Source organism: Vulpes vulpes, chromosome 8 (genome assembly GCF_048418805.1).
Source record: "Vulpes vulpes isolate BD-2025 chromosome 8, VulVul3, whole genome shotgun sequence".
NCBI lineage: Eukaryota > Metazoa > Chordata > Mammalia > Carnivora > Canidae > Vulpes > Vulpes vulpes.
The window spans coordinates 81,245,265-81,389,443 of NC_132787.1; the positions used below are offsets into that span (position 1 = coordinate 81,245,265).

Genomic DNA, 144,179 nt, shown 5'->3' on the forward strand with positions numbered 1-144,179 from the left:
TCATTAGCGCAATGAGGCCATTCTCTGGGACTGGGCCCCTGGCTTCTGAGCACTGAAGCAACTTAAGTCAGCAATTCCCTGACTTTTCAGGGGCTACAGCCCCTGACTTTTCAGCTGCCACTGTAGCTGTGAGCCCCCGGGGCAGTTTCTACTTGAAAATTTGCTCATTCACCCTGTTATCATGGCTGCCTTTTCCTCGACATCCTTCTGTCAGGATCCAGAGACTTTACTAAAAACGCTTAACCTTCTTTTTTAAACACACACACACACACACACACACACACACACACACACACACACTGTGGCATTTTAATGGGAGCTCCTGAACTGGGTTCTGTCCAGAGAAGCAAGGCCAAAAACAGTTACCTATTATTTCTCAGGATCATAGAATGTCAGAGGTGGAGTTAAATCTCACCTGTCACAGAGGTTCTCGTGTGGCAACACGTTTGAACCACCTGGGGGTTTTGAAAAGCACTGGTGGCTGGGCCTGACTAATTAAACCGTGCCTCCAGAGCAGGGCTCAGGCATTGATGTTTCTAAAGCCCCCTGTGATACTAAGATGCAGTCAGGGTTGAGAACCATTCGCTAATTAAAATTCCTTTATTTTTCATTTGAGAAAATCAGGACTGAGGTGCTTGGAGGCAGTTCTGAGCTGTTAGCCCTGCGTGGATGTCCAGTGTGTCCAACAAGCCAGACTCATCAACAGCCATCAGGAAAGTTCTGCTCTTTTCTGCCAAGTTGATCTCTCTGGACCATTGGCCGGCTCTCCTACTTCTTTCTCCTCACTGGCTTTATATTTCTAAGTCAGAAAACTCAGAAGTTCCAGAATCTCTCTTCTTTCTAAACCCCAGACTCCTCAGGCACAGAGTCTGTAGAGGAGCTGAAGCAGAGGGTGCCTGATGCAGCACGACCCAGCAAGTGGCCGTGTCCCCCGTCTTATCTGCTGTCCCACATGGCAGCTGCTGAATATAAGCCCTCACTAACTAGCCTGCTGCTTGGGGAGGACTGTTCATATTTAGTCCTGTTTCAAAGCGAGGGGTTTGGACATTTAAACCTCTATTAGTTGTAACAGGGAAAGCTCAAAATGTGGGGGGTTTCTTGGCCCCTTTTTTATTCTGCAGGTGCTAAATCATCATGGTGAGGAGCACTTGGGTGGCTCAGTGGTTGAGCGTCTGCCTTGGCTCAGGTCTTGATCCCAGGGTCCTGGGATGGAGTCCCACATGGGGCTCTCCGCAGGGAGCCTGCTTCTTCCTCTGCCTCAGTCTCTGCCTCCCATGAATAAATAAATAAAATCTTTTTTTAAAAAAATCATCGTGGTGATACCACAGAGGTGGAGAAGTGGATGGGGAAGTGGTAACTGGGCTGGGGCTGGGGTGAGGTGAGCCGAGGGCCCCGGGGGTGGGGGAACTGAGGGAGGTGCTTGTTCTCAAGGTGGTACAAGGTCCCCCTTCAGTTGTGTGCCCCAGCCACCTCTCTTGCCTCACCCTAGACCTGGCCCCGAGGCAGGAACAGTGAGGGCAGGGGAAGGGGAAAATTCTATCCTAGCTGAAGAGCTAAATCTAGAATGTATTCCACGTTAAATATAGTCAGAACACTAAAATGTCAGTCCTAGCCTGCCTCAGGGGCCGAGTCCACCTCAAAGATCAGTGACTTCCTAAGGAGAGACAGCCAGAGCTGAGGGGTCCCCCAAGGGTGCCGAGGTTCTACTCAGGCAGACTCAGTTTGGCTCCCTCCTGGCAGCGGCTCAGTGCTAGCACCTGTTGGCCAGCCCCACGCAGCCTCAGGGCCACAGTGGCCCCTGGAGAAGCAAAGAATAGAGACCCCTCAGGAGCAGCAAGTCTGAATATTTAATTTGTTACTTTGGTTCCTTTGACTTGAGAGAGTAACTTCAGAAATAAGCCTGGATCTGGAGACTGCATTTTTGCAGAGCACAGCGCAAGCGGTGTGACTTCAGGGCGTGGGAAAGTTTCTCCTCTTCTGCACAGCAACGCTTGACCCCTTGGTCTCTGGTCCCAGGCTGTGGTTAGAGCCTTATACTCTGTCCAATGTGAGCTGCAAATTCCTCAGGCAGTTAGCACACTGAGCCCCATCAGACATTCCTGAGAGCTGGAATGCCTGCCCTACCCCTGTCTGCCATGGAACGAGGACACATCCCTCAAGGCACATCAGAGATCCCACTGGTTCTGAGATATATGCCTTGACCTCTCTCAGCTAGAAAGCTAGAAAAGAGCCTCTCTCAGCTCTTTTTTACTGTCTGCATTTGATAATTAATTATCCTGTGACATTTCCTATGTTGTATTAAATGTATTAGTCCTTAATATGGGATCCTGGAACAGACAAAAGGAGATTAGTAAGGAAACTGGTGAAGCTGGGATAAAGTCCGTAGTTAGAATGAGAACGTAGCAATGCCCCTGTGATAGTTTGGACAGATGTACCCTGGCTCGGTAAGATGTTAATATTAGGGGAAGCTGGGTGAGGGTTGCACAGGAGTTCTTTGTGCTCTCTCCTCAAATTTTCTATAGATCTAAGCTTATTCTGAAATCCAAAAGATATTTTAAAAATGCATTCGATGTTTTATCCTGTAGTATACAGGTGAAAGACCGAGGCTTTAGGATGAGAATCTTGACCCAACCACTCAGCAGCTGAGAGCTCTTGGCCAAGTGAATTACCTTGCATCTGTCTGGCCCCGAAAAGCAGGTGTTACCCATGTGGTCAGGACTGGACTTGTCCACTGAAATTGTTCCTCCTCTTCTTGCACAGTTACAGAACCTGGCTGCCCACCTTGTAGTTCATTACAGTCAGGTAGCTGTTTTGCCTGTAGCCAAATATGTGATCAGGTTCTGGAAGCCAGGGATGAGCTGGCTAAAGCTGGACATGTCACCTGGACCAGGGGAATGTACATCCGTGGGGTTGCAGGGTAGTTTGGGTAAGAGCAGGGGCTACAGCATTCCATATCCAATCACCCAATCGGGACCTCTAAGGAAACCCAGATGCCTAGGCCACACCCCAGACCAGTAAAATCAGAAGCTCTGAGGGTAGGACTTGGGCGTTAATATTTTTTCAAGCTCTCCAGGCAACTCCAACACACGCCAGAATTGAGAACTAGTGAACTGGAATATCTAAAAAAATTGTGCTGCTTCTGAGCTTCTGGATAGCGTGCGAACATGCTTTTGGACTTTAGAGTGTTTCTGTGTCAATCAATGATGGGTGTGTTTGGGAATGAAAAATGCTCTGAATGAAGTCTAGAATCTCATACTGAAGGGCTGATGTAAGACGATTTGGGAAGTTGTTAAATTTCCTCGTTTTGACCCTCTCCCGATCCTGCTTTCCCCTCTTCTCAGTGTCTAGAGCCGGCATGATTTTTCCAATGGATAGAATTCTCTGAACCATCTCTTTTCTGGATGGGAAAATTAAGTGGGCTTTGTTGAGGCTGTAGAGAGAAAGGAGAATTTGTGAAGTCAAGAAAGAATTTTTACCGAGACAAATGTGACCATTTAGAAGAGTACTTGTACGAGTTGTATGCCCATACTAGTTGGAAAATATAGAAGAGTGCAGGGAGTAACATTTAAGTCACTTATCTCAAATTTGGAGATAAAGGCCATTAACGTTTTGGTATATTTAGTTCCCCTTTTTTATTTACGTAAAAGTGGGAAAATGGTGAATATAAATATATTTTGTATCCTGCCTCACCACTTATTCTTAATGCTTTATGCTAAATATTATTGAAATTCTGATTTGAGTGACTACATGATATTTTATCAAATGGCTATTTCAGATTTAATTTAACTGTTTTTATAAGTACTATGAAATATTTTTCCTTTTTAAATGTTCTCTTATACATTTATTTTTTAAACAGGTATCTTTGGCCCAAATTCCTGTAGGATCTCTTGTGGGATATGTGTGTGTGTGTGTGTGTGTGTGTGTGTGTGCGCGTGCGTGCGTGTGGCTGAGACTTCTTTAGATAACTGAGGGCTGGTTTCCTTGCACAGCAAGAATCTGCTCATGCATATTGTTTGGGAAAGTCTTGATTGTTTTCTTAGAGTGGTCTGGAGGCCCTAACAAATATCTATGGCTTCCTTCCATTCATTTCATATAGTTTGGCCCAAAGATTTCCTAACGCTATCCCCACCCTGGCTATTCCCTAAGGCATAAGAGAAAAAGAAAAAAATATTTTTTAAAGGGCAAGGATTATAGTCTTGTTGGCATGCTCCCCAACAAAGTCCTGTGTACACTTATGGCTCTGTATCAAGAAATGACACAAATATAGATCTTGTGGGGGAGGGTTCTTGCCTTCTGTTTTTCTGGGGCCTGATGAATGATTTTGTTCATGTGTTTATGAATTGAGGCTAGTTTGGGCTTTGACTTAGGACCAAGTAGCAATATATTTGAGTGTTTAAATTAGATCAGGTCGAGACAAGCAGATACTGATTTTCACGCATGACCTGGTTTTGGAATTTGAGGAAGAAGTAATGAAAGATGAAGGGGAGAAGAAGGAAAATAAAGAAAAGGAGGAGAGGAGGTTGCCAGGGCCCTAAAATAAAACCAGGGCTCGGGTTCCTGTGCACCAATTCCCCCAGGGTTCCTGTTAAAGTGCAAGCTCTGACTCAGTGGATCTGGGATGGGGCCTGGGCCTCTGCATTTCAAACAAGCTCCAAGTGTGGATGGTCACTCCACAGCTCTCACTTGAGAAACATGGCTGTCGTGTGGGTTGTTCCATTTTAGAACTGGGGCAAAGGCATGCTCCCTCACTGCCACTGGCTCTCTCTCACACCTGCTACCTCCTTCATTACTGATGATGCTCTTTCGTGTCATGTCAAGTTTTGCAAAGCTTCCCCTTGATCCTGCATGGGAGTCCCCTTCGCTTTAGCCTCTTTCCAGAAGCTTCTACTTCCCTTCCACCATGACTTCTGATTTTTCCATCTCATTTCCAGCGCTTTCCTGGCTGGACTCAATCAGTCATCCAATTCTTCTGTCCTCCTTACTTTGCCAAACCTGATTTTATTTCTCTAGAGATTTTAATCCAGTGTTTGCCCCAAGAACAGCCCTGCCACCTTTTCTTTTTGATCCTGTCTCAGAACAAAATTACAAATGGAATTTCCCAGTGGTGGATGAGTTTATGAGACTGAACATGTAGCTTCAGTGGACAGCTCTTGTTCAGCTCTCAGGCCACTTCTTTATAAGGTAATGTTCACCAAGATATATAGTGTCTAGCAAGTCTGGAGGAAGACAAATGTTTTCCCTAGAATGCAGTTTCTGTGTCACTGAAGTAAATGGTAATATTCTGATTTGCAGTCAATGCAGGTCTTTAAAACCCTCTTTGGATGAGACTAATCCCAAAGGCTGCTTAACCTCCCTATAAATAAGAATTTTACAAGGCTTATTGCCCAAATGTTTGAGTCTCCTGCCTGAAAACAGTGATTTGGATGTGAGTCACTGACCACACATGGTAATGCCTGACACCATCCCTCGAAACCCACTTGGGACCAGTAAACCGTGATTAAGCTGACGGAGTTGAAACAATCCTTTCCAGCCATAGCTATGCATTTAACTCATGAAAACTCAAAGCTGTTTTGGCAGTAACCTCATTAAATTGTTTCATGGTGTGTCCATTCAAAAAAATATACAATATTATTCAAAGGTTGGTTTATGTACCATTCTATCAAATGGAACTTTCTATTAACTGACTGGTATTTGCACAAAGTGCAAATGGTGTAATGGGAAATGATGTTTATAACGATGAGCCCAAAGCTCTTGCTGAAGTGCCTTCTGAATCATCAAAGAAAGATGTGAGTTTTGCTTAATATTTTCTGGTGTTGAATGTTAAGTTATTTATTCCTGGGGAATTGGTCAGGTATACCTAATGATACCTCATACTGACAGATCAATTTGCAGTTATCCAGTATTTTATTTTATTTTTAAAGATTTTATTTATTTATTCATGAGAGACTTAGAGAGAGAGAGGCAGAGACATAGGCAGAGGGAGAAGTAGGCTCCCTGTGGGGAGCCCAATGTGGGACCCGATCCCAGGACCCCGGGATCATGACCTGAGCTGAAGGCAGCTGCTCAACCACTGAGCCAACCAGATGTCCCTATCCAGTATTTTAAACAAGAAAAACTTATAATCCACATTCTGAAGCTGAAGGAATTAAGGTGAAGTGATTTGCCCAGAGTCCATAGAAGGTGGTAAATGGAAAAGCCAGGACCCAGGACCCAGAACCCAGGACCCTGGATCCTGTGTTCTTTTATGATGGCTCTTAATCTGATTAATTAGAACACCCACCTTTTTTACAACCACTAATGGATAAAGTTAACTGAATGTCATCCTGGGTCTAAACTGCAAACTGAGGAAACAAATTTGGTTTTACCTTCATGTATAGAATTCTTTGATAGAATTTGCAGATCCAAAATTCACATAGAAGTTGTTCTTTAAGATAATTTATTTGGAGATGGTACGCACATATTACTTTATTTTTCTTCTCACGCTATTTGTGAGTTAGACAAGAAAAAGAAAATGCGGGCAGCTTTGGTGGCTCAGCGGTTTAGCGCTGCCTTCAGCCCAGGGTGTGATCCTGGAGACGTGGGATTGAGTCCCACGTCAGGCTCCCTGCATGGAGCCTGCTTCTCCCTCTGCTGGTGTCTTTGCCTCTTTCTCTTTTTGTGTCTGTCATGAATAAATAAATAAAATCTTAAAAAAAATGCTTGTTATTTCAGAGTCATAGTCAATTTTTTGTCATATTCAATTTCAATTCAATTTGATTCAACAAACATTGGTGAAGTTCCTAAATTGTGCCATTCACAGTGCTGGGCACTGAAAGTATGGAGGGTGGTAAGTCACAGTCATCTTCACCTGGAGGGATTTACAGACTCATAAAATCAATGAGTCTAATAAAGCGGTGTAGAAACTAGGTTAGTGGCCCAAAGAGGGAATGGTCAACTGGGGGAGGCACGTTGCTGGGGAGGGGAAGGTCTGATTTTTAAGGAAGGAGAGGCATTTCCCAGGCATAGGAAGGGCAGGAATTATTACAGGGTGAGAAAAGCTAACTCATGGTTGAGTAGTTACTAGATCAACCCAGTCACTAGCAATCTGGATGCCTGAAGTTAAATATCTGGAGGTCATGTGAAGAGATAAGGCCAAGCCAGGGTCTTGTATGTCACCCTAATGGACAATGTGGTTGGGGGTCATCCTTTGACAAGGGGGAGCCAAAGAAGGATCTTTAGTAGAAGAGTAACCATGAACACAATAGTTGACGGTTTAAGCTTTTGACTCTCATGAGGGACCTTCCTCCTCTTCTCTCAGTTGTTACCTTTGCCCCCTTTGAAATGTTCTTTCTGCTGTCTAGGTTAATAACCAGCTAGTCCCAGCAAAGCCCTTGGGAGCCATGTTAGTTAGGGACCCCACATGCTCGCACTGTGATTTGGGGTTCCAAATTGTATTTGCCTGCTTTGTTTATCAGACTTGATCTAAATGATCGACCACATTACCTGTTAGTCAAGATGAAAGAAGTAGAGACTTCCCACTAAACAAAACAAAGTGTGAATTCCTGTTCCAGATGCGTGGATATTCTAAGTTTGAGGCTGTGCCCATCCTTGGTGCTGCAATATTGGTGAATTTTAGAGGTGAGTAGATTGGGTTGTGACTTCAGGAGAAAGCCATCATCTGCCTTCTGACCAGTTGCCATGCAGCAGGTGAATTAGCATCAAAACCAGAAATGTCGGGATCCCTGGGTTGCGTGGTGGTTTGGCGCCTGCCTTTGGCCCAGGGCGCGATCCTGAAGACCCAGGATCGAATCCCACGTCGGGCTTCCGGTGCATGGAGCCTGCTTCTTCCTCTGCCTGTGTCTCTGCCTCTCTCTCTCTCTCTCTCTCTCTCTCTCTCTCTGTGGCTATCATAAATAAATTTAAAAAAAAAATTAAAAAAAAAAACCCAGAAATGTCTTCTGTCTTTTCTCTACCTCCAGAGACCTACCCTTCTCACACAGGCTCCCGGAGGGAAGAGAAAAATCCAGACCCACCTGATGCCTAAATGGCTCCCTCCCTGACCATTCCAAGGCTACCAAGGATTTATCAAAACCTACTCCAGTCCCTCTCCAAGTAGACAATTTCCTGTCTCTGCTCCCACCTCTGTCTTCCCATTTAGTCTCTGAGTGTCCAATCCAAGCCCCTGAAGCCACTTCTCACCAACTGCCACTTGGTTTACAATCAGTCTGGTTTGGGACTGGTAATCTCAAGATGAAGCCTCTAGGAGTACTCTCCTCTGCTCCAAGAACAACACTTTGAAGGACACTCCACCCTCACTCAGCTGCCCATAGTCCAGTCCTGCTTGGCCCAGCAGAGGCATAATCATCACATGTCATATTTGCAAACCATTAGAACCATTAGAGGAGTAACAAAAGCAACTTCACTCTTTGGCCTGACAGCTTAACATCTTTTTTTCCACTTGTTTGAGAATTACCCAGAATATCAGCAAAATTTATACAATATAAAATCACCAGTGGTGTATGGAGAACATACAAGGTGTATTTATTTCACAAGCAATCAGGGTTCTACAAACTTTATCACTTCAATTACCTAAGTTGTTGAAATTAAAAAAAAAAAAACTTTTTTTAAGGAGCAGCACGCTAATTTATAATTTAAAGAATATGCAAATATAACTATGTTTTCTTCACTAACATTTTAATTATCTTTGATAGTTCCTTTGAAGGATGAAAATTTTAGAAGTACATGCTCCTTATTTCTTTTGAGCCTTTTATCTTGTGCCTTTCTTTGCTGAAATTTTTAGGGAAAGATATTTGAAACTGTCATTATCAGTATTGTAGGCTCTCGGGAAGAGGGAGAATGTTGCAACTAATGTCAATGTGGGGGGGGGGGAGGGGGAAATAGCTGGAATGGGGGGAATTGCAGAAGACTCCTCCCCCAGGAGTGGAATCCATGGTTCAAACCATTAAGCCTGGGGAGTGGTGCTGAGTGTGATCCAGACTGAGCGGGTCCACGGGAGATTCTGTTGGAATTGAGCAGGTAAAGCAGAGGGCAGGATTTCTGAGAGTTTGGTTGCTCTATGTATATTTAATATGTTTATCCAACATGTCCATCTGTCCTGGGGAAGAGACTGGAATGAACAGGGCCCCAGCCAATTGGATCAGAGCTTAGGAATGGGCCCTAGTCCCAACAGGGTGCTGGAGAGGGAATTGGAACCAGAAATCATGGCAGAGAACAGTCAGACAGATGGACCATATGTGGTTGCTTATGATAGGAAGACTAGACGGCAGCTCCTACTTCTGTGGATTCCCAAAGGCAGACTCATTCTTGCCAGGAGCACTGGACACTGAGCATGGGGTTCTTTCCAGCTCCCTCTCAACAGTAGGGAAGACTCTGCATGCATTGTAAGCTTGGCCTTGCATCGGCTCAGCGACCAGGCTGAATGAGCCTACAGATCTTGGAGCTCCTTTCTTCCTATTCTGAAAAGCTTTCTTTTCTCTCTCCCTTCTTATCTATCCACAGATGTTATTATCTTACATTGACAGTTGTCACTCTACAGGTTTCAAAGCAATTTCATACATACTTGCCTGGAACAGAATCTGATTCCAGCCCAAAAGATGAGTAAAGGAGGACCTACTACAGACAAGGAAATGGAAGATAGTAATTTGACCAAGGTCACACAGTTAACCCTGTTATTTTGCTCCCTACTCAATATAGTACTATCCACATTCTGAGACAAGTTCTAAGGATATCTATGGGAAACTTTTGATCCAGAAAAGCCAGGATTGTGGTGAATTCCATGTTGGGCACTGGGAGCCTTACCTGGGTAGTTCCCTGAGCCCTTGCTTCTTGGGTTGGTAGTCCCCTAACTGGGCTTTTCCAACCTATGATAGCTCTTTCTGGAATATACCTGCCTAGCTTCATCAGGCCTACCTGTTCCTCTCTCCCTTAAATGATACTTCTGTAGTTGGACCTAGCTCCTCACAATGTGTCTGCAAAGCCTATACCTGCCTGTCTCATTTGTGTAAGGAAGTGACGGACTAATGATCTCTAGACCCTTTAGCACTAAAGGCCTGGGGGAGCAAACACTTGGGTAATAAGTACTTCCTGCCTCACATTTTATTCCCTTTCATGAAGAATTCCTTGTGTGTCCTTTTTTGTGATTTAAAAATTATATCTCTTTTGTAGATGGTGGTCTTGCTTTATGATATCTTTCTCCAAGAGTCTTTACTCTTTGTGGGGCATGAAAGTAAATTTCCATGCCACACACACGAGTGCTAAAGGGTGACAATTAATTCATTTAAAGTCACAGGCCAAGTCAGAGATGAGACAGAAAAAGGCTCTAAATCTTTTTCCTCCCGAACTCTGTCTTCTCTAAAATGACAGGCAACACTGGAGAGCCCGGATTTCTCGTCTATTCAGCGGGGACAAAGAGCTAGTTATAAATCTCCTGCAGTAAAAAAGTGCTGAGAAAATGATCAAAAGAGGCATAATGCTACCAATCATTCTTTTCTCATCATTTGGTCTCCTTTCCTAACATCTAAAGCAAGTGCTCAGAGAAGACATTAAGGGTGGGGCGGTCACAGTGTAGAGTTTTACCAAACACTCAGGTTCACGGCCTTCACCCTCCCACTGCCTAGTTCCAAAGGTACCTAGAACCCTGCATCTCTGAACTTGGCTAGGGGTTCAGGATGGGCCTCAGATAGGGATACTAGTCATGGAATAAGTAAATACATCTGTGCAGGAGCCTGAGCATTGGCTGCAGGGGTCTCAGGGGCTCATGGCTCTTTGACTGTGTTTGAAAGTGGACCAGATAGGCTTTGACGTGGGCGATAATGATATACTCTCCTTATCACTATATCTTAGGTCAGGTACCCTGGAAGCTGGGCCCCAGGTGAGGATTCATGGACATACATAACTTGTAGGGCGATGAAAGGGAGTGAGGGAAGCAGAAAGAGCTAAGTAAGGATGTCAGCCCATCTGCAGTCTAGCTTCAATCTGATCCCAAAGGAGCATGGATTATAGGATTGTATCACAGAGCTCGTCCCACCTTGAGACAGGACTGCAGCTATTCATACAGAGGGCTCTTCCGCTTCAAGCAGACATTGGTCAAATGCCCTAACAGAGGTGATGGTGTAATCTCCAGACCAGGGGCTCCGATGCAGTGGAAAGCAATTCTCCACCAAAGTCCCTCTAGTACGTGATGAATGGTGATCATCATGGGCCATTTGGCAGAGCTGAGGCCATACAAATACCAGTCATATTTTGGCTTCTTGGTACGAGACTAAACAGGTCTTATTGGGAAATTGATCTAGGTTTTTTGAGTCCTGAAGCTTATTACAATTTGGGGAGTCTTCTCTAAGGAAAGGGACACAAAATTAGGTTCACAGCCTGTGCAAGTGGTAGTAATGAAGGAAAGTCGGGAGTAAGGCAGGCAGGGACAAGGAGTCCCCCTGCCCTAAGAGGAAACCACCCTTAAAAGGATTTTATACCACCCTGGAGGGAGCCCTCCACCCTTTCCCACATGATAGGTACATGACAAAAACCTGATTGGGTGACAGGCGCATAGAGGATTAATCAGATTAAAACAGCCTGCCAACAAGCCCATTAAAACCCCTAGATCTAAACGTCAAATCTGCAACCCTCTCAGGTCCCCTCTCTCTCTTTGGGAGCTTTGTATTGTCACTCAATAAACTTTGCTTTGCTGCCCACCACTCTGTGTCTGGTCTACTTCTTCATTCTTTGAAGCAGAGTGATCAAAGAACTGTGGCACCAAAGGAAAAGAAATCGTACAACAGTAGGTCCTGAAACTAAAGCTTTGTCAGTTCTATCCATCTCTGGGTGTTTTAGTTCCTTTGTGCAGAAGAGAAGACTGAGGATCAGAGTTGAAGTGAAATTACCCAAGCACATCAACCAAGGAAGTGGCTGGAGCTGGAGCTCTATCCTTTGGGCTCAGAGTTCAGAGCCTGCTCTGTGATAACACCAGTCAAGTCCACAGCAAGAGGGCTGCTGGGAGTGTCAGGAGATAACAAATGAGAACATGCTTTGTAAGCTCTCCTTGAAGGGTCATGTGGCTATCAGGCATTATGATTCAGTGGTCAATTGACCTAGGAGATGGGATGTTGTCGACTTGAATAATTTGGTCAAAGTATATATTCTCTCCCGAGTTTTCCACATTGGCTTGCTAGGTTTGTACAAATAGCGAATATCTCTGGTTTGATTCAAAGTTGTAAGCTCCCAAAATTGGCGTGGGTAACTGATAAATCTCCCAGGCTGTGGTGACTTGCCTAACCATGAGAACAGAACACAGAAGCTTTATCATAGAAAACAAAAGCATTTCTCCTTATCACTCTTACCAGAATGAATAGTTGATAAACACTCAACGGTTCCTTAAGAGACCAGGCTGAGGAGATAAGAGAAGTAAGGGGGTGGTCCCCTGAATTTATGGTGCAGAGCAATAATAGAGTAGGTTTCTAAAAACATTGTCTTTGTCCAAAAACTGTTACCAATGGTCACAGTTAACTCTAGATTCTGGATGTAGAGTTTATGCCCAGTGGGTTTTTCTTCACCCAAATTTTATTAGCAATGGGTTGGAAGGGCCAACTGATTCCCTGAAGGTAACTGAGGGTCAATAAACTGGGATTATGTTGAGCCCAGTCTAGCTCATTTGCACTAAAATGTCTATGGAGAATAAAGGCATGATGGCTTGAGAGTTGCCCTGTTCTATTTATATTGCTGACCTGTGCACCTTGCACGAGTAGAAATTACTAGTGGCATGCTCTTTCTCCATCATCTCCTAGCCTTTCTAGGTTTTCCTACAGCAAGGTCATTTCTCTTAAGTGTGTCTCAACTCCTGCGGCTCCAGTGGTGGGGGTGGGAGTGGGCCTCTCACCACTTTGTTGATAGAACTACTCTCTGCTTGGACTTGGAGAAGTTTTTCAGGGCCATAAAGGGTAAGGAGGGGTAGAGGAATGGGTGTGGGCCGGGGCCGATGGGTACAATGAAGCACAGAACATGAGGAAGCTGGCTTTTCAAAATCTGGGATTTTAGGATCTTGTTGCTTTGAAATGCAACTTTCATTGCCCAGACAGTACAAAGAAGATCAACCCCTTGAAACAGAAGTGAGCCATTCACTGAGGCTGATATGTGAGCCAGAGGGAACCACATCTTTGGAGCTTCCCTAATTTTTTTGCACCCCAGAATTCTAGGTCAAGGGCTGCAGCCAAGAGTCACTTAGATGTTACATTTAATGAGGTATTTGACTATTTACTTTAGAGAAGCAATAACCCCAAAGCCAGTTGTAAGGAACTCCTAAATTAGAATGTGTGCTGTTTAGACTTCTGTGTGTGGCATGTGACACTGCTTGCTACTGCCAAAAAGGAAAAAACAAGAAAACCAATTGATTTCCGCTTTCCCTCAGAACAGAAAATGCACAAACATGGGTGAGAAAATGCACAAACGTGAGTTAGAAAGTCTGGACTTTCTATCTGTGCTAACTTTCTAACGTTGGCCAAGATCAATAAAAAGGAAACTATTCTCATCAGTAAAATGGAAGGGACAATGGGAGTTTCTGTATATGAAAAGAGAGAGGGTATGAGGATTGATGAAAAATTATTGAAGTGTAAGAGAAAAAATAGTTTCTATGGGAAATAGTAGGCTTCAGGTGACCTCACAGCCATGGCCCCTCTATTGTCCCCACATTTCTATTTCCTGCTAACACCAATCCCGCCAATCCCATTGAAACGGGTCAAGTGGCCACAATGCTCATCCTATGGGCTCTACTCCCCTCAGCACTCCTTGGATAGTAGTGAAAGTTGCAGCCAGTATTTATTGAGCATGTGCAAGGAGCTTTATCAGTATGTTTTAAGAGCTTTATCTCACTTATTTCTCATGATAAGCCTTTGTGGTATAATCATTTTTTAGATGTGGGAACTCAGGGGTTTAAGTCATTTGCCCAAAATTATACTGCTAACAGAAATATAGTTTTTCTCTTTTTCTATGTGTTCTCATTCACTCTGGCTCCATCTTTTCGTTGTTGCTGCTAATTTGGTCTTCTGGTCTTTTTCTGAGGTTTCCTTCTTAGCTGACTGTTAATTTCATTGGCATATCTACAAGCTCAAATGGATCCAGTGAGATAAATCCTATTAGACTCTATGAAAAGAACGAATTGTGCCTGTCATGTCATGGCTATATCCTCTGACACATAGTAGATGCTCTGTACATACTTGTCATATGAAATATTTGTTATTGAAAGAATGATATGTCCATAGGGATCTGCTTATGGGCTGAGGTCAGGCTTCTTGAAACTCTGGGTCTGGGTTGATGGTTCCTAGGAGGTATTCTCTGGGATTTGAGGGTCTAGTCAGGCAGATCACCTCAGGGCAGCCCTGATAGAACTACATAGGCAGGTTCCATCCAGGATGTATGGCTGGGTTCTGAAGACTGCATGCAAATATCATAAGGTGGTATAATTATTCAAAAAAGGTATGTATGCCTGTGGTCTTAAGTCCAGAATGAAATTTCTCCTAAGAATCCTCATAAAGAGAGTCTTGCATGACAGTTATACCATGTTTTCAATGACATCCATGAAGGAAATACCATGGAGATATTCTGTGGCTCTTTCCAGTAGCTAACTTCAGTAGAGGTGGATGGTAGTTTCCAGAAGTACAATCAGAAGTCGGTAGGCCCAACCCTTGGATGCCACAGAAGAGGCAGCCTTTCTCCTGTTTTACTCAGCTCCCTGGCTGATTCCTTGTAGGGGGTTTACCCTCTGGGAGTAGTTGGGTACCCTGCGGAGACTTCACTCTTGGATGGGTCTAAAGGCAGCACTAGAAATTTATTTATTTTTATTTATTTATTTTAAAGATTTTATTTATTTATTCATGAGAGACACAGATAGAGAGAGAGAGGTAGAGACACAGGCAGAGGGAGAAGCAGACTCCATGCAGGGAGCCTGATGTGGGACTTGAGCCTCATGTGGGACTTGACCCCGGGACTCCAGGATCACACCCTGGGCCAAAGGCAGGCACCAAACCGCTGAGCCACCCAGGGATTCCAGCATTAGAAGTTTAAACAGACATTCTCATAAACCCTGACACAAACTAATCCTGAAATATGCTGGATCTAAAAGACCATTTCACTTGGAGGGAGCCAAAATAAGAAATACTAATATTTGCTTTCTAAATAAGATGATGGAAAAATGCAAAACAACCCAGCAACAGCCACCCAGTTTGCTGCTGGCGCCCTTTGTTTAGATGCAAATTTAAGACAAACCCTGCCCAGTAAAGAGAAAGGGACAGCGCAGGACCTGGTCCCTCAGAAAGGCAAGTTTTCATTCTCTCTGGCGTGCTTGGCTAATGCCGAAGGGTTTTGGAAAAGCCACTTATTCAGAATTAATACTTAGAAAAATTTTCTGGCCCAGGGGGAGTCTTACAATTTTCTGTGGTGCAGCAAAACAAATTTCAGACCTTATCATTTTGTCATTTGAAGTCCCTAAATCGAGAGCCAGTGTGATTAGGAACGCTGGCAGAGTTGCAGGGAAAAAGCTCTCTCCTAAGACCTCGTTGTGTTCCAGCGAGCTTGCCAGTTCTGCCTGTCTGTCCGGCAAGAGATTGTGTAATGCCAACACTCCTGGGAGCCTACAGAACAGAACGGCTCAAAGAGCCTGCCTGGTGCTTTAACCTAGCCCCGCCCGGTCCTCCAAAGAAGGTCTTCATTGTCCCTCTGTAGAACCAGCTTGGATGACATCCCACTGGATTTAAAGCTATAAACCACCTGGCTGCTGCCATACATGGCTCAAACATCACCCTTTCTCCTTTGTGCAAGTCAGGACTTCTGAGCTGCCTAGCGTTGCACGTCCCCAAGGAGGACAGCACCCGAGGGTGTAACCTCGGAGTACAGCATTGGCAAATGTAGGTTCCACTGAAGCAGGAGCCCCTGACTGGAGCTGGTGACAGACACCAGGATGGGATGACTGCTCCCTCAAGGAGGTGGTGGGGGAGTTGGGTAGCTTCAATTCCCCTTGGAGCACCAGAATTACCTCTAAATTATAATCTCAGGGAGAGCCAGAAGTCCCTGTCCCAAAGACTTTACCTTTTTTTTTTTTTAAAGATTTTATTTATTTATTCATGAGAGACATAGAGAGTGAGACAGGCAGAAACACAGACAGAGGGAGAAGCAGGCTCCATGCAGGGAGCCTGACGTGGGACTGGGTCCCAGGTCTCCAGGATCATGCCCCAGGCTGAAGGCGGCACTAAACCGCTGAACCACCTGGGCTGCCCAAAGATTTTATCTTTTAATTATGTCCACTGATAGGACTCTTGACTTGCACAAAGGAGGAAAAGGCTGGGTCAGGGATGGGGGTGGCTAGAGGCCCCGGGTGGACAAGGCTTAGGCTGGAATAGAGAGGTAGAAGAGATTGAGAGAGAAACATTTTGTTTCCAGACTGCACTGCCTCCCATGTGCCAGTAAGACAAAACAATGCATCTGGGTCCCTCTGTGTCATCAGTGGGTTGGGAAGGAAAAGGAGAAAAGTGAAGCTCTCAGTGGGGCTGGGGGTGGGGCTGGGGCTGGCCTCAGCCAGTTTTTGGGGGCATGTGCCCTTGCCCCCTCCAGCCATGGGCTGCTGACCAAGGTGCATGGATGTGTCTGAAGGTGCAGGTGGTAGGGTGGAGTGGAAGGGGTGCTGGCTCTGGTCCCTGTCCCACAGTACCTGGCTAGGTCATCTCTAGGGTTTCTTCACCATAACAGGAGTGGGTGGTGGAATGGGACAGTTCTTGAGTTACGAGTTGGTGATTGATGTGACTGCCCTGCCATTCCACCATCAGCGGGGAGCAACAGCCCACCCAGAAGACGTCCTAAGGAACCCAAGGGAGTGGCTGGCTGGAGAGGCCTCTGTCACCCTTCATTCCCAGGCTGGGCCCTCACTACGGCAGCAAGTTTTAGGAGAAGTGCTTGGAGACCGCTGCTAGTCTTAATTCTTTGCTTTAACCTTGAGATAAGAACGCCTTTGTTTGAGTCTCAAGCAAGTCTCAAGTTATGTAACTCACTTTTAATAAAACTCTCCCTGACTGCTTTATATTCAGGCTTTTAGCTGCCCTGGTTTGAAGCTTTAATTGAATAGGTGGCCTTGTATTTATGCTAAGTTTTTTGTCTTTGTCTTTCAGATCTTGACAGGATAATCACATTGGTTTGTTTAGTAAACACTGAGGCCGGCTCTACCACCCAGCTGCCTGGCACCAGGCCTGTGACTGCCCTGGGAAAGCTTTGCTCCTAGCACAGGGCTTCAGGAAGAGTTTTCCGGGGAAGGAGTTCCAACCAAGCCACATCCACCTCCTTGCCAAACCCGTAGCCCCTGAGAGAACCAGACGATTTTGTTCTCTTTTGTGGAGCAAACCCCAGGGATAAGTCATTGGTTACTCCTTTACAGTGTCAACCTTGGTGCCCTTTCACCGTGGTTCCCTTCCTCTACCTGTAGTTCTTTTAAGGTCTTCATAATACTTTCTGCTATTTGAAATTAGCTATTTAATCACTTTTGTTTATAATTAGAGCCGTGCTACACCTTGCACTGGAGTGTGAGCTCCCCACGAGAGCAGGGGAGCCACCTGGCAGTGCCTGCACTTTGCACTGGAATCATGCACAACGACTCCGCCAACTACTGCTTACCGATCACCCAGTATTTACCAGGCCCTGGGCATACTGGGATGGATGCGGACATAAATTAAAAAGAAAAAAAGTGCTTAGAGGTATTTTGGCCAAACTAGAAGCTTCCTCAAACACTCATGTTCTCTCCTGCTGAACATTTGGGAGATTGCCATCCACTGATTCACTACTTGATGTGCTAGATCCTGGGATGGGGCAAGAGAATGCAGGAGATGAATATGCACTGTTCTCCAGGAATCTACTGGGCCAGTGTGCTGCGGAGGGGGCGTGAGGAGAATAGTCATGTAAAGAGTAAGTGATTACACTGAGGTTGGTGTCTTCATTGAGTGATGCTTTCAGTGTCATGGGAGCAGTAATTGGAGAAGGGCAAGAGGACTCCAGTTTTGTAGAGTATGGGTGCAACAAGGGTTTGACAGGAGAAGGGGGAAGAGCATTCAGGCACGAGGAATAACATGTATAAAAATACAGAGCCAAGAAAGGATTTACTGGTTGCCAGAACAGGAGCACGTTGCTGAAGATTTTTATAGGTGTGGGGAGGTAGTGGAGGCAGAGGAGGGAGAAGGTTAGAGAAGCCACGGAGAATGAGGCTGGGAAGTTTAGCCAGGGTCAGACTGTGAAAAGTTTGGTCCCAGGGCTTAGTCAGGCAAAGAGAAGTAAGTAGGGCAGCCCACAGAAATGTTGATCTCAGGCTTCCCAGCTGGTTGAAATGAACCCTGAGTAGTCAAAAGGAGGCATATTTACAAACCTCTGGGTTCTGACTTGTTGCTGAAGTTCTGATTCTAGAAATTTGCAATAACATTTGGACACATTCAGGGGTAGAGATAGGTTTGGGGAGATCTTTTGAAGAAAAAGAATACCTAATTGGATTACAAAATGCTGAAGTACCTCCAGGGGCCTTGGAAGAGCCTTGTACAAGTGGGGCATTCTGAAGCTTACCCCTCACCAGCTTCAAAGTGAATCCATGTCTGAAACCTGAGTGGTGTTTATCTGAAATACTGCAAGTCAGAGGAAGGCCTGATTTTATGGTTTCACAGCTATTTCCCTGGGAGAAAAGTCTTTTGCTGCCAGTTCTTCCTCTGCTTTAAACGAATCCAGGTCCTGTGCCCTCTTTTCTACCTACAGCCTTTCCCTAAGTGACCAGCTTCTAGCACAATCCATGATGTCTTCTGTGCTCTGGCCTCTGCCTGCCTGTCAGGCCATCTTTCCTTTCTCTCTCTGCTCTAACGACAGGGGCTCTCTCTTTGGTCCTCACACACACATGAAGCTTCCTCTCATCTCAGCACCTTTGGCTCTGCTGTCCCCTGTGCCTGGAGCACTCTGCCTCCAGAGCTTCCTATTCCCTTTGAGGACACAGCCTCAAAGACCTCCTCTTAGGGAGGCTGTCCTTGGTCATCCAACCTAATGGAATCTCCTAGTCACTCTCTGTTGCACTGTTTTCTTTATTTTCTTCATAGCACTTTTTAATTAGCCAAACTTATTTATTTATTATTGAAATATAGTTAATATGCAATGTTATATTAGTTTCAAGTGTGCAACATAGTGATTCTACAATTCTATACATTAATCAATGCTCACCATGATCACTGTAGTCACCATCTGTCACCACACAATGTTATGACAATATTACTGACCATCAAAGTCATCTTACTTTTTGTTTGGCCTTTTGCTATCTTATGTATAAAGATCTCACTACATAAGCTGTTTGAGTGCTGGGACCTTGTTTGTCTTGCTCACTGTGCTATATTCTCATCCCCTGGACCCCTGACTTTAAAACAACAGAGTTTACTGACAGCATTCTTACACAAATATAATCCTTTGCATTTGTGTAGCGCTTTCTAGTTTCCAAAAACCTTTTATATTCATAATCTCACTTTTACCTCAAGACAACCCAATGACGTAAGTAGGATTGTTATGGCTCCATCTTAAACATGAGTAAATTGAAATTTGAGGGGTAGAATGACTGGTTACAATTTTCTGGATAATAAGAGACAGCCCCAGGTCCCCTTCTATCAAGACCAACTCTCTTTTCATTTTGGCTCAGATTCTGCTAAGACTTGTTTCTTCTCCTGTTCCTCAGAGCAAAGGAATCCCTCCATGTAAGGATTGAGAAAGCACCTGTCCCCGTCCCTCTGAAAGGAAAGGAAAGGAGAGCTTGGCTTCCACATAAAGATTTATGGCAACAGTCTAAACTTTACCTGTGGGCTGAGCAGAGGATGAGAATGATAATGATTTCCTTTGGATAATAACAACCCATTCCCTATGTGCAGCAGAATTTTGTTACCTATCATGAAAATTTAAAGGGACTAGAATTTTCATTTTGATTTAACATTGAAAGCATCAACTGCCAGGCAATTTCACATATTTTACCCTTAAAGGCAAACCTATTAGATGGTGATTGAAGAATGAAAGCCAAACTTGCTATTTTTAAAAATAGAGATATGACAAGTAATGTTTTTCTAAAATTGTCTAGAGAATCAGTCACAGAACAGGGAGTTCAGAAACTTGCAATTCCTGGTCCCAGTCAAAGACTGCCGGAAGTAAATTTCTACAACTCTTCTGGGCTTCAATTCTCCATTAGTAGAGATGTTTAGAAAATATCGATGCATTTAAAATACTCAATGTGACCCTTGTATGGATTTATTTATTGATAAATTATGTAGAAATGTGTGCAAATCACAGAGCTCAGTGATTTTGCACAAAGTGAACACTCATGTGACTCATGTGATCACCTCCCAGATCAAGAAATAAATCATGATCAGCACCCCAGAGTCTTCCTCTTGCCTGTCATTCAAACGACTATCCTTTCTGAGCAAAGATAACCACTATCTTGAGTTCTACCACAATAGATTAGTTTTTCTGCTTTTGAACTTTATACCAATGCAATCATATTGTATTAGTTGTCTTTTTTTTTTTTTTTGGTCTGCCTTTTTTTTGCTCACATTATGTTGGTAAGACTCATTCATATTGTTCAGTATGGTTTGTTTATTCCCAGGCTCTTTAGCAGCTTATTGCCTGAGTATGCTGCTTAACTATTCTGCTACTGATGGCCATTTGGGTTGTTTCCAATTGGGGGCTATTTTATGAATAGTGCAGCTGTGACCATTTTTATACATGTCTTTTGGTGAAAATATACATTGATTTCAGTTGGGTATAAATCCAGAAGTAGAATTTCTGGATCTTGGGATATACTTATATTTACAAACACTGCCAAAGAATTTTCCAAAATGGTGTTACCAATTTTTCTTCTATCATAGATATATGAGAGGCCCAGTTGCTCCACATTCTTTTCAACACTTGACATTATCTACTCATTTTAGCTATGGTGGAATGCAACCGGTGATGGATTTTAACTTAATTTGTTATAACTTAATAAATGTATTTGTGGAATGTATTTGTTACATAAGAAACCTGAGATTAGGTAAAGATTAGATTGATTTCAGTGCCTACCCAACAAGATGGCAAGCTTCTCGAGGTCAAGAGCTTTGTCATAAACTTCTTTCACATCTGTTATAGCCCTTAGCACAGTGCTGGACACAGAGTAGTTCTGATTGAATTGGGCTGAACTGAATAATGGAAGCAAATCCATTAAGGTCTATGCAACATCTCTCTGTTCCCAGTTCCTCACTGAATCATTATTTTCAGGCACTTCCTAGGGTGATGAAAGGATCCGACAGGAATTCTAGAAAATGTCCAGCTTCTTGATGTTCTGCCAGAACCTACATTCCAAATGCTAAAACTCTTTACATAGAATGAGCCCTTATATTTTCAACAGGATTTCCCTGAGGCACGTACCTTACACCACCAGAAAGTAGAACAGATAGAAGACTGCCTTACCCTGGGTTATCAGGAGGAAGCATTGTTTGTGTTCTTCCATGCTTGAAGGGGTGCTTTGGACTCAAAATGTCTGATCTTATTACACTAGCCTAATTTCCCTATGGCTGCATCCAGTTTGATAGAAATTTCTCCAAAGGCCACAGTGATCTCTATGATACTTAGTTCCCTGTTTTGCTGACTTTTTTTTTTTATCTGTCCTAATTTTTAAGAACTATTTCTGTCATCTCATCAACTAAAGGATCTGTACTCAATTGCCCATTTCAACATACAGCCTTGTATCATGCTATGCACATTTTTATTCATATTGGATGTTGGCTATTTCTGGATGAGATCCTGAGATGTTAAGTTAGTACATTTTTACAGTTCTGATTTAGTTTGGAATTAGGCACTTACTGAAAATAATTGGTAGATAGATCCCTCCACTCCCATCCCTGGCCTTTCCATTTTGGACTCTGACATTCAGCAAGGAAGATAGGTTTTAACGGATGTGGTCATTAAGTGGGGATTAAAAGAAGAAAAAATGGACCCTGAAACAGAGCTAGGTTTCAGACTCCTTTTGGGTCACCTGCTATCTGACCTATCAAGGTAAGAGCATGTGTGTTTGTGTGTATGTGTGTGTGTGCACATGTGTAAATGTCTGTGTGACTGTGTGTAGAGGATGGTGCAAGAAATGAGAAATCCCTGAAAAGCATATTGTAGTAAAATCCCAAAAGCATATCAGTTAGTAATTGTATACAGTCACTAATAGGAACAGGCTTGTTCTGCAAGCTGAAATCACAATCAGTAGGTAATCAGATCTAGTGCTCTGGGGCCTCCCCCGACATGGTGATTGTTGTAGACTAGACCAGAACACAATAGCACATTTGACTCTTTCCTCTTCCTCTCCTATCAGGGCTGGCCAGCTTCCCAAGATTTGTGGGTAGAGGGAGGAGGGCTATGAGTTTTGGAATGTTTTTCCTTGGGGGATGGGCCTCATGTCTCAGCTCTTCTTGGAGATCATATGTCTCCTATCATGTGTTACACACATGTATGTCTCTCCCTTCATATATACATTTGCTTTTCAATCTCAGATTGAATTGGCTATGATTCTTGTGTTTATTAAATTCAGGTACATTAGGCAAGTCCATATGTAGTTTTGATTAGGTAGCCAAGGGCCATAAATTTCAGATGGATCAAGCAGGCAGCATGAATATGAAATGGAGTCTGTAGCAAGCTGGAGAATCTACTTTCCTTCCAAAGGGGGATCTCTAGTCAGCCTCAGATAATAGTCACCATGTGACTCCATGGTCAGATCTGATTTTTTGAGAAAAATCCAGAAATCCAGATTTTTAAAAATGTGATTTCTTGATTTTTAAATGTTTGTAATTAACAAAGAAATTTTATTACTTTTTAAAAGATTTTATTTATTTATTTGAGAGAGAGCGCGAGTGAGAGAGTGCCCAAGAGTGGGGGTAGGGGCACAGGGAGAAGCCAACTCCCTACTGAGCAGGACGCCTGACAGGGGCTCTATTCCAGAATCCTGGGATAATGACCTGAACTAAAGGCAGATGCTTACTAACTAAGCCACCGAGGTGCCCTAATTTAGAAATTTTTAAAACCACATTATAGGCTAACTATGTGAGGATAAAATAAACAAATCTGTAGGTCTTATTTGGTTCCCAACTCTGGGCCTCCAGGTTAAACTGATTTTCTGCAGAGAAAAATCCAAATATTAAAGTTACTTTTAGTTATGGGAGACTCTATTATAAGGATATGTGTGACAATAAGATAAACAGGATTTTCAATATACAGCAAGGCCTCACAGAAACCCAGGAAACCTCACAGAAACCCACAGAAACCTTAATCAAACAACCCAGGTCAAGGCATGAACAGGAACAATACCTAACTGGCACTTACGAAGAATTAAAAGGTCCTTTATTATCATCAATGGTAAAACTTATACTTCTCAGTTGGTTTATGTTTCAACATAAGCTGTCTATGACTCATATTAATTTTTCTGGTACTTGTAGAACTCTTGACTGGGTCTTAGGACTTCCAGGCTTGCTCCTAGCCTGTTTGTGGAGAGCCTTCATTGCTTCAGTTATGCCCAATTTTAGGGGTAGGAGAGGAGGAGTCATTAGCCTTGTGGCAAGTGGATTGTTGGAGCAGGAGGAGCTAGGTGGAGCTAGGTGGTGGGTTAGGGCATGTTTGGAAGTCATGTTCTTCTCTACAACAAACAATATGGCTGTCTCTCCATCAGCCATTCCTCCCTTCCTTACTAACAATATCTCAACTTTGGTCAGATATCAGGCAATTTAGTGCTTTAGGGAAAGCTGATTTTAGCCCAAGGCAGGGTGGATCTTGATTACAAGATCCAATCATGGAAAGGCCATTTTCCTTGTCAAAGACTAGGAATTGGCATGAGTAGCAATTTTAAGCAGTAAGACTGTAAGAAAGTTTAAAGAAAACTTAAAATTAAGTTAAAATTTTAAAAACTAAATTAAAAACTTAAAATTCCCCTTGAAGAAAAGGGATTCAAGGCAGGAGATAGACTCTCTTTTGTTCACACTGTTACATCTCTATGGCGCACTTAACAACTTTGGCAGCCAGTTTGCAACTACAGAAGATAAATGTGTGGACAAGTCAACATTTTGGTTGGAAGAAAGAAGAGCAGAGGAAGGAGAAATAGAAAATGTATTATCAATTATTATTCCACTTTGAGTAATGAAATAGCCTAGCTTTCCCTTCAAGATTATATTGTGTCCTCAAAAAGGGGTTTACTAGACACAGCCTATGAGTTTTAATGTTGCCCTTTATGTTCCAGGAGGAACCTGCTAAAGACTTGGAGATGTGATCAGATATCTCATTGGCAGGAGAGAAAAGCTATTTTGGAACCCCGTGGTGGATTGGTAGGTTGTGTCCAATATTATATCCTTATACTGTAAATTCCCCAGGTATGCTACCTACCTGGGGAATCAGGCATAGTCTTAGATTTAAAATATTCATACTCATGGAACTGCAGATGATCTAATTTTGAAAGGATCTATTCAGCCTACAAAGATGCCTTTGGGTTGTGATCACTATCTACAAGCCTATTATAGACTCCCTGAGGCACAGTCTAACAGATCCCACACTCATCTCAGGGTGTTTCCTGAACAGCATTCCCAAGTCTCTCTACTGAAATACTTGATGCTATTTTCCTTTATATTTCCCTCTCGCCTTTGTAGTGTGTATGCTTCTCCCCTTCCCTGCCCACCCAAGAGGGAATAGCTGGCCAGATTGCTTTAGCAGATGCTGGGGAAGATAGAATAGAAATCAAGGTCATGTTATTCTTCATCTCCTTGCTGTGGGATTTAGGAGCACCATCTTTTCATGAGCAGATACAAACTCTCCAGAATCATATGTGACTCTAATACATTCCCTTTATTCTCGTTTTTGGGGTTCCTGAATTTTTGTTGTTGAATTTCTCTTTCCTGCTTTTGGACCCACAAAGGGCATTTCTTTGCTTGTCAGCCTTCTCTTACCTTCCTAAATTGAATTTCCTCTTAGTTTCCTCTGCCCATTCTCTACTGCTCAAAACTATCTCCTTTATCCCCACATACCTCTTTTCCTGGGGTTTTTTTGTTTGTTTGTTTGTTTGTTTGTTTTGTTTTTTGTTTTTTCACTAAGAGACCTGTTATTTTCCTTCCTACCTGCCTGGAGCATCTATGTGTATACCTAGTTTTAGCGGTTTCCTGGAAATCTCTTGTCTTAATTTTGGAAAGTTACCATGCGTTAGTCTTCTGTGAATGGTGTTTAGCCCAGAATGGCCACCAGCCCTCGGTTGTCACATAAGCATTATGAAAGATGTTGAAATTACTCTGAAAATAGTTATCCTTGTGAAAATATTAGACCAAAAAATTTCATGTTCTGTTATACAACTGCAACATTTCTGGTGAGATGTAACCTGCTTATCTTGTCAAGAACGAGTATCCTATCTTCAGTCATGATAAACCTACTCTAGTGTTTCTTCATGGCATTTGACAGATCCTGTCCCTCATCATTCAGGATGAAATAAAAGAAAACATGACTGTATATGAGGACAGGGTTCCAATTCAGGATGTAGGGTGTTGTTGGCCTTGACCTTCAGATTTAAATATAGCCACAACTAAAACCTAAACATGCTGTTTTCCAGATGGACATGCACATTTTTGGTTCTACATACTTAAAATAAGAACAGGAGGAAAATACTTAACCCAGGCTAAAATTCTTTATTTTTTCCAGGCTAAAATTCTTAAGTATTTTTAACATCTGTTATAGGCCAATTTTGCTGTCCCAAACTAGGGCCAAAATACAGCTAGTGAGGACAATATTTCTTGTTCAAGTCTCTTTTGGCTTTGCATCCCCTTTTTATCCACAATGTGCATTGTGCTGGGTTGGTCAAATATCCAGTGCCCCTGCTGGGAGGACAAGTAGGATTACTGAGGAGTTGGTCCTGAGAAGTGAGTGGCAGACGAGAGGCACGATATCTGGAAACTCTGAGGGGAGAATCCAAAAACAGAGGAATTGGCTTCATGAGATTTTGAGGCATTCCCAGCAGGAGGTGAGAGGATGAAACTGCAGTCTTTGAGAATCTTTAGGCATAAGCAGAACTGCTTGGAACAAACCGTGGCAGCACTGGTTAGAGGTTGATCTCACTGCCTCTATGTGGAATTTTCTTAGCTGTGGTGCCCACTGGACCAGAGGTTCCAGGAGCATCAGCAGTCTGCCTGCTTGGCACACACCCTAGCTTTCTCCATGGGCGCTGTCAGCACCAGCAAGGATATGGCTTTGTCCTTAAGAACTCTGAGGAAAGCAGATGCTGATGGGAGGGGTGCTGGAGGAGATGGCTTGGCTGGGCAGAGCAGTACATTGCGCATAAATACTTGCTCAAGAGGAAACCAACCAACCAGTCTATAAGTGATAGTGGTATGTCGCATCCCCTTCAGTTTTGTGAAAATGAAGCTACATGGCGGGTAAACACCTTTTCAAGTAATCCTGTCACAGAGTCAGAATTGCAACCTGGAGCCTGGATTGCTCCATTTTCTGGGTTATCCATAGCAAGTGTGGTTCTTTCTAAGGATGAACTTCCATAGATTAAAATATGCAACACACGTTGTACAGGGAATGAGCATACCTTTAAGATGTTCCAGAGGCTTCTGGAATGGAGCAGAGAATGGATATGAAATTAGGGCATACTTGGTCTCTGCCAGGGTGGCATAGTATGGTACCCACAGGGTAGTAACAGGTGACTCCTCAGAAGCAATGTGAGCTCTGATTTGAGAAGTAGACTACACTACATATACTGCAGCAGCAATCACTTTATCTTCTGAGATCTGCCACTAATGTCACATGGTGCTGAGGAAGGGACTTATGGTGGGGGATTGTCAGGCTAACCCCAAGGAGCTATTGGCATTATATACCTAGAGTCCTCGAGCTGCTACAGGTAAACAGAACTTAGTAGTTCCAAGTGTACACTCCCAAGTTCTACTTGTGAGTTCAAAGCCTAGCTCTGCTATCTTATAAACTAGGTAGCTTTGAGCAAATTATTTAATTTTTCTTGACTTTAGCTTCTTAGTGTAAAACGTGAATAGTAATAGTACCTCTGCTTTGGAGATATTGTGAAGCTTAACTGAAAAAAGTGATAAAAAATATCTTATTATGATTATATGAATTACCAGACATATGTAAGAACCTGATAGATATTCTTTTTTAAATTTTATTTATTTATTTATTTATTTATTTATTTATTTATTTATGAAAGAGAGAGAGAGTGAGAGAGAGCACACTAATGTGAGGAGGGGCAGAGGAAGAGGGAGAAGTAGGCTTCCCATTGAGCAGGGAGCCTGATGCGGAGCTTGATCCCAGGACCCTGGGACCAAGACCTGAGCTGAAGGGCAGATGCTTAACCAGTTGAGCCACCCAGGGGCCCCAAGAACTTCATAGATATTGTTAATAAGTCTTGGTAGAGAATTCCAGGGATCTTCCCCTGTGACTTGGAAATCTGACTCTGGTATCTTAGATTCCATTGTTTCTACTTCCTCCTAGAACAATAGCTAAAAAACAAGGTTGCAAACAGAGTGGAAAGCTAACTCAGGTGACTGTCTGGCAAGGGGAGGAGACCAGGGATACATGCCTGTGTCCCAGTGCTCTTGTGTGGGGTCTTGCTGGGCTCCGCTGGGAGGTGGCTCGGCTAGTCTGGTCCCTGGGCACCTTGTACTCCTTGCACTCCTGTGCACCATTGGAGTTGACCTGCCTGTAATTTGTTCTTTGTGTGTCCAGGACCCAGTGCTCTTTTCTGCTGATCCAGGTCACCCTGGTGTGGCATACCTCTCTGAACTACACCTACAACCTTCATCTGATTCCTGGTTTAGGTTGAATATTCTACACTCAAAGTCTTGCCCTTTGGTTTCCAACTCAACTACTTTCCCAGTCCTTCATGGTATGAATGGTCCCAGCCAAGTCCCAGCCAAGGGAAGCTCAGAGGGATAACCAAGGTCCATTGCCATCTAAACCCCACACACTATTGTTTTTAATGTGCTGTGAGCATTTCTTAAAGGAGCAAGGAGTGTCCTCCCTCCCACTCCAAATGGGGCGAGGAAGCAAAAACCTCCTCTGCTTCCTGTAATCCCTCCCATCTCTTTAACTTCCACTTCCTGGATTCAAGCTCTAAAGGGGCAAACCAGTACATACCCTCTGTCTCTCTAGTTCTGTGTTCTCAGGCTCAAAGGTGATAGGAACATATCAAAGAGAAGAAGTAGAAGAGTCCTCCATTGGCCAGCCCCAACAGTATGTGGATAGTAGAGAGAAAATAATGTCTGAGAAGTATGGAAAAAACTTAGTGTAGGGGAAATCCTTCCAACCACTGGATGGGTAAAATTGTAAAAAGAAGATTTTGACCCTATCAGTAATGATTAGAAATGGGTGGCTCAGTTCATTGGGCATCTGATTCTTGGTTTCCACTCAGGTCATTATCTCAGGGTTGTGAGATGGAGCCCCATGTCAGGTTTTGCTCTGGGCATGGATCCTGCTTGAGATTCTCTCTCCTTATGACCCTCCTCCCCTAAAAAAAAGAAAAGAAAAGAAAGAGAATGAAATTTCTCTCCTGTCAAGAATCTACTGCAAAATGCAGCATATGCAGTTATAAATGCTGCATGCATTTTCAAATCAGAATATTTGAGATTAGTCACTGAAAAGATAACTTAATATGCCCTGAAATTTGACACAAAAGAGACCTGATGGAGATCTCCCTAAATGTGACAATAATACTCAAAATTCACATGACATCAGTAAGAAAATGTTAAAAGCTGAGAGAGACTTTCAAAAACTATCAATAAATATGAACTCTATTAACTGTGCTAGAGGAAAAACTGAATTGCCTTTCCATTTTCTTTTCAGAAAATGATATCCTCAATTTGGTATAATATGAAGAGCCAATCAAAGACTGAATGGCCAGAAAACTAGTACTAGAAAGGCATGCCATAAAGTTAATTAATAAAAATATTATTTTTCTGTGTTTGTGGTATACATTAGCTTTATAAAATTCATGATTTCTTTTCTCCTTCGAAATAAATATTTACTTTTACATCAAATTTTGATTCAGTATTTTTTTTTTCTTAAAGAGGTTTCCCAGGTTTGTAGATGCTTTAGGCACCACAAATCCTGGATCTGCTCCTGATGAGTGCTGCATGGCCAATAGTCTAATTTACAGTGGCCACCCATGGATATTTGGGCATGCCTGTGGGAACATGTCCTGCAAGTGAATGCCATTTAACATTCATATTATTGTCAAATAAAACAAAATGACAACAACAAAAAAATCAAGCCCCACTATTCTTTTTTTTAAATAATAAATTTATTTTTTATTGGTGTTCAATTTGCCAATATACAGAATAACACCTGGTGCTCATCCGGTCAAGTGCCCCCCTCAGTGCCCATCACCCATTCACCCCCACCCCACGCCCTCCTCCCCTTCCACCACCCCTAGTTCCTTTCCCAGAGTTAGGAGTCTTCATGTTCTGTCTCCCTTTCTGATATTTCCTACCCATTTCTTCTCCCTTCCCTTCTATTCCCTTTCACTATTATTTATATTCCCCAAATGAACGAGACCATATAATGTTTGTCCTTCTCTGATTGACTTACTTCACTCAGCATAATACCCTCCAGTTGCATCCACGTTGAAGCAAATGGTGAAGCCCCACTATTCTATACAGCAGAAACAAGCAACTTTACTGGAGTCATTACCACTATCCTGAATTCAGTGTTTACTGTTGCTACATATCTGTTTATTGTTTTACCACATATATATTTTTATGCATTGGTAGCATATACCATGTGTGGTTACCATTCTGGTTATCTACTGTTGTATAAAACATTGCCCCCCAGCCTGCGTGGCTCAGCAGTTTAGTGCTGCCTTCAGCCAGGGGCATGATCCTGGAGACCCGGAATCGAATCCCACATCAGGGTCCCTGCATGGAGCTTGCTTCTCCCTCTGCCTGTGTCTCTGCCTCTCTTTCTCTCTCTCTCTCTCTCTGTGTCTCTCATAAATTAAAAAAAAAAAAATTGCCCCCAAACATAATGCCTTAAAACAACAATCATTTCCCTATGTCTTATATCTCACCTTCTTGGAGGGTGATCATAAATGTTTTCTAGGCCGATGAGGTGGCAGTGGCATTATCTTCTGACATCTCAGCTCGAACAAAAGAATGGTTGTGGGAAATAGAAGGAGCTTACATTCTGAGCACTTGTACTTGAGGACAGACCCTGAGAATATGAGGCAGGGGAGAAGGGGTGTGGGGCTTGGGGAGGCGTTTTGGGGAGGCGTTTGAGGTAAGGTGCAGATCTGACTGTCAAAATAGAACCATGAAACTCCCTAGTGGCAGTGAATGCAAGGATTAAATAGGTTATAACAAGGACAATCAATTCTAAGGGCATTGTCAAGGTGGAGTGTGCTGTCTGCTGACAAGCCAGTCAGATTTTGGGAGCTTGGAATTAAGCTTGGATGTGAGATAGAAAAGATTTGGCTGCTTTCCACTTACAAATAAAATATGTTGATTATAATAAAGCCAATATAGATACCGTCCTAATCTAAAAGAAGCTAAAATATGCAATTCCTTCTGAGAGGCCCAGATTTCCCACTGACTTCAAAGGTATTCCTGAAGGCTGGGGAGTTATGGGGAGGATGTTAGGTGTGTCTGGACAGGCTTGGGGAGGGAATTATTGACTCCCCTGTTCTCAGAGGAATTGAAAACACATGGCAGTATTTCCTTCAAGCCACAAGCACATTTTCTGTATCATGATGGCGACATCCACCTCCTTCTTATTATCTTTGAAAAAAATGTGATAGAATCTGATAATAGTCCCTAAAGAGTTCCTGACAATGTCCTTTTCTTTTGTACACTGATCTTCATTTAAAAAGCAATCTCTATCTACTTTTCCAAATATTCTCAGGCAGGTCTAGTACACGGATTTGGATTTTTTTGCTCCTACTGCTAAGCTCTTTTAGTGACTGCAAGACACCTATGAATTCTATAGATGCTGGTCATTCAAGTAGATGCTTCTGTTGTATTTAGGAGAATGTCTGTCAGAGGGCTCATGTCCACCCTTGTCCTGGACTTTGAGAAGTATCTACCTCCACTCCAGCTACCTGAAACAGTCTCCTGAACAACCAGAAGCTGCTTCTAGCTACTTAATGGTCTGTATAAATGGCTTATGATTATAGAGTTTTCAGTGTCTAGCTTGAAGACTGGCATGTAATCTAGAGATACCTGGTTAAGAACACAGGCCCTAGAAGCAAACAGTACTGCATTTAAACCTCAGCCCTTCAATTTACTAGTCACGTGAGCTTGAACAAATTATGTGACCTTTTATTTTTTATTTATTTATTTATTTATTTAAAAGATTTTATTTGTTTATTCATGAGAGACACACAGAGAGAAGCAGAGGGAGAATCAGGCTCCCAGAGTGGAACCTGATGCAGCAGTAGATCCCAGGACTGCAGGATCATGACCTGAGCCACAGGTAGATGCTCAACCACTGAGCCACCCAGGCACCCTTGTGTGACCTTTTTTATTTATTTATTTATTTATTTAATTTTTTAAAGATTTTATTTATTTATTCATGAGAGGCACACACAGAGACAGAGGCAGAGATATAGGCAGAGAGAAGCAATCTCCATCCAGGGAGCCTGATGTGGGACTCAATCCTGGAACCCCAGGATCACGCCCTGTGTCACGCCCTGGGCCGAAGGCAGGCACTCAGCCACTGAGCCACCCAGGTGTCCCTTTTATGACCTTTTATTTTTTTTATGTATTATTTAAAAAAATTTTTTTTAAAAATATTTTATTTATTTATTCATGACAGACAGAGAGAGAGAGAGAGAGGCAGAGACAGAAGCAGGCTCTGTGCAGGGAACCCGACATGGGACTCAATCCCAGGTGTCCAGGATCAGGCCCCGGGCGGAGGGTGGCGCTAAGCCACTAGGCTACCGGGGCTGCCCCTTTTATGACATTTTAAACCCAGGTTTTGTCTTCTGTAAAAGGCTGATGATGTTGATTAATACTTGCCTCATTGAGGTACTTTGTCAATTAAATGAAATTATGAATAGATATTATTATTATTATTAATTGTGTTTTTGCTTTTTAATCTCTGCTTAGACTCAAAAGAGCTGCTTCCATGGAGAAATAATCATGATGACTATCATTTATTACGATGTGCCTAAATGGGCTAAACACTCCATCTATATTATGTGCAGTCCTCATGACAAACATGCTACGAAGAGATCTTTATGTTCTAAGCAGAGGAAACTGAGGGTCAGAGAGGTTAATTAACTTTCTCGAGGTGACAAATAGAAGGTGCAGAGCTGGGGTCTGATCTCTAAAGTCAGTGTTCTTTTCACAAAGCCACACTGATGTTAACATAGCTCAGTTTGTCATTCTCTCTTGGGATCAACATGGGCTGGAGAGGTCATTATTTCCCTCTTGCTCTAGAGAAAAATGGACATCTAAGATTAAGCAGCCCAGGTGGAAACTCATCTGCCCACAGTCTTCCATATGGAGTAACTGATTTTTTTTTTAAAGATTTTATTTTTTCTTTTTATTTATTCATGAGAGGCACAGAGAGAGAGAGAGAGAGAGAGAGAGAGAGGCAGAGACACAGGCAGAGGGAGAAGCAGGCTCCATGCAGGGAGCCCGATGTGGGACTCCATTCCGGGTCTCCAGGATCAGGCCCTGGGACTGAAGGCAGTGCTAAACCGCTGGGCCGCTGGTGCTGCCCAGCAACTAACTTTTTAAATGCTGGAGAAAAATGAGTGGGAAATGTCAGGGAGGGAGACAGAACATGAGAGACTCCTAACTCTGGGAAACGAACTAGGCGGGGGGTGGAAGGGGAGGTGGGCGGGGGGTGGGGGTGACTGGGTGACGGGCACTGAGGGGGGCACTTGATGGGGTGAGCACTGGGTGTTATTCTATATATTGGCAAATTGAATGCCAATAAAAATAAATTTATAAAAAATAAAAATAAAAAAACCTGGAATAATAAAATAAATAAATAAATAAATAAATAAATAAATAAATAAATAAATACTGATGATTCTCAATGGGAGACAAACGCAGTTACGCTGGAGAAGCATGCACTCCTGTCCAGGCTCCTGCAAGTAATAGCCTCAAGTAACCTTGATGTTTTTGGTTTGATCTTCCTTAGAGAATATAACCAAATGACTCTGGCTCATCAGCTTTAAATATAAGTAAAATCTCCCTGCCAGTCAGTAACCCAGAGTCCCTATTCTGGTCTACATCTACTCTGGTTTCCCTCTTTTCCTGCAAAAAAATGTCCTCTTTGGCCTCTCTCTCCCTCAGAATGTTTAATCTCAAAGAAAGCCTCATAGATAGCAAAGCAGTTTGCTAGCCACAGTCACTGCAACTTCGGAATTAACCAGTGGCCATTACCACTGAGCCTGCAGAGTTCACCTAGGGATGCTGGTGATTGGGTCAAGCTTCCTGGTTGCCAGTGCTCCTAACACTGTCAGACCCCAGGCCGGTTCTCCAGCCTTGTTCTTCTTTTTGTTAACTGGGCCCTGAAGCAACTCTGCCTGTATGCAGAACTCTACATGGCCTCAGGGAAATGGCTCATTCATCTTCTGTCAGTGATTCATGCACAAAAAAGCACGTATCTTCCTTTCTTCGCATGAGGGAGCGGTAGTTTGTAAGCATGGTGTAGCTTAAACTATACTTCCAGAAAAAACAACACTGAAAACGTAACAAGGTCTCCAGAGATGCAATTTGCCCCTAATGTGGGCAACTTTTTTTATTCTCAGAGAATAAATCATCTCCTTTTAGCCTCAGCCATATCTGATACCTTTTCTATTGTAGTCACTACTTTATGTTTGCTTACCTGTTCTCTTACCCTTACCCTGCCCAGTCCATCTGATGCCCCCTAATCCAAGGGAGGAGTTCCCACTAGTGGATATCCAAATCTCTACTTCTTATTGGGAAGAACATTCCTTCTATCTTACACCATCTCCATGGACATTAAAAAGATTATAGGGTCTGTTCCAGCCATTTCTCATACTCTTGGTACCTTGTGCTTTCCTTCCATGGAAAACTCAGCAAGAATCCATGAAATAGGAGTGGGGAAGTTTTTCTTTAGGAATCACTGCCTTTTCTCTTTGAGAAGGTGTTTTTCTTTCTTTTCTTTTTTTTTTTTTTAAATAAGGATTTGGCCCATTTTGATTCAGGTAGAGTAACTGCAGACTGGGGAGGGAACAACATATACAGAACACCAAAAAGAGAAAAGTATATTAAGGAAAGGAAAGGAAAAAACATGGGAGACCAGACTGACAGAATTGGGGTCTTTAGAACTGAAGTGAGGGAAAACTGTAATGGCTCTGCTGTGTGATGTGTGAGTCTTCTGAAAGAACACACCTGCGCTAAGCAGTAGATAGTGAAGTGACTTCTCAGGCAAACTTAGAGGTCAGTAAGGACTTCGGTAGCTTTTTGGTTGATTCTATCAACTTCAGTTTAGCAAATGGTCTATGCTGTCCTGCTTATAAAGTGTTTATTTCTAGTGTCTTGGCAATTTTTTAGTGAGCAAATGACAATGTATAAATCTTTGTGGAATAATCCTTTTAGAGCTTTTTTTTGTTTTCTTTTTTTTTTTTAAAGATTTTATGCATTTATTTGACAGAGAGAGAGAGAGAGAGAGAGAGAGAACAAGCAGGGGGAGTGATAGGCATAGGGAGAGGAAGAAGCAGACTCCCCATGAAGCAGAGAGCCCCATGTGGGGCTGGTTCCCAGAACTCTGGAATCATGATCTGAGCCCAAGGCAGACGCTTAATCGACTGAGCCATCCAGATGCCCCTTCTTGTCTTCTTCTTTTAAATACTATATTCTTCAGGCCAATAATAAAATAGATTATGTCCTAACAAAGCCAACTTTCTAAATTGCCTGTCACTCAGACATAAGGAGGATGCCACTGACAAGTTGATAAAGATCCTGCCATTAATATGAAAGCAGGGGAAAAGGTTATCATTCTTTGGATTGTGGTGGTGGGTCAGGTCCCAGAACTGGAATTAGAACCTTCAGACCACTTCAGTTACTCAAAGAATATTGCCAAGAACACGGAAATGTTTTTCCCCCTAGTTTCCCCCGCACCCCCACCCAGTTTTGTATGACAACTGGGACGAACTCCTGATTCAGGTTAAATATTTATTTTTAAAAATTATTTATTTATTTATTTATGATAGTCAGAGAGAGAGAGAGAGAGAGAGAGAGAGAGAGGCAGAGACACAGGCAGAGGGAGAAGCAGGCTCCATGCACCGGGAGCCCGACATGGGATTCGATTCCGGGTCTCCAGGATCGCGCCCTGGGCCAAAGGCAGGCGCTAAACCGCTGCGCCACCCAGGGATCCCCAGGTTAAATATTTAGATTGAATCTGTGGCTTTTCTGTAAACTAGCTTTATTCTTCCTTTTTGACTTTTCAGAGAAATCAAGCAATTTCCAGAGGTTCTGTGAGAAGAAAGGAAAAGGGAGTAATTATTAAGAGAAGTAGAGGAAATGGGGAAGCAAGTTCTCCAATTCTACAAAGCATGGTGATAACATATTCACAACTAAACATCTGAATGTATGATTTCATACAGAATAGGTGATTATGTATGAAAGCAGAATCAGCTGGAAAATCCAGACTGTATGGTTGGAGAATATGCTGAGAGTTTTCCTTCTCTTCTAGACATATCGAACAAGCTGTGAAAGATATTGTTAGGCCTTTTAGCAGTATTCTATATAAAAGGAACAAACTGTATATCAGAGATTTGAGAGACTTTGGGTCATTAGTTACCCTGTTTAAATTTTTTCTATTATTGTTGACTTGTGCCAATATTTTCTAAGATTTCTTCCAGGAAGGAAGACATAGACATTAGAATGTCCAAGTTAATTCTTCCCCCTAAAATCAAGGCCTCTTCTATCCTCTATCATAGGCATTTGTTAGAAGCCCAAATGAACAACTTGCAAAGTAATTTTTAAATATCTTATGGGCAGTGCAGCAGGACAACCGGCAATTTGTAAAATAGAGAATATAATCCCATATCATCCAACCAGTTTTTAACATACTTCCAGTTTTTTCTCTGTCCACACATGTCTTTACATAGTTGTAATCTACTTTTTCCTGCTTGACATAAAGATATTCTTCTACTAAGTTGTTAGTTGTGATTATTTTTAATAACTGCATAGTGATATATGAAGTGTAAGTTTTGATCAATCTTTAATCAAAAGAGATGATTTTTTATCCTTTAAAAGAAACAATTTAAGATTTTTTTACATTTTTAAAATTATAAAACCCAAACAAATCCATTTTGAAAATAATTTCAAAATTACAGAAAAGTTTCAAGAGTAAGAATAAACATTGATAATCTATATGTTCTGTATCCAGACTATTATTAACATTTTGCCCCATCTGTTTTATGGTTACTTTCTTCCTTTCTGTCGTCTCCTCTCTAATATTATCTAAACCATTCCAGAGAAAGTTTGATACATACTGGCACTTTAAGATACTCCTGTATGTATTTTGTATAAATAACGCTATGTTTTTATAAATTTAATACTGTAATATTTCTATCTACCAACCATATTTTAATTTTGTCAGTTGACTCAAGGGTGTTAGAACATTTTTGCAGTCATTCTTTGTCTTTTGTGACACTGATAAATTAAGATCTCTTCAGAAAGGAACCTTTGATTCTAAATATGGAGAATATGAATGGGTCCATAAGGCCCGGGAAATGGATACAAGTAGAAGAAAATTCCATTTATAAAATACTGAAGGAATAGTATTTAATTGTGCTAAACAGGTCTACTTTGGATGTATGACAGACGACCCTTTTCAAAATGTCATTTACTGGTTCCATAAACCTTTTCATGTCTGGACCAAGTAACAAGTGCCATGAATTACCATTCACTGTTTATGTAGCACATACAAATAAAAGTCATTTTGGTAAGTTAAAAAAAAATTGGAAGAGTATTTGAAGAATATCTTTTAAAGAATATATCCCCTCTTCTGTTTTTTTTTTTTTTTTCTCTTTCCTCTTTTAATAGAATGTTTTTTGTTTTAGGCCTATCTTAGGTTCCCTCATGGCTAGGTTCATTCCAGACTGGCATACTGCATAAATGTTTCTCTCAGAGCATGATATCCGGAGGCACATGATGTCCATCTGCGTCTTCATTGGTGATGTTAACTTTTTTTTTTTAAAGTATGCTCTACACCCAATGTGGGGCTTGAATGACCCTGGGTCAAGAGCCACATGCTTTACCAACTGAGCTAGTCAGACACCCCTGGTGATGCTAATTTTAATCACTTAGTCAAAGTATCATCTAATTTCGATTTCTATTTTTCCTTTGCAATTAATAAGCAAATGTGAAGAGAAACTTTAAGACATGCAAATCTTTGACTCTTCATCAAATCTTTGCCCCTAGTTTTAGCATCCATTAATAATTCTTGTCTGACCTAGGCTTTGCTATCATGGTTGCAATGTGATGACTCTTCAATTCTAGCACTGCCTTCACATTTACCAATTGACCCTCAGCATTTTACTGTAAACAAGAGTCCTCCCTTCATCTATCTATCTATCTATCTATCTATCTATCTATCTATCTATCATCTATTTACCTGTCCAATCTATCATTGGTATAGACTTATAGATTCTTATTTTCCCTATTTTCTATAATTCATTGTTGTCCTTACTTGTTTTGGTGCTCAAATTGTTTCAAATGTGGCCAGTGGGAGCCTTTTCTGAGTCTTTTTGTTTTGTTTTTTGAGTACCTCCTTCTTCTGCTACAAAAATGATGCTCATGGTTCATATTGTTCTCACCCTGCTCAAGTTCTAAAATCAGTGGTTTCTCCATGGACATCTGCTTTCTTTTAGTAGAGAATGGTACTAGAGGCCAAGATTGGGCACTAGGTATGATCGTTGCTACCTGGGTGTCTTTGTTTATAAGCCTTTTCTGTGGCTAAGAAATGGAAATATATGCATGTATATACATATATACATTGTATATGCACACATGCATGCATATTTACACTTGCAAACACACACATATATATATATGCATGTTTTGTAAATCTTCAGTCCATATCAATAACTCCAATTTAGTTCATCCTATAGGATCCACCTTACTTTCCCCCTTTCATTATTTGTATGTCTCTTCTTCCCCACTGAGAACCCTAGCTCTCAGCAAGAACACCACATTTATTTATCTATAATTCATCTAAAATATATTTACTCATATCTAATATATACATGTATATACATGTACATTATATAAATTGATTACATATAATATATATCAATATTATATATAACATATATATATTTACTGATCCGTAATACAGCTAAAATAGATTCAGAATTGCTTTGCCCATACCTCTACAAGAATAAGCCTACTAGAAAATGTTCAGGATTTGTTTGTTGTTCTCCCCCTATCCCAACCAAGACTGAGAAATATTTATAGTCTGATTCTGTGTTTGTAAATTACTTGGATTTGTTGCCTTTTTTCCCCCTCTTCAGGGTGGCTATTCATTTAGATATTGTTATAATTATTTATTTGATTTGCTTTCAATTTTAGTAACCCTTTCCTGTCCTTGTTTATTTTTTTTGATCACGTAGAACATGTTTTCAAAAGTCAACAGTATAAATCAGTATATAAATATAAAACAGTATAATCAGAAATATAAATATAAATATAAATATAAATATAAATATAAAACAGTATAATCAGAAAAGTGTCACTCCATTCTGTATTCTTTCTTATTCCCCCCCCAACACCCCACCCCCTTAGAGGCAACTATTGTTTTCTGTTTAACCTTTCTGAGTTTCTTTTTGGACAAATAAGTGGATATACACATGTTTTCTTATTTCTCCCTCTTACCCAAAAGGTAGCGTACTATATATGCTCTTCTGCAGTTTGATTTTTCCACTTTAGAATATCTCTTGGGAGCTATTCCATACCAGTTCATAGAGATCTTTCTCTTCTCTCTTTATAGATACAAATTGCCCCATCATGAGTATTTATCATAGTTTATTTTTCTGATTACCTACAGTTGGATATTTCATTTCCAATATTTTGCAACTGCAAATAATGCAGTGAATAACCTTGCAGAAATGTATTTTTTTTGTATTATTGGAGTTGTACCTTCAGAGTTAATGTCCAGAAGTGGGACTGGCAGGTCAAAGAGTAAATGCATTTGAAGTTTGTTGGACAATGCCAAATTCCTCTCCATAGAGGTTGCAACATTTTGTAGCCTCAGTGAGAAAGTAGTGTGTGAGTGCCTGTTTTCCCCCATGTCCTTGACAACAAAGTGTAATCATAAGCTTTTGAATTTTTGCCAAACTGATGGGTGAGAAATGGTGTCTCAATGTTATTTTAATTTGTGTTTCTTTTATTATGAGTGAAGCTGAGTATTTTCTCATATGTTTAAGGTCCATTTTTACAACACTTTTTTTTTTTTGCAAATTGTGGACAACTTTTGCCCATTTGTTTATAGGATTTAAACATTTTACAGTTGTCTATTTGGAAGAAATAATTTTGGATACAATTTACACTAACTGAAGGCAGAATCCCAAAGTCCAAAGTACCTGCTGTGGATAAGCTTTGGTTTCTGTCCTTCAGGAATTCACAGTGTATATATTAATATATTTTAATTTAATATATTTTTAAAGATTTTATTTATTCATGAAAGACACAGAGCGAGAGAGAGAGAGAGCGAGAGGCAGAGACACAGGCAGAGGGAGAAGCAGGCTCCATCCAGGGAGCCTGACGCGGGACTCCCTCCTGGGTCTCCAGGATCACACCCCGGGGCCAAAGGCAGCGCCCAGCTGCTGGGCCACCAGGGCTGCCCAGAACCACAGTTTTTAAAAAGTAATCTCCACACTCAACATGGGGCTTGAACTCAAGACCCCAAGATCAAGATTAACATGCTCTACCACTGAATCACCCAGGTGCCCATGAATAATTTAGATCCTTGAGCCCCTGAAACTCACTTTCTTGTGTTGGAGGGGTCTGTGTGGGCTGTAGAAAGAAACAAAACAAAACAAAACAACTAGGTAAACCAATTTTGACTGTCTTGTTCATTATTTGATTATTTGTGGTTTAGCACATATGACAGTGTCAAAATTCATTTGTTAAATTAAAAAAAAAAAAGAAGAAGAAGTGACAGAATAGTGAAAAATGAAGCTCAATACATAGGTAGGGTCCAAATCATGAAAGGCCTTGTTAGCTATTCTGAAGAGTTTGGACTTTATCCTGAGCAGAGAAATCACATCAACAGATCTGCATCTAAGAAAACTCAAGCCAGTGGCTGGGTGGAGGACCCATAGAAGGGCCCACAGTAACATTACCTCAGTGCAGTGGGAAATGATGGTGCTGAATCAAGAGGAAGGCTGAGTGGATGGATTGGAGGTGAGCTGGAAAGAGATTCAGAAGTCAGAACTGACTCATAGACTTGCTTGATGGAGAGGGGAAGCGCGAGGAGGGAGAAATCTGAAGTAACACTGAGGTTTCACTGTGATGAGAAACAAGAGGGATAGCTGACTGGCGAAAACGAAGAAAGGACTTTTTTTTTTTTTTTTCTAATTTGGGACTTTTATTTTTTTCAGAAAGGACTTTTTTTTAAAGATTTTATTTATTTAATCATGAGAGACAGAGAGAGAGAGAGAGAGAGAGAGAGAGAGAGAGAGAGGCAGAGACATAGGGAGAGGGAGAAGCAGGCTTCATGCAAGGAGCCCGATGCTGGACTCCATCCTGGCCCCCAGGATCAGGCCCTGAGCTGAAGGCAGACACTCAACTGCTGAGCCACCCAGGCACCCCAAGGACTTTTCAACACACGCAGATTTGAGGTGACTGTGGGACAATGCTCAATCTCTTGACTGTATTTGCATTTGACTTCTCCACGTTCAAAGTCAGGAGTTGTGTGGACCTGTGCAGGGCACTGTAGTAGCAGTCCAGGATATACTTAGTGTCTAATAGTGGAAAGGAAAGCAGTTAGGCCAATAGACTAGGAGTAGAGCTGTGAATCCTTGGGGGTCCGTGATGGGGGGTGCTCAATACTAAGGTAACTGCTAATTCTAACTAAAGTTTATTCTTTGTCTGCAAAAATACTCATCTTTGTATCTTCTCTCATGCCCAAGACCATTTCTTGCATAAAACAGATCGTGGGCAACATTAAATAGTTGCTGCATGGGGAGATTATGAAAGGAAATCCATCATTAAACCAGGCTTATGGCTGGGATCTTAGGGGCACTGAAGCAGGATTCAGGGAGTTAGGAAGCCCAGGAGGAGGTCCAGCTCCCTTTCTATAAAGACAGAAAACAGATGAATAAATCCTGCAAGGATGGCACTGTGCAAGCTCCTAGGACACCAATGCTTTTTTAGAGATCATGCAAGATCAAAGGCTGTGATTTTTAGACTTGTGAGAAGACCTGGACAAGACAGCAATTTGGACACCTGGACACCTGTCTTGACCAAAGAAAAATAGTTTTGAATGCATTGGTGATGTGGTAAAAATCCAAAAGAAAAGAGACTGTGTTTCACAGAAGCTTCCAGAGGCTGGTCTGTCTGTCTGTCTGTGTTTATTGATTTAGTTGGTATTTATCTTATTTTTTTAAATTTTTCTTTAAATTTTTATTTATTTATGATAGTCACAGAGAGAGGGGCAGAGACATAGGCAGAGGGAGAAGCAGGCTCCATGCACCGGAAGCCTGATGTGGGATTCGATCCCGGGTCTCCAGGATCGCGCCCCGGGCCAAAGGCAGGCGCCAAACCGCTGCGCCACCCAGGGATCCCCAGTTGGTATTTATTTTAAAAGGTGACCTGAACTTTCTACAGGATATCACTGGATTCTCACAAGAAGGTTCATCATAGTTGGTAAAAGACCTCCTACAATTCATTTTCTGATGACAGTGCTTTCTGGCTTGTCCCTGCAGGTACTAGGGGCAGGAAAGGTTATGCACAGTCAAGAGGATAGGGGGAGGGTCTCATGAGCAGATAGGAACTAATGCAAATAAACCATAGGATGGTCTCAGAGGGGAAGCAACATTAGGGACTTGGGCGAGCAAAGATCAAGAGGAGAAGCAGGGCAGAGCAATAGCTTGGGAGGGGGGACAGTGAGGGAGGAAGAGAATAGCCGTGGAGGAGAAGGTGGGGGATAAAACAGAGAAAGGAAGGCGTTCGCGAAAGCAACCTCACGTGCAGAGCACGAGTTAAGGATAATCAAGAAGAGCCGCAAGAAGAATTGGGTTACTGAACTGGGAAGGAGGGACCTGGTTCTCTGGAGATCCCCTCTGCGTTTACACAGACCAGCCCGGCGCTAAGGGGGTGTGGTACTGAGCTCGGAGCTGTGCGGGGCGAGGCGAGGCGAGGCCGGCGATCGCGGTCGGGGCGCCGCCCAATCCCTTCCAGAAGTGGGAGGCCAGGAAAACCCAGCGACCGGCGGGCGGGCGGGAGGCTGGCAGGGCGGAGGCGGAGCGAGGGCGCCGGTGGGCGGGACGCGAGAGGGCGTGGGGAGGACAAGGAGGCGCTGGCTGCTGGCGGCGCTAGGACCCGCGGGCGCCCCGCCGGCTCCCGGGAGGTTGATAAAGCGGCGGCGGCGTTTGACGTCAGTGGGGAGTTAATTTTAAATCGGTACAAGATGGCGGAGGGGGACGAGGCAGCGCGGAGGCAGCAGCCGCACCAGGGGTTGCGGCGCCGGCGCCGGACCAGCGACCCAAGTACCGGGGTTAACCACGTCTCGTCCACGACCTTCCTAGGTAAGCGCCGGCGGGGCGGAGGCGCAGGGCCTCGGTGGGAAGAGGGCGCGGGCCGCTCGGACCCGCGGGCAGCGGCCGCAGGCGGCGGGGTCGTCGTCCGTGGCTGGTTCAGCGCTCCTCCCGCCGCCGCGTCTGACGGCCGCCGGGCCTAGCCCCCGCCGCGCCCCGAGCTGTGGCGGCGCGCGGCCTGAGAGGGCGGCCCTGGGGCCGCGGCTCCCGCAGCTGTCGGGTGAACTGGCGGCGCGCGCGTCTGCGCCCGGCCCGGCCCCCTGCCCGCCCGCCCGCCCGCCGCGTGGCTGCCGCCGCGTCCGCCCCGACCTGAGGGGGCGGCCTTGAGCTGGGGCCGCAGAGCTGGGGCGCTCGGAGGTCGGTGGCGCCGCGGCTGGGTGCTGGAGAGCTGCGGACGCGGCGGGGCGGTGTGTCTCCCGGCGGGCGCTGTCTGCCCTCTGCCTTTCTCTGGGAGACGGCGGAGACGGCCGGGGCGTTCTGGGCCCCGCGGAGGAGGAGGGCGCGGAGCGCGCGGCGGGCGCCGACCCCTCGCTGCCAGGTCGGGGAGCTCAGACACCCTTCCAGGAGGGAACCGCAGTCCGCAGGCCAGGGCTGCGCCCCGGGGCCCGCGTGCTCGGACGCCTCGGCCCCGGAGCCTGTTCTCGCGGGCTGCGCGGGGCGAGGGTGCGAGTCCGGGGAGTTGCCAAACTAGGGTTGTGAGCCGAGTACGAGTCGCCCGGGCGGCGTAGTAGGGCCCGGGGAGACTGTGGTGCCTGTGGTGTGAAGTCACCTGACCCGTCGCTGCCGGCTTTTGCTGAGTGTGAGCTGCTCCTGTACGTGGACGAGGAGCGCCGCTGCCCCCTCCGAGGCGCGTTCGCTTTGGCCGCGCGCGGGCTGTCGTGGGTCCCTCTCATGACACCCCTATTTTTAGGACGTTCGGCCTTTGATCTTTTCGCTGCGGTGTGACTTGAACGCATGAAGTCCTGATGGAGAATCTTGGTAGTACTTAAGGCGCAAAGTTTTTTTTTTTTTTTTTTTCAGAGGTTTATAAACAGTAAAAAGCTTACGGTTAGTTGAGTGCGTCCGTGGCATGCGTTGAGTCTATAAACTACTCCAAATGTGGACTTGGCATTCTTGAGATTCCGCTTTTCTCCAACCTGATAAAGGTTTCGTGAGATGAAATGTAAAGCATTTTGATAAGATGTTATCCACGAAGGCCAGCTTCAGCAGGAAAGTTTATGTGAAACAGATTTCATCATTTTATAGTGACCTTTGAATGTGTTGAACGTATGTCCGAGGTGGTGACAAACCGTCGAGTTTTGATACAGGGAAAAGAACAGGGAATAAAGCGTATTTTATTATTTGCCTGCCAACAAAAGCACTTGACAGAACTGTTTACCTGTAGAAAAGAAAAAACACAACCAAAGAGAGGTTTTGCCTTAGTGCCCTTCTGGTTAGAATTCTCCAGTAATTAGTTTTGGAATGCTGATAGATTGATTAATTTAGATCTCTTGGACCCCAGGGCCGTGTGTGTGATGTGTGTATACGCTCTTGCACTTACTCGTATGTATTTTTAAGATAGCCGTTTTAGATGTAGTTTCAGAGTATTTTGTGTACTTGCTTTACTAGGAGAAGCATGACTTTGTGACTTAGTCATGATTATGAACATCGTTTTTATTTTATGGCCCATCGAGAAGAGATGTGCTTCTTAAGAGTTGATAAATAGGGCTCACCATTTATTAAACATGCTGTCTGCTTACAGGTTTTTCCTACTCTTGGAGGTAGCCCTTCACTTGATAACCATACCTATCAAATGACTAAAACCTGCTGATTTGCTCTGGAGTCACTGTATGACATAAAAATCCAAATAAAACTTAAGATTTGTGTTTAAAGTCAGAGCAAACAGGCTGTGAATGAGTAGGGACTCGGCTGTTTTTGACTGTAGAAGAAACTCTTTGTCTCCCTCTGCTTTCTGGATAAGTAAACTTGAAGAATTGAGTTCAGGGGTGACTCAGGTGCCACTCTAGTAGTTTAGTTTTAGGAAGAGAAATGCATACTCTCTTTAGGAATGTAGGATCTTTGTAAACATTTATGTACTCTTGTATTTTAATGACTTTGCAGATGACAGGTTCTGTTCATGTGATTAAATATCTTGGAAATTATTTGGGGAAGAAGGAGATGTCTTATATACAGTAAAGAGGTATTTATTATAGGGAAAATAAACTGTGAGTTAAAATGAGATTCTGGCCTTAATGGGTACACCTATTTTGGGATTCAGTTTTACTTTGCCACTCTTTTTAACTTTAGGACAAAGTTTTAAAATATTCACAGATGAAAGCAACTTTCTTGAAATTATTAGACCATTTCCAAAATTGTGCTTTTTCCATCTGTCTGATATTAAGCTGTTGTTAAAGAGTACTTGGAAGACTGTCACCTCATTCCATGCTGTAGTTCAAGGAATATGTTTATAGTTGGGAGACTTTTAACAAGAAGCATATTAAAATTTTGTTTATGTTCAAATAGGGCTCTCAACATTAAGAGACAAAAGAAATTTAAGGAATGGAAATGGAAGTTAAACTTTTTTTGTACTGGTGATTTACTGCTTTATAGGAGTTTTTTCTGGGGTGGAGTGGCTGTAGGAAAATAGCTTTTTTTTTTTTTTTAGTGTAGTGCTATTCTGATTGTATTACTATTTTATAGTTTTAAAATCCAAGTGTGTTACTTTCTTGGGCATTATTTAACTTAAGGAAAATAGATGTGAATATTGAGTCACTGAACTTGATCCCCAAAGAATTCATTACTCATATAAGTTTCTTCCTATCCTTTACTGTTCCTCACCATCCCTCCTATAAGAATTGTTGAGTGCTTTCTCTATTGCTTTGAAAAAGAATTGCCAAAAACCTCCCACCAGTCTGAAAATATGATGGCAATAGAATAATCCTTGATATTTTATAAAGCGCTTTAAACATTTTGCCTTTTTTTTTTTTTTTCTGCCTTAAAAATCTTTTGAGGGAATCCCATTAGAAGGAGTGATTTTAACTTGTCTACAGTCACAGAAACTACTCAGAGGCACTCTTACTGCTGTGGACTTGGAGGAGAGTAGGGGCCCTTTTTCATTGAAAATTATTGCATACATAATTAGAAATGTCTCAGTAAAACTGTTGAATGAATGACATCTGAAATCATACTAATGAGTAGTTGGAGCAGTTAATAGATAAGTAAAGATAGATCAAGTCACTAAGTGGAGTGGGAAATTTTGAAGTAGGAAGGGAAAAGGTAGATGTTGTAGAAAGAAGTAGAATTCATGAAATAGAACAATTTTGTTTGTTAAGGACATTGAGAAGTAGGAAGTGTTCAGAAGTGCAAAGCCAAGATAACTGTTTTACAAATGATTTTTTCAGGTTATTGGTAACCGTATCTTTGTGTGTTTAGGTGTAACATGTATGCTAATCTTAGATAGATTTTTGTAAAATGTGTATTTAAGTACCCACCTTCACTATCTACCATGGGACGGGTGGCTGTAGATAGTTGCTTTTATGGACAGGATTTAGGGGATTCCTTGGTAATGTACCAGCTTAATGAAATTATTCATACAAATTATATTTCTGTGACTAGTGTCAAAATAACCAGTAACTAATAACTTGTTGGTGAACTATGTAATTTATGAAAGATGCTTATCAAGGATCTATAGTACATTTCCTTTTTTTATTGCATGATACTCTGTGTAGGCAGTGTTTTTTTAAGTATAGAGAAGTAAGGTAGTGCAATGGGAAAGAATAAGGAATCAGAAGCTGAGTAACTTCACTTAAACTCAGCCTTGAAGCCCCTTACACACTGCAGTGATAATACTCCCATAAGAGGGCTGTTGTGGGAAACAAATGAGATGATAGGTACAGGTGTTTTGTAATGGTAAAGCTGTTTATGTGTAGGAGACTATAATGTTTATGTAAGAATGCACCAATTTGATTACTTACTCTATAGTATATACATGTATATGTTTGCAATCAGTCTCTTCTAATTTTTTTTCCTGCAGTTTGGACAAAGGTTTAGTTTGGGCAAAGGTGGTAGGTGAATTTTTTATCTGTAAAATGCTGATAATGTGTTCATGATTAGGGATATTGCAGGTATTAAATGTGATAAAAGTGCTCAACCCAGTGGCAGACATTCTGTTGATGGTAGTTATTACTATAATGTAGTTATTTTGGACTAAAAGGTAAGTTTCAAAATAGGTGACTTGAAAAACATTTGTTCTCTTCTAAGATAAAAACTTTGTTTTTATATAAGATAAAAAATATATTTATACTTCTCTGCTATCTTCAGTTTAATAAACTTGCACTTTAGAGAATCAGTCATATGGCAAAATAGTCTTCTGAAATTATTTCATTATAGGATTCAATATGAAGTAACTTAGTTAAGGTCATGGCAGTTTTCAAGGAGAGTGCATTTACTTTTCAGATAGTAAATGTGCAGAATTTAACTGGGGTCTGTTTTGGACAAAAATGCCTAAAGAATGATTGACTTGGAAGTCCACAAATTGCTTTTTTTTTTTTTTTTTTAAGCTTTTTTCCCCTCTACATGTAATCATTTAGAGTCATGGATAGTGATTAGGACATATTTTAACTAAAGACTTAACTTTTGAATTCTATAAACTTCTTATGATCTCCTGAATGGATTTAGAACGGAGGCTTGGATTTTATTCTATTTTTTATTTTTTTAAAGAGTTTATTTATTTATTCATGAGAGACACAGAGAGACAGAGCCCTAGGCAGAAGGAGAAGCAGGCTCCCCACGGGGAGCTCATGGGGGACTATCCCAGGACCCCAGGTTCACACCCTGAGCTGAAAGCAGATGCTCAACCACTGAGTCACCCAGGCATCCCGAGGCTTGGATTTTAATACTAGCTTTGTAATAGCATTTTTTCCTTCCTGGTAGGTAATATCTGCCTTAGCAAATTTACAGGTCTTTTTTTTTTTTTTTTCTTTTTGGATTATTAAATAGATAATCTGTGAAGGCACTTTAGAAACTTTTAAGGCCTTCTATAACTTTTTTTAAAAGGGGGGTGAAATGGGCATGCTAAATGAACTTTCATTCCATATTTGAATGAATGGGCTTATGAGATATTAAAAGTTAGATTACGTTTGCTCTTATCAGAATGAGGATAGCTGATTTTTGAGGTAAATTGTAGGGAAACTTTGACACAAACTCACTCTTGTTCTTAGGTTTTTTTGGAACATAGTTATCAATCACATTTCCAGAAATCGCTCTTTTCATCAGCACTTTAATTTTAAAATAGGTATGACAATATGATCTGTGGAGGGTTTTAGAGTTGAGAGGCTTTTTATTGCAGGAGAATGGCAGTGGCCTTGGGTATGGTTTCTCAAATTCTGTAGTGTAGGCTAGAAGTTCTCAGAAAGGTTGAATAAGATTGTTGATGCCAAAAGTCTTTTTTTTTTTTTTTTTATGCCAAAAGTCTTACAATTAGATACTAAGATAGAAATTTACTGCCCTTAGGGGTGGGTGGGTGCCTCAGTTGGTTGGGTGTCTGCCTTCAGTTCAGGTTCTGATCCTGGAGTCCTAGGATCAAGCCCTACATCGGGCTCCCTGCTCCTGGGGATCCTACTTCTCCCTCTGGGTCTCTCTCTTTCTCTTTCTCTGTCTCATTAATAAATAAATACAATCTTTAAAAGAAAGATATCTACTGCCTTTAAATTATAGCTAATCTTGTGATTGATCAGATCTTGTGATCATGGCTTTTAATCTAACATGGGTAATTTTAAACCTTGTAAAAGTTTTAATTTTTTTTTTAAATTTCAAAAGCAGTAAATCTTTGTAGACACTTGGGAAAATACACATAAAAAAGAAAAAAGTAAAAATCATACCACCTAGTGGTAAGCACTGTTAGCATTTTAGTATACATCTTTTAGTGTATATCCTTTTTTAATGTATAATTTAATTTTTTCTAAATTGGGATCTTTGGTGATTTTGTAATTTACTTTTTCATTTCATATTGTATTTCCCGGTGTGATCAAATAATCTCTATGACATGATTTTTAAAATGGCATAGTAGTACTAAACTAATCCTCCTGGATATGAGGTTATTTTTTGTGCATAATGATGGCTAACCATATTTGTAGATAAATCTTGACCTTTAGGATAAGGTTTTAAAAGTAGATTTCTGGGTCAAACTACTTACTCTACCCTTCAAGATTGAAGACACATCAGCAAATCCATTCAGAAAGTTTGTTCTGATTTATTCTGTGTTCATTTGGGTTAGGTTTTTTTGTACTTGTTTGCAAATACTTTTGTTCACAAGCGGGTATTATTTAAAAACAAATGCTAACACATAATAGGTAAAAATGAAGATCTTACTGTTGGATTTGTATTTCTTCGATTACAGTTAATTCTTAAATTTTAATACGGTAACTGAATTTGAATTCTTTTTATTGCATTTTCATATTCTTGGACCATCTCTCAGTGTTCATATTTGCTTTTTAATTTCGTGGGATTTGGGGAGGAATATTGTGTTTTTGAAAAAACATCTAAATGGTTCCATATGAGTGTTTTTCTTAAATAAATTGTCAACTTTTCAACTTCTTGGTGCTAATCTCTTCTGAATTTTTTAGGTATGCTACCAGAAGGGTTTTATTTTTATTTTTATTTTTTGAACTGTTTTGAATTCTTCCTGATACATTGTTTATTCCTGACTCTCTTAATGGCAGAGTATGGGCTTCTGCTTTGGTGCCCAGTAGCGTGGTAGATTCGTTTTCTTAACTAAAAAAACATACTTTGGTAGTTTAAAAAAGATAATGTCTTAAAAACACTTGGCATGTATTCAGTGTACAAAGAAAGTTATCACCCCTTCAGGGTAAAGAAGTTAGTTTTCTTTGGGAGTAAAGAGGTAGAGGAGGACAGGCCGATAGAAGACCATTTTTAGACAACTAGCTTTTTTTTCTCTTGATGTTATCTGTTGACATATTGAGCACCTGCCTTACGAAAGGGCTCTTTGGTTGCTTGTAATGAGTACCTGTGTAGAAAAGTGTAGAACAGATCCCTTGTCTAAGTTTTCATGTAGTTGGGAGATCAGATAGACCTTATGCGTATTTGTGAGTAAAGTTTATCCTTAAGTTTATAATTTCAGAAGTAAGAATTACCGTGTACTGGTGTTACTGAGGAAGACTTCGTGGAGGAGGGTGGGCTTTATCAGGCCTTGAAGAATGAGTGGGTCTTAGGAAGCAGAGTGTAGGATATATCCCTTCTTTGAAGATAAAAAGGCAGTATTTGGTAAGGTTTTTTACAAAATAGTTTAAGCCCTTGTCTTTTCTAAGAATTTTTCAAGAAGGGATGTTTAAAAAGTATGTAAAAGCAATTAGTTAAAGGTAACTAGAGGATCAAATGGTGTTAGAGCATGTGTAATAAAAAGAGAATATGGGCAGTTTTTGTAGTCAAGTTGGGCAAAGAATTGATTTAAATAACTGGATGATTCCTAGAAAAACTGAATAGCCCCAAATGTGACTTTTTAAAAACTGTGAAGATGTGTTCCCGTACACCTGTTTTTGAGCATGTAAAGAATCCATAAAGAATCCAGAAAGTACCATAAAGAATCCTGACATGTACTCTAAAAAAGTTGCCAAACTAGAGAAAGGGTAAAAGGAGAGTATAGTGAGAACCTCTGACTTTCTTATCCCTTTTGTTTTTTCAAAAAATCACATTTATCTATCTACTTGGAAGGATGTTTGTCTGTTTTGCACTATTTTTACAGCTGTTTTCTTAGTAGGAATTTTGCCTATTTTGAGCTGAGTTTGGGAGAGTGTATACTTTTTTTTTTTTTTTTAAGTGCTGCTATAGGGGTATTTGGGTGGCTCAGTTGGTTAGGCATCTGACTTCAGCTCACATGGTCCTGGGATCGAGCCCAGCATCAGGCTTTCTGCTCAGTGGAGAGTTTGCTTGTCCCTCTCTCTGTCCCTCTCCCTGCATACACTTTCTCTCTCAGATAAAAAGAAAAAAAAAAAAAGTGCTGCTATAATGAGTCATCCGAGGTAGAGAGTTGTGGCAAAATGGAATGTAGCATCTTGTTTCTAGAGTCTTGGTAGATACCTATTTGAGATTTGGCATAAAAACCTTATTCTAAATTTACCGTGTGTGTGTGTGTGTGTGTATTTTAACAACTCCTTTGCTAATTGGTTATCCCAAATTTCAATAGCTTTTTAATGGATTTAATATCTTTTAACTTACTACTAAGTTAATTTTGGGGCCAAAAAGAGAATGATCTAATGTTTTGCCTGAGTCAAGGAAATCTAATCTGATTTTGATGGATTCCTGATGTCTGTGTTAGAAAACCTTAGAGTAACTGTACCAAAATTACTGTTGGGAATGGAAATGTAGTACATTGCTGTTTTATAAAGGCTTATAAGAAAAGGATATGTTCCTTATAAAAATATGGAATAATTTAGTGTTATCTGTTGCCTACTTCAGAGAAGGATGTTGAACTGGCTAGCTTTTGCATGCATTGCTTTCCCTTTTTGCTATCACCTTCTGTCTTTGGGCTTCTCATCTTAATACTCAGGCTCTTCTAGTTACTTAATATCTGATTTCTCTGTTTTTAGATTCTCATTACACTTCTTATTCACTCATCACTTTTGGTTTATCTCTGCAGGTCAGCTTTGATCCTGTCACTCCTCTGCCTCAAAATTTTCCTTATCTCTCAGGATAATGCTTTCCTTGGCTCTCAGTATTCATAGCCTAAACTTTTAAGGTTAGCCTTAATCAGATTTTCAGGGCTCAGAGAGGTACAGCCTTCTCCAGGATGTCTTCATTGATAACACTAGCTAAATAATCTAACATAGCACTTTCTTTATACTGTTCTTTTTTACTTGTTTTTGTTGGCTCCTTGAGAGTAAGAACCATTATCATCAGCAAATTATATTTCTCTAGTATCTAGTATAATGCCTTGCTTTCTAATTACTACTAGTTTGAAATATAATTTTATTGCATCTCATATCTTAAAAGTCTGCAATTTAAAAGTGCTCTTCTAGAAAGCTTATGAAGATAAAAAGATTGTTTCCCCAATGTTGGAGGATGGTATAAGTGATTTGCTGTCTGTATAAATGATTAAATTTTGACAAGGAAATGTTTGGAAAGAGGGAAAAATAATCGTATGTCAAGATTTGTTATAAAGATGAGAAACCCCTCTTCTTTTTTTTTTTTTCCTAAACATATTGTGGTTAAGGTAACTTTTTTCAGCCTTTTAGAAATCTTGAGCATGTAAGAATTCAGCAAGTTTATTCAACAAACATGCTCATTTGGCATAGTTGGAAGATGATGGATTTGACAAGGACCTGAGTATGTGTCCAGATTTGAATACTTAGGAAATATATGTCCTTGCAAATTGCTTAATCTGATTCTCATTGTCCTCCTTTATACAGAAACTCATAGCTTACCCAACAAAGTGATTTTGGGGATTAAAGAGATAATTATGTAGTTATTAACTCAGAATAGGCCCTGTTTTTCCCTCTTCTGTAGTAGAAGGTATACCTAAAATTATTTCATTCATTATTTTGAAGAGTGAAAAAGTTGATAATGTTTTCACCTCTCTTCCCAGATATCCACTTCTTTCAATTCTCTGCTCAAATGTTTCCTTATTAGAGAAGTGTTGCCTGATTATTCTTTTATGAAGTAGCAAGCCCCTGTTTCCATTTCCTTTAATCTCTATTTTTCTTTGAAGTACTTAATACTAGTCAATCCTATATTTGTTTACTTGTTTTCTATTTCCTCATCTTTAGGATGTAATAAACTCCTAAGGGCAGGATTTTTTTTTTTTTTAATTTTGTTCACTAGTGAATTTTGCAATTCTTAGAATCATGTTGTAGGTGTTCAGTGAATGTTTGTTGAAGGAATAGAAACTTCCGTGCTCCCACTTCTAGTCCTTTAACCTCGCTGCATCAGAATGACCTTGGTGGTGGTTAGTGGGGTGCTTGTTACACATGTAGATTCCTGGATCCCACTCCTGATCAGCTGAATCAACTCTGGAGGCGAGGTCCAAGAGTCTGTATTCCAAACAAGCCACCCAGGTGGTTCTTAAACTTCAGTGTACATGGGACTCATTGTTTTATGGTGTGGTTTTGGCTAATTAAATGTTGTCAGCATAACTCAGGTCCATGTATAATTAAATTGCAGTTGGTATGACCATGCAATAGCAAAGTTACGGGTTTTTTTTTTTCCTGTCAAGGAAAACTTATGTGTATCTGTAGTTTTGATTATTTTCGTTACTCTATTTTTTTTTTTTTTTTGTCTAGACTGCAGTTTAAATCCAGAGCTTTAAGGATCTAGAAATCTCAAATACTAGATGTTTATTAGTCCACCTCTCCCAACCAAACAAAATCAAACGCTTTAAGCCTACAGATAATCAGTACTTGTCTTTTTTACTCATAAGAATAGATGAACTGGTACCAGGGATCTGTTTTAAGTGATAAACATCCTTTCAAAAATAAGGACTGATTTGAGTCTCTTTTCTATGGCTATACCACTGGGGGAGCAATGATTTTTATAAGAATTACCCTATAACGTAAAAAGTCTGGTATAGAGGAAGCAGGATGGACTTACTATAGAAACCTAGATAGAAAACTTGATGCATATATTTCTTTTTAGCTGTAGAATTTTGTAGAATTTCTTATTAAAAAATTTTGTCTACATTTCTTCTCTCTGAAATGGGGATAATTGCTAAGTTACAGGGCTGTTGAGAGGATTTCTGTCACAATGCCTGTCTTAAAGTCATAGTCATTCAATGAATAGTTCCTTTTTCTGTGGATGTAAATTCTGAAGTAACTTAACATGCTTCATTAAAAACAATTGTAACATATTTCAAACTTATAAAAATGATAGAAAAATATTATAGATGTTCAAGTGCCCATTGTTGGATTTAATGCATACTATTTGCCCTAATTGTTTTGAATCATTTTTAAAGAGAAGCAAACACTGTACAAGTTGAAGGGTTCTCCCAACATCTTTTTCTTTTCTTCCCTCCCTCCACAGATACACACTCATCTTGAAGTTGGTATTCATATTTCCTGGTTTTTTAATACTCTTATAAAATATATGTTTGTTTGTTTTGAAGTAGGCCCAACACTCTCCCTTAATGTGAGGCTTGAACTCAAAACCCTGAGATCAAGACCTGAGCTGAGATCGAGTTGGATGCTTAACTGAGCCACCCAGTTGCCCCCGTATATGTATTTTAAAAATGCATGATATACAGTATTGTGCAGTATTTAAAAATTTTAAGTAAGCAGCCCAAAGTATGTACTTGTGGTTTGTTTTTTTTCATTTGGCATTGGTTTTGAGTTTTATCCATGTACACACACTTATATCTTACTCATTAATTTTGATTTTCTATTTCATGGTTTATTTATCCATGAATATTTGGATTGTCTTTTTTTTTCTTTTTTTTTTTTTTGCTGTTTCAAATAGTACTTCAGTGAACAAGTGAAAAACCTTGTTTTTCTCTTCCTTTGCGTATGTGTAAGAATTCCTCTAGCGTATAAATAACTTTCCTAAAAATTAAATTTTTCAGTATTTTGTACTCTTAGTTCTTTAAAAACTGGGACCACAGAACAAAAATATATCATCTTCCCCTCTTCCTCCTTCCAAAAAAAGTACTTAGGGCAGATGCAAGACTCCTGGGTGACTTGGGTGAGATTTTTCACAAGACTTAACTTTAGAAGACAATCGGGAAAAACCTTAGTAAGGACTTAAACTATATAGAACTTGAACCTATATAGAATTTTTCTGAATTTCTGTGTTGTTGTCCTCTGAGCCATTATTCTAGCATCTCTTAACTAGCTAACAAAATTGACTTCATAAACTGCATCCTCATTTAAAATATCTAGTTTAAATTAACTTTAGTTGAAAATTTTTTTCTTCTCTCAAATTACACTTGTATTTAAGTGTATGCTTTAAGAACTGCTTAATATTTGGTGATAAGCTTTGGGAAAAATACTTTGTGCTTATATATTTGTAGTCTGTTTTACATTTTTCTTAATCTATTAAGGTAAATTCATAAAAACATTTTTATGCCTCAGTATTCTTTAAATGGGAACAGTAAAAATTCCATGATATCAGTGCTGGTTACTATGGAAACAGAGTAGTTTTCAAGTGGAAAATAATATATGAATCTCCTAAGAAAACAACTTTTGTGTATCTCCTGATTTGACAGTAATGAAGGAAGGAGATGAATTACATTAGATAACTCTTTAAGAGCATTTTTAGCAAAATGATTAACAAAAGTGGCAAAGCTGATTTGGGAAAGTGTCTGGTATCTGATGTTGTTAATAGGTCTTCTGGAATCTTTGAAGTTTTTATTTTGCAATTTGCATTATGGTTCATGTTTTCTATGAGAGAAGTGTAACCTTGTGAGTTCTTAATAATACTATCTTACAGGAGCAAATAGATAAAACCTTTTCTTGAAGTACCTGGTTGGCTAACAGCTGCTTCTCTTTTTCAAAAAAACTATAGGATGGAAGTTCAAGTTTGTATCTGTCAGCATTCTTATTCTGGGCTGCATCTGTCTGGGGGATGGGGAGGGCGAATGGAGGGAAGTCCAGGACTATTATAAAAGCTCACCCAGGTGGCTGATGATGACTCCAGTCCAATGATTTTCAAATCTGGCTATATATATCATGTCAAATACTAAAACATTTTCTATACTTATATTTTTAAAGTAGGGGTGTCTGTATTCACTGCCTTTTTTCACTTTATCTAGAATCCTCAGTGGCTAGGCTGGAGTGATTAGTTATATAGTATTAGGTGTCTCAGGAAGAATGCAGGATTATAGTTTAGCTTGAAAACTTTTTTCCTCCTGTAAAAACCTTAACATCAGTAGGAACTACAAAATAAAATTAGTTTACATACTAAACAACTGTAAAATATGGTGATCCTTGGTACTCCATTAGTGTTGGTATCACTTTGGAGTTAGAAATGTGCAGTTTCAGGCTCCACTCCAGATTTACTGAATCAGAATATGCATTTTAACAAGATCCTCAAGTGATTCATATGCATGCTAAAAGTTTGAGAAGCACTGCTGTGGAGGAAAAACACTAAGAAGACCTAGCCCAGTTCTCCCTGCAGATAGAAATCTAGTCCTGTGTTTTCCTTATCTGTAAAATTAGTGAATCTGGCTGCCGAATCTCTAAAGCCCCTGTGAGTGATATATTAGATTTAATTTTAAGTATTGAGGCTAATTTTTAAGCATATATTCTAGAACTTGAATGTCCTCATATGTCTTGACATATGTATGCTAGGAAGCATATGCATAATCTGTTGATGCTTAAACAGATTATGGAATTTATAGGAATAAAAAAAAGTCCTCCCTCCTCAATATAAAAAGCTGTCTGGAGTTCTTTAGGAAAATAAGTATTAGTAACTTCCTAATACCTTTTTATTTTCTAACCAAAATATTTTGGCATGATGTGGTAGTGGATTCACAGGAATTCATTCACAAAGAAGTACATTTGTCACCATTAGAAACACTCAAAATTATGTTTTCCAGTTCCTGAATTCAGGTCAAGAGAAAGCATTTTATATTGAATTTGAGCAGTGTCAGAATTGATTGACAGCTCTAGTTTTTCATCACATTGGAGTATAACCTTCATGGGTAATACTCCTTGAAGGGGACATTTTTGTTCTGGAAAATGATTAATCAATTGTTGTATTGCTTTATCCTCTCATTTAATAAATGAAAGTACTAAGGTTTGGGGGCACCTGGACAGCTCAGTTGGTTAAGCATCTGTCGAGCCCCTGCTTGAGGCTCTCTGCTCAACTGGAAGTCTACTTCTCCGCCCCCCCCCGCCCCTCCCCTCCTACTTGTGATCTCACTCTTGAATGAATTAAAAAAAAGTGCTAAGGGGTATAGGTTGCATTTGATTTTTCCAAAATCTACCTTACTGAAATAATTTATATAAAAATGATTGATTTTTCAGTATAGTTTGATGAGTTTTCATGAATGCTAGTTTTGTAGCTACCACCACCAGCACCACCACCACCACCAGTCATGTTACAGAACATTTCCATCATCTCAAAAAGTTCCCTTGTGCCCCTTTATAATTGACTTAGCTTGGGCTGCTATAACAAATTACCATAGACTGGTTGGCTTACACACACATTTATTTATCAGTTTTGTAGACTAGGAAAGGATCAAGGTGCCAGCAGTTTTGGTTTTAGTCCTCTTTCTAGTTTGCAAATGGCTTCTGCATCTGTCTTCACAGGGTGGAGGAAGAGATCATCTCTCTCAGGTCCCTTTCTAATTCCATACATGAGGGCTCTACCCCCGTGACCTTATATTAGCCCCTCACAGGCTTCACCTCCAAATACCATCACATTGAGGATTAGGGCTTCAACATATGAATTTGAGGGACACACAGTTTGTAGCAGTAGTCAATTCTCTTCCCCTGCCTTCAGCTCTTGGTGGCCAATGATCTGCTTTATGTTACTATAGTTTTACTTTTTCTAGAATTTCATATATCCTTTCATTTAGTATATATCTTTTTAGATTTATCTGTGTCATTGTGTATTTTAGTAATTCATTTCCAAGTAATAGTCCATTGTACAGATTTAACACGGTTTATGCATTTTCCGGTAAATGGACATTGGGTTGTTTCCAGTTTATGGCCATTATGAGTAGAACTGCTATGAATATTCATTTTCAGTCTTTTGTTGTTATGTTTTAATTTCTTTTAAGTACCTAAGAGTGTGATTATAGATTGTATGGTAAATATATGTTTAACTTGGGCTCCAGTCTGGCTCAGTTGGTAGAGCATGCAACTCTTGATCTTGGGGTTGTGAGTTCAAGTCCCATGTTGGGCATAGAGATTATTTAAAATATGTTTAACTTTCTAAAAGATATTACCAAAAGTTTTTCAAAGTGGTTGTATCATTTTGTATTCTCAACAGAAATATATGTGAGTGTCGTTTGCTCTTTACCAGCGCTTTCATTGGTCTTGTAAATTTTAGTTATTAGAGTATGTAGATGTATCTGATTGTGGTATTGTTTTTAATTTCCCTAACATCTAATGGTGTTGAGTATATTTTCATGTGCTTAATGACCATTCATATATCTTCTTTGGTGATACGAAGATAAAATCTTTTGCCCATTTTAAGATGGAATTGTTATAGGGGTGCCTGGGTGGCTCAGCTGGTTAAGCGTCTGACTTATGCTTGGGCCATGATCTCAGGGCCCTGGGATCGAGCCTCATATTGAGCTCCCTGCTCAGCGGGAAGTTTTCTTGTCCCTTTGCCCCTCCCCCTCCCCTTGTGCATGCATGTTCTTTCTCTCAAATTAATAGTCTTTAAAAAATGGAATTGTTCTTAGTGAACAGTTGTAGAATTTTTTGTATGTTCTGATTACTATATTTTTATTAAGGATTTTTATGTTTGTTCATGAGGACTGTTGGTAGTTTTTTCTTGTAATTTTTTGTCTGATTTGGTTAGAATAATAATACTGGCTTCATAAAATTAGTTGGGAAATGTTCTTTTCTTTTTTTCTGTAAGATTCTTTGTAGAATTGGTGTAATTTCTTCCTTAAATGTTTGGTAGAATTCAGCAGTGTAGCCATCTGGTTCTACAATTTTCTTTTTCTTTTTAGGGTGTTTAATGGATTTGATTTTAAGCCTCATTTTTTTTTTTTTTTTTAGTAATAGAGTATCTACTTTTAGTTAGCCAACTGATACTGAGTTTCTTAGGGATTTTGCTTTCAGATTTTAGGAGGGAAGGATTGATGTGTGTTTAGATGAACTGTTTTCATGGGGAAGTAGGTTGGGGGGAATGGTAGTGTAGATGTAGAATTTTAGAATTGCTTGACCTTGTATATTTTGAAAACTTTTTTTTTTTTTAAATTTTCCATGGTACTCCTTTGTTTCTCCCAATCACCAAAGGACTGTAGAAGTACAAGAAAGGTTGAGAAAGCTGCATTATACGATCTTTGAGACTTCTCTCTCACTTCTAATAGCACTGACCTGTATCTCTGTCTTTTGTGTTTGGATCTGTTTCATCTCCTAATGAAAACTTTAGCCTTGCTATTCTTTTTAAAGATTTATTTATTTGAGACAGTGAGTGAGAGAGAGCAGGTGTTAGCGCTCACAAGTTTGGGGAGGGCAGAGGGAGAGGAGAGAATCCTCAGGCATACTCCCCACTGAGCGCAGAGTTCCTGTGCGGCCTCAGCCTCAGTCTCATGACTCTAAGATCATAACCTGAGTCGAAATCAAGAGTTGGACGTTTAAGCAACTGAGCCACGTAGGTGCCCCTAGCTTTTCGACATTTTTTTTTTTTAAGGTTTTATTTATTCATGAGAGAGAGAGAGATAGAGAGAGGCAGACACATAGGCAGAGGGAGAAGCAGGCCTCATACAGGGAGCCCGGTGTGAGACTTGATCCAGGGACTCCAGAACCACACCCCGAGCGAAAGCAGATGCTTAACCACTGAGTCACCCAGGTATCCCGCTTCTCTACTTTTTAAAAGAAACTTTCTATTATGGAAATTTTCAAATATGTATGGAAGTGAAGAGAACAATATAAGGAACCTGTGTATATACATCTCCCAGATTATTCAGTGATTATTAACATAATGGCCATTTTGTTTTATCTATTCTTCCATAGCCAACCTCTCTGTCAGATTATTATGCCTTTGCTCTCTCTGCCTTAGCTTAATGCCTGAAGTGCTCATAAGATCTTTCTACCATAGCTGGTCCAGAATGCCAAAGTGCCCCAATACTGTTTCATCTCTGGAGTCTGTGTTCCTGTTCAACACTGTAGTAGCAGCTTTCTGGTAAGCTTTGCTAGTATTGTGTGCCTTTGCACCTTGGCTCCACCTCTGCACAGCTCCTTTTTCTCTCTGCCCTGTGTAATGGTTCCAGTTGCTTTAGCAGTCCTCAACTCAGATCTTTGCTTGTGCTTTGGTTTCCCATGCAAGATTACTGCTTGACTCCTATGACTATTGTCCATCCTTGAAAAAAGATGCCTCATATATTTTGTCTAGTATTATAGTTTGCAACAGAGGGCCAGTAGTTATTCTAATGCCTGGAAGTCCCAAGTGATGTGTGTGTGTGTATATATATATATATATATTTTTTTTTTTCCCCCCTAAGTGTACCTGTGTTTTTAAAAGCAAAGCAAAACAAAATTGGGGAGGAGTTATAATAATTTGTGATCTGCCTTATTCCCACTGATGTCTTAAATGTCCTTAATTTCTTAAATGTGTAGATGTGTTTTTAAGCTGCATAGTATGTCCACGTGGTTAAGAGAACTCTCGGGCCCATTTCCAATGGAGTTCCGCAGTCAACATTAATTTTTACTACTGTAAATAACATTGGTCAGCAAACCTGTACATCTTTGCATCCTTATTTTTTTTTTTTTTTGCATCCTTATTTTTTTATAAGATTCCTACAAATAGCTTTGCCATGGTATAACCTCTTTATGGCTTTTAAAAATATGTGCTAGAATAAGCTTAAAATAATTAGAATAATTAATAATAAAATAATTGGATACTGTTTCCATTTGGTTATAGAGTATAAATGTTGAGTATAAACATACCAGACACAAAAACATTGCTTTTGTCAAACTGCAAATTTTTGTAAATAGACTAAGTAGACTGAATCCAGGCTACTTTCCATAAGAATTGTTTTAAGTTTTTAGTTGGAATGTGAATAATAACTTAAAATATACTTTCATTGTTTTTGAAAAGTCAATTATTCTTTATTTGGTTCTCTTTCTATAAGTTTAGTTTGGGGTTGAAATAATCTAATGTTAGTAACATTTTATTGTAATACAGATTTGTAGTATCTTTTTATTGCCTTAGCTTATAATTAAGCTTGAATGCAGATGGATCTAGGTCAGTTTTGAAGTGTAAATTTTGCTGTTGGAATATATGCTGAATGTATGAGTTTGGCAGATTTAAGATAAAGTATGTTTAAAGAGCAATCAAAAAGACAAGTTTTTTCTTTTTTTATATAGGTTTCTTTTTTTTAGAGCAGTTTTAGGATCATAGCAAAATTGAGTGGAAAGTACAGAGTATGCATATACCCCAGGCCCCACACACATCAACAGCCTCCCTGCTCCAGACCAAAGTGGGTACATTTGTTAGAGTTGATGAATCTTCATTGACTCATCATTATTACTCAAAGCCCACAGTTTACATTAGGCTTCACTTATGGGGTTGTATATTCTTTGGGTTTTGACAAATGTGTAATGCTGTGTGTGTACCTTTATAGCATCAGAGAGAATAGCTTATTGCCCTAAAAATCCTTGTCTCCTTTCCCCTCAACCCCTGGCAATTACTCATCTTTTTTTTTTTTTTTAATTTTATTTATTTATTTATTTATTTTTTATTTATTTATGATAGTCACAGAGAGAGAGAGAGGCAGAGACACAGGCAGAGGGAGAAGCAGGCTCCATGCACCGGGAGCCTGACGTGGGATTCGATCCCGGGTCTCCAGGATCGCACCCTGGGCCAAAGGCAGGCGCCAAACCGCTGCGCCACCCAGGGATCCCCTAATTACTCATCTTTTTTACTACTACAGGTGTCTTTTTGTAGGCCTTGTGGCAAATAGGTTAAGTATACTTAGTGTTAAGGCATGGGGAAATACTTGGGGAACAATTGATTTTCTATAAGTATCTTTCAGCTTTTATCTTGAAAGATCGTTTTGGGAATTGGAGTGGGGAAGAACTGACTTGGAACAGTCAATCAGGAAAATTTATTGGAGATCTGAAGTCACCTTAAGTCATTTTCCGGCATTGAAAAATGGAAATAAAATCACTATTCTCTGCATAGCATTTAACTTTAGTTTAAAATTTTAGAGTGATGCTAAATTTAAAAAGATTTCCAATTGTATGTAATCACTATGTGTTAATGTTTACAAGTAATCTAATGTACATTATTTTTCAGTTGCTTATATCAGTGTTTGATGAATGGAGTTCTTTATCTGTAGTTAGTACAAATTTGGTAGAAAAATCATAATGAGGGAGTAAACTTAAGTGAACCATGTCTCTATAATGTGCTCCATTATACTTTTGAAACATGGTTTGTGCACTTCACTTTGAAGTCTACACACTAGAAATGATGACAAACTAGACACCTGCTGCCTATAAATCTGAGGTACCTATCTTTATCCATGTTAATCAAAGAAAACTGGCTACATGGTAACTATAGTCAACTAATCTAGGTAAAATTTCAAGTTAATAAAAATTTCCTGCCAAGTGATTTGTTTTTATTTTTCAAAAACTAATGCTTTCTTTACTGTAAGAACAAGACTATTTGTTGATTTTTTTTTTAACAAAATCAATCCAAGTTTGGTCATTGTGATATTTTAGCCTTTAATCATTTTGGATTCTTTATAATTAGTGTATTACTTAATAGAACTTAATACTTTTAATTGTAATTTTGTGATAAATACACTACTCTTGAGTTGCTGGAAGTATTTTCCCAAACTAATTAGGTGATTCTCAAATTTGCTTTTAAAATACATAGGGGCAGGTATAAAACTCCTGAATGAAATGTGTAAATTTCATTCAATCAAGAAATATTTATTAAGCACCTGTTAGGTGCCAAGCACTGTTCTGGGTGCTAGGAGATGGAGTGGTCATCAGGGTGATTGAGGTACATATATTCTATGAAGGGAGAGATAATAAGGTACACATGTAAACACATAAAAAAGGGTCATTTTAGATATTGAAAAGGACTGTGGGGAAAAATAACCTGTTTTTTATTTTATTTTTTTTTTATTTATGATAGTCACACAGAGAGAGAGAGAGAGAGGGGCAGAGACATAGGCAGAGGGAGAAGCAGGCTCCATGCACCGGAAGCCCGACATGGGATTCGATCCCGGGTCTCCAGAATCGCGCCCTGAGCCAAAGGCAGGCGCTAAATCGCTGCGCCACCCAGGGATCCCAATAACCTGTTTTTTTAAAGTGATGTGGAGGGGTCTGTAATTTAGACTTGAGTGATCAAGGAAGGCTACACTTAAGAGAATATTTGAGCTGAGACCTAGATGATGGAGAATTAAGCCACACGAGTTTCTAGGGACCGACCATTCCAGATGGGAAAGCAGGACAAAGATTTTTTTTTTTTAAGATTTTATTTATTTATTCATGAGAGACAGAGAGAGAGAGAGAGAGAGAGAGAGGCAGAGACACAGGCAGAGGGAGAAGCAGGCGCCATCCAGGGAGCCTGATGTGGGACTCGATTCCAGATCTCCAGGATCATACCCCGGGCTGCAGGCGGCGCTAAACCGGTGCTGCCCCAGGAGAAAGATTTTAAGGTGGGACACAGGTTTGGCCTGTTCAAGGAAAAGCTAGGGGACTAGATTGCAGGAACCAGATAACACAGGGCTGTGGAGGTTAAGGAACTTTGAGTTCTGTTTTTTTCCTTTATATTTTCTGGTTACAGTGGGAAGCTAATTGAGAGTTTTAAACAGAAGATTGATAGTCTAGAAGGGGGGACATATTCTGAGACTTAAGGAATAAGTATGAATTGATTAGGGCAATGGCATGGAAAAAATATTCCAGACAAAGGAATATCATGAGTGAAATATGAGTATAGAAAGAGCTGTAATAGCATAAGGATCTGAAAAAAGGCTAGCTTGTCTATTTGTAGTTTACAGAGGCGAGAGTAGCACCAAATGAAGCAGGAGAGATTTGGCAGTGAGTACAGGATTTTATGTAGGATCGCAGTTGTTAATCCTCTGTAACTGATTTTTAAGGAGAGTAATTTAGTCACACTCATTTATGTATGTTATTTAGTTGCTACTCTGTGGAATTTAGATCAGATTAGAGGAGGGGGCAAGAAGAGAGACCAGTTAGGTACCACTCTGCATTTGTACCATGAAACTGGAAGTGTTAATATCCTCTTTAATTAAATATTGATTGCTTTTACTTTCAAAGATTCTTCTTTGAAATGGCTTGCTCTTCATACTGTTATTGTTTGCAGTGCATTTTGAAATAGTGTTGCTGCTTTTGCTACTTACAGTTAAAGGTGCCTTGTAATGTGGAAGTAAAGGCTCTCCTAGCTTTTGCAAATCAAAAACTAGATTTTTCTTTCTGTAAGGAGAAAAAAAAATCCATTAATGTAGATACTTCATTTTTAAGAATAGTTGTTAGTTGGATAAGATATTCTAGCAGTGTTGGCTAATAATGTGCCACTCCTCATTGGACTGTCTGCTGGTAGAGAAGGGACAGTCATTGCATTGAACAGAACAGATACTGTACGTCTCCATAGATTGGGAAGGAGCAGTTAGTAGACAGGTTCAAGGGGGAGAGTCTCTTAAAATTGTTGATGTGGAAGAGGATAAGGTCCTCAGGAGTAAGTTGTTGCTACATGGGATAATTGATAGGGAGGAGAGCCAGACAAGGGATATAGACTCTGAAACCAGCTATTAGGTGTTTTTGTTTATTTTTTAAAAGAACAGAAACCTAAACTTTAGAAACTTGTCTCTGCTGTTTCGGGTTTTATAGTTACTCATTGTTGAGTAAAGTTCTGCAAAGGTTACCTTCTTTTGGTGTGCGGGGTGAATGAAGGAAGAGCTTATATAACTGTTTTGGGGAGCTGTGTAATTTTGAAGTGGTGGCTGTGGTCTTTGGTGAAAAAGAGCCCAGAGGCAAATGAAACTATTCTATAGTTAGGCACCTCACTGTTCTTGTGTTTTCCACTAAGATATTAATCCTGTGCTTTGCTTTAATAAGGGAAGCTGTACTCTTAGGTTACTCTTACTAAATTAGGGACTTGTTAGCTTTACCATAAGTGTCCGTTTTAGAAACTTCTTATGACCCTAGCTTAGCCATTTAAGTTTCCCAGGGAACAATGTTTACAACTCCTGTTTTAATCTTTGTGGCTTAGAGTAATTTCCAGGTGATGCCCACAGGGAGAATTGGAATCTGAGTTATTCGGTAAAAGACTCCCCTCCTACTCCCTTTTGCACAGATCAACTTTTTGTGTGCATACAGAAATTGTTTATAGAATAATGCAGGCTCAAGAAACAGCTACTGTTCACGTTTAGCTGTTAAGACTTAATAGTAGAGGCTGTACTCAGTATTGCTGCTTATTGTATATATAATGGGAAATCTTAGCGTATTCTTGGTTCTGTTATAGAGGAGGGAGTGAGAAATCCAGTACGTACTTGAATATTACTTTATGTAACTATTTTCAGATGATCTGCAATAAGGGGGAAATTACTTGAAATTTTGCTTTAGTTGTGATCCTTTAGAAGTTTGTCATGCAGGAATTCAAGTAACCTCTTCTCTTGTTTTAATTCTAGGTGAGAATTATGAAGATGATGACCTAGTAAACTCTGATGAGGTTATGAAGAAACCATGTCCAGTACAGATTGTTCTTGCTCATGAAGATGACCATAACTTTGAGCTCGATGAAGAAGCTTTGGAGCAGATATTGCTACAGGAGCACATACGAGATCTTAACATAGTAGTGGTATCCGTGGCAGGAGCTTTTCGTAAAGGGAAATCATTTCTACTGGACTTCATGCTTAGATATATGTATAACAAGGTGAATAGTGTCTTTTAAATTGAACCCAATTAAAACCAAAACCCAACCTTGTTTAAAAAGAATAGACAAAAAACAGTGAGAACTGTGTCTTTAATTTTACCAAAATCCAGTTCTTGCTAAAACTACTCAGTTAAGACAGTAATCTAAGTTTGTTTGAGTTTTTGATTCCTCTTCATCTCCGTAATTGCTTTTTGCATGTAGTACATGTTGATGCATATGAGTGAGAATCTACGTCAGAGTCATTGTAGCTCTAACCCGAGATGTCTGAGTATACGCTAAGGTCTCTGATACACTGTTCATCTCTCCCTTTTTGTTATTTCTTCACATATTCCCCCCCCCCCCCCCCCCGCCTTTTTAAAAAGATTTTATTTATTCATGAAAGACACACAGAGAGAGAGGCAGAGACACACACACACACACACAGAGAGAGAGAGAGAGAGAGAGAGGCAGAGACACAGGCAGAGGGAGAAGCAGGCTCCCTACATGGAGCCTGCTGTGGGACTCCATCCCAGGACTCCAGGACCACGCCCTGGGTCGAAGGCAGGCACTAAACTTTTGAGCCATCCAGGATCCCACACATTCCCCTTCTTAATCACCTTTCCAACAATGTGTGAAGTGGGCTGATAGAGACTTTTGTAAAAGTACACCTGTGCTCTTCAAATAAGTCCGCTTCAGTCACTATTACATTTTGAGCTAAAGTCCAGTTCCTTAGAGTGGCTTCCAAGGCCTTTGATGATGTCTGAGCTTCGTATCTTGCTTCTCTGTGTCAAGCATACCATCGTATTTGCAGTTCCTCAAGTGTTTCTTGTTATTTCTTCAAATGTTGCTTTATCTTTGGCTAATCTTTGCATAGCAGGCCTACCCTGATTTTATTTTTATTTTTTTTATGTAGGCTCTATGCCCAAAGTGGGACTTGAACTCACAACCCTGAGATCAAGAGTCACATGCTTGTGACTGAGCCAGCCAGGTGCCCTGAGGCCTCCTCTGATTTTTAAGACTATTTTATATTCTCCTCCCACCTCTGATGCGCAAGTCATTTGTTTCATTGATACTGTTTTACTTACTTATTTTTCCTGGCGAGTTTAACCTCTGTCAGGAGTGGGTCTTATCTTGATTACCATATCTCCCTCATCTAACACATTAATTGTCCCATAGTAAGCACTTCTTGTTTTGACCAGTGAATCTCCCCTTCTCCACAGATTTTCACTTTTTCATGATACCAAGCAATTGTTATTTCCCTCTCTCCCCGGATTTTGGCATTCTCCCCTGAAAAAAAAGCAAAAAATAATTTCACTTGAATCAGAATGTTTTTCTAACCATTGAATATTGGGCTGAGGGAGGGAGAATTTGATAGGGACAAAGAAGGAGGACTTGGAAATTTGGAGTGCCGCACTTAGGAGGAAGAACTCTCATTACAGGGGCGTTTGACATTCAGAAGCCACATGAAGATGCTAGAAATAACGCTTTGACAGAATTATGTAATTGTCTAAACACATGTCAGGGTGCTCACCTTTACAAGTTCTAAATCAATCTGTAACTGGGTGTGCATCTGCCTTAAGGTAAGTAACAAGGTAAACATTCCTAGCTGATTTTCCAGGAAACTTTTCAGTAAATTCTTTTCATAAGATCTCCTCAGGCATGGTCAGGTATGCCTCAATATCAAGAATGTAGTTCATATTAAACAGCACTATGTTACATGTGTAGCAAACTGAGAAAGATGCAGTATTTTATCCATTTAGATTATTTCTCACAATTTTACATCTGAAATAGAGAAATGAATAAATAGTGGCATATTCTTTTTAAAAAAGACTGTACATTTAAAGATGATAATTGAGGTTCTGACTCCTTAAGTAAGCTTATACTATTGTATGTATGTGTGTCTTGAGATGTTGAGTACAAATGTATTTGATTCCAGGTAGGTCACAGACAGAATGTTCAAAGGGGAAGGAAGTGTAGATCACTTACCTAGCAATGACAGATAAATTTCACCTCAGGTGCCATTTCTGCATCAATCTCTGATCAATTAGTAGTGGTGGTTCAGGAGGGGAGTAGCATGTGTCTTGTATTTACCGTCTCTGAAGTAACACAATATCCCTTTTCCTGGGGGAGACACTGAAGCCATAGGAAGGTTATCAGGACCCGAGTGAGGTTATATACCTACTTAGTGGCTTCTAAGCTGAAATATCTTTACTAATTTTTGATTGATAAGGTTTCCATATAGAATTTCTGATATAAATAATCTTACTCTGTTAATTAAAAATGACGCTAAACATAGTCTGAATTTTGGGACAGCATGCCTCCACTTACACTGATTTAGTGGTGGGTCATGCTTTTCCTAGGAGAATGAAAGTATAGAAGGAAAGTCACAATGGAATAGTTCTGAATTTATTTCATTAACCATATCTTGCCTGCAAAGGTGTTATGATAGCGGAAGAAGGTAGGAGATGAGCAGCGGCTTGTACTGACTTTGTCTTTTTATTGACGTGAGTCAATTTATGTAAGGATGCAGTTCACTAAAGGAGCGAAATATAAATATTTTACTTTACGATTTAGAAATAGATGACTTCATTTTGAGTAATTAGTAAAGTAATACAAGATTGAATGTGAGCTTGTTTCTGTTGGATAAAAATGAAAACTTCAGTATTCAAATTCTTAAAACTAAGAATATTCTGAGGTTTTTATCAAACATTTCCAAATTATAGGGGAAATTCTGATTTTTAGGTCTTATATTCTTGTGAAGTAAATAGCTTTTTACACAGGGTTTTTGTTTTGTTTGAGCTACCACTGTGTTTTGAAAAGATTGTTTTAAAAGTATAGGAGGAAAGAAGTTAGTCTTTTGTAAACAAGAGATGAACTAAACATTTTTCTAGAATAAGATTCTGTTGTGTATTGGAATTGATCAATAACTACAGTTCAACTTTTACCATGAAATATAAGATATGAAAGGGTCACTAAAATTGTTGATTCTTGAATTCATAAAGTAGTAGCACATTTTGAACTTAAAAGGATATCACTTACGACATTCACTATGAATGCCACATATGAGGAATACTACAGAAATTCAAATATTGTTGGTGAACCTAGTAATTTGTAAGTAGAATATTTATTTTTTGTAAAAGAGTTTTTCTCCAAAAGTGTAAATTCTCAAAAAGCTGTAAATAATTATAAAAATTTATGTGAGAAATATTAGGTCTATTATGTCAGTATTTAAAAAAATCATTATTTGTAAAAGTAGAGAGTTATATAAGAGGAGATGAAAATCTGTAATGAGAAACAGAATAGGTGGTAGTGGTGGGAGAGAGGATGACTTTTCCTTGTGAATTATATATGTATACTCAAGTATTCTATGCCTTTCCCTTTCTAATGCTGATTTGGTTGTTGGGGGGTGTAGTTTAGATAAATGTATTTTTTCTTTTCTTTTTTTCCTGGAGTATAATTTATATACAGAAAAGTATCCAAATCTTTAATTGTATAGCTTTCTGAAATTTTACACATGTACACACCCATATTCCCACTACCCAGATAAAGATACAGAACCTCACCCCCCACCTTATTATATCCCTTCCAGTTAATATCTACCCCCTAGTTAATATCTACTCCAAAAGATAACTGTTATCCTGGATTCTTGTACCACAGACTGGTTTTGCCTAGTTTTGAACTGCATGTAAATGAAATCATACTATAAAAGCTTGTGTTTGGCTTCTTTGAGGTATCTATGAAATGTGTCCATGGTTTTTTTTTTTTTTTTTTTTTTTTTTTAATTTTTATTTATTTATGATAGAGAGAGAGAGAGAGAGGCAGAGACACAGGCAGAGGGAGAAGCAGGCTCCATGCACCGGGAGCCCGATGTGGGATTCGATCCCGGGTCTCCAGGATCGCGCCCTGGGCCAAAGGCAGGCGCCAAACCGCTGCGCCACCCAGGGATCCCTGTCCGTGTTTTTGCATGTAGTGATCGTTCATTATTTTTGTTACTTTGTTATCTGCTGTATGATTATACCACATTTTATTTATTCATTTAGCTGTCAGTGGATATTTGTTTTGATCTTACCAGTTTTAGTAAGTTGATTTTTGTGAATCCCCTGCTTCCCAAGTAGATTACACCTGTGATAATCAGAAGTAGTAGAAGAGTGCTGATCAAAAATTATCATGTAAAAGTAATTTGAATTTCAGGAATTGGTTTAGGAAGGTCAAAACTTAATTTAGAATTAAATTATGAATGTAAAACTTAATACTTGGGATATATGGGTGAGAGCTGCTACTGAACTCTTGTAGCTAGAGTCTTAATTCTGTACAGAGTTGCTTGTACTTTTATATCATTTTCTGTTTTTTAAAAAAATTTTATTGTGAGTTTTTAACACCTATATATAAAAGTAGATGATAGCATAATGAGTGCTCATGTATTTATAGTTATCAACTCAATCTCATTTCATCTATACTCCCAACTCATTCCATACTTTATATGTTGTTTTGAAGTATGTCCAGGTATAGAATTTGTCAATATTATAGTATATATCTCTTTAAAGAGAAGGGGTTTTGTGGACATTACAATAATATCATGCATAAAAACAAGTAATTCGTAAGTTAGGTAATAAAAGGGATAAACTTTCCAGTTGACTCATGTTTTAATTTAAAAATTTTTTTACAGTTCAAGTCAAGATTGAACCAAATGAGATCCACATTGTGATTGGTGGCCTTTAAAGTGCTTTTAATTCTTTTTAGGCTTCCCTCCGTCTCTTTCTTGGCAGTTTATTTTTTAAAGAAATTAGTTGCTGGTCTTACAGTTTCCCCAGTCTGGATTTGCTGTTGTTGTTTTTTTTATTTTTATTTTTTATTTTTTATTTTTTTTATCTGAATGGTGTAGTTTTACATGTTCTTTTGTCCTGTGAATGTACTATAAATTGTGAGTTAAATCTATGGACTTGATCCGACTCAGGACTTGTTCGACTTTTTGGCAAGAGCATCTCATAGATGATGTATTCTTCCATGAGGAAGTACAGATTATCTCTTAAGATAACAGTTTCTGAATCTTTGTCGAATTCTAGGTATTCTGATTATTGGGCATTTAATAGGTATTATCTCACTCAGTATTCACATTACCCCAATACAGTAATATTAGTATTTCAACTTGATAGGTAAGGAAATGAGGCTAAATTTAAAAGACATGGCAAGGCTGAGTGAGACCAGCCAGACCAGGCAGTTTGATTCCAAAGTCTTTATTCTTAAAACCACTATGTAAAATGACATTTGGTCCTTTTCCATACTTTCACTGAACTGTTCTTTTGAAAATGGTCACTTTCAGTGTCTATTTCAGTAGTTGAGATAGACTGACAGGGGTGCATGCCTGTTAACTTGTTTGCTGCCTACTGGTATCTATGCTTAGGTGAGTAAAGAGTTTTGACTACATTTATAACATAATTACTAAAGGCATTTTAAGGGAAACTATATATAGTTTTTATATTTTACTAGAGTTGCTCCCTGAATGGCTTCCAGAGATCAGGAGTAAGAACTATCTTTAAGGATCATATGTGCTGCACATATAATTTGCCAAAAGCACAAATAACTCCGAATTGGCCATATGGGATGTTGAACTTGATTTCACCCTTTTTTTTCCCCTAAGGCTAATAACAATGTCTGAGACGTGAGACTTGTGGGAAATGTGTGGATGCATGAAGGAAGGCTTGTTTCATGTTCTTTTCTAAGAAAGAAATGTATTTAGAGTATGAATAATATTTTTAAAAGGTTCTTCCAAGGGTCATTATTTTTTTTGTGGTATGACTTACAATAAAGTGCATAAACCTTATTAGTATAGCCAGTGATTTTTGTGTACCTATACTTTTGTAACCACTGCCACTCAAATCAAGAAAGAGAACATTACTAGCACTCTAGAAGGCTCTCTCGTGTTGCCTGCCAGGTATTACTATCTTCAACACCAAGAGTCTGCCACAATCCTGACTTACATCACCACAGATTAGTTTTGTCTACTCTTGATTGAACTTTACGTAAATGTAATCATATTCAGTCTTGTGTCTCATTTCGTTCACTCAACATTGAATCTAAGAGATTTATCTGTGTTATCACATGCATTAGTAATTGTTATTGCTGAGTGGTATTTCATTGGATGAAGATAAATCACAATTTATTTACTCCTTTTGACAGATATGAGTTATTTGTAATATTTGTCTGTTATGAATAAAGCTACCATGAAATTCTTATCTAAGTCTTGGTGACATAAGTACTTATTTCTGTCGGTTATATTCCCAAGAGTAGAAATGCTAGGTCCATAATGCCCATTTAACTAGATGGACTGCCAAAATTTTTTCCAAAGTGGCTTTACCAATTTGTACTTCCATGAGCAATGTAAGAGATTTACGTTTGTTATGCATCTTATGAACACTATTGTCTTTTTAATTTTAGCTGTTCTGATAGGTATGCATTTTGTAAGTTTTAAGTCATCATCATACTCTATACAGGTTCATGTTTATAAAACTGTTGCTACATTTAATGTAGAAATTTAGCTTATTCATCTAACTATTACTTGAACTGAATTAACTTGTGTATTTCACTTATGACAGGTGAAAGGAATACTGTATATAACTTATGTGATAAACTGCTGAAAATTTAAATTTTACATTGTTCTATTTTTGCCTATGCAGGAAGCCAGCAAAAAAATTTTTTTAAGGCAGCAAAATTTGATCAGAATTTTAATAAAGAAAATAAAAATTGTTAGGCTTATTTTTATCCCTGAATATAAGATAAAGGGTTGAGTTATGTGAACTGTGGATTACCCTTTTTTCATTAGCACAGTGGCCTTTTTTTTTCCTCTTAGATTTTGATTTCTGGGCTGAAACTAACCTTCTGTTCTCTCATATGCAGGTTTAAAATTAGCGTGAGTAATTTCAGTTAGAAAAACTTCACCAAATGTTGCCAAAGCTAGAGGAATCAAAAGCAGATGAGATGGTGTAGTCTACAATATATTGTTCAAAGTCCTTATAGCAGTATCTTAGGAGAGGCTTTCTCGGTTGCATTCCTGAGTGTCTATTCCCTGAAAAATGTTCTGTTGTTTGTAGCCTTTGAAAACATCTCTCCAGCTATAAGCCCCACATGTATATACTGCCTGTTTTGTAGTATCATCACAATTACAGTACCTGTGTCATCATATATTTGTACTTGGGAGAACATAAATTGTTCTAACAGATCTTTTTTCCATTCTGAAATCTGTTTCTTTTAAGTTAAAATTTACTATTTCTCGGGCACCTGGGTGGCTCAGTGGTTGAACATCTGCCTTTGTCTCAGGTAGTGATCCCGGGGTCCTGGAGTTGAGTCCCATATCTGGCTCCCTGTGGAAATCCTTCTTCTCCCTCTGCCTATGTCTCTGCCTCTCTCTCTGTGTCTCTCATGATTAAATAAATAAAATCTTAAAAAAAAAAATAAAATTTACTATTTCTAAAGTACTTGATTTCATTTAGGTCATTTATTGAAGGATATTTTTAAGTAATAGACTGTTAATGTAAGAACTGATCAAACACATTAAGACATTTAGGGTGTTAAACAGTCTTGTATAAATTAAGTGCCTTTTATTATTAACTGTTGTTGAAGAATAGTTTTTTAAAGTTATTAACTCCCTGTCTCTCTCATTCTCCCAGACAATTTTGCTGTTTAACTGAATGAGTTTTCGTTCAGGAATGTTTGTTCCATTTGAAACATCATTTTCTTACACATTTTAAAAATAACTAATAGGATGCATTTTCTTTAGATACTTTGGATAATGGTTATCATAATCCGTCCATCAAAAAGCAAGTTTAGGGGCACCTGGGTGGCTCAGTTGGTTAAGCAGCTGACTCTTGATTTCTGCTGAGGTTATGGTCACAGGGTCCTGGGATTGAGCCTGGGGCATCTGCTTGAGAATATTCTCTCTTTTTCCCTCTGCCCTTCTCCCCTTGTTCATGTGCACTTAAACGCATGCGCGCGCTCTCTCACAAATAAAATCTTAAAAAAACCCAAACAAGTTTAGTGGTGCCTGGCTGTTTTAGTCAGTAGAGTATGCGACTCTTGATGTTGAAGTTGTAAGTTTGAGCCCTATGTTGGGTGTAGAGATTACTTAAAAATAAAAACATCTTAAAAAAAAAACATAAGCCATAGGATTTATGACATATTGCACTAGTACATGGATATATAGCAGAACCTCCAGTGGACTTTCCTTTTCCTCCTAGACTTCTGTAGTAGTATGGGATGGATTTTGTATGACTGGAAGTCTTTTGTTAAGCTTGTCTACTAAGTGTATTTGATTTTTGTTTTTTCTTTTAACAGCTTTATTGAGATATAATTCATACACCATATAATCCATCCAATTAAACTGCACAGTTTTATGGTTTTTAGTATATTCGCAGAGTTGTACTTGGAAGGGACCTAGAATAGACAGTCACAAAATATGGTGATAGTTGTCACCAAAAATCAAGTTTAGAATATTTTTATCACCTAAAAATGAGAAAAATGAAGCCCTGTATCCTTTAACTATCACTTCCCCTTCTCTACCTCCAAAACCTCTGGCCTTAAGGAACTACCAATTTTTTTTGTCTCTATAGATTTGCCTCTTCTGGACATACACATAAATAATATATGTGGGTTTTTTTGGTGACTGGCTTCTTTCATTTAGCATAATATTTTATTTTTTTAAAATATTTTATTTATTTAAGAGAGAGCATGAGTGGGGGTTTAGAGGTAGAAGGAGAAGGGAGCCTGACACTGGGCCTGATCCCAGGACCCTGAGATCATGACCTGAGCCAAAGGCAGATACTGAACCAACTGAGCCACTTAGGCACCCCTAGCATAACATTTTAAAGGTTCATTTATGTTGTAGCATTATCAGTGCTTCATTACTTTTTAAGACAATATTATTTTATTTATAGATATACCACATTTTCTTTATCCAGTTTATCAGTTAATGGACATTTGGGTTGTTTCCACCTTTTGGCTTATGAATAATGTTATAATTATCTGAATACATGTTAATATAATTCACTAATTATAAAACAGTAGTATATAATAATAATAATGGAATTAGCAAGGGTCTAGCTTCAATTCTTTTGAATATGCCTATCCATTTGTTCCAGCACCATTTGTTGAAAGGCTGTTCTTTCTCCATTGAATGGTCTTGGTACTTTTTTTGTCGAGAATTAGTTGATCATAGACATATGCATTTATTTCTGGACTCTCAGTTTTATTTCATTGATCTATATGTCTATTCTTAATGCCAGGACCAGACTCTCTTGGTTACCATTGCTCTTTAGGGAAGTTTTCAAATCAAGAGGTGAGAGTCCTCTTATTTTGTTCTTTTTAAAGATTGTCAATTCTTAAAAAATAAAAAATAATAGTAAAAAAAGATCGTCTGGGGATCCCTGGGTGGCTCAGTGGTTTAGAGCCTGCCTTTGACCCAGGGCGCGATCCTGGAGTCCTGGGATCGAGTCCCACGTGGGGCTTCTGGCATGGAGCCTGCTTCTCCCTCCTCCTGTGTCTTTGCCTCTCTTTCTATCATAAATAAATAAATCTTTAAAAAAAAAAAAGATAGTCTATTATAGGTTCCTTGCAAGTCCATGCATATGAATTTTAGACCTAGCCTGTTGGTTTTATGGGAAGTTAGCTGGAATTCTGTTGGTGATTAGGTTGACTGTGAAAGATCAACTTGAGTATTGCCATATTCCTATTAAGTGTCCCACTTCATGAACATGAGATTTTTTCCGTTTATTTGTTTTAAAAATGTTTTTCTATTTATTTAGATCTTTAATTTTTTTTCAAAAATGCTTAATGATTTGCAGAGTATGTTCTACTTTTGATAAATGTATTACTTTTTAAATGCTATTAAGTATGGAATTGTGGTTCTTTTTGTTTTTGTTTTTTTGAGAGCGAGAAGGAAAGCAAGAGAGATTGGAGAGGGACAGGGAGAAGCAGACTCATCACCAAGCAGAGAACCCAATGAGGACATGATCATGACCTGAGCTGAAGGCAGATGCTTAACCAGATGAGCCATCCAGGCACCCCTGAAATTGTTTTCTTAATTTTATTTTCAGATCGTTCATTGCAAGCTTCCATCAAATATAATCAATTTTTATATATCGATCTTGTATTCTGCGACCTTGTTCAGTTCCTTCATTAGTTTCAATAGTTCTCTAGTGTGTTCTTTAGAGTTTTCTACATACCAGGTCATGTCATCTGTAAACAGAGATAGTTTTACTTCATCCTTTCCAATCTAAGTACCTCTTAACCTCTTTTTGGCTAAGTATCCTGTCTAGAATCTCCAGTACAATGTTGAGTACAAGTGGTAAGGTTGATATTCTTATTTGTTTTCTTAATCTTTGGGGGAGGAAACATTGAAGTTCTCACCATTATCTATGATTTTTAGCTGTAGGAATTTTTGTATTTTTTTTAAATCAAGTTCAGAAGTTCCTCTCTGTTACAAGTCTGTTCGGAGGTTTTGTTTTCTTTTGTTTTTTAATCATGAATAGTTGTTGGATTTTGTCAAGTGCTTTTTCTGTGTATTTGTCGATATGGTCATGTGATTTTTCTTAGCTTGTTGATACGTTATTAATTTTTTGAGTATTGAGTCAGTTCTTGCATTCCTGGAATAAGTCTCATTTAGCTGTGGTGTATAATTTTTTTTAATATACATTATTGGATTTAATTTGCTAACATTTTGTTGAATGTTTTTGCATCTATGTTCCTGTGCTATATGGGTCTGTAGCTTTCCTTTTAATGTCTGCAGAACTTTTTCACCTTCACAAACTGAAACTCTGTACCCATGACACTCCCATTTTTCCCCTCCCCCTCAGTGCCTGGTAACTACCATTCTCCTTGTCTCCATGAATTTATTGTAGGTACTTCATATAAATAGAATCATACAATATTTGTTATTTTGTGGCTGGCTTATTTCATTTAGTATAATGTCATCAAAGTCAAGGACATCTTTTAACCAGTTTTTTTTTTTTTTAATTCTTCGTTAGTGTGCACCTAAGTTGATAGAGTTGTCCTTTGCGCCTGTGACTTGGATAAGTCATAATGTTATCTGTCTAGCCCCCAAAGAGAGGAGTTGGACATGGGGTTAGGTAAGATGTTAGATAATTTAAAACTGTTTTAAGACTGTTTCTTAATTTGTTCTAGGATTTGTAGAGGATTCTTACGTATTTAAATAAAAAGACTAACTGATGCTTTGTGGTCAGAATATGTATATTACTCTATCCACAATTTGGATGTTGATTGTTAATAACCTACCTCCTTAATTAGGTAGATTTACAAGATTAAAATTTTCATCTGTGGTGCTTTTGTGGGGGAATGTCTCTCAACTAAGAAGGGTCTCCTCTTTTATTGTAGTGTTACTTGAAACTTTAATTTCATCTCTTTTGTCAGTTTTTCCTCCTAGCTATGATAAGTTACTATGGTCTTTATTCTTCCAATCTGCCCATTGAAGGGTGTAGGCCTTCAAACAGGAAGTTGTGTGTGTTCTGACATTGACCTGCCTGGCTGGACCACCCACTCTGTTTAAAATTTACCTAGCTTGTTTCACTTTATTGCTAGGGAGTGTTATCTTGCCTATGGTGAAATAAGAATTTGTTTCTTATTGGGCAGCCCAGGTGGCTCAGTGGTTTAGCGCTGCCTTCGGGCATGATCCTGGAGATCCGGGATCGAGTTCCACGTCGGGCTCCCTGCATGGAGCCTGCTTCTCCCTCTGCCTGTGTCTCTGCCTCTCTCTCTCTCTCTCTCTCTCTCTCTGTCTCATGAATAAGTAAATAAAAATCTTAAAAAAAAATTTTGTTTCTTATTATTTAGAGTAAGTAGGGTTTCTTTCTTTATTTTTTTTTGGGGGGTTTCTTTATTATTGATAATTATATTACATTGGTAAGTCTTTTTGGCAAGGCTTATGTTTATTCTCTATAGTATTTGATTATATTTAAAGTTCAGGTGTTTTTAGATTACTTTTTACCATTGAAATTCATTCTAAAAGATCTCTTTTTTTACTGAAGGACTAAGATTATTTTTGGAATTCTGAGTTTTAAGGCTTTTTTTCGTCTCCCCAGTAGTAAATGGCACCAGTTTACTGTATTTCAGTTCTTAGATTTATTTTTAGTAACTTATGACAAATATCTTTTTACAGTGAGACTGCTTTTAGAATTCCCTAGAATGCTTCTGAAGGGCAGGAAAGTTTGTTCTTGTGTACTGTTGTAGCCCTAGAACCTAGAACGTAGCTGATACGTGGTAGGGGTTCAGTGAATACTTGCTGAGTGAATGTATGAATATGTTTCATGGAGCTTATCAGTATTCAGTATGATATAGTGATAGACTTCTTCAAGTTTTACCTTTCTTCTCTTTAAAAAAAGATTTAGAGAGAGAATGTCTATGAGTGGGGGGAGGGCAAAAGGAGAGGATCTCAAGCAGGCTCCCTGCTGATTGTGGATCCTGACTCTGGGCTCCATCTCACCACCCATGACATCATGACCAAGATCAAGAGTCTGACGTCCAACCAACTGAGCTACCCAGGTGCTCCTCTTTCATACTTTTATTGACTAATAAATTTAGTGGTTTTTAAACATTTCCGTAACAGGGTGAACTAGGAAACCATGATACATAGTAGATTTTTTTTATGAGATTTTTTTTTTTTTTTTGAGACATCAATTGTTTTTAAGTTTTGGAGAAGGTAAGATTAGCAGATATGTTGGCCTGTGATTTCAGTCATGTCTGCTTTTTAAAATTTGTTTTTACTTTCTTGTCTGTGTAATTGATTTTGGGAATAATAAAAGGGATCGTATTTCTTCCATAAATCTTACCCATGCTCAAAAGGAAACACATTGAAGCTTAGTAAAATTTTTTGTGTTCATTTATTGAACAAATATTTTGAGTGCCTACTGCAGGTCAGGTGTTATTCTATGTCCTGGGAATACTAATCTGTGTTTTTCTATGTCCTGGGAATACTGATCTATGTTTTGAGACAAAAAAAAAACAAAAAACAAAAAATCAAAACTTCCTTCTTCATGGAACATACATTCAGATGACATCATGGAACTTACAGTCTCATACATTCTTATAGATACATAAGACAAGTAAAATATAGAATAAAAATTGATTAACAGGGTGGATTCTTTTTAAGTTGTTCATATAGGTTGGACCTTTTAAAAATAGTTTATCAAGTACCACTTTGGCATTGTTAGGAGAATGAGAAGCCACACGTGAGAGCCTAAAATGGGATAAGACACTTTGGTAGGAACAATTTGGTAAACAGAGGTGGAATTTATACCGTGTGCTCTGAAGACTCACGCAAGAAGTGCAGTCCAAAGCCATGTAAAGATAACCACCTGTAGTGTCAGCAGTATTCTTAGGAATTCATAAAAGTTAGAGTTCCTTGATTGCTGGCTCAGTCCACGCAGAGAACAGGTGGAACAAAGGTATAGATCTGCTAAACAACACACATATTTAGAATAGTGATCTTTTTGGTATGGCAGAAAATTGTGTGTGTGTGTGTGTGTGTGTGTGTGTGTGTGTGTGTGTGTTAGGGGGATCGTAGGGACTATTGGGAGCAGAGATAGGAAAAGTAAATTAAAAGTGGGTTGTATACAACAGATCTCCAGAGTTCTATAGATAAATGGGGAACTGCAGATGACTTTTTTAAAAAAGATTTTATTTATTTACTTATTTGGGGGTGGGGCAGAGGGAGAGAATCTCAAGCAGAGCCCAACTTGGAGCTCCATCTTACCACCCATGAGATCATGACCTGAGCTGAAACCAAGAGTCAGATGCTTAACCAACTGAACCACCCAGGCACCTCTGCAGATAACATTTTAGGACAGTAGCATGATTCCATTTCTTGTTGAGAAAATTAAGTGACTATGGAAGGATGGGTTGGAGAATATAGCGTGGAGGTATAAGAAGACCTATGTGGAGCATCCAAAATATAGTCCAAGGGGCAAGACCACCATTGGGCTTGTTTAGGGGATATCATAATCTCTCTAATCCTTGGAAGGGCCCCTCCTGAAGTGCAAGTCCTTAGTATATAATGTAAATAGAGTTGTGCCATGAGGTAGCTTTGTCACCAAAAGGGATGAAGGGGCCTTAAGTTGAAGACACTGAAAAGTGAAGAAGACTGCAAGAGAATTTTGTGATTGATAAGATTGGTAACCTGTTGGGGATGGGAGTTTTGTGGGATAATAATAACTATAGGATGGCTTGAAGTTTAAGGCTGATTTTTACATTAGATGATGGTCTAGACAACACTTTTTTTTTCCCCACCTTAAATCTGTTTTTCATAAATTGTTTCATTCCTCATTGAGCCTACTTTAAACATCTTTACTCTTAATGTGACCTTTGCTATCTGTTTTGGACTATGTATCTAAGCTTGTTAAAAGTATTTCTGAAACAAAGGAATTTTTCCTGTGGGTTACTTTTGAGTAAAGGGTATGTGGGCTAAAGTATAGGGATCTTGATATCTGTCAAACTTATTCATTTATTGTGTCCCAGAATTAATTTTCCAGATAAATTATCTTATTATGTATTAATTTTTATGTTATTTCACGACATTTAATTATAACCGTCTAGCCCTGTGGTTTAGGTAGAACATTTTATTTGGAAAATTTTAAACATAACCAAAGATAAGATAGTATAATAAACCCCAATGTATGTATCAACATTTTGTTGGTCTTGTTTCATCTGTATACCTCCCTGCACTTTTATTTTTTTGCTGGAATATTTTAAAGCAAATGCCGGGCATATTTTTTCACCATAAGTACTTGAGTATTTAACAGATAAGAACTCTGTTATTGTTAGTATTACCCACAGTGCCGTTATCACACCAAACAGTCATTTTTACTGTGAGTTAGCACTGCCTAGTAAAATATCCTGTCTGGGTTCAGATGTCCCTTTTGGTTTTAAAAAAGGCTTTTTTTCTCTTTTAAACCAAAAAAAACAATTGGACTGTTTGAATCTGATTCTAAATAAGTGTTTTGGTTATTTTTAAAGTTGATATTTTTTAAAGAGAAAATTAAGGCAGCGTGAAAACATTTTAGTATAAGCTATTTTAAGAGACGAGTGCTTTTTTAACAGCCATTCTTTCTGGAACTTAGTTTTGCTTATCTGTACAAGGTGTCACAATAGCTAGTATCTATTTTTTATGATTTTTAAACATAGGAAATCTTCAAAATGGGGAGAAAGTGGGTATGATCTCACTTATCTAGAAGCCTAGGGAATGAAAACGTGAGATTTGAGATGGTTTAGTTTGTAGGAGAGTGTCTATAAGACCAAAGCACCTCAGATAGGACTTGGAATTGCTTTTGTAACTGCTTGTGTAATGTTAAAGTGTATTTTATCTTGCTGGGCTTACCTGCCTCATTTGTAAAATAAAGAATGGGTGATTTCTTACACTTCTCATTAATTAGTTCTTAATTTTTTGTGTTTTATTTTATATTTATGCTTGACTTTAACAGGATTCCCAAAGTTGGATTGGTGGAAACAATGAACCATTGACTGGCTTTACGTGGCGAGGTGGTTGTGAAAGAGAAACAACAGGCATACAAGTCTGGAATGAAGTATTTGTGATCGACAGACCTAATGGAACAAAAGTAAATGTTTATACTTTCTGTTTTTTTTCCTCCCATATTCTTTTTTTGATTTCTTTCCTGGTATTAAAGATCAAAACACAGAACTGTTAACGCGATGTTAACTTTAACATAACATATATATGGATTATCATGTCAAAACGTGTGAGATACTTAGAGTACTTTCCTTGACTTTATTACTGATTTTGACATTTATCATTTTAAATTTGGTTTTAATAGTCACTGTTGGTGAATATTTTACTTAGTATTTTAAACTTTTAAATTCCTAGGTGGCTGTGCTGCTAATGGATACCCAGGGTGCCTTTGATAGCCAGTCAACTATCAAAGACTGTGCAACGGTGTTCGCTCTGAGCACCATGACTAGCTCTGTCCAGGTGAGACACGAAATGGTGTGGTATAATCAGTTCAGATAATCCTAATACCTTTGCTCTTTCTTCAAATGCTTTTTGAAAACAAAACAGATGAACATAGGGCAAGTGGATGGGAGAGAGGGAAGCAAACCTGAACTGGTAAAGGACTCCACTATAGAGAACAACTGAGGGTTGCTGGAGAGGAGGTGGGTGGGGGATGGGCTAAATGGGTGATTGGGATTAAGGAGGGCACTTGTTTTGTTGAGTACTGGGTGTTATATGTAAGTGATGAATCACTAAATTCTCCTGAAATCAATATTACCTTATATGTTAACTAACTAGAATTTAAATAAAAATTTGAAAAAGAAAAAAAATGATCCACATTGAAAAACAAATGTCTTTTGATTGAAGAAAGAAGGATTAAAATTAGAGTTATTTACATTTCCATGCTTTTCTGGTTCACAGTGTGGAATTTCATACTGAGTGGAAAGCTAGGAAGTGGTTAGCTAGGAAGTAATAAACCAATAACCAATCCTTTGGTTTTTCATCATAGCATCTATACTTTTTTTTAAAGATTTATTTATTTGAGAGAAAGAAGACAAGTGAGAAAGTGAGAGTGTGTGCGCAAACTTGTGCGAGCGAAGAGAGACAGAGGTAGAAACAGCAGACTGTGCTGAGCACAGAGCCCTACATGGGGCTTGATCTCAACAACCCTGAGATCATGACCAGAGCCAAAACCAAGAGTTGGAGGCTTAATCCACTGAGCTACTCAGGCACCCCTATGCTTGCTTGATTTTTCTTTCTTTTCTTTTCTTTTTCTTTTTTCTTTTCTTTTCTTTCTTCTTTCTTTTCTTTTCTTTTCTTTTTTCTTTTCTTTTCTTTTCTTCTTTCTTTCTTTCTTTTCTTTTTTCTTTCTTTCTTTTTCTTTCTTTCTTTCCTTCTTTCTTCTTTCTTTCTTTCCTTTCTTTTTAAAGGAAAAGATACCACATGTTATCTTTTTTTTTTTTTTAAGATTTTATTTATTTATTCACGACAGACACAGAGAAAGAGAGAGGCAGAGACACAGGCAGAGGTAGAAGCAGGCTCCATGCAGGGAGCCTGATGTGGGACTTGATCCTGGGTCTCCAGGATCACACCCCGGGCTGAAGGCGGCGCTAAACCGCTGGGCCACCGGGGCTGCCCCGCATGTTATCTTTAATTGAATTCAGTCATATGGTTCCCAGCTATATTATAGAGTATGTCTTTTATGTTTTGGCTAAACCAATAAAGAAAATATCCCAAGTAATTAAACTTAGTTTTCTACTTGATATGTATGACAACTAGTACTTGATTATTTGGTGGTAGTAGAGGCAGAAGAATTAATTCATATTAAACTTATAAAATGTTATGTGATGTTCCTATAATACACTAAGGACTTATAGGAACCATTTGATTTAGTAAATAAAATCCCTTCTGTTTTTCACTTACTCTGTACTTGAATTGTGTTTGGTATTATATCAAGTTCTGGTCTCTTCAAGCTAGTCCATCTCTTTTCTGTATAATTTAGGCTGATGGACTGATTTAAACTACCACATGTCATTTTGTATCTCTTTACTTTTTTTCCCCTGAGATCATCTGTGGTTGATGCTCCTCTGGCTGAAGAGTGAATTATTGAGTATGGTGGTTAGCCCTAGCTGGTGGTGATGTACGCAGAAGTATATATGCAAACAGTAGAACTATATGCTCCTCAGATGATGTTTCTTATTGATGGTAGATCATAGGTGGTACTGTCACAGCATCTTGGAATTTTGCTAATGGTTTCTGGTAATATCTGGAACATATGTCCAGTCTCTTATAAGTTCCCATTTCCTTCCTTCCTCATTTTGAAATATCTAGCTGTCAGAATGAAAAGAAATTTTGGATATTATTATGAGATAAAAAAGGAGTGCTTTTCAGAGTGGCTTCTGTTTTTTATAGGGCTGGTGAGCTCTGGTACTGCCAATTAAATAATGCTTCTGGGAACCCTTGCAATATCTTTTCTCCATTTTGTTCTACCTTTTTTTTCTCTGATCTTGCAGGGTGGCACAACTGCCATTCCCTTGAGGCAAGCAGAAAGCCAGTCTTTGTGCACTTCAGATTAGCTGGCTCTGTAGCTTGCCTTAAGTTATAATGAAGGAATTCTCTGTCCGGAAATTTGTACCTTGGTGTTCTTTTGTTAATTTATTTAACTTCACGATAGTAGGTGGCCTGGTTTTAGACAATCACTTAAAGCCATTTCACCACTTTCTTATCTGTAAAATAAGGATTTTACCCATCTTGCATTGTTGTGTGGAGGCAGAAATAAGATCTAAATGAGATAATATAGAAGAAGATACTTTGCAAACTATGAACAATGAAGGTAAAAATTATTTTCATTATTTTTTTCATCTTTGAGGTTACATTTTTCTTTCATAAATTATCTGGTTGGTAGATCAATGACAAATCCACTTGTCATTTATTCTTTCAACAAGTGATTGTTAAGCATCTATTAAGTAAAATACAATATACTAAGTACTAATGATCTAAGATAAACAAGTCTCTCTTTGTGATTTGCAACCTGGCCCAGACAATGAAAATATCTTGACCTGTTTTCTAAAAGCTAAGATCCTTATGGGTAGGAATAGGTTGGTCATGCTTTCAGATTTTATATTTAGCTCTAGTATAATCACCTCAGTCATTAATTACTTTTTAAGTTCCATGTTTGGAGTTAGTCTGTTGAAAATGTCATTTTAGGTTTGCTGGCCTGTTTTGGCTGTTTATATTTTTGACCTCCAAGTGATTCAGCTAGATTATCACTTATTTGCCATTAGAACAAATTGTTCTATTTTTGGAGTAACCCTATTTTCTTAGACCTGAGTTATTTTTCTGCAGGGGTGACATCTGTGGATACTCACTTTTCTCCCTCGGCAGACTGTCACTTTTTAGCCTGACTTGGAAGGATTGGACCTCTTTTGCAATTCCAGTCTTTTCTCCAGTTTTCCTTCCTTGACAGCAGGCAAATCATCAGCTCTGGGCTCTATGCCCTGTAAAGCCTCATAAAAGATTCTGGAAAGGGCAAGAGTGCCACCTACTGTTATATTTTTCAGCTATCATAGGCTGGTAAAATGTTCATTTTAAGTTATTTAGACCAATGATTTACTTGAAGTAAAAAAAAGCCATGTAAAGTTGATGATAGTCAAGGCACACACTAAATAACTATAAACTATATCTGTCTATCCATCCATCTATCCAAACACATCTGTTTATCTATCCATCCACCCACCCAAACACACACTCTAAGATTATACTAGGGAGGAGTATATTTTTGCAGAATTATGTCCATTGACTTAGGAAAATAATTGTGGAAACAGTGTTCACTGTTAAAAAAATGATCAGTCACAACATTAAAGAAACTTTGGGAAGGAGAAAAAAACCCCCTTATTGCATAATATACCTTTAAAAAATATCTGCCACTTTCTAGACCCCTTATGTATGTTTTCATGATTTTTGCGTAATTTACCGTCACTACTTCCCCCTTAATGTTTTATCCTGTTAGGAAAAAAGAAAATTCTTTTCATGTGCCACTGGTTAAGCTAATGGCTAGGTGATTCTTTTGTGCTGATGTATAAAATACTCTTAATTTCAACAAGTAAAGTTGTAACAGCTAGGTATTAAAAAAATGGATAAAAACTACAATTTTGTTTTAACAGGTATATAATTTGTCTCAGAATATTCAAGAAGATGATCTTCAACACTTGCAAGTATGTATTTCTCAAAGAATGTGTGCCAAAGAATTGAAAATATAATTCTTACTTGTGACTTTCCATCTAGAAACCTATTACAGTGTAAGAAGATTCAGTATTATATGGTTTTAAACTGATACATAACTTCTTAACTAGAAGAAATTTTAATGTATAACTAGTCTGTTAGAAAATTAAATGCTTGACTTTCAGATGATTTTAAAGGCTCTGACATCTATATGGTCTTACGTAGAGCGGCTTTATAGATAAATGTCTTCTTTCAATCTATTTGGGGGCATTATTTTAAATAACTTGCTTTAATAGTTATTTACAGAGTACGGCAGACTTGCAATGGAAGAAATCTACCAGAAACCATTTCAGGTAAATAAGTATTTTATCATTTTTAAAAACTTACATATAAAAAGCTATCAAGCCACTTTATCTTTTAAGTCTGAAGATAAGAGGATATTATAACAAACTCATTTTTAGTAACAGATTCAGTGTAGTTGAAACTAATGTAATTACCACCTGTAGTCGGCTAACAAGAGTAGGAAATAGAACAAATGAATATAGTTAGATTGTTAATGCTATGCTTAGATTAAGAGGTTAATGTTTCTCTTAATTAGATGTAATTTAATTCCTAAACTTGAGACAGTCATGTAAGTTTCTTTATACATGGAAAACTATTACAAAATATTGTAGGTTTTTTTGTAGTTATTCTTAATTTTGGTTTCATATAGAAAATTTCACAATTTATTATATCTCTCCCTTCCACTCCCTCAATCCCCATATTTTTTACTCCTGTTAAATGCCAGGTACAGAATATTGAGTCAGAAATAAACCTGGGTGGAGTTATTTGAGAAGTATATGCTCTGTTTGCTTCTGTAGAGTCCTGTTGTGACAGAGATTTAAATTAATAAAAGCAAAGCTAATTTCAGGTGGTTTCTTTTTTGAAGTAAGTGTAATTTATAAGTTGACATTAGTACTGTTTAGTCAGATGTGTTATAATAGGTGAGAATGACTCCACCCTGTTTGCTCATCAGTATGTGAAGTACTTTCTGCGTGACAGCTGATGATCTTTAGTGTTGGTGGGTTTATATTGATTCTGCCTCAGTCTTATGTGACTCAGGTGATCACTTTTATGAAATATCGGGGCAGGCTATGGCTTTATTTTCTGTCTAGGGATGAAATATACTGTATTTGGCCCAAATCAGTTTTTCCTAATTGGGATAATTCTGTCACCCAGGGGACATTTGTCAATGTCTGGAGACATTTTTGGTTGTTACAGTTTTGGAGGGAGGTTAACGCTGCTGGCCTAGTGCATAGAGGCCAGAAATACTGTTCACCAACCAGCCACATGCAGAATTGTCTGGTTCAAATTATCAGTAAGGCTGCGATTGAGAAACCGAAGCATATATGAATAAAAAATTCAGTGAAAAGAATCAGTTGGTCTAGAATTAGATTAATTGCTGTTAGTTATACAACCTTGACTTAAAATTATGATCTGTATGCCCTAATAATGCCTTTTGTTGATTTTTTTAAGATCCTGTATTATTGCCTCTGGTGACTCTTCAAATACCATGAAGTTCTCAAAAGGAAGCAATTGCTTGGTATAGGGGCTAGGAGTGTTGTAGGCTTAGGTAGGACCTTGCTAGAACTATGAGCAGTATTAACCATTTGGTTACTATAACTTTTCATAGGGATTGTTTAGGGGAGTGGTTGTTAAATTGTTTAGTGATTTTTTTTTGTAAAATTTTGTAAGAAATGATTTCTACTTTTTTCTGTCTGTAGACACTAATGTTTTTGATTCGAGACTGGAGTTATCCTTATGAACATTCATATGGTTTGGAAGGTGGAAAACAATTCCTTGAAAAGAGATTGCAGGTAAGCCCCCATTTCCTAGTGAGGAGAGCATAATAAGCACGAAGCCAGATGAAGGAGTCTGCTGTCTGGACTGCTGCTCAGACTTCCTGTCTCTTAAGTGTTGCCACTATAAATTGCATATCCCAAATTAGCCTATATAGAATTGATGAAAAGTAGGTTGGTTGTACTCCTGTACAATATTCAAAGGATAAAATTTTGAAGGAGACTAACTTTTTTGATCTACTTGCATGTGTCTCTTTTTGGCATAGCTGAGCTTTCCAAACAATTGGAACGGACTAGGTATAGGTAATATGATAATACATACATTAAACACAGATGATGTGTTCTGTCCAAAGAATACTGTCTCTTAGAGTGACAGCATTTAGAGCTAGAAGAAGGATCTTAACCAAATCTAATTCAGCTTCCTTTTTTAAATATATAATGTAACTGAACCCAGAAAAGTGACTTGCCTTTGGTCTCTTAACTAATTGTTGATAACTGGAACTAGGACCCTAATGTCCAGACTCCTGATCCATGCAACATGCTACATTAAAGCATTCCTAGAAAATAACCTCACAACATGATCCTTTGTTCCTGAGGTGTACCCTCCTATCGAAGTACTTGGGGAAATTCTCAGGTCAGATGTATCCATCTACTCACATACACAAAAGTTACATGAAAATCTCTTAATTTGTAAGTGGTAGGGTCCTCACTTTTGGGTAATAAAGTTTTATTGCCTGTAGGATGATGTATTTAGTTTCTCAACCACATTAAAAAACTCGGGGCATAATAAAATTTTCTTATTAATAAGATGAAAACCAATTCCTCGTTCTTGGCTATTGGAAAGGCATTTCCAGACCCTATTGTCAGAGATAATTTCAATCATCAGAGTTTTCTCTGGTTTGTTTAGAAGAAATGAATACAAAGCATATCAGACATACTAACTAAAACTCAGAATTTTTTTTGAACTTCAAAGACCACGTTTTGTTTTTGTTTTTATCTTATTGAAATGATACAGGAAAGTGCTCAAGTCGTAAGTGCAGCTTGATAAATTTATACAAATTAATGTAGCCATGTTTGGTACTCACCAGAAGTACCCACCTTCATCTACTACCCCCCAGCCCTCTACTTGTATCCTGACCTCTGATGGGCTTTGTGTGTACTTTTTAGGAAAGGAATTATATACAACATGTATTCTTTTGTGTCTAGCTTCGTTTGCTAGTATTGTTTCTTAGATATTGTTACATGTAGTTTAGTTCATTCAGTCTCATTGTTATGCAGTATTCTATTGTATGATTAGACAACAATTTCTTCATTCTACTCTTGATGGAGATTTAGGTAGTTTCCAGGTTTTGTTGATTATAAATAGTGCATGGTTTTTTAAAATGGTGTTTGAGAAGAGTCATTGAGAGAGTATGTGAATTATACTGAGATAATTAGTTATTAAACAAAATCTAAATTTAAGATTTTCTTCTAGAAAACACATAGCAATCTCTCTTCCCAAAACACCGATAACTAGCATAAATCATAAATAGTCATTTGGGGTAAGTAGTGAAATCCCAACAAGTTTCAAAGATTTTTTAGACTGCATTGGAGCTTTTTCATTTTACCTGTTATTTTGCTCAGGGGTTGACCTTTTTATTTGTAGGCAAATTAGTACTTTGTTTTTCTCTTTGCTGTTACAAGTACTTTAAAGGCAAATTCTTAATTTATCTACTGGTTTGTAAACCACAGCCACTACTTGTTAGTCTGGTGTTAGATAGTATGATTAATTATTATTTGTATTTCTTCATCCATTCGCAGCAAACATGGGGGAAAACATCTTTTCTAGTTTTCAGATAAAGTGGGGTCTTACCACAGTGGTCAGAAATGGGTCTTAAGTAAAATTTTATGTTGTCAAAAAACACCCATCTGGAAGTAGCATTGGAGTTAAGTGTGCACACTTGTGAGTATGCGTGTGTATTTTCTTTAAAACAACTTCTTCTTCTTCTTCTTCTTCTTCTTCTTCTTCTTTTTTTTTTACTGTTTGCATCTTCACCCTGTTTCTTTCTCCCCTCAGGTAAAACAGAATCAACATGAAGAGCTACAGAATGTAAGGAAGCACATTCACAATTGTTTCTCAAATCTTGGTTGCTTCCTTTTGCCACATCCTGGTCTTAAAGTTGCAACTAATCCTAGTTTTGATGGGAGATTGAAAGGTGGGAATTCCCATTCTTGCTAAAATCAGAACTTTAATTTTTTAGAGGCTGAGAGTTTAAAAGAAAAATACATGGTTCCTTAATGTTTTGTTTTGTACTGGAAGATAGTTTATGAGGTGATTTTAATGCTGTGTGGTCTGTCTAGCTTTCCATTGGGTTTGTCACAGACACCTAGTGTATGGATTAGCATATTTTATAATGTGATCTGTTGCTTAGCACTAGTGTCCTAAAAATTCCAAAGGCTGAGAACATTTCAGTATTTCATCGGTTTGCAGTCTGTAAAATGTTTTACTAATATATTGTATTCATGTAATCAGATTTAAGACTCTGTTTTAGGGATGATGCAAATTTTTAGGTATGTTTTAGGATTAAATGTGATGGCTAAAGGCTGGAGGAATAATGAAAGTTTTACAATATAGCTGGAAATACAAAATCTAGTATTAAAATTTGGTATAATTTCAGGAATTGTTTGTCTTTTGAAAAAGACTTGGAATTTATTTTGGTAGATCGCAGTTTATTTATTATTTGAGCTGAAAAAATTATTGGAGGATGAGGGAAATGGAATAGCAGAATAAGAGGAGTATTTTTTCCTAGGAGATAGGTGTTTGGATGAATTTTTTTTTTTTTAATCTACTCAAGTAATAAATACTGTATGTCTATTGTCGTTTTCATGAAACAGGATTTTATGAACCTTTACCAGAGGGGACTGCTTTTAATCTTTCTTTCTTTTCTTTTCTTTCTTTTTTTGACTAACATGCTGGCTTTTATCTCATCTCCTCCAGATATTGATGAAGATTTTAAAAGAGAGCTTCGAAATCTAGTTCCATTGCTGCTTGCCCCTGAAAATTTGGTAGAAAAAGAGATAAGTGGATCTAAAGTCACTTGTAGAGATCTTGTAGAATACTTTAAGGTAAAACTACATTAAATGACTTTGTCTCAGTTAGAAATATAGCTGACTTAAAATTGATATGTATGTATACTTTAAAGCAAAAAAGTGAGGTTTATATATAGTTTCTTTTTCTGCTTTGAATCGGCTATATCAGTTTTTAAGGATAGTTAAAATTACAGCAGACAACTTGTATCTCTTAGACAGTGATTTTATTTGTTTATGGAATTATCCTACTTTTTCTCCAGCTCTGATATGAAGAGACCATTCACCATATAACTGTAATACCATTCTATCATTTGTGAGCGATGATAAATAATTGGGAATGTAATTCTGCATCTTGAGTTCTCATAAAAGCCTTCTCTCTGAGTTCTTGAAAACTTGATAAGAGCAACTGAAAGTACAAAACTGGTTTCTGAGTTTAAGTAAATTACTCATAGATTTTTTTTTTTTTCTCTCTCTCTCTGCTCTTTTCTAGTCCTCATAGCTTGCTTGCCAGAGCAAAACCATTGTCAGGGTTCTTTCTGTTCATAGTAGTTAGAGATGGAAGGGAAATTCCAGTTGAAAGTATATTTTGGGTCATTTATTGGACAGTTGATGTTCACTTTCATACTATTTTTGTTATGAATTAATTTAGAGGTAGTAAGGAGTTAAGATGAGCAATTCCTATATGAACTTACCAAAAACTTTCATTTTTCCTTCTTATCCTTAAAGCATAAATTAGGTAATTTTTTTCTTGAACTGGAATATAATTTAACTTGGTCAAAGTGAAATATTGAGTAAAAATATTTTCTAACATTTAAAACAATGGCAGGAGGGAAGAATTATGAATGTCTTTTCATAAAGTAGATGGCATTGTATAAATAATTTTTATATATGAGATAACTTATGCAAGTTGGAATTATATTTAGAAACATTCTCTAGGATATTATTTAGCAACTTTTTTTGCAACATGTATTTTTAATAATGTTGAGAATAGGGTTAACTTTGGAAATGAGAGTCTATGATTTTTAAGATTTCAATTTCCTTTTTTTTTAATTTGTTTTTTTATTTAGAATTTTTTCCTAGACTTCCCTTTTATAAGCATGAATTATTTTTATATTAAATGGTTTTTCTTCCTTCATGATGTAGAGCCAAGTTGTTTAACCTGCCAATATAATGTCTTTTGTATTTTTAGGCTTATATTAAAATTTATCAAGGAGAGGAACTTCCACATCCAAAGTCCATGCTTCAGGTAGTGTGTGTGTTGTACATATATTTATGAAGGAAAAAAGTCTTTGGTTTAGAAATAAGTGCTGGAGATGGAGTTGTGCTTCTTTCAAGCAAATAATTTCTTTTTCAGGAGATGGCTTAATATGGGCCTCTCTGAACCAAATTTCTTCTGTTCTCTGAGCTTTGACAATAAATGTTGGAAATAAAGTTTATTTATCCCTTTGATATTAATGATTTAGAGTTGCTTCTAGTGCATATAGTTTTTTTCTTTTTTTCCCTCTCCTTTTTTAAAAGCTGTTCTTTTAGGGGTGCTTGGGTGGCTTAGTCAGTTAAGTGTCTGCCTCCGGCTCAGATCGTGATCCCAGTATCCTGGGATGGAACCCTAAGCTAGCTCCATGCTTAGTGGGGAGTCTGCTGCTCCCTCTGCTTTTGTTCTCTCTCTCTGTCAAATAAGTAAATAAAATCTTTTTTATAAAAAGTGTTCTTGGGACGCCTGGGTGGCTCAGTGGTTGAGTGTCTGCCTTTGGCTCAGGGCATGATCCTGGAGTCCTGGGATTGAGTCCCACATTGGGCTCCCTGCATGAGGCTTGCTTCTCTCTCTGCCTGTGTTTCTGCCTCTCTCTGTCTCTGTCTCTGATTTTCTTGAGTAAATAAATAAAATCTTAAAAAAAAAAGTGTTCTTTTGGGACAATGTTATTTTAACCTAGTTCATTTTTTAAGAGAAGATGAGACAGCTTAATTTAAGAGATCAAGAATAATTGTTATTTTAATGTCAATCTGTTCTTGTAAGTTTTATATCACTGTGTTGATACTGTTAATTTTTCACTCAAATTTATGTTTAATTTTTTTCAGATGCATATCTAGGTGATATTTTTGGGCAATTTCTCAGTTTTATAGTAGATTAAACAGTATTTATTTCTACAGCTCCTGCAATAAGCAGTTTTGTCAATTTGAAAGTCTCTTGTATAATACTTATAGGAGAGAGAGCAAGCACTGGTTCTGTATATTTGGAAGCTTGACACATTTTAGGATCGTGTCTGATTCTTTGATTTCCTCAGCACATACGGATTTTTTTTACAATCCTTTTTTTCTTTTTTTTTTTAAGATTATTCGAGAGAGAGAGAGAACACAAGCAGAAGGGGCAGAGAGAAATCTCAAGCAGACTCTGCGCTGAGCACAGAGCCCAATTCAGGACTCAGTCTTATGACTCTTACTGAGCCAAAACCAAAAGTCGGATGCTAAGCCGACGAGCCACCCAGACACCTTAGCATACCCATTTTAATAAACCTAAGCAACACAAAATTAGGCAGTCCTGTTAGAAGCAATTATTATATATTTTATACTGGTCTTCCCTTCCATTGGAAAGGAAAACTGGAAGTCGATAATATTTTCTCTGGTTCATTTTCAGGCATGTTCATTGTATATAATTTATTGTGTTAATCAGAATTTATAGAGCCATTGAATATCTTTTGAATAAAATTGGCACATTTTGTTTTATTTTTTTAGGCAACAGCTGAAGCTAATAATCTTGCTGCAGTAGCAGGAGCAAGAGAGATCTATTGCAAAAGTATGGAGCAGGTTTGTAACCAACATTTAAATTTGACACTAGAGTAAGAGGATTTTTACATTTAAAATAATTGAACTAATTTGTGCTCCGCATGGATTATCACGTTATATCAGTCACTGATTCCCCTTTACCATCTCTACTGCAAAAAAACTGAGAATATAATTCACATGGTTGGAGTGCAGGATACAGGTGGCAAGTTATTATATAAATTGTACTAAAATAGTTTTGACACATGATTCAGAGTGCTCTTATTAGTATCTTATGATGTAATATCAGTTTAAGGCCAATAACAACTTCTGTGCTAATCTTGCTAACTCAAACATTAAAATACCTTTTTTTCTCTTTTTTACCCACTCTGTGCCAGCAGTCTTTTTGTATTCTAATGGTGTGTTGGTGGGTCAATGAAGTCAGCTATAGATTGCAGTATAATTTTTTCTGTCTTTACTGGGATTCTTTATTTTGCCCAAGTAAGTTAAACATATAAGAAGTAACTTATGTGTAGGTTATTATGAACAAGTTTAAAACTCAACCATGTAGGTGGCTTGACTTTGAGACTAAAAACTGTGAGCAGGGAACTTCTTCCCAAATATAAATTACTTCTAGCCTGTAATGTGTCCTGTAATTCTGTCTGTACAGGTATGTGGTGGGGACAAGCCTTACATTGCACCTTCAGATCTGGAGCGAAAACACCTGGATCTCAAGGAAGTGGCGATTAAACAGTTCCGTTCAGTAAAAAAAATGGGTGGAGATGAATTCTGCCATCGTTATCAGGACCAGCTTGAAGCTGAAATCGAAGAAACCTATGCAAATTTTATAAAGCACAATGATGGCAAAAATATCTTCTATGCTGCTCGTACCCCTGCCACACTGTTTGCAGTCATGTTTGCTATGTATATAATCTCAGGACTGACTGGCTTCATTGGCCTAAACTCTATAGCCGTCTTGTGTAACCTTATCATGGGGTTAGCACTGACATCTCTTTGTACTTGGGCATATGTAAAGTACTCTGGGGAGTTCAGAGAAATTGGAACAATGATTGATCAGATTGCTGAAACACTGTGGGAACAGGTTGGTATCTATCTTTTGGTTTTTCAGTGACTAATCTCATCCCTGTGACACTTCCCCACCCTTCTGCAGTATTTGCACACCTACTTTTCTTTTGTATGAGGAATGTCAAGAGGATGTTTTCTGTTTTGTTTGGTTGTATAATCTGAATATAAAAATGAACCGGAGAAATTTTTTCTTAAAGTCATAAATAATTATAGTGTGCTTTGATTAGCTTAAATCTGTTATATCCTTTGGATAGATTCTTAGTCATGGGCCTGATTATGCCACATGATGGGCAAGGCCAGAGTCTCTAAGGATTTTTTTCTTAGAGGAAAGAAAATAGAATCGGTATAAGGAAAAGAAATTTGGAAGTGCAGTGCTTTAAGAAAGCAAAAGAAGTCTCTTACTAATACTGGCAAGAAGCAATGCATGCTTATTTGAGGAAAAATAGTGGATGGCATTCAGGTCTTTGTTGCCATCCATGAAGATAGTGGTGATTTGCTGATGTACTACAAGGAACAATCTTGTAGAGATTTCTTTTACCAAAGGAATTTTGTTTGACTTCTGTACTATGGAAACACTACACTCTGAACAAAGCAAAGCACTACAAAGAGAACCAGCTTCTCTTAATCGTAATCTTTTACCTCAGCCAGAATTCAAATCATAATATTTTACCTCAAACCAGAATTCAGAGTCGGGCCTGACAAGAATCTACTAAGGAAAGCCATGTTGTATATTGGCCAACTGTGTGCTGGAATTGCCTGTGTTGAGAAAATTCCATTCAAGGATGTTATTAAAGTGATCATCGTGAAATACTTGAGCATCATGTCAAGGATCAGAAGGAAAGCTGCAGTTATTATTGATGGACAGTATAATAATGGCATTTTCAAATATCATTTCTGGGCCAATGAAGTAATTGGGCTTATTTCGAAGATCTAGGATATGCAGATTCATGTTGGTTTTGGCCTTAAGTTTAAAGACTGATGAAGTAAATAATTTTTTGAAGGTTGATTGGGTATTGATTTTTCTTGTAATAATGTCATTATCTTATAAAGTGACCCACTATATTAATTTGGATTTTGTATTTATTCTTCAGAGAAATGCTTGATTTATTTGGATCTGATTTGGAAGCTTGTGTTTGGATATTTGTTAAATTTAACCTTTTATCTAAAAAAATCTCACTCTTCATACTCCTTTGATATCTTCTAATAGAGGATGGATTAAAAGCTATCAACAATCTCACTTTAAAAAAAATTACCTACTTTAAAATTTTGGACCATTACTAATTTTCTGCAGCATGAATTTTAATCATTGTACAGTGTTTTCTTTTGAAAGCCAGTCATTCTCCTATATAGCATTGATTCTAGGACTTTAGAGGTGCCATTATTACAAAATAATTAAATGGAAGAATCTAAAGTGTGTAAAATTATTTTCAGTGTAGTGAAGGTAAGTTGATCACTAGTCAGAGATCTGTGCTGTGTCAACAAACCTTGCCTAAATTTTCTTGCATTTCTCTTTTCTTTTGCTTCAGAGGAGTCCCAGGAAGGTGAGAAACCCACAAAGTCTCCGATTCTTGTAGTCTTAAACTCTTTAACTTCAAGGCACTCTGAGTCATTGTCCTAACGAATCACTCCATGTTTTAGGTGTTTTCCAAACTGTTTGAAGTTACTAGACGTCGAATGGTCCATCGTGCTCTTTCATCAGCACAGCGACAGAGACTGTCATCCAACAATAACAAGAAGAAAAATTAGACAGTATTTTTAACTTTTTTCTCTATCTGAAGTGTTCCCACTAATACATGTAGGACAATAAGCAGGACCGTCTGGGCCGGTCTGCATAAATGCTGTATACTTACCAGATTTGATGCTGCATATAGGGTATGGAATTGCACATCCGTCTCCTAGGAATTGTAAATGGTTTGAATAGGAGGAAACTAGTTTTTGTTGCATTATCAGATGTCTAACTGCATTATTTGTAGCATCATAGCTTTTTTTTTGGGAGAAGCATCTTTTTATTTCCCACATTTCTGGTTATTTTCTTCATTGCTTTGAATTGAATTTTTATATCTATTTTTATATGTAACTCTTTTTTTACCTCATGTTTTTATTTGTTTTGCACATTTCTCATACCACAGGTATTGAAGCCCCTGGGTGATAATTTGATGGAGGAAAACATAAGGCAGTCTGTAACAAACTCTATCAAAGCAGGCCTGACTGACCAGGTGTCTCATCATGCCAGATTAAAGACAGACTGACAATTCATCTCCTCATGGACTCCACTCTCCCTTTTTTCATGCTTGCTGTACAATGAGAACTCAAATAAAAATAAACCAAAGTTTACAATCAACTGTAGAAGTAGTTTAGTATAACTGGCTTCACAGATGGCTGCCACAGAGTGTGAAAATTGTTTGTTGGTTTTAAGCATTCTGTTCTTGGCTCCTAAGACATGGAGATTGGCTGAGGAGCATTAGTTTATCATGCACATTTGTGCCATGTTTCTTTTATTTTCTTTTCCTTTTAATCTAATGTTAGTGAAATTTGTCTTATGTAAAAGGATATTTCAGGGAAATATTTTAAAAAATCTATTTAGAGTCTCTTTAACACCAGTGTCCCATTGAAATTTTAATTTTTAGTGACGTTATGAATCACTGTATCAAGAATCAGAATGACAATGAAGCCTTTATTGAGCCACTACATTAAAAGTATATATTGCTTTACTGCCTTCAATACCAGTATTACATAAGTGCATGTATCAGAAAATTCACAGAAATTACATGACAACTCTTGTAGCTAAGAAAGTGATTCTGAGGTGTACATTTGTCTTGCCTTTTTAAATTTATAAACCTGCCCTAAAAGGAGATGCATATCTGGGAAACTGAACTGTCTTTATGCAGTTTAGCCTTCATGTACATAAAATATGCCATTAATTTTATTGGGGGAGAAATTCCATCCAAAAATGTTGCCTACAGCTATGAGTTAAGAGTGTCTGTACAGTGTGTAGCTTTTATTTTCTAAAATCACAGATAGGGCATGTATATGAATTATAAATATATAAATACGATTTTGTATTAAAAGTTTTGTAGTTTATGGCAAAATCTGGTTCTGTGGTAGGCTAAGTACAGTCCCTGTGAAGGAATGTTTGTGGCTCATGTCAGTGTGTGAATGCATAGACAATTTGAAGTTTTTGATATATTTGTGATATTTATCTTCTTGAGCACTGCAATCTCACCCCCCCCCCCCACAAGGGAATTCAATGGGAATGTTTATTGTGACTTTGTCCTCTGTTGCATTTTAAAGTTATTTCCTGTAATTTATTTTCAGTACATAATTAAAAATTTGTTGTATATATAAAATGAAACTTGTGATTCTTTTTTAAGGAATCCTTCAAGTATGTATTCCATTACATAAACCATGTTTGTTTAAACTGAAAAGAGCATGAGCAGGAAACACCCAAGTGAGAGCTCTAAGGTATTGTACCCAAAGCTGAGCTTGTAAAAATTATTTTTCTTTGTCTGTCTCTGTTAGGGAAAACTTGTTGTGATTAGCCTAGGTGTAGCTGGGGATTTGTTAATTTCTTTTCTCCCTCTTTCTCTCCTTTTTTTTTTTTTTTTTTGATGGTATATGTAAGGCTAATATTTAATATTTTTGCAATATTTTTGTAGCCTTCTTTATAAACACTTATTATTAAAGCACCTAGTTTGGTTTTTAAGTAAAGAAAATTCATGTTGAGTTGCATGCCTGAAAGCTCTAAATTTACTTCGGTTGATATATCTCCTCCCCTCCTTCTTTCAAATCCTGTTTTTATATGGATTGTATTTGTTTCCATCTGTATTAAATTGCTACCGACTCATCTGTTCTTAAAACATAAAGAATCTACTTGAAAAGTCTTTTTATTTCTTCTAACACCCTGTTTTATGAATGCTGTGGACTGTTTTTATGAATGAAAAAATAAAAAGTTTGTTGTATAATAGCAATTCTTCTGAAATTAAAGACAGAGCTTACCTTTTTTTTTTTTTTAAAACAACAACAACAACAACAACAAAACATGAGTTGTGAAATCTAGACCATGGATTTGTTAATATTTCTTATTGGAGAATGTGTTTTCCACGAAGAAGAGAAAATTCTATAAAAAATTCCAAGAAAAAACACTTTGGTTTCAGCTGGAAGACTGAAAATAATTGTTAAGTAAGAAGCAATAAAAGGGATTAAAGACATATTCAAAACTGTTGACTGTACTAACTTTGGTGTTAGTATATTTTCTGTGGTACAATTTTGTAGTAGCCCATATAATATGAAAGTTTTTTTTTTAAAGGAATGCTTAATGACAAATGATTTATTTTCCTAATTAAGACACAAATAATTTACTTTTATGGGAGGGATAATCATTCACAACCCTGCTACTGAGTGTCATATGTATGTATATATATATATACACATATATATATATAAAATTTTTTGTTTTGAAAGAGAGTGAGCAAGTGTATGAGCAGGGATAAAGAGAGAGGGGAAGGGAGGTGTGAGGGTTGAGGAAGTGAGAATCCCAAGCAGGCTTTTCATGCCCAGTGAGACCAATGTGAAGCTTCATCTCATGACCCCAAGATTATGACCTGAACTGAAATTAAGAGTTGGATGTTTAACGGACGGAACCACCCAGGCACCCCTGACATACACATTTCTCATGAAGATAGCTAGTCCTCCTCATTTTACTGAACTTCCTCTGTAGAATTGAATAGCAATATTTCACTTGTGAGGGTTATATTTTCAGAAAACTCTGACCTGGACTTGGGCTTTAGTTATTTCCAGAATTGGATGGGACTAGGGGCTTTATCCTTGTTGAAGGCGTGGGTACTGTTGGTGTTAGTTATGTTGTTTCATTATTATGGGATTAAAGGAAGTTTGGTCTTAACTTGGTTAAGAACCTGTTAAAATTTCAGTAAACGCTGTGGTGGTGCTATTAGTGGTGCACTAGATAAATATTCAAAGTGGCCTTTCACAGAGTCTTCATAAGTGCATGCTTAGCCTTTTAACCAGGGAATCAGCTTTTTGATAAGCTGCTTATCTGCTAAGGGGGGTTACTTGGGTAGGTTCTCCAACTGTTAGACTTTATTCATGGTCGAATTCCTAAACTTTGATCAGAATCAATCTGTGCGCCTATTTTCCCATTCCTGTCATAGTTGTGGGATGATGAGAAAAATCAGCCTTGAGAGCAGTTGACTGTGCTGCTGGCAGCCCCCTTCTCATGGCCAGCATTTACTAATCTCACAAAGTTTGCTAACCAAGTGACTGTCTGTCTTGGATTCAGTTTGAAGCCTCTGTATTGGAACTTTGGGAATCTGCCAGTAGGCCTCCTGGGCAAACAAAGTAGAATTGGGGCTTTTCAAAGGAGGACAGAATTGCTGCTTTCTCTACTGAAGTCTTAGATCCTAGGGATTTTTCCTCCAGATTTGGGCTTTGCTGGAGTTAAGGTTAAGGAATTAACCACTCTTGACATCCTTCAGTGCAATACAACTTTTGTTATGTTCTTTTAGATTTGTGACTTTCTGGGCTCTTTGGAGCCAAAGTTAGCAGTTGACCACCAGTTCAAAATTGCCTAAAGATATGTACAAAAAGGTTGAGAAGAGGGGATCACAGCTTTTGTATAGCCCAGCGAAGCACATCCACTTCATACAATGGTCCTGTGAGGTTGGTAGGAAAGCACGTTATCAAAAAAAGTATCTGGGGAACTCAGGCTCGCAAACCAGGATGTTACTACACACCTTCAGGGGTTTCAGACACAGAAAATCAAGTTCCTCATGATGAAAGCTGTCTTGGTGGCATTCTGTAAAGCACCAAAAGGTGGAGGAAACACAATTTTATTAATACTGAAACAAGGTGAAAATCACCCACAATATTCCTTTATATGAAGCAAGAAGTGAAATTTTCCTGTTCTTTGTGTACCTCAGAGGTAACCATATCTGGTATGCTGTTGAAATAACTCCTGTGCTTATTGATATGTCTGTTTATGCATAAGACATACTCTTGATTTTTATTTTGCACAAAAACAGAATTACCCTGTACGTGATTTTTTTTCAAATAACAGACATTTATCTAGGCCAAGAAGATCCTTTATGCTCATGTAGATTGCTTTGATTCTTCTGAGGGCAGATGGGGTTTTGAGGAGAGACCATTAGACCTTGGATTGCTAATAGTTGTCTTATTTTTTGAGTTTCCCCCACCACAGGATTGGTGAGAGAGTCAAGTAATAAAATGTGAAAGGTGTTTGGGAAGCAGGGATAGAAATTTTGCACTCTCAATTTTTCTTGTTTTAATGCTCCATGTAGTCTGATAACTTCCTGAAGCTTGTCAGGAACTTTTTTGGGTGGGGTGGGGATCATTTGTGCATTAGTTTAGACTTCCCCAGTCACAAAATACGAAGATTACTTAAAAACTTGGAGGCATACTTAAATTTCAATACCAGGAAAAGGAGATGGACCTTGGAGTTAAAACCGAGGTTTGGTCCCAGCGCCACCTTATCATGCTTTGTGAACTTGTGTAAATCCTACATGACAGCTTGGCCTCTGCTGTTTCATCTGGAAAATGGAGAGAATACCTCTCTCAGGGTTGTTACGAGGACGGGATGAGAACATGGATCGAAATCCTGGTAGACATTCTTTTGAATCCTTTTTTATGGAGATAATGTTTGTGAAAAATGCAACTATCTTCCAAATCATATTTTGATTTTATACCCTTTGCTTCCTGAAGAGAAAAAACATGACCATCTTGGAGGGTAATGGTCATTGCTATTTTGTCTGAAAAAATGTGGTATCAGTAAGTTTCTCATCTAGATTTAGCTCCTTGGAAAGACGAAATCTATATGCATTTTGTAATCATTCACATTATCCAATATTCTTGTACATGGTGAATATGCAGAATAACATGGGCTGGACTGGTAACTTCATCCCTTCCATCCTCCTCTCATACTTAACACATGTACCATGTCCTCTAGATGAGCCGGCTTGTCATTTGGCAATCAATGTGTTTTCTCAAACCCTCTGCCTCAAAATGCTAGGAAACATTTTTTTAAAAAAGATTATTTATTCATGAGAGACACACAGGCAGGGTCCCCACAAGGAGCCCGATAAGGGAACTTGATCCTGGATCCCGGGATCACGCCCTGAGCCAAAGGCAGACGCTCAACTGTTGAGCCACCCAGGTGTTCCAAGGAAACAGGATTATTAACTAAAAATGTCTGGCAAAATAGTTGTGAGGTGAGAGCAGTCTACCCTTACAGACCTGGATTATCTTTAGGACTTTAGTATACTGATTTGATCTGATGCAGCTTCAGTATCTGCTCTTAAGGTCTTCCAGAATTGGGTTTATAAGCCTGTGTAAGGAGTTAAAGAGTTGTTCTTATATTCCTTATGTGTCTCTAAGAATGCTGATGTTGCTAGAACGCACTACTGGGAGGATGGAAGCCTTTACAAGAGACAAAAAAAAAAAAAAAAAAAAACCCACCCCAAATGAATACACTTCACATCTAAACTAAATACTGCCAGTGCTGGAGCAATAACTTTGAGGTGCCTATTTTTTACCTTCATTTTGATAGAGGAGACATCCGAGTTTCGGAGAGGTTGCCCATGTTTACCAAGGGAGTGTGCTCTGGGCTTGGGAGCCAGATCTACTGGTTTTAGAGGCCAGATAGCCATGGACTGCCCACCCTATCACACAACCATGAAGCATAAATCGTCCTTCACAGGCAGAGGAAATGGGAAAGAGCTCAGCAAGGGGGAAATGCAGCTGGCTCCAGGAGAGTGAGATGGCTGTAGGGCAGAAGTGGATGTGGCTGTGGGACAGAGCTGTAAAGACAGACTCGTCAGATTGCGGAGTTCTTACAGGCTCTGTGGCGGAACTTGGCAGTTAGATGTTGAGGATACCCGAATGATTCTTAGAAAAATGGAAGAGATCAGTTGAGTGGCAGTTTTAGTAGTCTTAGGATAGTTTTTCAAAGTTTGATTTTATTTATTTTTAATCCGAATCACCTGGAGTGTTTGTTTCAGATGCACACTCCTGCCCTCCCTCACACCGTATATAATGGATTTAAATTTGATTTCTAATAGGCTTCCCAGATAATTCTGATGCCCACTGAAACTTAAGATCCAGTATTAGAGTAGATTTCCTAATGGGTAGTAGGATTATTCTCCTGCTGTTTTCATACTGACTAGGAAAGCTTTCTGCACAGGGCTGAAATTATGTTCTTGTATTTGGTTGTTTACCTGAGAAGGGTGGTTGAGCCTTGGGGAAGGACATAGTGACAGGTGAAAAGTGTACTCTTTGATATGAAGGTGGATATTGTCTCTGCCAAATTACCCATTCTTTACCTTAACCATTCTTTCAAAACTGCTGTTCTGATTCACAACCTTTGGACCAGTTCTCCCTTTTAATATTTTTCTTGAGGAACAAACTAGTTTTAGGTACTGCAGTCATTAGGGAAATGTTTAAGAAGGAGGAGACTTTTCATAGTGTTTGTTTTTTCATCCACCTTTGAATGCAAAGAAAGAACTTTAGGGCTAAATCATAATATCTAGAAATCAGATTATATCTGTCAAAGTATAATCTTCAAAAAATCAAACATGACTCCTATAAATATATAATGAATATTTGTCAAATTTATTTGCCTCCTTAATGAAGAAATCATTAAGGCTGCAAAGCTGTTTCAAAGCAGAATTGGAGGAACAGGAGTCACACAGTCCACCCAGAGAGGGTTTTGAAATGAGTATGCCGAGTCATCTGCCCTCCTCAGAGTAAATAGCAAAGATCAGTGTGTCTCAGACTTCTGGTCTCAGCACCCCTTTACGGGTCTAAAAACTGAGGACCCCAAATGATCTGTCAATAATTACTTTAGAAATTAAAAGTTTAAACATATTAATTTAAAAATCAAACCCATAATGTATTAGTATTTTTATAAAAATAGCTTCAGATATACATACATATATATGTATACATGTATATATATATACACACACACACATATATATCTTGAGAAAAAAGTCATTATTTTACATGTTTGCAAATAGAACACTTAACTGGCTTCGAAGACAGCTGGATTCTCATATCTGCTTCCACATTCATATGTTGCAATATGTTGTTTTGGTTGAAGTATATGAAGAAAATCTGGTCTTGCAGTTATGTAGTTGGAAAAGGAGGACCTTCCAGAATCCCAAAAGTGTCTATTGGGGACTCATAGGGATCCTTGGATTACATTTTGAGAACCACTGCCCTACAGTAAAAAATCCCCTTGGCAGGCCTGTTAACACCCCTGTATGAATTTGAAAGGACAGGGTGTACCATCATTTGCTGTATTTCCATATTTGAGGTAATTCTTCTTAATACTTAGAAGCCCATGGCATGTGCCTGTCACCAGAAACAAATTGCACTGACTAAATTCTCCTTGGGAACAGTAGGAATTGGAACTGATACTTTAGGCCCATTTCTTTAAAATAAGCCATCTGCCCCGCCCCAAACAAAAACCTTTTTTTCCGTCAATATAAAATGTGTGCAAGAAATTTTCAAAATGTGCAAAACAATCACCCTTAATACTTGTCAAAATTCAAAGGGATAAACACTGATTTCCCCTTTTTAAAGGTCTTCCAATCTGTTACTGTGTTAGTGTGTAAAAGCAAGTCTTTTTTGAGTTAATACCATGCTGTACATAATGTTTTTTTTGAAACTGCATTCTCTCTTTGATATATCCCGAATCTTTTTTCACAACAGAAATCACATTCTAAGTTTTTTTTAAATGGTTACATTTTATTTTGTTACTCTTTACATTTACACTTATATGTTTCATAACATTGCATATTTGACATTTTCATTTTTGCTGTGTTAATACAGCAATGGAGGACCTTGTAACCAGCATCTGGTGCATCTCTGTGTTAATAACCAGAATATTGGAACAAACTCTGGGAAGTAGAATCACTGCCCCCTAGAAGTCTTGTACAAATTACGTCTTCTCTAGCAGTACTTGAGAACACTGTCCCTCTGCCAGTGCTTCTGGGGCCAACCCCATTGTGCCTCACTCCCTATCTCCCCCATTCAACATCAGACAATGAAGCCATTTATCTCCATACTGCTTCACTATCATTTAAGCAAGTGGTTCACAACTCCGTATTAGGATCATGGCACCCCTGGAGATTGTATCCTAAATGGTCCCTACTTGGTTCTATTGTGCAGGTAGGATGGAGAAGCACTACCTACTCTTCCTCCGGGCTTAACCCTTCCCTGCCGTCCTGCCGCTTTCTTGGTGCTCTATAATCCACTGTTATTAGCAAAATTGCCTATAACTTGATCTCTCTGTGTGTGTTTTACAATTTTATTTATTTGAGAGAGATGACGAGTGGGGGTGGATGTGTGAAGGGAGAAGCAGACTCCCCACTGAGCAGGGAGCCACATGCTAGGACTCTATCCCAGGACCCTGGGATCATGACCTGAGCCAAAACCAGACGCTTAGTGGACTGAGCCACCCAGACACCTTCACTGTGTGCTTTCTCTTAATTTCTCTCCTGAACTGAAACCTGGTTTCCTTTTCTACTTTCCCAGCTGAATGTCTCCTGCGCAGCCCATTCAGAACACACCCTGTGTTCTTCGGGTACTAAAGGAGGGTTAGATGTCCTTGTCCTCCATTGCTGATATCAAATCTCTTTTCTATTAACAACAAAACAAAACAGCTTTTTCAGAGTTGTCAGAATGTTTTACTCGCCCCCCAGCATACTGTGGGCGTCTACTGATTTCCCTGCCACTGCCCCCTCCTGCACTGATAACTTTAGCACCGTGCTTATAGCCTTTTTACTCCTTTTGTGATCAGTCTTGGCAACCTTCCCTCCTATAAGTGCCCCATCCCACGCTATGATTTTTTTTCAGCTCTAAGGATATCTCCTTTCATTCCATCTCCACCCATTCGTAAGACAGCCTCCTGCTGTAGAACTCCCTGCCTCCCCAAGTTAGATTTTTGACAGCAGTCACTCACCTTTTCAGCTCATTTACTCCTGTATTCCCTTTCAAGACATTCTCTAATTCTTTCAGATCTATCTCCTCCTTTGACCGTCTGCTTTTTCGTGCATGTCACCCCATCTCAATTCCCTTCTCACTTTTCTTAGGTGCAGTGTTCCAGCACTGTACTCATTCCTTTACACACATCCTTGGTCCCATCATGGTATTTGTACCTCTTCTCTAGCGGTTCAATATAGCTGGAGAAAATAACAGAAGCCAGCCGGCACAAGTTTCTTAAATTGCATGTCCGCAAATCTGAAATGGGTACTCAGCCCTGCCAAAGCACCTGACCACACTTCTCTGGTAAATTGACCTTCTTGTTTTTTACCTTCTTGCTCCTCAGATTGTTAAAATCCTTTCTCTGCCCTACTTCTGCACTGATGACTTCACCTTCTAGCTCATAAAGAAAAATGCATGCAAGAAGGCAATTATTTTTATCTTGCCACAATTGATCTATGAGTGTGACTCTAAATGTGCCCATATGATTCTGTATTTCTTTCTGTTACATAATGGATGGTGTCCCTGTTCATATCTAAGGTCTGCTCTTCTATATGTGCTCTGGAATCCATTTTCATGAGAACTTTGATTCTGTAGATAGCCTTTTTCTTTGCATTTCTCTGCATCCTCAAATTCTAGGCTACTGTATCATTTCTTTTGGCTTTCAGACCTTCCTTAATTTCACCCAACTTCAAAAAAACAAAACAAAAAAACCACTCTTCCCTTAGCCTGTCCTTGTTCCTTCTAGCTATAGTTCTCTGTTTTCACTTTTCACAGCAAAATTTTCTGAAAGATTTATATACACACACTGTCTCTGATTTCCGACCTGAATGGACTCCAAGGTGGCTCGCCTCCTCCAGTTTACAGAAATAGTTAGGATTAAGGTTATAAGACATCTTCAAAGCTAACGGTTAATTTAATAGCACAGTCTCTTAACATTTGACAGAGTTGACCACACCTTTGTTCAAATGCGTTTGTGATTATTTCACTTCACTGGTCTCCTACTCATTGTCCTTTGCTGGATCCCATAACCACCATCTTTACACTGGTGACTATTAAATCTCTATCACCCACACAGACTCTGTATTGAAGTGATCCATATCTCCCTTTGCTTGTCCGTTTCAGTTTCTGCCAAGAACAGGTCTACTGATTGTCTCTCAGCCCCAACTGAGAATGCTCAAAAGCAATTTGTCTCAGTCAACAGTCTAAGAGTTCTCTTCCATTCTACTCTTTCTCTTATAGCCACATTCAACCCACCCTGGGCTCATCGGTTCTGTTCTAGAACATATCCTGAATTTGATTTCTTCTCTCCAGCTCCCCTGCTACAACTGTGGTCATACACGGTCATCTGTCATCAGCCCAAACTGGTCTGCTCACCCTCTTTTAGTCTGTTCTCCCCAAAGTAGCCAGAACCACTCTTTCTCTAATAAGTGATTCAGATCATACTTTGCTGTTTCATTCTCCAATGATTTCCCCTTACTGGAAAAATTAAGCTCTGGCTCCTTACCTTGGCTGAGAAGCTCATCTTCTCTTTTTCTCACTCACTGTGTTCCAACCACACTGACTCTGCCCTTAAGCACATGAAGACTATCTCGGGGCTTCAATGCTTGTTGTTTATTCCACTAGGAACATTCTTTTTGCCAGATCTCCCTTCTCATCATTCAGATCTTAATCCAAATGTTAGTTACCTCCTTAGAGATGTCTCCTAACCAGTTATTCCAGTAGCTCTATTGCTATATTGTCTATTTTAGCATTTTCTTTTCAGTACCTGATAACATATTTTTTGCGTATTATGTCTTTCTATATTAGTATGTTGGCTTCTAAAGGATAAGGGTTCTCTGTTCAACTGTCACATTTCTAGCTTTTAGAAGTGTGCCTGGTAGAGTTAAAATACAGTATTATTAACTACTTGAATTGTCAGAACTGTAAACACGTTAAGTATACAGTTAGGCAGTTTAACAGAGCTATTGGATGAAACAATTGCAGGTCTCTCTGCCACAGCAAATCGTTCTGTAAACACACTCATATCACAAATTTGGAGGGGTCTTGAGAAGTAAATGGATAAACTTAATATTGAAAAGAATAGTCTTATATCATTTATATTTAACTAAAAGTATTTGGCAGATAATTTCAATGCTTAAAAAGATCCTATACATACATTAAGCAAAACTCTCGTAAATCTTTCAAGGACAATATGGGTAGAATAATGGAGAAGAAGCTCCACAGAGGAGAAAAATTAAGGAGGCAAGTTTCAGGTAAGCTTCACAGTGGTTTGCCTTGAGTAATATTTCCCATGGAAGTTGACTCCTTGGGTGTCGGCAAACAGCTGTTGTTGAGTAAATGACAGGATATTATTTCTGGGCTGTTTGTGGTGTCAATGCGTATACCTACAGACTATGTTTTTCTTGACTAAGGAGGTGTGGTGCCAGGGGGAAGAGATCAAATGAGGAGTTAATGTAAAAGTCCATAAAGAGATGCTTAAGGATATTATTATGAAGATTTTCAGACGTAAAGAAAGTGGAACAGTATAATGAACTGCCATGTACCCATCACCCAGCTTAAATAGTTACCAGCATACAGCCAGTCTGATTTCATCTATGTACTCCCATTCCCTATCCCCAGACTCAGTTAATTTGAATCTCAGGTATATTATTTCAATCATAAATACCACAGTATATACCTCTAAAACATTAGGACTTTCATTGTTAGCAAGCAATACTAATTTTTTTCCAAAAAGAATAACATACTACTCAAAATCAAATATCTAGTTAGCATTCAATTCTTCCCAGTTATCTTATAAATATCTCCATATAGCCAAAGCCCCTGACCATCCACTACAAGAAGTTGAACTAACTTTTCATGGACATTACCCTGGTTGTGTGGCACGAGCTCTAGATCTTAAAGATTCCTCAAAAATTAAGGATGATCCATTTACCTTACCTCTTAATTTTTAAGAATTGTGCTTCTAGGCTGAGTCACTGGGTTTCATTGATTAGGGCATTTTAAATATGAACAAACGAAAGAATCCCCCTATACCCTCTCTTCCTCCCACCCCCCCAAACAAAATTACATTTGAAAATTAATAGCTTTTCATTCTTGATAAGGAAAAGTTATGCTGTTGGCTTAGTAACTTCCTGCTCTGAATCTCACTTCTTGCCCAGGCAGAATTTTGGAAGGTGAATACAATGAACTTGGAAAGGCCAGGAAAGAGGGCTGTAGTAGTAGTAGTAGTAGTAGTAGTAGTAGTAGTAGTAGCTGCAGCAGAAGAGTTGTAGAAGCAATAGTCACTCATTCATTTGATAACTCATTTACTCATTTGATAATTCAATTTATTCATTCCAAAAATCTTTATTGGGTACCATATTTCAGACCCAGGTGTAGACCTGAGGGAAACCTCAATGAACAAAAGAGACGAAAACATCAAGCCTTTGTAGGGAAGTCAGACAACAACAAGTATAGTAAAATGAATTATAAGGTTTGTTAGAAGGTGGTAACTGTTAGGGAAAAAATGAGTCTCCACTCTACTTCACACTAGGCTACTATCTCTTTTACAAAGTATGCTACTCATTCCTCAAAAGAGGAAGCCCTAAATTTTAATTTATTGCATTCAACTCTAAATTAAGGATTTGGGTTTGATGTTCATTCTTCTAATTTAAACATAATCTCATCTTAATACCCTATCATCTGTAAAATGTGAAACGAATCAACAGAGACTATTAGTAGGGTTGAAAAAGAGAAAAAGAAGAAAGAATTAGCATACATGCTTATGCACACAACTCATCAAGGATGGAGAAAAATGTCCGTAGTTGATATTTGTCCAATCTATGTTTCTTTTGCCCTCAGCTACTATTTCGTCTGGCTTTACCTAGTAGAGCAACACAAACCTTTATTCCTGAGAGATCTGAGCCCTTGGTGGCCCTCTACCTCTCTAGCATTGCTCTAGGCCTCTGTTAACTTTCATCCCTAAACAAGGCAGGACAAGGAGGATCCCCTAGTTTCCAAACATTCCTTCCTGTCTCATGTAGTATTAATCCTATTTCCACTTCGTAACCAGGATCAATTACCTCAGCTAAAGTAGTAAACACTCACTCCACCCTCCATCTAGCCTCCATTTTATTTGCTTGTTTAGGGATATGGTCTAAAGAACCTGAACTGTATAAGTGTCTGTTTCAACTGGTAGAAATACTCCTTGGTGGAAACATTTGCCCCTTGGACATTTTGTATATCACAACTGGCACTTAATTATATTCCCTCTAGAACTGTTCTGCATATACTTATTTGTTGACTTTTCAGTGAAACCTAAGTTTCTTCAGGGTAGGTATATAGGTATATCAAATGTCAAAATCTTAGCCCTAACATGACTTCTTTCATATTCAATACACCTACCTCCAACTAAAGATGAGGCCTATCTGTCCCAACCTTGCTTTACTACTCCTGGAGAGATACATGGGTAATCATTGGAGGGTTGGTAGAAACAGGGGTCTCTGGAGAAAAGGATGAAAGATAACACAGAGAACTTTATGATCTCTCAACTTGTTCTGCCATCTTGGAGAAAATTATACGGTGTTTTTTGTTTTGTTTTGTTTTGTTTACCTCATGGCTTTTAGATCCTAAGCTCTCAAAGACTTCTTTCTTGACAGTAACATTTAGAAAAATCTACCTTTATCCTTAAAGTCTGACTATTCCAATTTTATTATGTTGTTTAGCCCAGGGGAATTATTAGAGAATGCTAGGCATGCTGATTGCTACCAATTTATTTCAAACACTTATGAAGAAAGAATCACAAGATGTTTGGACTATTTTTTTTCCTTGGGCCAGTATGCTCTTGCTATTATGCCTATGTGGAGTACATAAGCCCATTTCCCTCACCTGTATGTTTACTCATTCGGCACATTATCTATAGAGGGCTTGCTATATTCCAATTCTGCCTCATTTCAGGAGCACAGTGCTGAACGACAGGCACAGGCCCTTTGACCACAGCCTTTATATTCTACAAGGAATGTCCTTACCTACCTACCCTGGCCCCATCTCCTGCTGTTAGGAAGTCTTGTCATTTACCTAGAGTACGGCAGGGGGCAGAGGAATTCCATCTTTCAAAATCATTTGCCAAGGCCTAGCATTTCAGGCGTTGCAGAGTAGAAATGTTATTTAGTTCAGCTTTTGAAGGAATCTGGAACCGGGTTTTGCATTCTGCTCATTGTTTATCTGACTTGGGGTACATCTGGCATCAAATTTGGGAAAAAGCCAAACATTTTGCCTTTCAGAGTAAATATTTTTCTGGAAGAGCTGTGAGAGAAGCTTGCTAAGTGAAGGAATTCTACTCTGAATGCTTTCAAAAATAAAGACAATTCAGTGGGTTTAATATTAATTTAATATTTTCAATGAATTTTCATTTAGGTGTTTGCTCAAATTGAGCGGTAGTTGTGTTTTTATTGTTACTGAGAGAGGGTAAAGAAACCATGATTCCCATTGGCTAAAATCTTATTCTTATTCCAGCCACAGTAGGTCTACAGCCTCAAATTTTGAGAGTGAATAAGAGGAAATTTTAGAAATATAGAGAAAGCAAATGTGTGTGTGAGTGTATGTAAGTGTGTGTGAATCTATGTTTTATATACTGTTATGGCCACAAGAATGGTATCAGAAAGGCAGAAACAAAGAAAGGATCAGGGATGTGGGGTATTAAATTTTGGGCAAAGACCTCAAGAGATCATTTTAATTTTGGACTATTTATTTATTTATTAATTAAAAAGATTGTATTTATTTATTCATGAAAGACACAGAGAGAGGGAGAAAGTGAGAGAGGGGCAGAGACACAGGCAGAGGGAGAAGCAGGCTCCATGCAGGGAGCTTGACACGGGACTTGATCCTGGGTCTCCAGGATCAGGCACTGGGCCGAAGGCGGCACTAAACCACTGAGCCACCCGGGCTGCCCAATTATGGACTTTTTAATACTATGTTAGATTTGCTGGGTGCTTTAAAACAATTAGTATTCATTTGAGCTATGAAGATAGATATTAGGTTTCCTTTGAAAAGGAAAATCTGAGTCAGAGAGAGCAGAATCATCTAAGCAGACAGCATTTTTTCATCCAGTATCTTATTGGCTTGCATTATTAACCTTTGGTTTTCCTGGTCCCCCTATTCTGTTACTCCCTATGGGATATACACAGGAAAATTGCACCATCTCTCTCTGGCTCTCTCCCTTGAGAGCTAGTGGGTGAGTAGATGTGGAGGAGGAGGGGGGTAAATCAATTTCTAGTGAATTTGAGAGCCAATTACATCTCATATTCTGTGGAATTATTTATCTTCCCCCTCTAGATAGTAAGTTCTGTGGGACAGGGTCATGTTTATCTTCCTCACCATTGACTTTCCTGTGCCCATGACATTTCTCATATGCCAATGCTCTAGGAGCGTAAATAACAGTCCTCCCACTGACCTCATTAAAGAAAGACTAAAGAGATTAAGAAACATGGATAATCCTAGCCACGAGTTCTTTCGAAATTGTGTATGTGTGTACATGTGTGTGTGATTTCCAATCATTTGTCTCTGGCGCTCCTATGAATATGATGGGAAATGCAGATGTAATAAGTAGAAGTAGCTAAGTCAACTCTGACATGCCTTCAGACTTGGCTATCTAATATTCCAGATTCTTTGAATTAGAAATTCAAATTCAAATTCTTTGAATTTGAACTGCCCTGCCCATCCAATTTAGGATTCCAGTGTCCCTACGGGGAAGTTACTCATTTTTTTTTTTTGAATATTCACCGTATTTTGAGGCAGCTATTTCATTACTAGACAGTTCTTGATTCTTTTTCTTTTTCTTTTTCTTTTTTTTTTTTTGAGGGTGGGAGCAGATGTTTATAGAAATATAGAAAAAGACAAGAAATAATTTAATGCCATTCATATGCCCGCTAAAAATTAACAAGCACTAATGTGTTGTCTGTTTTGCCTCAGTTTTTCATCATTGGGAAATAACTTTCCATGGATCTCTCACTTTTTGAATATTTATGAGTGAACTACTGATTGCTCCTTGTTCTGGATTATCTTTTCAAAGATGTTTGTATTGCAAACAACTATAATGATTCCCTTCAGAATAAAGGGTGGGTTTTTTACAACCTTGGAAGACAGAGAGTGTGTCTCACTCTGGGGCAAAGAGTGGATATGCTTAATGCTCATTATACAACCATCAGATCAGGTTCCTTAAACTCAGGATTCTGCTCCTGTAATCCAACCACTGCATATGCAGGTGTCATCTGGTCCTCTTCACATTGCTCTGTGGGGATCAGGGCTTAAGAGATTGGCACAAATACACTGTTCTCTCACAACTGCTGTTGCAGTAATAAACTGTCTTTTGTCTCTGATCCAGGAGTTTTGTGTGTCAGCATCTATGAAACTGTGGTGGGTTTTTTTTTTAAACTATCCTAGGCCATAACAAAAGGTAGAAATAGTTCCCAAGCAATATTAATATTAAAACTTGAAATAGTAAAGCCATTTTAAAATCAGGAATAAATAACACTGAGAGCTTTTATCATTACTTGGTATTGTTTTGGAAGTTTTAAGGAATGCAAAAGAGCAATAAAATATGTAAAATATTGGAGGAAAGCCAAATAAATTATCTTTTTTTGCAGAAATATATATTTAGAATTTAGTGATGTTAATAACCTACTAGTCTGAAGATGAGAATTTGGTAAGGTGGTTGGATATGATAAACATATAAAAAGGTCAGTAGCAGAGATCCCTGGGTGGCTCAGTGGTTTAGCACCTGCCTTTGGCCCAGGGCGTGAACTTGGAGTCCCAGTACCGAGTCTCACATCAGGCTCCGTGCATGAGGCCTACTTGTCCCTCTCTCTGTGTCTCTGCTTCTCTCTGTGTGTCTCTCATGAATAAATAAATAACATATTTAAAAATCACGTCAATTAACATAGAGTAAGATTGAAAAATGGAGATACACACCAATATAAGATTTAATTTGCAGCATCAATCTTTATTAATAAGCCATATTACTATACACATATAATTCAAAATTAAAGGAATAAAACTCGTTATTTTGTGTAGGTGGAGGTATTAATGTTCCTATGGAAGAATAAATACCTGAGAGGACTTTAAGAAGGATGGCTTGCTTTACCAGGTAGTACAACTTGAAACAAAACTACAAAATTTAGACAGCTGAGAAATGGTACTGGAATAGATCAGTGGAAAGAAGAGAGTGAGGAGTAGAACCAGTGAATATAGAAGCATAATGAATGCTAAAGGTGGCAATTTCAATTCAGTGGGAAAAAGAAGCTTAAAAAAATCAATTGTACCAGGTGTACACGGGTGTCTGTTAAGACAAAATGAAACTGTACCTCTAATTCACACCTTACTCAAAAATAAGTTCCAGATGGATTCACAATACAAGTCTTAAAAACTACGTTAGAAAAAAGATGATACTAGTCACAGTTTGGGGTTTCAATATTTTTCTACATTCTTGGCCCAAGATTGTCATAAAAACTAGATCTCTTCACAGTACTTAGTTTATTAAGGACCTGGGGGGGCCAGTCACAGAGAGGCAGTCTGTGCTATGGAAAGATGAGGAAGCTGAGACAAATAGACATGGATCAGAATCTCAGTTTGGCTCCATATCGTAAGTGGAACTTTGGGCAAGCCATTTAGTTTCTTTATATTTCAGTTTTTTCTTCAGTGAAATGAGTATAATAACTTTTGGAAGTCCTGCAAGATAAATTTTGCTGCTTGACTCATAAAAGGGCCTAACTCAGTGCCTGACACATGCTCAGTATTCAGTAAATGCTTATTTCCTTCTATCATTTTTGGCTTCTGAGTATTTGAAAAAGCATAAGATTTTAGATGAAGTCTGTCTGAAAATCTGAAGATTTTTGTGAAGTCTGTCATTATAGTACTCTCTGTGAATAAGGATAAAACCAATACGGAGACCCTGATTTCAATTCTTTTGTTCTAACTTCTTTTGGAAACCTGAGAACTAACTTTCTCTTCTTTCTTTTCTTTTCTTTCTTTCTTTCTTTCTTTCTTTCTTTCTTTCTTTCTTTCTTTTTCTTTCTTTCTTTCTTTCTTCTTTCTTTCTTTTTCTTTTTTCTTTCTTTCTTTTCTTTCTTTCTTCTTCTTTCTTTCAGAAAAGATTTTATTTATTTATTCACAAGAGACACACAGAGAGAGGCAGAGACATAGGCAGAGGGAGAAGCAGGCTCCCTGCGGGGAGCGTGATGCGGACCTCGATCCCAGGACCCTGAGCCAGAGGCAGATGTTCAACCACTGAGCCACCCAGGCGCCCTGGAAACCTGAGAATTTTCAATATAGGCAAACCAAATTGATGATTCTGCCTCTTACAGAAGAAAATCAATAAACATTAGCTCTTCTGAGGCAGACAAATGACAGGAAACAGAAGTTCCACAGTGTTTCATAATCTTATGACAAACACCATCTGAGTTACTTACGGTTCCTGGATGAGAAATCTTTTCTTACCAGGATCCACTGGCCAGAGCTAAATCCGGCTATGTCTCCTCCTGGTTTTGACGTTTTGCTCATCTGGTTCTTTAGCACTTTTGCCTCTTGTGAGCTTAGCCATCTCCTGATTTGGTGGAATCTCAGCCTTTCAGAGCCAGCCAATCTCCACAGAGGGTCCCAAAAGGCTTCCTGGTCTGGCTACTAACCATTAGCCATCAGCTCCAGCAATAACATGCCAACCTAATGTTTAATTCTTTGGAATATTTTTTCTGGCTGCCTTATGGCTTAGCCTCCTCAGTATCTCTGAGGTTTCTCAGGGAGGTACCACTCCCATTATCAACTTTGGGATTCAGGGTCTGTTCTGGGCCACAGGCCCTATCTGAAGTAAGTGCCTTAGGTAAGTCCTTGTGTCTTAGCTCTCAGGATGTCCTCTTCCTTCTCCCTATGGATAAATTTGTACCTGTTAGTAGGAGGCTGTGTGTTGTTTGCTCAATGTCTAAATGAAAGATTATTTGGGTATAAAGAATAGATATTCCAACTTCCACTCCACCCCTAGTTTAAGCAAAGAGGGATTTATTTATTATACAATGTCAATGGAAAATCTCTTAGACATCGCAGCACCAGACACAAAGTGCAGCCAGACTAGAAATGCAACTGGAATGTTGGGAACAGAGATTGCCCTCTGCAGTTGCAAGGCTTAGATAATCTTTTCCACATCTATTTCTCCATCTACTCTACTGGCTTCTTGGACCAATATGGCTGCCCCAGGCATGGCTCTACATAACACTTTCTGTTCAATCACCTACTTTCTTTTTCTTTTTTTAATCTTTTTTTTTTTATTGGAGTTCGATATGCCAACATATAGCATAACACCCAGTACTCATCCCATCAAGTGTCCCCCTCAGGGCCCATCACCCAGTCACTCCACCTCCCCCCGCCCCCCCCCCTTTCCACCACCCCTTGCTCATTTCCCAGAGTTAGGTGTCTCTCATGTTTTGTCACCCTCTCTGATGTTTTCCACTCATTTTCTCTCCTTTCCCCTATAATCCCTTTCACTATTTTTATATTCCCCGTATGAGTGAAGCCATATAATGATTGTCCTCCGATTGACTTACTTCACTCAGCATAATACCCTCCAGTTCCATCCATGTGGAAGCAAATGGTGGGTATTTGTCATTGCTAATGGCTGAGTAATATTCCATTGTATATACAGACCACATCTTTATCCATTCATTTTTTGATGGACACTGAGGCTCCTTCCACAGTTTGGCTATTGAATCACCTACTTTCATTTTATGATTTTAAAAATCTCTGTAACTGTTCCAATACTGGAAGTGTTTCATTGGCAGCTTGTCAGCCAATAGACTGCTACATTGGTCAGCCAATGGATTGGTCCAATCAGCTTTGAGCAGAAGGCACGGTCAAGGACTAACCGTTGGCTGTGGGGCAGAAAAGGTTGTCTGAGAAGGGGGCTTCGTAGATCCGATCAGCTACCCCAGAACTGGACTCCTAGCATCCTAGGCCTTTACACTGAGACAAGACCCAATAATTTACAAAGTACTTTTACATACACTACATTAATTTTATTGCCTGCTTGCTTAATTTATTCATTCAGTATTTATTGATACGGCCTATACCAAGAACAGGAATAGATACCACAGTGCGAGTTCCCATGTTCCAATATGAGTATGTTGTCCTCAAGGCAGTCCTGTTAGGAGTGAGGGTGCAGGGTAAACAGATAAACAAGGAATGTGATGGAAGTGCACTGATGGAGAAGGTGTGGCTCTTGTGGACAGTAGAGAAGGATATAATTTGTGCTTAGGAGTAAAGGGAGCAAGCTAGGAAGCTAATTCTGTGGCTTGATCATCTTTCCACATCACAGTAATCAAGAGGTTAACAGGGCAGGTAAAAATATCACCTGCTATTGAGATAGCTAGATATCTAGGGCTCAGAGACATCAGGTGATTTGCCTGACACCACACAGCGCTGCAATCCAGACCAGATCCAGATCTTCTGACTTCTGGTTCACTTCTTTCAATGGAGTTCTCCCGCTCCAGGTTTGCTCTGGCAACGCACTAGGTAGAACTCATCCCATTGGTAGGGGGGCTTGAGACTTGGAGCTTGGCTTGGTCAATACCTCAGTGCCTGGTGTGGTCATGTTCTATAGATCCTGCAGCTTTCAAAGGCTGGGAGGATGGGGGATGGGAATGGAAAAGGAGAGAGGGATCATGAGGAGGAGTTGAGAAACCTGTGGTCACTTTGCTTGGGGTGGGGGAGGTGGGAATTCCAGCTTTGTGGCAAGGGATGTCTGACATGCAGATGGCAGGGTTGGGCAATAGAGGAGAAATCAGGCCGACTTTGACTCTGCCTTTAGCAAGTCCTATGTTAGGAAGGATACAAAAGACATGGAAGACCCTCTCCCTGCTCACAGGTCCTGGGGTGGTTTGGGCAGTACTGGACACCCCTGTTCAGGGTAGGCCTGGATGTGTAGACCCTACTGGATGTCTGTGTTTAGGTAGGTGACAGGGCCATCCTTGGGTAATGATATGAACATTGTCTGTGGAAGGGTCTTGGGAGGAAGTCAGGGCAGATGGAAGTTTCAATATCCTTTCTCCTAACCCATCTACTTTTCTTATAATTGGCTTCCCTCTTGACCCACCCCCTCCTTTCTGCTGCCAAATAAGTGGTGAGGTCGATGTCAGGTGGACAATAGTCACCAAAAATCACATGTAGTTTTCAGAGTGTGCATTCATGCCCTTTTCTATTATTAGGAAAAATGTAGTTTCTTTGAGATTCCCCTAACCACATTTCTTGCTTTTGCTTTCTTTCTCTTGAAGTGTGGAGCCATCTAGGTCCATTTCTATTGTGATAGAAATATAGAAGGCACCTTTTTACTGTAAGAAGATCAAAATCATTGATATGAGAATCAATGGCAGCTGCTGCTGGACTGTAGAGCTGGGGAGGCCATGGCTTCTCAGTGCCCACCTCTGACTGCAATAGAAGCCCTCAGTCATCAGCTCTTTCTAGTTTTTAAGAGAAGCTAGAAATCTGAATTGAAAAAATTCAGCACAAAATTGGCTGCAAACTATGACTTGATTTGACAGCAGATCAGTTTGTGACTTCTGAGTTACCTGGCCTTTAAAAAAATCCCTCCTGAGCATTTCATATCTGAGTATCTTCATCAAAACCTTTAACCTTAGTCTACTCATGAGATAACATCAGAAAACCCAAATAGAGAATTCTATGAAATATCTGACCAATACTCCTCAAAATTGTTAAGGTCTTGATAAACAAGGAAAAGAAGACTGAAAAACTGTCACAGATCAGGGCAGGCTAGGGACACATGATGACTAAGTGCAATGTGAGATCCTGGAATACTAGTGGAAAAATTAGTGAAAAGCTGAATAATGTCTGGAGATTAGTTGATGGTATGTTAATTTCTTGATTTTGAGAAATGCAGCATAATGAAAGATGTTAACATTGGAAAGTGGGTGAAAGGTATGTGGCAATTCTCTGTACTATATTTGTAACTTTTCTGTAAATCTAAGATTATTCCAAAATCAAAAGTTTATTCAAAAGAAAAAGTCCCTTCCAAGTTGGAGATAACCTTTGGTTGTTATGGTTTTGCAAATGAAGCCAGGTTTCCAATGTCAAAACAAATGCTGTCCCACTGGTATTCCTTCTTTTGACCTGTGAAGTGTGCTTAGCACGGTGTTGAGCTTTAGTGTCATTTTATTTTCTTTTTTTTAAAATATTTTTTATTTATTCATGAGAGAGAGAGAAGAGAGAGAGGCAGAGACACAGGCAGAGGGAGAAGCAGGCTCCATGCAGGGAGCCCGATGTGGGACTTGATCCCAGGACTCCAAGATCATGCCCCGGGGCCAAAGGCAGGCACTGAACCGCTGAGTCACCCAGGGATCCCCTATTGTCATTTTCTTTTAGAACACCCAGACTCCCCAAACGGGCCTGTGGTTAGCCCAGAAGCATGCAGGTGGTCATGCAACTTTGCTGTACAAAATGGCGTCTCTCTTCCTATTAGTAAGAGGTCTACTTTGCAGCCACACACACTGCTGCCCCCTCACTCTAACTGCCCTGCAGCAGCTGGAGTCAGTTTGAAATTCATAGGCAGAGGCTAAGGTGCACTGTGAGGACTGACATTTTGCCTACAGATATGGAGGTTTGACCTGTTAGCCAGGCCGGGCAGCTGGATCATTTTCTAAATGGCTTCTGGCTGGGTGTAGTAGAATCCAAGAAGACTCCTTCCTTTTTAAGAAAACATTCCCAGAGTCAGGAAAATTGGAGAGGCAGAGAGGGCTGAAGTGAACTGTCCGAGTGAGGAAGGGGCCAGCACAGGGGCGAGAAATCTTTACAAACGTTTTCATCTTCCTGAGGGGAGTTGAGTTTCTCTAAATCTGTGGTCCCTCTGACTCCACAGGAACCGAATCTTTCTGCAGCGTTCCCAGGCAATTATTCCTCCTCACAAGGCTGAGCCTCTGCTTTCAGGACCCAATCAAGTGGCCACAAATCAAAGATAGCTTGGACTCATTCCACTAATAGCATGGAAAGCCATTAGCTGAAGTTGTTTGAAAAGGGAAGTGGCTCAGATATCTCTCGTCTCACAAGAAAAGCTTCTGTAATGTCAGATTATGGTTACCAAATGGCTTAGCGGACTGGGGCATCACATTTCTCATAATGAGAGGTTATTTATTGCACCACTGAACCAACACACTCTCCCTTGCTCACTTGCACAAGATAAGATGAAGAGCCCTTTCAAGTTGAATTAAGTTTAAAAGGAAAAGCAACACACATGCTCCCAGCTAATGCCTGGGTTTAGCTCTGGTGGTGTAGGCACCGAGCGAACGTGGCTCCCTCTGTGGGTGGTCCCGGGGGCTCCGCAAGGCTCTCCTCGCCCCCATCTCCAATGCTTGAGGTTGAACTCATTCGGACCATTTCTTTTGGTGAAGACACGGATTCCAAGGAAGCCTCGTCAAAATGTTAAGAACCTATGCTGTCCACCATCCTTAAGCTAACGGGAGCCCCTCTTTCCAGGGCGAACTTCTTCCCTGGGGTCCCCCTGCGGTTCGCAGCGGCTGTCAATCCCTGCGCTCCCTGCCCTGGGCCACGGAGTAGGCGGGCATCTCTCCCTCGGGCTACGGTGATTGGTTCAGGGGTGGACACGTGACAGATTGGGCCAATCAGAGGCCTTTCCTACGATCGTTCTGAGAAGACGTCAGGGTGACTGCAGGAGGTTGCAGGGAAGGGGTGGGAGGTTAGGGTTCCAGAGGCTGTATTTTTTTTTTTTTTTTAAGATTTTATTTACTTATTCATGAGACACGCACACACACACGCACGCACGCACACACACAGAGGCAGAGACACAGGCAGAGGGAGAAGCAGGCTCCATGCAGGGACCCTAACGTGGGACTTGATCCCGGGTCTCCAGGATCACGCCTTGGGCTGAAGGCAGGTGCTAAACCGCTGAGCCACGGGCTGCCCAGAGGCTGTATTTTCAGACACACCGAGGAAACCCACGTCCACTGGAGAGAATAAAAGCCATGTGGAGGTAAGGAGAGAGGAGAGACAGAGAGGGATCCTCGTGACTCTGAGGCCCAATCCTAGCACCCAGAACCCAGATGTGTGTGCAGGTGCTCGGGGGTCCTTCCAGTAAAGCCCCTTTTAATTAAGCTTGTTTGAACTGATCTTCCACCACTCGCAGGAAGGAACATTCTAATGCACTCATCCATGTGCCTGTCTTCTGTGGCTTTCCATAAACACCATTCCTGCCCTACAGGTGCAGGCTGCCTGCCGGCCTGGTCCCTGGCACTGGGCTCCGTGGTGCCAGGTGCCTCTACTGGTCAGGAGTGGAAGGGAGCAGAGGAAGGAGAGTAAAATGCAGACACCTTGGAAACCACAATGGAGAAATGTGGGCTGTTCTTTCTGGGTTTCTGGTAAGGGTCTTTGGAAGAAAGGGCTCTGCAGCTCAGGTAGTTGAGGTGGGTGGCCTTCGAGGCCAGGGAGTTCAGGCCAAGTGCTGGGGACAGGGAAACCGGAACTCCCCCCACCCCCAGGACAGGCTCCCCCCAGAGCTCTCCTAGCAGCTGCCAACCCTGCCCCAACCCTGCAGCGGCCCCCCCAACCCCCCCGAGATAAGTCTGGAGGAAGCCAGTCCAGCCGGTTCTGCCTCAGCTGGCCCTTCTACTCTGGGACGCTCCACCTCTGTCGGCAGGGTCCAGTGGTGCTGGGTGGTCTCAGATGCCTGAGCCCCCACCCCACACTACCCCCCCCCCCTCCCGGAGGTGGCTGCTGCCAGCACAGGTGCTCGGAGGCCAGCGGGCGGCCGGCTGTGAGCGTGGCAGGGGGCCCAGGGCCAGGGCCAAGGGCCGGGAGATGCATGCGAGGGCGGAGGATAATAAACTCCTTCGTGGCTCTGCAGGCGCTTGCAGTCTGACATTCAATTATAAATAATCCCGGGATTTGTTCAAAGCTCCCCAACAGCCTCTGGTGCTCTGCAGCTGGGCAGAGCGGCCCACGTAGCTTTTTAGATCTCACAGGGGTGTGACAACCTCGCTGGGCCTTTACGGTGATGGAGGAGGGGCGCTGGGAACACACTGGGAGACAGGCATCGAGCTGAAATCAGTTACCAGCACACGTGTTTACTGGGCATGTGTGCAGGTATGTTGACAGCGCTGTGCTGGCGGTGGGAGCTTTCCCTGACACCGCCGGTCTCTGCCGAGCACCTAGGGGACCTATACGCCAGTCCTGCCCGGGAGGCATTTGGGGCGAAGGGGAGGCATAGAGAAATAAGTTATCATCCCTGAGTTCCAATCAGCGGGCGAAGCAATCCCGAGAGGAAGATAATGTGCTAGAATATAGGCCTTTCTCAAATGTCTAGGGGAGGTGTGGAGGGCCAGCTGCGTGGAACTGGTTCTTGCAGGACGGTCAGACAACCAGACAGGAGGACTGAGTTCCCAGCCCTGGCGGGAAAGCTCAGGAAGCAACGAGAATCTGAAGTTCAGCACTCAGGAGTCAATGGCAAGACAGAATGTTTCCAAAGCAGAGGGTCTTTAGACAGTGTGGGACCCCTGAAGGGCCAGAGGGTCCGGAAGTGGAGCGGGAAGCTGCCCCACAGCACTGAAACAGAGGCTGTGGTCTTCTGTTGTAAAATCTCTGGTTGGTGGCAGGAGAAAGACCATTCCTTGAGAAAGCACGAAGGGCCCAAGAGCTGGCAGGAGTGTTGGTCTTGGGTGGGAGGCCCCCCTCTTGTACTGTGCAACCAGGGTCCCAATCTGCTTCCACACCCAGAGCTGGCCATGGCCTGGGCTGAAAGGTTTTGGTTAGAAAGAAACACTTTTCAGGCAACACGAGGAAGTCCCAGGAAATATAACATTCGAAGAAAATATCCTTCTAGGGTTTTGATGTAGGTGGACGGAAGGCAGAGTGGGGTTCAAAATCATGTTTACACCCAAAGCAATGATAGGGTACATGGTGTCCTTTCAGACATTGCTCTGCTGTGTTTTGAGAATGCGTTGGCTATAGGGCTATAGGAGAGGGTAAAATGATCTCACTGTAATTTGAGAAGTGCCTATTTTCTTATTCCTTGAAGAAGTGAAAATAAAGTGTGTGTGTGTGTGTGTGTGTGTGTGTGTGTGTGTGGTGGAGGTACTGGCTGGACTATCAGAAGACAGACCATCTGAGAAAAAAGACTTGTTATATGAGCTATTCAGTCAGTTGCCTTCGGAAGAAATTGTTAAGTCTTTCCAAGTCAACATTTTTGAGCCTCACAGCAAGAGTGTCCCGAAGGCAGTAGAAAAATACAACACATCTTTCCCAGTTCTGTTCTCCTAGTGCTCTCCTTTTCTCCCCTTCATGTTGTCTTCATAGGAAGGAAGAACTTGATGTAAGACAGGAAGGTTCAGGACACTGCATCAGAACTCTCCGTGCTCCCCCACTAAACTCCACCTCTAATAGTTTATTTCCCAAACTTAAAAGGGTTTGTGGATTTACTAGAAGCCAGATGTTCCTGAGGATAGAAAACATGTCCATCAAAGGTCCCCAGGTGCTCAGAGCTGGCAGGACACAGTTGGTAGCAAAAGACCTTGTCTGGTTGTTGAATGTATGCAAGTGATGCCTAAGGGGATCCCAGGATGGTGGGGATGTGGCTGGAATATGAAGCAGCCACACAGAATGTGGGAATTTGGCTCTACTGTCCTCCGACCCTGGAGACAAGGCTGGCTCTGGAAACACCAAGGTCATCATGAGAGGGATTGGGTGCCAGAGCACCGAGACTGTGATAGAGCAGAGAGGGTCAGGTCTCTGGGAATTAGGACGTTTCAGTGAAGCCCCAGTTCACTCCTCAAGCTCTAAGGATGGACGATGTTCCTCTCATTCTATCCTTCCCTTTTAATTGATTTCCTAAGCAAGATGTTACTTCACCTCTCTGGGCCTTATCTTCCTTGTCTGATGAAGAGATTGAGCTAGATAATCTCTAAGGTCTTTTTTAGCACTAACCTCCTGGGTAGGGCTGGCTACATAATTTTTTGGGCTCACTGCAAAATGAAAATGCGAGGCCTTTGTTCAAAAATCGGGACCTTAAAAAATCACTTTTTAAGGTCCTAAGATATAAAGTGTTCCTTTTCCTGTGTTCCCTCGAGCAGTCATAATGTTTTCCATTTACTATTTAATGTTCTAAGTAAATAAAAATTAAAATGTTAGCATGAATTTTACCATTTATCTTTATATTGTGCAATGTCAGTTATAAATTATTAATGGTAAAAGCATTGAAATCAAAGGCACAATCACTGAAATTACACAATTCACATTTTGTAGCTTGCATATACACGTTATTTTGTTTTAGCCAGAACAGTAGAAGCACTGCACACGACTAATGCAGCTGTTTGCATTTTACTTCGTGATATGTACACATTCTACCTATGCTCTCTACTTTTGGTTTTCTGATGAGTAAGGAGGGTCTGGGAAGAAGAGGAACACCAGGGAGCTCATTTTTCACTGTCCTTTTACTTTGTCATTAAGTGGTTGACTTAGGCAGGGAAGTAACGTGAATAAGAAAGCAAAAAGCTGATATAAGAAAATATCTCCTGTTTCTGTAAGAAGTAGTGAAAAAAAAAAAGGATGTAATATACAAAGATGTTACAAGAAAAAAAAGGAAAGGAAAAGTAAAAACAAAATATCAAGCAAAACACACACTCAAAAAATTTTTTTGCAGTCTCACTGATAAAAATGATGACAATAAAACAATACTGCACTTATTAGAATGGCCAAAATCCAGAACACTGACAACACCCAATATTGGAGGGGTTGTGGAGCAACAAGAACTCTCATTTATGGCTGGTGGGAATGCAAAATGGTACAGCCACCTTGGAAGACAGTTTGGTGGTTTCTTAGAAAGCTAAATATACTCTTACCATATGATTCAGCAATCCCACTCTCTGGTATTCACCCAAATGAGTTGAAAACTTATGTCCACATAAAAACCTGGACACAGATGTTTATAGAAGCTTTATTCATAATTGCCAAAACTTAGAAAGAACCAAGATGGCCGTCAGTAGGTGAATGGATAAATAAACTGTGGTGTATCCTGACAATGGAATATTCCTCAGTGCTAAAAAGAAATGGACTATAAGCCATTAAAAAGGCTTGGAGGAACCCAAGATGCGTATTAATTATATTCGGTAATCTGAAAGGGCATATATATATATGTATATATATATATGTATATAATCATTTTGCCTTTTCCAGAATGTAATATAGTTGGAATTATACAGTATATATATATACATATATATACTGTATATATATGTATATATGTATATGTATATATACAGTATGTGTATACATATACAGTATATATATACACATATGTGTGTATATATACAGTATATATATTATACTATACTATATATAAGTATACAGTATATATACTGTATAATATATATATATATATGCTGTATAATTCCAACTATATCACATTCTGGAAAAGGCAAAATGATGGTCAGTAAAAAAGATCAGTGGTTGCCAGGGTAGTAGGGATGAACAGGTGGAGCACAGAGGAGCTTTAGGACAATGAAACTATTCTATATATCATAATGGTGGGTACATGGCATCATTCCTTTGTCAAAATTTGTAGAATGTACCATGCCAAGAGTAAACTCTAAACTATGGACTTTGGGTGATAATGATGTGTCAATGTAGCTTCACCAGTTGTAACATATGTACTACTTCTGGTGTGGGATGTTGGTGGTGGGGGAGGCTATGCATGCCAGGGGCAGGATGTATGTGGGAACTCTCTGTATTTGATTTTGCTATGGACTTAAAAACTTCCTTAAAAAATAAAGTTTGTTTAAAAATTATGACAAAATACTTTGGAATTAATTTCAAATGTAATCAAGAGGGCACCTGGGTGTCTGGGTCAGTTAAGTGTCTGCCTTGAGCTCAGGTCATGTTCTCAGGGTCCTTAGATTGAGCCCTGTGTCGGGCTCCCAGCTCATCGGAGAGTCTGTTTCTCTGTCTCCTTCTACCCCTCCCTCTGCTCATGCTCGCTCTCCCACTCTCTCTCCAATAAATGAATAAAATAAAAAAAAAAGAATTTGTTTGAACTGTATCTTGCAGGAAGCGGTGGTTAAAAAAAAGTAATCAAATTAAGAGCCTAAAGCAGAGATATAAAAGATCAGGAAAATAGATTGCAATAACAAAAGTTGCTGAAATGTAAACAGGTATAATATAAATTACCAAATAAGATTTAAGGGTAGATAGAATATCTATATAGACCAATTACATTAAAAGAAATAGAGAAAACTGCCAAACATCTATCTTCCTCAAGAAGCACAGAGCCCAGAATTAAAAAAAAAAAGCCAAAAAACCCTGTGATTGAAATTAAAGCTATATTGGAAGGAACATGAAGGAAAACAGACACTGCTGAATATGGAGCAGAGGATATAAATGAAAAATCTGAGCAAATTGAAAAGAAAGTAAAGGGCTTTAAAGATTAAGAGGCACTACCAGCCTGAGTAATCTGGAATAGACTCCTCCCTTTCACCTTCTGTAAAATGAGTTTTGTCTTTCTATGAATTGACTGATGGATCTTAAAAAATAGATCAAGTGGACAATAATAAATAAGGATATGGAAGATCTAAATGACCTAATTAGTAAGGCTGATCTAAATGATATATGTAATGAGATCATACTAAAAATAATGTTCTGCAATCTGGTTTTTTCACTTAATATACCCTAGAGATCTTTCCATATTATTATAATTCTATCTCAAAAATGAACTGCCTGAAAAAATTACAGTGCGAAGTATCCTTTTGAAAGGTTACAGGTGATAGAGTTTGCGAATCTAGACAATCTAATGGCTTTATATTCCTTTTGACAAGTCACTTCCTACTCGGGATTTTTTTTTTTTTAAGGTTTTATTTATTTATTCATCAGAGACACACACACACACACAGACAGAGACATTGGCAGAGGGAGGAGCAGGCTCACTGCAGGGAGCCTGATGCAGGACTCAATCCCAGGATCCCAGGATCACGACGCTGAGTGGAAGGAAGATACTCAACCACAGCCACACAGTGCCCTTTGTTTCTTGTTTTTAGAGCATGTTGAGTTTCCTTTTGGGGGTTATATTTTGTGCACTAGTGGAGGCAATTGCTGTTCCCTCTGCCTTGTCTGATTCCCAGGGTGAGGTGGGATTGAGTGACTATCAGCACAGAGGCAGGAGAATAGCTCTGACCCCTGGGACTAGCCTGAACAGAGCAGAATGAATGCCATGGGCAGCAGTTGAGTCAAGAATGCAGCTATGGAGTAAAACGTGGAAGGCAGAGAGGAACCTTACAGCTCTTCCCCTTTCTGAGATTCCAGGCCTGTGTCCCTTCCTTCCTAAGGACATGGAGACATGTGTGCTTAGCTTAGAATACCTTTTAATCTTTGATATTACATCATTTCAGTTAAATGAGGCTACTTGTGGAGTTATAGTTAACTGGAAAGTTAATTCTTTGTGGGGATCTTGGGTTGCAAGATTCTTCTGCTTTCCTTTGATTTCTTGTCTGCAAACACTCACTGTACTTAGACCACCCATATCCGTCCCTAAAACAGGGGGGCAAAGCAAACAACCCATGCCCTCACCTTAAAGGACACGAGTTAACTCTAGACTTGGCACCTCCTGTCCACACTGTCTCTCTGCCCTCCGCCCCCTCCCCTCTTATCAGAATTCAACCTCTCACCTTCCAGCCCCAACTGCCTCCACATTTCCTATTGCCTGTCAAGCTGTCTTTTAGACTATGAAAAAAGAGCTTTTGGGGCCAGGGCTTGCATTACTTCTGCTCACTATCAATGCTGTTAAAATCCAGTTGGGTAGTTGCCTAATCCAGCCAGGGCTTTGGGGCTATGTGCAGAGAAGGTTTACCCAAAGTGAAAATGCTCCACTGTGTAAATTCTTTCTGTGTCAGTTCAGTGAGGCAGAGAATCCTTTCCCTGGGAGGGTGAGACCCTCAGGCTCAGCGCCTAGTTGATCTGAACATTTTGTCTAAACACATCCCCTATGCCAGCTTTCTAATGCCCACCACCCCGCTGAGGCCCTCAGGTGCAGAGGGATATACTGGAGAAAGTGAGTTAGGAAAGCTTGCCACTCTGGACAGTGATGCTCAGTGGGAGCGCTACTGCCCCCTAGGGGAGGATTTTGAGAATTTTAGGAGTATTTTTTTCTTCCAAGATGATTGGGGGCTACTCGCTTTTAGTGGGTGGGGTCAGGGGTGCTGGTCACCCTACCATGCACAGCACATTCCTGCACATCATATGCACTATTGCACATCCCATACGACTTTATAATCTCACTACATATTCACGTAAAAAACTCACTTGCAATTGCTTGAACCTAGATGTGAACTCCATTTTAGATAGAAATACAAATACTTTTTTACATTGTAATAAAATAGTTTGAGTTTTCCAGGAATGCAAGTGCCCTGTAAATCAATGGACTATTTTATCTTCAAGTAATAGTATCCCGACTTTTGGCTGATTTGATGTAGGTGTAATTTGAGAACTACACAGTTTTACTTTTCATTTAAAGTTTTCCTTTCTCACCACAGATCCATGAGGAAAAAGTCTGTGTAGTAGAAATAATTAATATACAACACATGCTGAATGGTATCCTGAACATATATTTGTAAGGCAAGATTTATGAAAGACCAATGATTGGTTAATAGACCACATGCTTCAAAATGTTGGCTGCTTATACCTGAATTTCTCAAACAGGAGAGCTATAGATTGACCCCAGACTCTCTAGAAATTTGTGTTTCTGTTATGTTAGTCTAAAAAAGGATAAGCAAGCAATGTTCTGGATTACTCAGATACCCACCTTCTGATAATTTCTGCCACCAATTTAGTACATGTGTTTTTGGTTTAGTTTATGATCATCTTGGGAACAATAGCACAAATTTAATTATTGGCCAATGAGACAATACTTGAGAACTTAAGCTTCAGATATCAGAAAAATTTGTCTGAAATACTCATTTCTTTAAAAAAACACATAGACAAGATCTTACTCTAGGTCTCAATCTACTTGCTTGCCGTGTTCTACATGGAAGATGTAAAATGGTGGATGTTAGCTGGGTACCAATGGTTTAGATCTTCCCTCCTTAGAGTAACCCTATTCCAGAATAACCTGGAATAGCACTTACTGAAGCCTAAGAGCAAACAGTTTCTTGGCGGAATTGTCTCAGATACACATGTTCCTCACCTTTCCATGTATTTCCTCTTTCCTTTCTACAGTCTGAAAGCAAAACTCTCTCAGTAAAGCCAGTATAGCCTTCTGCTATGTGACCCAGGCAAACATGTATTCTGACCTCATAATTTGAAATGCAGTTGATAGAAAGGCTCATCATTAATACATTAATGCTCTTTAAGAAAGATAAACCATGCCACCAGGTCACTGTGTGGATACAGATGTTTCAAGTTAAAAAAAAAAAAAGAGGCTTCCGATTGTCTATGAACTATTTCAAAATATTTAGCTTGGAATCAGGACCCTATAAAGGTGGGTTCTGTATTAATTAGGGTGTGGACAGCAGAAATTTGTGGTTCTGGAGGTTACACAAGAAGCAGAAGTACCCTGACATAAATAAGATAGAAATTTATTCCTTTGTCATTGGTCTAGAGGTGAGTGTCCAGCTATGGTGGGTAGCTTTGCCATCCTTCACTTATGGATTCCATATCTGAGTTCAAGTCTGTACTTGTTGCCATTTGCATCCAGGAGGAAGAGGAACAAGGGAAGTCTCAGGAAGGGGGGCTCGGTCTTTAGGACATTAGCATGGTGCTTTAGTAGCATGTCATGTCAGTTCATGCACCACTGGCTCAGACCTAGTTACATGACCATACCTAGCTTCAAGAGAGGCTGGGAATGTATGTAGTCTCTAGCTGGGTAGCCATGTGCCAGGATAAAATTGGGGTTTTCTTAACAAAAAGAAGAGCAAATGGATACTAGGACATAATTATCAGTCCCTACTTTTTTTTTTTTTTTTAAAGATTTTATTTATTTATTCATGAGAGACACAGAGACAGAGAGAGAGGCAGAGACATAGGCAGAGGGAGAAGCAGGCTCCATCCAGGCAGCCTGATGTGGGACTCGATCCCGGGTCTCCAGGATCACGCCCCAGGCCGAAGGCAGCACTAAACCACTGGGCCACCTGGGCTGCCCTCAGTCCCTACTTTTAATTACGTCTTCCTTTACTTTGTCTACATTCCAGCTGCACAAAATATACTACCCAGATGTGTGCTTTGTCTCCTGGCTCTGAGCCTCTTTGCCCATGTCTCCCTCTGTCTAGGGCACTTTTCCCTCCTCCACTTATAAAGAAAGAGCCAGAGGGAGATAGTGAGAACTGAGAATTTGGGTGGACTTCATGGAAAAAGTAGCATGTTATCAGTGCCTTGAAATATGAGTATTTTGACAAGTAAAGGAGGCAAAATGTGCCCCAGACAAAGGCAGTTGTGAGCACAAAGACCCAGAGTCAGGAAATAAGGCACATTTGGGGTAATCATTGGGTATTACCCATGGTTTACCTCCTCTTTCTTTATTTGTTAATTTGTGAATTTGATAGATTTTTTTTTTTGGTGATTATGTCTTATTTGCAAATATGTTTTACTTTTCATGATAGTTTGAAAGCTTCTTGAAACAAGCAAGGCTCAAGACTTGACATTCTGTGTTTGAATCCCAGCCCTGCCACTTAGAAGCCTTGTGATCTTGGCAAAGTTACTAAAACTTGCTACACATGGTTTTTTCCTTTAGTAAAAATGTTAAATAATATTATCAGCCAAAGGTTAGAGTTATTTCACATGAAAGGTTTAGCAAAGTGCCTGGCATATAGTATGTGTCCAGGGAATATGAACCAGTATTATTATTGTTTTTGTTGTTGTCATTTTCTAGTGTTACCAGAATTTCCTATATTCTGTCTACATATAAGCACTAACTAAATAACTGTTATCTTGAAATAAGATATTTATAGTACATTTATTGTTATTCTTAGGGTAAAAGTATAATATCCAGCATTCGTACAACTCTTGGCAAAGTCATCTGTGCCTTACCACAGTCTTATAAGGTGGGTATTCATGTTCCCAATTTCACATGGGATGAAGCATAGGGAGGTCAAATGACTTGCTCACTCAGGGGAGGCCATTTCTACAGCTTTGCTTTAAGAGCCTTTGCTAAGCATTCTTCTAGACAGGAGCTAGAGAAGGAGGCTGACTGCAAATTTCCCACAAACAAGGACTCTGGCTCTGTTTTCTGGTGATAGGGAAGGTGTAGAAAAAACAAAAGAGGAAGACTAATGATACTTGGAATTTTCACCACACAGAATCAGGAACTAGAGAACGCTGAGATTCAGAGATGTCATCAGTGAAGTAACTTGGAAACCACTTGCCTTGCTAGGAACTTAGTAACCTGGCATGGGATCAACCAGTCTATTAAATAGATATAATGGAAGAGAAAGTGCTTCACTGCTCATTCCACAGCCAAACCGCAGACCCTGGCAACTCCTTGCCTCAAAGGCAACAAAGACACATTCTTAGGGTTTGGCTCCTTTCTCCTGAATTCTACACCTTAAGCTAAAGAAGTCAGTCACGCGAGGCTGGGCTGCTGGGAAGTACATCCATGACTACTGCAGAGATCTCTGCCCTCCCTTCCCTCAGATATCGCCTCCCAGGTTCTCCCACACATGTGTTCTGGGAATGCTTGTTAATCACATCACTGATCATTTCTTCTGTTTTGCTTCCAGGAATCTTGGTTTGAAGACATTGACCCAGGAGAGAGAAGTCCTTGGTATCGCTTTTGGAGACACCTTGTGGACAATCTGTCAAGAATTCTATGATACATAGCTAAATACATTGAGGGCCCATAAATTGTCAGACCTTGTGCCCATCTCAGAAAAGCAAAGATAAAGAAGATTGGAATTTTCTTTTCTTTTTATTATCCAACAGATGTAAGAGTATAGCATAGGGATTTGGTTCAAGGCAGGAAGTGTCAGAAGACCTGGATTTGGCTCCTGCCTTTGTCAGGTAAGCAGGGAGCAGTGGCCTGTGTTCTCTGAGCCTCAGTTTCTTCTGTAGAAATAGTGACGGGCCTGGATGACCTCTCTGCCCTGTCTTCCTCTAACATTGGATGCTGACGAGTCTGTGAGCACAGGCAGAAACATGAGATACTGGAAGGATCTTGTTTCTGTGTTCTTAGAAAAGCCTGGTCGCTAGATTTCCCTTTTAATAGCTGGTATGTGCAAAAGAATGTGAATATCACACAGGTAAGTGGTAGATATAACAACAATAGGAGTACCTGTGAGCTTTACTTTGAGGAGAACATGGCTAATATTCTTTCACTGGTGGCTCCTTTCCTGTATCATGCCCTGCATATCCCTAGAGGTCACCAACATTCTGAATTCGATTTCTTTTTTCTTTCCTTTTTTTTTTTTTTTTTAAGATTTTATTTATTCATGAGAGACACACACACGGAGAGAGAGGCAGAGACACAGGCAGAGGGAGAAGCAGGCTCCATGCAGGGAGCCTGATGTGGGACTCGATTCTGGGTCTCCAGGATCACACCCTGGGCTGAAGGTGGCGCTAAACTGCTGAACCATCTGGGGCTGCCCTGAATTTGATTTCAATGAACGCTTGGTTTAAAAAAATAAGTTAGCACATATACATGCAATATCAAATAGTATATTATTTAATTTTGCTTGGTTAATTAAAATGGTATTATACTATACCCAGTCTTTTTTTCACTTGCTGTTTTCACATTTTATTGTGTAGAATAAATTATTGTTTATTCATTCTCTAGTCACTTTGGACAAGGGTTGTTTCCAATTGTTATTCCAATGCTGCTAAGAATGTTCCTACACGTAAATGCTGCGTAAGAGCTTCTCTAGGATTTATACATAGAAGTAGAAGCACGTGAATCTAAGGCATGGGTGCAAGAATTTCTTTAGGGTAGAACTGCTAGGCTATAAAGTATGTGATTGTTCAACTTATTTTTTCCAAAGTGGTTGTACCAATTGACTCCTGCAACAATGTATAAAAATTCCAGTTGATTCATACCCTCACCAAGACTTTGACACTGTTAGACTTCTTTTCTGCTCAACCATTGGGTGAAAAGTAATGGTGTCTTAGTGTCTCCTTTATTACTAATGAGGTTGAGTGTTCTCTCATGTGTTTGTGGGCCTGTCATGTTTCCTGCTCTATGAACCTGCTCGTTTTTCTACTGGGATTTATTCATTTATTTACTGGACTTTAAAGATAAAAATAATATATTGTCTTCTTGTATGTTTTATTGGTTATACATGTTGCAAATTATCTTCTGGTTTGTGGGGTTTCTGATCACTTTCATCATGGGATCTATTGTTAAAACAGATGTTCTTAATTTGCAGCAGAATTTATTTTTTGTAGTTTGTACTTTAAAAAGTATTTATTTATTTGAGAGGGAGAGAGAGAGAGAGAGAGAGAGCATGAGTGGGAGGGGCAGAGAGAGAGGGAGAGAGAATGTCAAGCAGACTTGATCTCACAATCATGAATGAGATCATGACCTGAGCCGAAGTCAGGAGTTGGACACTCAACAACCTGAGCCACCCAGGTGCCCCCATAATTTGTACTTTTTAAAGTAATCACAACTCCTAGATTCTGGAGATGTTCTCCTGAATCATCTTCAAAAATTTAAAGAGTTTGCCTCTTATATCTAAGTCTTAAATCCACTAGGATTTGACATTTCTGCATGGTGTGAAGCAGGATCTGATTACAGGGTTTCTTTTTCATATAGAAAGCCAATTGGCCTTGTATCATTTGTTGATGAATCTCTTGCTCCCTTAGTGATTTGCAGTACCTGCTCTGTTGTACCCCAAGGACCCACCCCTCTCTCCTCTCTTTGTATTTCTGGGCTCTTTCTTGTATTCCATTGGGCAATTTGTTGATAACTGTGCCACTACCACACTGTCTTTATTACTACAGTTTTGTAATGTATCTTGATCCTTCCCTTCAGGAGTGCCTTCTTTATTCTTAGGTCTTTGCTCCTCCATATACATTTGAGAATTATTGGTCAAATTCTTCCACAATTCTATTTGGCTTTTATTGGAATTGCATCCAATCTTTAGATCAGTTTGGGAAGAAGTGACATATGTAGGATATTTCCAAAAGATTATATTATAGCCCTTGAGTAGCTGATGGTCTAGTGGGGGAAGACAGTTTTAGACACATGATTATAATACCATGTGGTAAATATTACATAAAAATGAAATACCAGGGAGGAGTTAGGGAAAATGTTACAGAGAAGGTAACATGTGTAAAGATTCTCAGTAAGCAAAGATATTCTATATTCTGGCTTTATATGTACTAAGTCTGTCTATTCCATTTTGTCAGATTCCCTCAGGAGATAACCACCAAGGCTACCCTTATTAAAATCCAGGTTTTGGGCTAGAATTGCTGGGATGGTTGCACAGCTGGATCAGCTTTCCCTGGGCCTACATCCAAACCAGTGTGCCACATCCGTTCTTTCTCTGTATCCAAACTTGGACATCAGCACATGGAATCCCTTCTTGTATTCTTTACTCCCAACTTTAAGTGTTTTGGTTACTTTAGTAGGTCTGACTTGTCTTTCCCAGATAGAAAGACATAGAAAGTCATAGAAAGACAACTCACAGTCTTTATGAAGCCAATTTATACCAGTTTAACAAGTTCAACTTGCAGTAGCTTTGCCTCCAGGATTTTACTTGATTCTGGACCACGTTTTCCTGGTGATACTTCAACAATCAATTAGTACAACCATGGAGCTAGACACTTTTAGGAGATACAGAGTCAAGGGATTTGGAATCAGGTAGACTGAGGTTCAAGTCTGTAACTCATTAGCTGGTTGACATTGAGCCAACCACTTAGCTTTTCTGATTATGGAGCTAGACACTTTTAGGAGCTAGACACTTTTAGGAGATACAGAGTCAAGGGATTTGGAATCAGGTAGACTGAGGTTCAAGTCTGTAACTCATTAGCTGGTTGACATTGAGCCAACCACTTAGCTTTTCTGATTACTTAGTTATTCATGTATAACATGGAATAATAATTCTGGGTTACAGACAATACATATAAAAGGTCTTGCACACTTAATCTTTTAATCAAAGGAGGAACAAAAAATGTTGGTTTCAAAAATTAGAACATCAAAGATAACTAGATACAAGAAGACAATCAGAACAAGAAGATAACTTGCTTCTGAGATAACTTTTTACTCAACAAAGTATATAAAGTGGTGGGAGTTCAGCCATGCATGGAGGATGTGCTGAGAGAATAGCACATGCTAATATAGTCCACAGAGTCACATGGACACTCCATTTTTGTCCAGAGAATATGGAAGATATCATGTAAAAATAGATAATCTAGAACAAGGTAACACATTAGAAAGGGTGAAACAGTAAAGGAAAGTCAAGAGTGGGGACATATAGTGTACAGTGAGGGAAAGAAGGAGGAAGGGTAGAAAATACACACTAGGGAGTCCATTCTACACACTTGCTTTAAGGGGGCCACAGATGTGATGTGATGGTGGCCTCCACCAATAGTCCTGATGATAAGTATAGAAAACTACAAGGAATAACAAATATAGGAGAATGATGAGCCTGGAGAGGAGCTGGAAAGGGGAGACCCCTTGAACATGACGATGTTTGAGCCAGGTTTTGAAGGATGTTAGAGCCATCCTTCAGATAGAGGTAGCCACCCAAGCAAATACATAAGAGGAGAGTAGAGAGGTTGTCCTGGGGCATGGGACTCCCTTTGGATAGCCTCAAGGTAGTGTAGGCCAATGACAGAGCTCTTCAATACCAGTCTTTAGATTTCACACAAAAGGGAGCCCCAGCTGTCCCTGAGGAGAAAATACCCTGATGAGAGTGGTATTTGAAAGAAATGATCCTGGAACCACACAACTGCAATTTTCCCCTTTGCAAATTATAATTCATCACAAGCATTTAGGAAAACACTGTCACGCATGTCTCTCCTGATGTGGTTCACATCTGGCTCTGCCACTGGCAGTACAGAATATTTAGAAAATCTGTGCAGCATTAGTGTCTAATAACCTTTGCTTTAAACACAGTGAAGCAAACCACAAACTTAGAAATGGCACATATTCCCCTACGGTAATTTAGTCCAGGTTTCCTGTGTGACTTAGGAAATCCCTCATTTTAGTGGCATCCAGTAGTCTGGACAATGGCAGGAGTGCTGAAAACTAGGGAGGTTGAAATTAATCTTAGAAATAAGAGTAAACAGTGACTTTCGCTTTCAGTTTGCTTTCCTTGCATATATAAAGTTTTGAGAGTTTATTTTTTTTATTTTTTTTTAACTTATTTATGATAGGCACACACACAGAGAGAGAGAGAGAGAGAGAGAGAGAGGCAGAGGGAGAAGCAGGCTCCATGCACCGGGATCCCGACGTGGGACTCGATCCTGGGTCTCCAGGATCGCGCCCTGGGCCAAAGGCAGGCGCTAAACCACTGCGCCACCCAGGGATCCCAAGTTTTGAGAGTTTAAAATGGCTCTAGACTTAAAAGGCATTCTTCTTAAAATATAGTACAATCAGCAGGGTTTTTAAGTAAAGTTATAATTTTGTAGCATGTGGACATCAGTGTAAGTTCAAATATTTAGATTTCAAATATAGGCTTGAACTTTTGGCCAGAGTTTTCCTTTGTTGTATTTTGAGGGGCTAACGAGCTCCTTCAGTGTCTTAAAAAATGAGTCTAATAGTTCCTTGGTTGTTAGCATGTCAGGAGCCTGTAGAAGATAGGAACATCAAGTACCACAGGCACTGAGCATTTGGAGGCAGGAAAAGATTTGAGGGAACATGTGCTTTGTCAGCCCCAGAGGCACCCCTTTTTATAAGACTGTGGGTGACCTTTTCTTGACTCCAGTTGGTTCTAATCCATTGCAAGCCATCCTCCAGCCCAGCTGTTACCAGGCTACATGGGGAAAGCATGTCCCCACTAACCTCTTGATGGAGAAGAGGAAAAGGAAAAGACAAGGCTTTATTGCTTTGACGGTCATGCAGTCACCTCATATAACCTAAGTGGCTATTTTCTTTGGAGGGCTTTCCCAATTGACTCTTGAGAAGCAAGCTGAATTTGTTAAAGTGGATGGTAAAATGAACCACAGACCCATCTGTGTTGGTTTGTCCCTAACCTCAGGTGGGGAGGGAATTTCATTTACAAATGACAGAACCCTTGGGAGAGAGAGTCCTGGTGAGATTAGATTTTGACTTCTTCAGTGCCTACATGGATTGTCCAGATTGGGTGGTTCATTGTGATCCTGGGTGATTTCTTTTCTTGGTAGGGAAGTAAAAGCACAACCCAGGAAAAATACAATAAGTGTAGAGCTTTGTGGTCAATTTTTCTTTTCCTTTTCTTTTTTCAATTTTTATTTTTTAAAGTAAGTTCTATGCCCAATGTGGGGCTTGAACTAATGACCTTGAGATCAGGCGTTGCATGCTCTGCCAACAGCCAGCCAGGCACCTCAAGTCAGTTTTTCTCAGTAAAATTCATTTATTCATTTATTTAACAAATTATTATGCAGAGTCTTCTATGTGCTAGCTTCTGGAGATATGACAAAGAAGGTAAATCATGGCCCATGAACCAATGATATGACATATGACAGAGTAACAGTTCTCAAAATGTATATGAAATGATGATACCAAGTCCATGATTCTCTTGCCTTCACCAGAACAAATGAATAAAGTGAGGGGGTGGGGGTCATGGTGTTGGTGGTGGATTTTTTTCTCAAACAAATTTGGGAAACACTATATACATTGTTTTGGAGACACACATTGTACCATAGAGTAATGAAGGCTTTGATATGTTCTGCTATAAATAATTGTGCTATTCATTATTCAACCCAGTATTTATCAAAAGTTAATAATTTAGTGACCATCCTCTCAGAGTTCTCTATCCACTACCCCATACACAAGTGCTTATCAAAAATGAAGTCATTTGGTATTTTTCACTTAGAGTGTATTGTGACAGGGCAGTCTTGTTTTCATTGTCCTTGTAGTGCCTCACACAGAGAGTGATTCTCTGTAAGTGGTCAATAAATTGGATGAGCAAATGACCAATTCTAAGGTCTTTTCTGGGTTTAAGCTTATTTGATCTTTATTATTCTTTTACTCTGTGAATGTTCCATATGGCTTCAATTTACCCTGTATTGATTTTCAGAAAATAATAGACCTAATTTTTTAGACCAGCTTTAGACTTACAGAAAAATTGAGCAAGTAGTACAGAGAGGTCTCATAAATGATTCTTCCCCACCAACCCAGTTTCCTTATTATTAACATCTTGCATTTGTGTGGAACATTTGGTACAGTCAGGTTTTTCCCTCTATGTTTTAATCATTTAATAGGCGTGCAGTGGTGTCTTACTGTTGTTTTAATTTGCAATTCCCTAGTGACATATAATGTCATCTTTTTCATATGCTTATTTAAGGTTTTGTATGTCTTATTTAGTGAAGTGTCTGTTCAGATCTTTTGCCTATTTTTTAACCAGGTTGTTCTTTTCTTATTGCTGAATTTTGACAGTTCTTTGTAGATCCAGTGACAATTCCACTGAGTACAGAATTCTAGGTTGATGGTTTTTCCTTCATCACTAAATATTTCACTTCACTTTCTTCTTGCTCACATAGTTTCTGAAGAGAAGTCTAGTGTAATTCTTATCTTTGTTCCTCTATAGGTCAAGTGTTCTTTTCTTCTTTCAAAATTTTCCCTTGGTCTTTGATTTACTATAGTTTGATATGTCTGGGTATAGATTTTTGTGTATTTATCCTTGGTGTTCTCTGGGCTCTCTGGCTCTATGGTTTGGTGTCTGTCATTAGTTTTGAGAATTTCTCAGCCATTATTACTTCAAATAAATCTTCTGTTCCTTTCTTTGTTCTCCTTCTAATATTCCCATTTCCTAAGCACTCTGTGAAAGGTGGATTAAACAGTGTTCTATTTATTCTCACAACTCTGAGCAAGATATTGATAATTTTACAAGTGAGGAAACAAGAGTGATGGAGTGTTTGTAACATCAGAGCTGGTGCATTGTGGGAGATGTTTGATGAAGACTCCTTAGGTAGCAGAATGAGCTCTTGCTCCTAACTGCTGTTCAGAGCTGCCTTTAGTAACTAGTTGTGACTGAGGGAGAGCTTTATGTAGATGTTGGGGATGACCATTGCTCTAGGCAAGTCTGTGAAATCAACATTTAGATGGACAGAACAGATCGAGATGGTCACTGTCACCCTGTTCTTCACCTGACTTGGATACTTTGCAGATGCCCTTTAGGTCAGTGCAAATCACTCCCATGACTGGCTAAACAAAAACTCTTGAGAACACTTTCCATTAATAGTGTGGTTAGGGGTGGGTGAGGGAAAGGAGAGAGCTCTAGAGGGCTCCAGGCACAGGTAGATGATGATATGAATCACATCTTCCAGGGTTGGTTGGAGTGCCAGCTTGGTGAAATTCAAATGACCTGGTATGCTAGGATTTATTGAAAAAGTGAGTTATTGGCTAGGTTTTGGAGCTCATCTGTTTTTCAGAGAATTTTGTAGGAAAAGCTTTGTTGCAACAGTTTGGCCCAATTTAAAGCATAGTTATGTAGTAAGGGGAATATGGGGACACACAGATCGTTGTCATAATTTAAGTAAAAATATTTCTAGTCTTCAAATAAGAAGTACACTTGACAGACACAGAGAACAATTGACACCTGTAGAGTTCTGTCTATCCAGACATCTTCCACCATTAGATTGTCTGTCATTATCTTGGGAAGTGTAAAGGGTGGTATTTTGGTCAAAGGAAACAGTAAATGGAAAGACCCATTATGAACACATGAAAAGATACCCAACATCCTGAGCTATCAGGGAAAATCAAGTTAAAATCACAATGAGATACTACTTTATCTCATCTTTATAGGCTGGCTATAATCAGAAAGACAAATACTAACAGGTGTTGGCAAAGATGTGGAGAGACTAGACCCATCCCATGCTGCTGGTGGGAATGTGAAGTGGTGCAGCTATTTTGGAAGACAGTTTGGCAGCTCCTCAAAAGGTTAAATACAGAGTTACCATGTGACCCTGACGGTCTGCTCCTAGGTATATAGCCAAGGAAATGAAAATACATGTCCACAAGAAAAAAATAAAACCTTGTTCGTGTTTTTAATGTTCATAGCAGCATTGTTCATAATAGCTCAAACATGGAAATAATTCAAACGTTCTTCAGTGAAACAAACTGTGTACATTAACACAATGGATGGTTCTAAAAAAAAAAAAACGATGTGAAGTAGTGATGAACCTTGAAAATGCACTAAATGATAAAAGCTAGTCACAAAAGACCATATATTGTCTGATTCCATTTTTATAAAATGTCCAGAATTGGCAAATCTATGTAGACATAAAGTAGATTGGTGGTTGCTTAAGGCAGCATATGGAGAAAGGAGTAGGGAGAAATAGAGAGTGACCACCAGTGAGTACAGGGTTTCTTTCTGGAGTGATGAAACCATTCTGTTAGTGACTGTGGTGATAGTTATAGAATGTACTGAAGCCACTTCCAATGGGTGAGTTATAAGATATGTGAATCATGTCTTAATCAAGTTATTTTATACAACTGTTATGAATAATAACCCCCACACCTCAGGAGTTGAGTGCCATCAGCTTATCAGCACATTGTCCTTGATATTCAACACTGATTACAGCCCCATTGGGCAGAGGGAATAAGGAAGTCACATTTACTAGATGAGAAAGCTAGCCACAATGAGACCATGGAGCTTTCCGCAGCTTATGAAGCTTGAAGATCCTTTAGGCATGCAGGTCTTCTGACAACTAGTTCCAGGCACAGTTGACAGATGTGTGGCTGTTAAGCTGTTTTCTAAAAGCCTCTTCAGGGGATGCTTGTGTGTGAGGGCAGTGGATTTGGGGTGGGCATGGGAAGTAGGGTTGCAGGTCAGGCGAGCTCTTGTCTCCTACTTGGTTTAAATCAAAGCACTTCTGGGTTTAAATTGACGTATTGGGTTTGTGCATATTCTTTCTCTGGATAAAGGTCTCTCTGCTAGAATTTATTGTCCCTACACCCATGGTTCTCAGATTGCAAAGACAGTGAACAGAATACTTCCCTCATCCTCAGCACCCAAAGCCCTGAGGGAGTTTTAGAAAAATGTCCACATTTCAAACAAAAAGTGAAAACTCGAGCTGCCAAGATCTTGTTGCTTTGGTGTTGATTCTTTTCTAAGGAATGCACCCACAAGGTATCTGTTTACAACACTAATTGCCAATGAACAAGTGAGAAATTGTGCCCTTGGCCAAAGTATATTCTGTTGCTAGAAAACAATGCAGCCAAAGTGTTTATGAAATTATCAGAACACAGTCACTTATTAATAATATCGTACAAGATGTCCTTGTCCCCAGAAATGCTCCTATCCTCATCCAAGACTGTCTTAGAAGCAAATGTTGTTTCCCAACAAAATCAAGGTTTGTTCTCTATTTGTCTTAATAAGGAATGACATAAGTTTACCAGACAAAGGAGTTCCATTTTTTGGTTCCTTGTGTTTAATCTGTACAGACAGAAGGCTGTAAATATCGTAAGTGGTTATTGCTGGCTGGCCTTGGAGGGGCCCAGTTCGTTAAGGACCATGGTTCGCTGGTTTCTTGTATGCCTTCCAAGGGCCAGGAGGGTGCTTCCCCATCATCACTATGAAGCCTGGTGAACAAAAGCTGGGGCCCAGGAGCCTGTGTTGAAGGATGATGTGACCTTTGACCCCCACTAGCGGGGCCTAGAGGGAAGGAGGCAAAGTCAGGCTCCAGTAACGTTTAATGACAGATCTTGTTAGGGTTAAAAAAACAGCTCTGGCATCCAGCTGGGACTTCATTGGGGGAGGTGCTCAGAAGGCTTCAGCCACTGACAGCCCCCCCTCCCCTCCCCTTGCACAGTTGCATCAGGTGCCAGCCGAGAGCGGTCTTTTTGATCTTACTCTCACCAAGGACCCCCACCTCGTCAGTCTGCCTCCATAGGAAGACTCATTCTTTTACTTTCCCTCTTGCCTCCAGAGTGTCTCAGCCCTCCAGATGCTACGGTGCTGTTCTGACAGTTGGCCAGGCACCAATCCTGTTTTTTCTTTTATAAAAATGATCACCAAGTAAGTGACACAAAATGAATATCCTTATAAAGGAGACCTGAATGAGTGCCCCAGTCCCTTCTACCACTTGGAGTTACTGGGAGAGAGCAGTCGTCTATATGAGCCAGGAAGTGGGCCCTCACCAGCACCCCAACCATGCTTGGCATTTCAGTATCTAGAATTGTGAGAAATATATTTCTGTTGTCTATGTCTGGTGTTTTTTGTTTTTGTTTTTTTTCAGCAGCCTGAGCTAAGACAACATTGTAGGTGAATGTAAGGAGCTTTTAGTGAGGTGTGATTAGTTTTTAACTTATAAGTCAATTGGAGTCAGATAAAGATTGTGGCTGTTTCTCCCAAAGGTAACATTTTGAACACCATAAAGCAGTCCTACAACCATGATATTGACATTGATACAGCTAAGATACAGAACATTCCATCACCATAAGGATCTCTCCTGTTGCCTTATAGGGCCATGCTCATTTCTCCCTGACCTCCATCCCCTCTTTAATTCCTGGCAGCCATTCATTTATTCTCCAGTTCTGTAATTTTATCATTTTGGAATGGCATATAAATGGAATCCTACAGTATGTGACCTTTTGAGATTTGCTCTTCCCACTCAGCATAAACCTCCAGAGATTCATCCAGGTTATTGTGTGTACCAATAGTTTGTTTCTTTTTATTGCTGAGTGATATTCCTTGATATGAGTTTACCATAGGTGGTTAAAAAAATTTTTTTTAAACCAGTTATCCATTGAAGGACATGAGAGGTTTTCCTGGTTTTTGGCTATTATGAGTGAAGCTGCTATAAACATTGTATATGGGCTTTTGTGGGAACATCCTTCTTCATTTCTCTGGGATAAATGCCCAAGGGTACAATTGCTAAATTTTGTGATAGTTTAGTTTTAAAAGAAAACTGCTTAATTTTATGATAAAACTAAATGCTTAGTTTCTTTGGAATCTGTCAAATTGTTTCAAGAGTGTCTGTGCCATTTTACATTCCCACCAGTAATGGGTGAGTGACTCAGTTTCTCCACATGCTTGTCAGCATTTGGCATCATTGCTATTTTTTTTTTTTTTAATTTTAGCCATTCTGGTAGGTGTTTAGTGACACTTTACATGCAGTTTACTTTTAACTTGCCTATATCATGTTTGAAGTGAGTTTCTTGTTTACAGAATATAGTTGGGTCATGTTTTATTTTTTATTTTTTTATTTTTTTGGGTCATGTTTTAGAATCTACTCTGCTAATCTCTGCCTTTTAATTGGTGCAGTTAGACCATATACATTTCATGTAATCATTGATTCATTAGGGCTTAAGTCTGCCATTTTATTTTTTGCTTTCTGTTTGTTCTGTTTTTCATTTCTCTGTTTTTCATTTTTTTCTGCCCTCATATGGGTTACTTGAACATTTTAAAGAATTCTATAACGATTTATCTATAGTGTTTGAAAGTGTATCTTGTATAACTTTTAGTGGCTGCTCTGGAGATTACATATGGCTGCTTTCAAATCTTTGTCAGATGATTTTAGTCAATTTCTCATCCTAATGGCAACATGTCTTTTTTCATTGAGTTAGAGATATTTCTGGTACTTGGTAGGATGAGTGATTTTTTTTTATTAAAACCTGGACGTTTTCTAATTATGAGACCCTGGATTTAATTTAAATGATTAGTTTTAGCTGGCTTTCTCTGACATCACTCTGGCAGAGGGAAGTGGTGGGGAGAGTGCTGTCTTGTTAGTTCCAAAGGAGGTAGAAGTCCAGAGTCCCCACTTAGTATTCATTGACACTTGGCAGGATGGCTCCTCATAGCTGCTGGGCATGGGAGGGAGATCTAGCTTTCCAGATGGTCTTCATGGACACTACAGTAAGGGTGGCCTCATTACCCCTGGATGATAATTAAAGTCTTGACTGTCCACCTGACTCTGATACCACTCTGTAGAGAAGGGAGAGGGGTCATGTTACTGCCAGGTGGGAGTGGAAAGCCAGGCTTCCCACAAGGGGGAAAGGGAATGTTTGCTATCAGCCAGCAAAGATGAAAGTACTGGTTTCCTAAAGTACTGGTCTCTAACACCACCCTAGCTGGAGTTCTGGGAGCCTGGATACAACCTGGCAAGAGTGGAAGACTTGGCTCTCACTTAGCCTTTGCATGTGTGGGTGAGGGTGGGCCCACAGTTTTTTCTGTGGTGTTTGGCTGGAGTAGAACAATAATTATCTAAATTGTCTAAAAGTTTTCTGTCTTTCTAGGCCACCCTTTTCCCAGTCCTTTGGCTTAAGATAGCAATCTTCTGTTGTTTTTGTTTTATTTTGTTTTGTTTTGTTTCTCTGCTCCTGTTGGTGTTTCTGGGCTGCCAGCTTCTTTGATTCAAGTCTGGTATATATGAAGAAGAAAAGAAAACCTATGGAACTCATCACCATGTTGTTCCATGGGTCTTAACATCCCTGGCTGGCTGCCTTCTTCTTCCTACCTTTCAGAGCTTTCTCATGTTTGCTTTATATATAATGTGCAGGGTTTTTAGTTGTACTTAGTGGGAAGAGTGGAAAAGTACATCTCTTCTATCTTCCTGGAAGCACAAGTCTTTTTTTTTTTAAAAGATTTTATTTATTTATTTATGAGAGAGAGAGAGAGAGAGAGAGAGAAACAGAGATACAGGCAGAGGGAGAATCAGGCTCCATCCAGGGAGCCCGATGCGGGACTCCATCCCAGGACTCCAGGATCACACTCTGAGCCAAAGGCAGGCGCTAAACTGCTGAGCCATCCAGGGATCCCTGGAAGCTGAAGTCTTGACACATTTTTGAGAAAAGAAAAAAAATCCATTCATAATCTCATCTTAATATAACTTTTCATTTTTACATATTCCTTTCCATTTCTTGCCAATATTCATGTAATTTTTTACAGGTTAGTAATAAGTGTATGTACGTTTTTATGTCCTTTTTTTAACTTATTATGTTTTTAAAATATGGAAAATATTTCCCTGTGTGTTTGGACTTCATAATTACTGTTTAAAAAATCACAAACTCTTACTCTGTTAACATCCTATTTTACAAAACTTTGTACCATTGGTTGTTTGTTACTCCCACTTTTTTTTTTCCTATTAGAAATAACACTGCCAAATTATCTTACCACATATAGTTTTCTGTTTGGCGTCTCTTGAACTTCTTCCTTAAGTTCTTAGGAAGGAGTTTTTTAGGCAAAGGATATTTTAAAATAAGTTTTGTGAATTGTGGCTCTGGTATGCTCTGGAAAAAACAGGAATTTATGCTTGGTGTTCAGAATAGCAGTTTCTTCATAACATCATATCTTCTAGTTTTGACTTTAGTTCTCTATGGTCCAGTCTTAATCTTACTTGAAAC

The 144,179-nt window shown here is 39.3% G+C and overlaps 1 protein-coding gene across 8 annotated transcripts; it reads left to right on the forward strand.

Moving 5' to 3' along the window:
- The first annotated feature begins 42,507 nt into the window (after nt 1-42,507).
- On the forward strand, nt 42,508-97,695 carry ATL2 (atlastin GTPase 2). Of its 8 annotated transcripts, none has more exons than XM_026018910.2 (14): nt 42,599-42,754; nt 65,028-65,272; nt 80,731-80,865; nt 81,132-81,236; nt 84,920-84,970; nt 85,274-85,330; nt 86,741-86,833; nt 88,872-89,010; nt 89,793-89,920; nt 91,074-91,130; nt 92,615-92,686; nt 93,312-93,743; nt 95,254-95,268; nt 95,366-97,695. In XM_026018910.2, the coding sequence occupies exons 1-14, from the start codon at nt 42,637-42,639 to the stop codon at nt 95,471-95,473; spliced, it is 1,755 nt and encodes a 584-aa protein (XP_025874695.1). In that variant the 5' UTR covers nt 42,599-42,636; the 3' UTR covers nt 95,474-97,695. The 8 variants fall into 8 exon arrangements, with proteins under 8 accessions (XP_072623368.1, XP_025874696.1, XP_025874695.1 ...); XM_072767268.1 differs by lacking the exon at nt 42,599-42,754 and adding an exon at nt 43,100-43,301; XM_072767267.1 differs by lacking the exon at nt 95,254-95,268 and having other exon boundaries at nt 42,508-42,754; nt 93,312-93,747.
- Nucleotides 97,696-144,179: the final 46,484 nt, after the last annotated feature.

Excerpts from the sequence above, each read along its gene's own strand:
- ATL2 (XM_026018910.2), top strand. The coding sequence starts at position 42,637 with ATGGCGGAGGGGGACGAGGCAGCGCGGAGGCAGCAGCCGCACCAGGGG. Across the intron at positions 84,971-85,273 it reads ATGATCTTCAACACTTGCAA|TTATTTACAGAGTACGGCAG; the intron begins GTATGTATTTCT and ends TTGCTTTAATAG. Across the intron at positions 89,011-89,792 it reads TTTTGATGGGAGATTGAAAG|ATATTGATGAAGATTTTAAA; the intron begins GTGGGAATTCCC and ends CATCTCCTCCAG.